The 136,235-nt window shown below is 55.2% G+C and overlaps 4 protein-coding genes across 7 annotated transcripts; 1 reads left to right on the top strand and 3 right to left on the bottom strand.

The window, feature by feature from the left end:
* Positions 1–6,625: 6,625 nt before the first annotated feature.
* Positions 6,626–19,383, bottom strand: IRAK2 (interleukin 1 receptor associated kinase 2; the record flags this gene model as incomplete). Its single annotated transcript, XM_080350195.1, has 13 exons — positions 6,626–7,006; positions 7,318–7,834; positions 8,000–8,200; positions 9,251–9,313; positions 9,594–9,789; positions 10,154–10,263; positions 10,982–11,096; positions 11,449–11,513; positions 11,955–12,149; positions 13,577–13,689; positions 15,168–15,341; positions 17,993–18,172; positions 19,245–19,383. The coding sequence occupies 13 exons, from the start codon at positions 19,381–19,383 to the stop codon at positions 6,888–6,890; spliced, it is 2,187 nt and encodes a 728-aa protein (XP_080206321.1). The 3' UTR covers positions 6,626–6,887.
* Positions 19,384–21,524: 2,141 nt separating this feature from the next.
* Positions 21,525–24,113, bottom strand: VHL (von Hippel-Lindau tumor suppressor). The gene is made up of 3 exons (XM_080350418.1): positions 23,892–24,113; positions 22,892–23,002; positions 21,525–22,522 (listed from the first exon to the last, which is right to left on the bottom strand). Exons 1-3 carry the CDS (start codon positions 24,088–24,090, stop codon positions 22,338–22,340), a joined length of 495 nt encoding a protein of 164 aa, XP_080206544.1. The 5' UTR covers positions 24,091–24,113; the 3' UTR covers positions 21,525–22,337.
* A 443-nt stretch (positions 24,114–24,556) lies between these two features.
* Positions 24,557–30,594, bottom strand: THUMPD3 (THUMP domain 3 tRNA guanosine methyltransferase). Of its 2 annotated transcripts, none has more exons than XM_080350815.1 (9): positions 30,153–30,594; positions 29,792–29,869; positions 28,798–29,286; positions 27,617–27,747; positions 27,121–27,190; positions 26,619–26,734; positions 26,328–26,438; positions 25,987–26,110; positions 24,557–25,738 (listed from the first exon to the last, which is right to left on the bottom strand). In XM_080350815.1, exons 1-9 carry the CDS (start codon positions 30,390–30,392, stop codon positions 25,607–25,609), a joined length of 1,491 nt encoding a protein of 496 aa, XP_080206941.1. In that variant the 5' UTR covers positions 30,393–30,594; the 3' UTR covers positions 24,557–25,606. The 2 variants fall into 2 exon arrangements, with proteins under 2 accessions (XP_080206941.1, XP_080206942.1); XM_080350816.1 differs by having other exon boundaries at positions 26,328–26,435.
* Positions 30,595–48,307: 17,713 nt separating this feature from the next.
* Positions 48,308–127,123, top strand: SRGAP3 (SLIT-ROBO Rho GTPase activating protein 3). Of its 3 annotated transcripts, XM_080350698.1 has the most exons (22): positions 48,308–48,521; positions 85,385–85,577; positions 86,397–86,559; positions 91,346–91,408; positions 95,747–95,932; positions 96,824–96,952; positions 105,045–105,266; positions 105,726–105,827; positions 106,037–106,234; positions 107,664–107,748; positions 108,965–108,992; positions 111,533–111,635; positions 113,808–113,868; positions 114,283–114,360; positions 115,517–115,651; positions 117,065–117,170; positions 117,401–117,628; positions 119,011–119,090; positions 120,317–120,497; positions 121,065–121,214; positions 121,580–121,907; positions 124,045–127,123. In XM_080350698.1, the coding sequence occupies exons 1-22, from the start codon at positions 48,455–48,457 to the stop codon at positions 124,459–124,461; spliced, it is 3,303 nt and encodes a 1,100-aa protein (XP_080206824.1). In that variant the 5' UTR covers positions 48,308–48,454; the 3' UTR covers positions 124,462–127,123. The 3 variants fall into 3 exon arrangements, with proteins under 3 accessions (XP_080206824.1, XP_080206826.1, XP_080206825.1); XM_080350699.1 differs by lacking the exon at positions 48,308–48,521 and having other exon boundaries at positions 85,439–85,577; positions 91,348–91,408; XM_080350700.1 differs by lacking the exons at positions 85,385–85,577; positions 86,397–86,559.
* Positions 127,124–136,235: the final 9,112 nt, after the last annotated feature.

The raw sequence follows: 136,235 nt of genomic DNA, 5'->3' as shown, positions 1-136,235 counted from the left end.
GGACTGTGCCAGAGCTGTGCAGGATCCAGCCTGTTCACCGAGAAGGAAGAATACAGCAAAGCTGCTCTACAGAGCAATAGTGAGGCACAGGCTACCATGTTGTGTTGCTCATCCAGCTTAGTGAGCAGAACATTCTACGGTTGTCTTCAAACAAACAAACAAAACCACAACACAAAAATCCCCAACAACGTTTCTTGGTCATCTAGAGAAAAAACTTGGGACCTATAAATGTGTGTACTATTTTCTCCTTTGCAAATCTGACATCAGCCTCAAGAGGGGAGTATAACCCAACAGTGCACATGTGATTCTACCGGGGACTGCTCATGCGGTACCATCTGCCCCGGGGCAGAAAAATAAAAGAGCCCATGTTACTCCTACAATATCTGCTCTAGGATTTTTCCAAAAGAACTATGCAATCAATTTCAAAATATAAGCTAGATCTCTACCCTCTGAAACAGTAGAGATCATTTCGAAACCGGCATTCTTGTTATTTCTGAGCAAGGACATTGAAGTAAAACACATTTAACAGAAGCTGGGTAATTACCTGGGTATTCACTACAGCTGGTTGTCCTAACCAAATACTGCATATAACAAATGCCAAGGAACTGACAGAGCCAAGGTGCAAGAAATGATTTAACAACAACAAAATGCAAATCAAAAGCTAAAGTAAAAGCTTTTTTTTTCTGCCAACTCAGATCCAGTTTCTATTCACTTGGTACTAATTTTTCAATAAAGTCAAGCATTTCACCACACTCATCTTTCTCCTCAGATTTCAGCAACCAAAAGGAATTGATTCTTGCAGAATTAAAAAGCAAAACAGCCCCTACACCAATATTCCTGCACGCACCGGTAACAGTCTGACAGAGCACTCTCATGCAACCTGGGGCCGTCCACGCAGTTACAGCCTTGACTGTGTCTTTAGACATATTCGGATGGGAGGGCGGCAGAGGAGGAGGAAAGGGAAGAGCACGCTTCTGTGTTAGTCCCAAGTCACCCGCCCGACCTCCCTAACCACAAGCTATTTTGGAATTGGGCACCATTCCAGTATTACTTAAGTGCCCACAGTTAAGACTTTTTTTCATGCTTCAGCTGAAAATACTTATTTCTTTGTGGTTTGTTCTTACTAATAATTTGAGATAACACATTAGGAAAAGGTAAATGGAGCCACCATGGGACTCGCCTTCAGCTTTAATCAAACTCCCTAAATTGAAGGGGATGCAGTATTACTTCTGTTTTCCAAAACTCTTAAGAAAAGTAAAAGTTGTATTCTTCCATGAAGTTGAGATGACTATTCAATTGTGAACATGAAATAAGGTGTCTAATTAAGCTATAATCAATCCAGTTCCTATGAAAAAAAATAACATAATAACGAAATAACAATCAAGAGTCCCTCAAAATAAGCAGCTAGGATTTTATAATGAATTTAAGTGTTTAATTCTTTATAGATTAAGGAAGTAAAAAATATCCAGTCACTTCAACTGTAGTAGTTCCCCAATCTAAAGAATAACCTAATGCTTTTCTTTCTTTTCCTGTAGTGATACATCACTAGACTGGGCTTTACAAAGCCAAGAAACTCCTAAAGTAAGAAAGAGACTAACGACATTTCATCTTCTTCATTTGAAATTTTGCAAAAATACTCTAATGATTCAGATCCCCAAGATATTTCAACACATCCATTCAATGAAGACATACTCACCACCCCCTTGTTTTTTTTCAGTTCATCCACAAATGCAGACTTTAGAGAGGCTCTTCAGTGACCACGCTTCGACAGGCCATGGGAGCCTTCAGAGGCGCTCGGAACAACCCGGCAGCCGCAGGGTCCTTCGCCTGCTCGTGTTTTCTGGCTGTCTGAGCACACTTGCAAGTGTCGGCCTTGTTCAGGTCCTGGAAGGACAGAGGCGCTTCTTGAGGTGCAGCCTGGCTGACGAGACCGCCCTCCGCACCGCGGACACCAGCCCGCACCTGGCCTGCTGCAGACAGATGGACGCCCCTCCTGCTGCGGATGGACAGACAGCTCGCCTGCTGCGGACAGGCGGACACCCCTCCTGCTGCGGATGGACAGACAGCTCGCCTGCTGCGGACAGGCGGACACCCCTCCTGCTGCGGATGGACAGACAGCTCGCCTACTGCGGATGGACAGAAACCCCTCCTGCTGCGGATGGACAGAAACCCCTCCTGCTGCGGATGGACAGACAGCTTGCCTGCTGCGGATGGACAGACAGCTTGCCTGCTGCGGATGGACAGACACCCCTCCTGCTGCGGATGGACAGACAGCTCGCCTGCTGCGGACAGGCGGACACCCCTCCTGCTGCGGATGGACAGACAGCTCGCCTGCTGCGGACAGGCGGACACCCCTCCTGCTGCGGATGGACAGACAGCTCGCCCACTGCGGATGGACAGAAACCCCTCCTGCTGCGGATGGACAGACAGCTCGCCTGCTGCGGACAGGCGGACACCCCTCCTGGTGCGGATGGACAGACAGCTCGCCTGCTGCGGATGGACAGACACCCCTCCTGCTGTGGATGGACAGACAGCTCGCCTACTGCGGATGGACAGACACCCCTCCTGCTGCGGATGGACAGACAGCTCGCCTGCTGCAGACAGATGGATGCCTGGCCTGCTGCGGATGGGCAGACACCTCGCCTAGCCTGCTGCAGATGCCGGGCCTGCTGCAGACAGACAGACATCTCTCATGGTGCAGACGGACAGACACCTGTTCTGCTGCAGGCACCTCCTCAGGCCCTGCCCCTACTGACATTCCCGACAAGACGGAGCACCCTAAGGGTCATCACAACGGGTCACCGCTGCTTTATTTTCTTCTTCCTGCTATCTCCAACTTCTTGATCCCCCAAGCCACACTTATCTCCTGTTCTTCGCATGATACTTCCCTCAGCACACTTGCGTTCTCTTCAGCCCTGCGCCCCTCACGCCACCGCGCACGCTCCAGCGACAGCCCCGCCCCCGAAGGCGGGACATCGGGGCCAGCCCTGGCGCCGATTGGGCGGCTCCCAGCCGCCGTTGGCGCCGATTGGCTGTGCCGGGCAGGCCGGTAAGGGCGGGAAGAACGCGCGGTCCCGCCGCTCGCTCCCCTCAGCCCCGCCGCGGCGCCGCCGCCGAGCCCAGCGCGTCGGACCGAGGCTGCTCGCAGGTACAGGGCCAGCGGTGGCAGGGCGGGCAGAAATCCGCTGTCGGGGGCTGTGGGACGCGGGGCGCCGGCGGGCTCTGGGCTCGGCCCCGCCGGCTCTGGGCTGTGAGGGCGCGGCCTCCAGCCCCTGCCCTGAGGAGGGAAGCGTGGAGGAGGCGCTTGAGGAGTGAACTGGGGCATCCTGTGGGCTTTTGTACCAGCGATTTTCTCAGCGGGCCAAGCTTTATTAATTAGAGGACTTAATGAGAGAAAAAGATATTTGTATCAGCTGGGAATGCTGCAAAAGGCACCTGGATTGTGTTGTATGAATTACTGCGGGTGAAAGGCCTAAGTTTGAGAAGGGTGTCACACAGAACGGCGCACAACATGCAAACCACGCGTTTGACCGTGTGCAGGCTGGCACGTGTGGATGAGCTTGTCTGCAGTGTGAATCGTTCTTATTGACTTAGCGATGCAGTCACGCTGTTTGCTTTTCTGCTGCTTTTTCCCTCTGAGCCTGTCAAACACCCTCACAAACACAACAGCTTTACGCAGACCGTGCTGCCGCTGCTTCCTCTGAATGATGTTCTGCTGTAGGAACCACGTCTCAAAATACTTCTTTGAGTTTTTCCGCTGCAGGTTCGGGTGGATCGCTGTGCTGTGGCTGGGCTGTCCCTCGCACTCGCTGTGCCGGGGTGACTGAAGGTGCAGTCCAGTCTTTCAGTTTAGGAAAATTTACCATTTGCTTTAAAAAATGGCAGCAACTATGTAAGAAATTGCATCAGGAAACGTGATTCATCAAGTGTTAGGAAATGCATTTCTTACACCTCTACCTGAAAGAACCCCACGGAACCAACACAACCTAGTAAATGGAGGAAAGCTGTTTATTTTGTAGCATGGATACTTCATTTTTATATACAAAAATGTTTTAGTGCAAAGGATAGTTAAAGTGCAGTCAATAGATACAGAAAAAATGCTAGTTTGTTACATAGCAATTAGTAACCTCAAAAAACTGTGTAATGTAGCTTTCTTCACACTCTATATATTTCAATGCCTTCTTAGTTTTGCTAGTAGACATGATGCTTCCATGTTTGTATTTATTCACATTATTAGAATTGAACATACAAGAAAACATAGAAAGTGTCAATAAATTGATGATTCTTACCATTAATCAACAATATAGGATGATATTCAGCCTCTAGGTTTGAGAAGCACCTTTGGGAGGTGCTAATCTCCAAACTAGTTTTACTTGCATAGTTCTTTAGTTGTATAACAATTATTTAAAAAATAATTCTGTGCTCTCATTATAATATTCATAGATTAAAAAAAATCAGAGGTGTTCTTCATTTATGACAGAGCTACAATGTCTTCAGGATAAAAGATACTATAGATTGTGCATCGAAACAACAGTAGATGTCAGTTATATCTCAGTAATCCTTGTAATTATTCATTTTAGGGTGACATTTTTCTCTAGGGATGCCTCAAAGGAAAAAAAAATCAGCTATTTAACAGTGAATGAAGACTGGATTAACATGTTTGTACTAATAATTCCTAATTATTGTGTGCAAAGAGACTTTGAGCTGCTTCCCTGCTAACACAAATTTACCTAATAGGGCAGACTGAGACGCATTTTTCTGTGCCATAAATCATGCAAAAGCAAGTTTGGTTTGGTTTTTTTAATCACAAAGGTATTAGTAATTGGTAATGTATAAATTTGCCAAGTCAAGATTAAACATACGTTCTACTGACTAGGCAAGATACGTAACAGAGTACCATATTGCAAGACTACAGTGTCTTATATATGTTACGTTATATGTTTCTGTAACTCTACAAAACCATGTATATCACCTCAGACTATTTAAAAACTAACATGGAACAAAGCAAAGAATAACAATTTGATTTTGTGACTAGAGGAGAACAAAACCTTTAAAGCATTTTTATGAAACAGAGCTGTGTCTAAATTATGTTTCTCAGTTTTAAAGACTTGTGTTCTCTGGGCTGTGTCTATGTGCATTTCTTTCTGGAGGGGACCCAAGGTATTTACCATGGATCTCCCAAAAATATACCCGTGGAAAACAATGAATATTAAATTTTCAACACCATGAAGTATCTCAATTAAAACTCATGTAGAATTAAGCAATTATTGAGCAACTTGAATATACTCAATGTTTGTGATGTCAGTACCAGTGTTTTCTTGGTTTGATTCTGGTAAAATAAACTCACTGACACTGACAAATATATAGACAGTATCCAAGGCACTTATAATTAAGAAATTTTACCAGGTTTTAGTGTAGAAATAAATTTGATAAATATACAGATGATTCTAATACTCAAGTCTTTAGTTAAAATACTTTTACTTGCTCATAAGAGTACCTGCGATAAACGAGATACTGTGCAAATATAGAAGATGTGAAGCTTTACTCAACCTTTGCATAAAGCTAGGAAAAAATATATCACTATACAATTCCAATGAAAATAATTGCATGTAAATTCATATTTAAAAAACATTCCCTGAATCCCTTGTGAATTCAGGCGTTTCTGTACAGCAGGGCCCATGTCCCTGCTGGGGAGGCAGCAGTCACCTGTCTGCGAGCTGAGCCACACGTTCTGCTGGTTCTTTTTGTTGATAATAAACCTGTATTTGCTTAGGCTGCAGGAGAATGCAATATGCTAACAGTATCACAAATAATAAATAGTCATAACAGTAACAATGACACTTGCTTAGAGGGGCTTTCACTTGATAATAAATATGCCGGCATACAAGTTTCTATTTTTGCTTTGAGGAGCGCTCACCGAGCGCGGCTCCGGGAACAGCTCCATTTGTTAGCTCACCTTTCACTGATTCTTTAACCCATTGCCAAAATAAATGTAATAAATTGGATTTCAAGTGACCTATGACAAAATTAAAGATATTTTAAATTAAAATCTTGTCTCTAATCCAAAATATACAACAGTTACCATGTAAAACACAATGAGAAACCTTAACAACATGTAAAGGACACTTAGAAAAAAATAACTTCCAAAAATACTCTTACAAAGAATTAAACACTGTCTTAGAGCTCTGACAGCAAAAGGTAAATGTTAGACTTCAAGGGATGTCATATGTACATGTGGAGGAGAGCAGCTCATAGAGTAAACTAATGTGGCTGAAATTCTTTCTTTCCAGCACGTTCAGTGCCATTCAAACTGAGGTTGAGTCATGCAGAACACATCTGAGAACTTCTATAAGAATCCCCCTTTCTGGTAGAGCCGTGGGTTGGACCAAGATTCAATGGGCTGGGATAGATTCATTTGAAAACTGAAACCTCCTCCGGGCTCTGGAGATTTCCGCCTGCTGGTGCACAATGGGAAACCACGAAGGGTGTTGCTCCTGGATCGCGGATCAGCGCTTGCCCTGTAACTGCTGGGACTATGGTTGTAAGAAGACATCCATTCCGTGTAAATGCTTTCTGAAATACACTGCAAAGGGATCAGAAATGATTTTGGCCATTGCTTGTGTTTGCCATAGCTTGTCACATTGCAGATGAAAAGGAAGAAGGCGTTTCTGTTCACAGGGCAGCACTGTGCTTTGGTCTGCTTTGGAACAGAGATTTTCTGTTTCTTCTCAGTGTCGTCACTTTTGCTTTCTTCAGTCAGGGGTAATGTTTCTGATCCAAATCTGCTACCTAACCTTACATGAAAGGCACACTTTTACCGTCTTTTAATGAAGAGAAAGTCCTTATTTCTTCTTCTGAGCTGGCCACTGCTAATAAATCCATCCAATTTATGATTCAAAAAGTTCAGAACTGTTTAATTTGTCTTCTTCATACAGCAAAATATTTTCCATGAGCTTCTTTTTTTTATCATTTATCTTTATTTTCCAAGATGTCTCTCTGGCTACTGCTGAAAAACAAAAAAGCCCAAATATTGAGAAAAAAAATCCATCTATTGTTGAAGGAACAGACAACTTTAAAATCAAAACCAGGCAAAACACAACAACAACAAAACCACAACAACAAACTTTAAAAATATGCTAGAAAACCAGAAAACATTTTCTAGGTTTATTGGTAAAATCATAACCAAGGAGAAAAGATTTACTGAAATGTGTTTAGAAGTAGGAAAAAGAACGTAAGCAACTCTGGAGAAGAGAGAGATTAGTCCCTGCTGTGCTTTTCAATGTTCTGGGTGTGCCCTGCAGGTTTGTCCAGACTTACCTTGTGAGGAGCACGAAGAGTCAAGCTGTGCGTCGGTTTGCTGCAAGGTGCTCTGTGCAGCAGCCGCCGCTGCCAAGACGTCCTCACGTTTGGCACATGCCGCGTTCCTTTCCTGGAGTCCGTGTGCAGGTTTCTCCTGCTTGATCCTGTAATCGGAGGCTGCCGTGTTTTCGGAGTTGTTACAGCTGCTGCCAGGTAGCTCATCTGTAGATCTGTCTGAAGGGTTCCAGATAAAGCTGGTTGACTCATCGGACTCACAGGGGACCCTGGACAGCTGTCCGCAGTCCGTGTGGGGCGCCGGGGCCCCCAGCAGCGCCGTGCGCGGGGCGGCACTGCTCGGCACCGCTGCCTGCGCGCTGGCCCCTCTGCTCTCCCCTGCAGAAGGCATGGCTGTGCTGACACTGGCTGTCTCGTCATCAGTTTCTTCTGGAGTGTTCATGGAGAAGCTAGAAATGCTGCTTCCACAGATGTAATGCTCTCTTAATTTATTTTCAGCCATTTCCATAATTTCAAGCACCTGTTTTTAACAACAAAATCTGTGAATGCAGAATAATTCCCATAGACCTGCTTACACATGTTCTCACACGTCGACACTCTCAAAAATAAGCAAGGCATGAAGGTTCTAGCTTTAGACCTTGCTGTCAAGAAGACTAAAGTCTTGCTCGTGTATTTAAAATATTACCTCTGCTATGCCTGAATTCTTCTTTCTCAGACAAAAACAGATGGCCGAGGCAAAATCAATAGCAACCTCCTCCAGCAAGTGTCCTGCGTTCCTGTCTAGATATTTAGAGCATATTTCCTTGGCAGCCAGCTTTTCAACACCTTTGACTTTGGAGTATGAGCTTTCTTTCGCTGTTTGAATTTCATCAGCAATCATATCTTTCTGTTCAAAGGAAGGAGATGCATTAGTGAATACAAAATTAACACAAACATTTATTTCTATCTGAATCCGTCAGAATATGAGTCTTGCCCTATATTTGTTATTATTGCTCCTTAATGGCTGTTTTATAGACCTAAAAGCTTTAAGAATCTGTATTCATGAAACTGACAGAAATGTTTGTCTTCAGAGGAGAGCAAAGGCCAAAGGTTTTCTCTGCATGTGTCGAACCTCAAATTCACTACAGCAGACCCAGCTCTTCAAAGCTTAGGCCCATTTATAAGAATTAAAAAATAAGCAGCACTGTATGTAGCAGCATTCTAGCACAGGACTTTTCAAACGTTTGTTAAATGCGTCAGAAACCTCAGATCCTTTATTTTCTGAACCCATTTGAACATTGCTGAATTGCCTGGAAATAGTAAGTGAGGGTACTGTTGTTTTCCCCTCAAAGGCTCACACGGGACAGCGCAGAAGGCGCACAGCCCGGCAGGAGCACCGCCAGGCTGCTGTGCCCAGCGTGGGGCTAAGGGCCTGGCAGCTCTGGTTCCCCGTGAGAGGAGCCTGTGTGGTTCTGATCACAGCTTGGGCAAATCGGCCAGGGTGGAAATTCCAGCCAGCTGCACAATACATACACGCCTGCTAAACAGGATGGTGAGCAAGTGCAGTTGCCGCCTGCCCAGGTTTCCCCATTCGGTTTGGCTCATAACACCTCCTTCTGGCACACAGAAACATGCAGCAGCATTTCAGCACAAAGCCTTCTCTCTCAAAGAAGCACGTGTTTAAACACCAGTTATTCTGGAGTATCTTCTAATAGAATCGGGCCAGCACTCATGAATGTAGTAGATAAAACAGGAATATATACTATTCTGCTTCTGTCTAAAGGCAGGTAGGCTATTGATGTTAATGGAACCAGGATATGGCTTCTAAACATCCCTTCCTCAGGATGTGTACAGCAGACTGCAAATACCAAACTGTATTTATATCAAATGAAAATTCATTTTATGACAGCAACTCCATTCACTTGTTTTGGTGTTCATTATTCCTGCTTTTTCTTACCAGATACATAGGGTGTCTTCCTTCGTCCAATGCCTTAATCCCTGTCAGTATCTCTGCTAAGACCTAGAAAGTATATTTGAAAGATAAATTTGTTCAGAATTAATTCCATTTTTTAAAATGTGTTTTGTAATGAAAGAGATGCTGAACTGCCAGGGCGTCTTGGAAGTATAGTGTTACTTCAGATAGCTTAACACCACCAGATCTAGGCAATCCTTGTGACACGTCAGATCTGCCTCCAGAGCCAGCTCTATATTTTATAGTTAGGTACAATTGCTCCTTACATCCAGTTTCCTGTGCAGAGGCACCAAAGACTGCAACAGCACATGGAGGAAAGGCAACGTACCACACCACAGCTGAATACATCAACTTTTGCTGTCAGCTGCCCATGTCTGACAAAATCTTCCGGCAGGTAGGTCAGAGAAGCCTGCAGGACTTTGGTTTTCATCACAGCACATTCTGATTTTTTATCAGCAGAATGCAATCGCAGACCTGAATGTCCAAGCTTTGGTGTAAAGTTTTCATCCAGCAAGATATTTGAGCTGTGATACAGAAAGACAAAAAACAACATTGGTCAAGTAATTACTTGAACTTGAGGTAAAGAATTACAGATTTACACCTTTAAAATTAAGTGCTGAAAGTTTCCAGCATTTGGCCTGCTGTGTGTGAATGAAAGGATAAAGACTGGTAGAATGGGAGAGGGGGAAGGACAAGCACTCAAAAAATGACTTTAAAAGAATACACTTCCATCATTTAGAGAAGAGAAAGGTTAAACATTAAAAAGGAAAACACCCCATAGAGCAAGAGACAGCAGAAAGATACTGCAAATGGATTTCAAAAGTGCGTAAACTTTCAGGCATTATTGTTAAAGAAATCCCGGAATTACCAGGTAACCAAACCCCTTACCTTTTGATATTCCCGTGAAGGATTCCAAAGTTATGTAAATACTCTACAGCTCGGATGAGACCTATGGAAATGCTCATTCGCATCTCCCAAGTCAGCGGAGCAGAGTCATCCTGCAAAGAAGGCATTTGATAAAATATAAAGCTGTAAGGCATTGGAAGTTTTGAAAACCAAAAACTTAGTTTTAGTCCCAATCCAAACTCCTCCTGACCTAAATGTAAAGTTTGGTCCAAGGCAGAAGCTGATGATTTCTAGGCCAAGGAAGGAACCTGTTCTTATATACTGTGCTGAACACTTTTCCTGCCAGGACACAGTGAGATATGGATCCAGCAAGGACCACGCTTGTCCACAGCACCACGTCCTGGCAATCACTGAGGCCTCACGCTGCGTTTGCTCATTGCTTTTCTGATGTTTCTCTGCCCTGCTATCTCCTCCACAAATGCTCTTTCAGTCGGCATCAGCATCTCAAACTGCTCCCTCTTGAGCCCTCGTAAATCTTCATAGCACATTATGCCAATGAATATGATGATGGATTCTACAGAAACATATTCCCAAGTCCCATTAAATATTACGAGTAGACACATTTTGCAGATTCCTTATTACTTTAAAAAACTAAGGGCTGCACAGCAGAAACTTCCTGTTGACTTGATCTGCTTTGCAGTAGGAAAACTGGAAGAGAGCTGCAGCCTTTCTGCTACTTGCAGTCAAGAGATTTGGGCACTTCTTTTTTTACTGTTTCTCAGAATTCAAAGAGATAAAGTTGCTTTTCATCCAGTAACAGGACAGGACTTGTAATCAGAGATAGATAATAGACCCAGATTATTTGCTTACTTGACACTGAAGTTTGTTTTGCAGGGATCCATTAGGTAGGTATGGATATATCAGACAGTGCAATCCAGTTTCTACTGAGAAACCCAGCAGCTGCAAAATGTTGACGTGACAGCACCTGCAGGCACAGATAACAAGGATTTGCAAATGGAAGAAGAGCAACACAGAAAAATACATTCCTGAGCTGGAATAAACTCCTCAACTGAAGGCACCTGAGCAGGACAGCAGGAGCAAGGAGAGGGGCACTGAGCAGGCAGGGCATTCAGAGCTCCAGCAGACGTGGCTTCCCCAGCTCCGGGACGGGCAGAGCGGCTGCGTGTGCTCAGCAGGGACCCGCAGCATCCAGTGGCACAGCCCGTCCCCAGCCCGCCCAGTGCCCAGCACACAGACACAGCCCTCCTGAACCGGACACACGGACAACGGCCCACGGGCAGGATACGCACAGGCTGCGTGGAAAGCCAGCCGCTTACCGAAAGCAAATCTGTACTTCTGTGTGAAAGAATCTCTGTGTGGAATTTGGGCTTGTGCATTCCATCTGAAAAATGAAAACATGCAACAGAATGTCAACAGTGATGATTAAGATGTTGCATTTATACAGATCCTTTAGTCTCTAGATGACAAGCAACTTTAGAAAATAAGCAAGTATCACTGATGGTAACTTTGCGTCAAAGGCAACAATTAGTTGAAAATTAGAACAAAAACCAGTGTAAAGATACCTCTGATCCAGTCATCACTGCAGGTAGCTACATTGCAAGCTACTCCATGGATATAGTTAATAAAACTACTCACATGAGTCCAGTCTCTCGGGTATGTGTTTGCTAAATCCAGGTGTACTCACTGTACACCTTTTCCTTTTTGCCTCTCCTCTTGTGTAGCCATTCTGGTTCCTTGCCCAGACAATAGTAAACAACTGCTGATGCTCAAGAGATACTAATAACATACCCCTCCAAAGAAAAGGAAAAGGTGCAGTACTTGCCTCTTTCAGTCTTTTGATGACATACACTGTGTTGTTCCTCTGACCCTTGTAGACATCCGCAAAAGTGCCCTCACAAATCCTGCTCTTGTCGCTGAAGCCGTTGGTGGCAGCGGTGACTTCCCCGTGGGTCCACAGGAGGCTCCCGCTGGGGAGATCCGTCCTTGTTTCCTGCTGAGGCGCAAAAGAGCTGCACGGCTACACATTTGTAGAAGAGACAAGTTTAGATGTCAGGAAAATTCATTTGCTCTTTCCTTCTTTCAGGTGGCATATTTTCTTTTCCATGATTTAAGCAATCACTGTGATTGTTGAAAGAAATTGCAAAAGGTACTGTGCAACCACTCATTAGGCTTTCCCTTTGTAATATCTGTCTTGATGAGTTTTGCTGATGTAAAGATTTTGCATAGTAAAAGAGATTTGAACACAGTCACCAATTTGCATTTCCACCTTTCCCAGGAAACAGACTCAATTTTGTTTAAAACTCCACATATTTATATGGAGCAATGACAGTTTAAGTTACAAAATACATTAATCTTTATGGCTTGGCTGTATAATAAGAAACAACTGGCTCAGAAAGTAGGGTCCCTCATGGTGTGTTTATGTTCTGGTAGGAACTTCACATCTACTTCTGAAGCATCTGGCATTGGTTGCACAATATTTTTTGCTTCCAGTGTGGCAAGTCCTAATGCCAACTGTTATTACAGCTCCACTGTAACCTGCTCATGCAGCTTTCACAACCTTAATGTGCTCCAGACTTGAGACAACAAAACAACTCCCTCGAAACTCTGAAACAACTGCATTCTTTGTGGCAATCTTCTCTTCTGGCTGGTACTCTTCAACCGTGTTATTTTGGAAGAGTTTAAAGTCTAAAAACACCATCTTTAAAACGAAACAAGACCTCTAACTAAATAAACAAAAGCAAACATGCTGGGGCAGCCCCGTGGTGAGAGCAGAGTGCACACATGGATCTGAGCAGGGCTCTGGGAACCCCAGGACGGATCTGGCCAGACGACCATCTCAGAGACAAGAGAGCAACAGGAGACTGTGCTGAAATGGTTGGGAGCAGGAGAAAACCTTGCCCAGTGCGATGGCTGAGCACTGGAACGGGCTCGGAGCAGCGACGGAACCTCCATCCTTGGAGATTGTAAACTGTCAGCTACACGGGACCCTGGGCCTGACGTAAATTCAACACCAGCCCAGTTTGGAGCAGACACCACATTTCAGGCATAAAATCAAACTAAAAGAAGTGTGCTATTCTGCCTGGGCAGCGGTGCATATTGCGCTGTCCTACCATCACACCAGAAACGGTACATCCTCTGTAAAACCTCTACAGGAAATTCCTTCTAAATGATTGCTGCTGTGGGCATGTTACCCATGCTGAGCTATGCAGTATGCAAGAGTGTTAATTTTTTCCCTCAGTGGTCCTTCACTGGCAAAGAAAGTGATGTAAATGGTAAGCAATCTAGCTGATGCATTAGTATTACATTCAGTCCAAACAAATTGTAATCAAGCCCCACTTTTTCACTAGATCTATATTTTATACAAGTAGAAGGATAAACTTGAATTGAAAAAAGCACAGAATCACATAAAGACAATTTTCATCACTGAATACTAAAGGGATTTACCTTCACACTTGATGAGACAGGAGGGTTTGACTGCAAGGATGTCAAAAGGTCTCTTGGGGGAGGTGGTGGAGAAGGGAGCGAATACAAGGCTCCTTCGGAAACAGCACCTGGAGCTGAAATAACAGCGTTGACAATACACACTATTTTTATAATCCCACGGCCTGTGACTAATTATGGAGGCCTGGGGTATTTTGTTGAATTTCCTAACCAGGGATAAACTGTGACGAGCTCTCAAGATGTGAAATCCTGTGTGAAGATGGGGAGCTACTTTCCCAGTTCCTCTTTGCAAGATGACTGCACGGATCTCCCCAGCCCTGCTGGGGACACAGGGCTGTCCTGGCTGGGGACACAGAGCTGTCCTGGTGTGAGGACACAGGGCTGTCCTGGCTGGGGACACAGGGCTGTCCTGGTGTGAGGACACAGGGCTGTCCTGGTGTGGGGACACAGAGCTGTCCTGGTGTGAGGACACAGAGCTGTCCTGGTGTGAGGACACAGGGCTGTCCTGGTGTGGGGACACAGAGCTGTCCTGGTGTGGGGACACAGGGCTGTCCTGGTGTGGGGACACAGGGCTGTCCTGGTGTGGGGACACAGGGCTGTCCTGGTGTGGGGACACAGAGCTGTCCTGGTGTGAGGACACAGAGCTGTCCTGGTGTGGGGACACAGAGCTGTCCTGGTGTGAGGACACAGAGCTGTCCTGGTGTGGGGACACAGAGCTGTCCTGGTGTGGGGACACAGGGCTGTCCTGGTGTGGGGACACAGGGCTGTCCTGGTGTGAGGACACAGGGCTGTCCTGGTGTGGGGACACAGAGCTGTCCTGGTGTGGGGACACAGGGCTGTCCTGGTGTGAGGACACAGAGCTGTCCTGGTGTGAGGACACAGGGCTGTCCTGGTGTGGGGACACAGAGCTGTCCTGGTGTGGGGACACAGGGCTGTCCTGGTGTGGGGACACAGGGCTGTCCTGGTGTGAGGACACAGGGCTGTCCTGGTGTGGGGACACAGAGCTGTCCTGGTGTGGGGACACAGAGCTGTCCTGGTGTGAGGACACAGGGCTGTCCTGGTGTGGGGACACAGAGCTGTCCTGGTGTGAGGACACAGAGCTGTCCTGGTGTGGGGACACAGAGCTGTCCTGGCTGGGGACACAGAGCTGTCCTGGTGTGGGGACACAGGGCTGTCCTGGTGTGAGGACACAGGGCTGTCCTGGTGTGAGGACACAGGGCTGTCCTGGTGTGGGGACACAGAGCTGTCCTGGCTGGGGACACAGAGCTGTCCTGGTGTGGGGACACAGAGCTGTCCTGGTGTGAGGACACAGAGCTGTCCTGGTGTGGGGACACAGAGCTGTCCTGGTGTGGGGACACAGAGCTGTCCTGGTGTGGGGACACAGAGCTGTCCTGGTGTGAGGACACAGGGCTGTCCTGGTGTGGGGACACAGGGCTGGGGCCACATTCTGCTGCTCAGATGCTCTCGTGGGGGTCCTGGGCTCAGCCCCCCGGCCCGGGCAGAGGGCTCTGCTGAAAGCCGATGAGGAGCAGTCTCGCCCATACGGTCCTTTCAATGACAAAGCAAATTCAGAACCTCTCGCTTTCCTTCCTACCTGCGGGTGACACTCCGGGATGTGAAGAGTCTGGTGACGGCATCACGCTTCTCTCTTTTTCTCTCTCTCTCGGTTTGTTTTCTGGGGCAGGTACAGGTGTGTTCTCCTGCTTAGGCGGTGCTACCAGCTCTTCTTTCTCAGAGCTGCTGACGGTGATGTTACAAGCTGATGTCCCTTCAGAGGAAAGAAAGAGAAAAGTTACCAGGGAAAACAGAGTCCGACTCTGATCAGTTATCAGGAAACAGTCCCAGCCAGGAAAACAGACTGTACATTAACACGAACATTAAAATGAACACCCAAGCAATTTATTGTTAAATTGCCTGAACATTATTGGTATTTAAATTCAGACCACATCAATGACATTAACTACTATTAAAAATGAGTGTCACCTATGAATGCAGGTTTGAATGAAAATAGGTCTTCAAACTGAAACTCAGAAAAATCACATATGTTTCTTCATTACTGTCAGGATTCTATAAAATCCCAAATTGTATAGGTTTTAAAATTAGCTATTGAACGGTCTGCAGGACTTCAGGCAAAACTGATGGTCCCTCTGTTCTGCAGTTCTTTCCCCCTGTACATTAACCTTGAAGTCTCTCAAATTTGAATCACTTCCCTCTTTTGACCTATTTTTCAGGGTTTTTCATGAATTTTGCAACTTCCTGCACATCAAACAGGTCACCACTGAAGCTGAAGAACTCACATAAGCAAAAAAAGATGATTATGGACATGCAGAAGTGGGACTAGAGTAATACGAGAATTGATGAAGGGAGGCAGAACTCTCCTGGGAGTGACCTGCCAGCAGAACATCTGCCCGTGTGTGCGGCTGATGCCCTCACATCAGAACCAACAGAACGGTGCTGATGGAAGGACCACTTCGTTTTCTGAGGCGCCCAACAGAACAAGCAATGGATTATCTGCATCTGCCCAAGAGGAATCACCAGAGTAAGTATCTTAGATATAGATAAAAAAGCAGAAATTGAGGGTAAAGACTTCTAAGATTTGTCTAAACCTGAAAAGATCCTTCTAGAAATCACTTCTGCTTGTGAGTGAGTGAGCACACAGTGGAATGCCCGTGTTGGGTTAATTCCAGAAAAATCAAACTGCTTCCACATGGCAGAACAACAAAATAACCCACGCTTCTGCCACTTCCATGAACACGAAGGTTTGATGTGGACCTCCATACAAAAGACAACTGTAAGAAGGTTTTTAGAAAGATCATTTCATGGTAGTTTTGCAAATTATTGCATTTGAATTGATCTGGGACAAAAGTAGATATTGACCATCCAGAAACATGACTAAAAGTGAAGTTCAAAAAGTCTCAAAGGTGTTTTTGAGATAGCTGAAAACAAAAAGGTAACTCACAGAAGCCCGAGGCCAGTGCGCAGTCTCCACCTGTGCCGAACCGGCTGCGTGTTGCACAAGCTACAGCGGTATTTGCATTCCATTTAAAACCAGTCATACAAACAGAAGGATGATTAATTTTTCTGTGCAGTGCTGTTTGTCTCCGCTGTATATTTATTTTTAATGACAGTGTTGCTGGAGGCTGCTCTTGGATTGGAAGCCCGGTTCTTTGCATTTTACGTAATCAGGGAGACAAACCTTACTTGGTTCTTGTGTAAGAATGTTGTGTGGGGCTTTCAAATTCTGCCTCTGAGGATCAGACCCAGAGCCGTGTTGGGTGACCAGAGACCAGCCCTGGGGCTTCCGGGGGCTCGTCTGAGGCCCCGCGCGGTGCTGTGCCTGTGCTGGGCCAGCAACGGCTCTGAGATCACTGCAGGGCGTCTCTTGGTGTGATTCACCACCGCAACGGGCTGAACTAATTCAGCCTGAAATCTGCTCACGGTCTGGGAAGAGAAGAGAAAAGCCCCTGCCTTGGGGTGAAAGCAACAGCATTTCAGTTGTTTAACAAGCGATTTTTCTAAGCTCTTTGAACTCAGCTTTTGTGAAAATGTCAGAATTAACCCACGTGGAAAGAAGAAGCATCACACCTAACTGAACAAACCGGCCTTTTCCATGACAGACAGAAATTACAGGGAAAGTTGTTGCTGCTATTGTGGAGCAGCAGAAACATTCAGTAATTTTTCTATCTCAGTTCTTGTGTTTCTCAGAAGGAGAATGTGGGGGTTTTTTAATGAAATCATGATGTATAAAGTGGGATTACAGAAATGTCAATGGATTCTGTAAAGGAATACACGGTAATAAGCAGCTGTAAACAAAGGTGGGTCCCAGAGCGCGCTCTGCCAGGGAGAGAACGCAAGGGCTGGAACTGATGGGAGTTAAGGTGTGGTAGGTTACACTGAGAACACCCAAAAACTGGGACCAGCTGTGTCCAACACCCAACAGGCACAGAGCAAACTGGGATGAGCTGTGTCTGACACCCAACAGGCCCTGAGACTGAAGTAAGCGTTGGACCACTGCCGTACAAATGGAAACAGACTTGAGTTCACTTTCCTGTCGCTTTGTTTGCTTTGCTGAGGAACGAGGAGTGAGAATTGTTACAGTCTCCGAAGCTGAGCGCCGAGAGTTAACTCAGTCACAAAGTGGATCTGCTGAATCAAAAGGCTGCACAGGGGTGATGCCAAAATGGGCAAAACTGATTGCAGGCTTTTCTACTCTGAGTTTGTTGAAATTAGAGTATCAAGACAAAATTTCACGGAAAAACAAGAGGGACCAGCGATTCCTCCTCTATGTCACCTCTTCGATCCCACCACAGATTTTATGTGACAGAGTAGGAAATAAGAATCAGTGGAGGAAGGTTGGACCCGGGCCCTGGGCTGGCAGCAGAGCCCCGGGCCGGCGCTGCGGGCAGCGCAGGTACTCACAGTCCAGGATGACCTGGGCCGCGCAGTAGAGCTGCAGCCCCTGCAGCAGGTCCAGCAGCTGCGGCACCGTCGCCAGCCTCACTCCCCACCACCACATCAGCTCCCGCGTGATGCTGATCCCCGTCTTCTCCAGGCACTTGATTTTCCGTAGCTCTGTTTGATCAGTTATCACGTAGGAGGCTGGTGGGAGACAACCGATATTTCTGTTTACGGACCACAAAACCAAACAAGGGCAAGCAGGGCAAGCTAAGGCACGGGCACACTTTGCTTTCTAGCTTGCACACTTTCAAAAGGAAGGATCACAATCAACCAGCTATGTGGACACGAAGAAGATTCAGCTCTTAAAGTAAGATATTCCTTTTCTTCCTTTGACTATTCTGGAACAAATGTTGTTATATCAGAGACTCAGAAAGAAAACCCAGTCACACTTTTCAGCTTATTTTCCCCATAATCTTCCCTCGCCTTAATAGTTTGTACCAAAATAAATTCAGAATAAATTCCTGGTGCCATTCTCCCAAAATAGGCAACAAAGTCAGTAGTGAGGCTGCGCTCCTGTCTGCTTTGCTAAATACCAATGTTATGGTGAGGCAAACAGTAACTGAGTCACCTGGGTGTTATTTACAGCCAGATAAACCTGTGGGTGAAACATGGCTATTTTTAAGAGCGGGAGATACAGTGTTAAAGCTGACCCCATGATTTGTCCCGACTCCTGCGTGCGATCCAGGTTAGAATTGTTTGGATGGGAATGCAGAAAAAAAAGAATAAAAATCTCAGGGAGTACATTTTCTGGGCCAGGACAGAGGAAAACGGGCAGTAGGTATGACGGAATACACACGGAGGAAAGAAAAAGTAGAACATCTAAGCAGCCGTGAGGAATGCTGTGAAACAGGCGAGCGGGCAGCAGAGGACGAAGCGCAAACCGAGGAGAGCACGAAAGCTGTGGAGAGCGAGGGGAGGCAGCCGGAGCGCCCCGGGAACGCAGAACCCGCAATTCCAGCTGCTCATCAGCGGTTCCGCTCCGTCCCAAACCACGGCCACGCCGGACTCCCTGTCTGGAGAAGGGCCCTGCTGAGCGCCGCGGGACGGCTCGGCCAGAGGCCCTGCCCGGGATGGCCGCGTACCTTGGCTGAACCTCGTCCGAAACTCACCCAAACTTCACCTGAACCTTGTGCCCCTTGCCCGCCTGTCCTGGCCACACTGCCACCGTGTGCCCCATCGCCACCCACCGCCCCGGGGAGCGCCGGCCCCTCACCAAACCGCATCCAGTCGTAGTCGCTGAGGCAGTCCATCTTGCGGCAGAAATCCTCCAGCACCCAGGCCGGCATGCTGTGCACGTACAGCGCCGGGGCCGAGGCCCCGCGAGGGGCCAGGGGCGGCCGCTGCAGGGTCATGGCCTCGCAGTCCCGCTCCGGAGCGCCCGTTGTCCCTGCCGCGGCCATCAGCAGCGGCCACGCATGGTGCCCGCCGAGGGCCGCGCTGCGGCTGCAGGCAGTGACGCTCGGCAGGCTCTGCCTCCTCCGCTCTCTGTGCTGGGCTGATTTTCTCCTAAAGCTTCCTCTTCTCAGAGGGGCCGGCCTTGGCAGCCCGTCCCCACCCCGGCCCGCTCGCCGCCGTCCTGCGGAAGGAGCCCCGCGGTTCTTGGCAGGGTCAGACCGCACTCCGCTCTTCCTGCTCCGCCTGACGTCAAGCCCCAAATGCAAATCAGATTTTCCTCGCCATGAGCACCTATTGCTCCAGCCGGGTTGCCACATCACAAGTGTCACACGATGGAGGTGAAAGGTGCTTTTCCTGCATGTTACGCACAGCTGGTATTCCCAGCAGGCTGTGCAACAGCTGCTTCCAGACAAGGCCAGATGTGTGTGGGTCAGCGCGGTGCCGGCAAAGCCAGCGGTGCCAGCAGAGCCAGCGGTGCCCGCAGTGCCAGAGGTGCTGGCAGAGCCAGAGGTGCCCACGCAGCTGCAACTTTGTTCACGCCATGGCTACAGATCCCCCCAAAAGCCACCAATATGCTCCCCGCCGCACCGGGCACAGCACAGCTGGGGATCGAGAATGTTTCAGAAGCGAATTTCTGCAGAACTTGTTATTTCTCTGGTGTTTTTCACCGTGGGCTGTGAGCAGCCCCTTTCGGCAGCTGTGCCGAGCCAGCCTGAGCTGGGGCCTGACCGCCCAGCTCCTGTGCTCCCGGGCGCCAAACCAGACAGCGCTGACAATCACCCGGATTTGTAGTGACGTGTCACAAGTAAGTGCCACTTTCCCTCGTTACTGGCCTGAGTAACTCGGAGGAGGCTCCATTTCCCAGTGGCCACGTCTTGGAACCAGCGCAGGCTTTCTCTCTTCTTGCATTCTGACCCCAGGGAGCACTCCGGAAGAAATACACTTCCCTGCACATTGAGCGTTGCTGCAGAGGTTACCCATCTGTAACACACAGTTTTGTTGCTCATTTTTAACATATTTTGTCAATACAAGTTGTTTCATGATCCAAAATTCAAAGTATAGTTTTTATGCACCTGCTATAACAATTCTAAGCAAACGGGCTTTTATGGCCCTTACCTCCTGACATCTGCCAGCGCCTCGCACTCTGAGTAAAGACTCAAGACGCGGGTTTGGCTGAGGAATGGACCAAATAATATGAGAAATATCATGAGCTATTGCATTCCAATGAGAAACAATATGTAATCAAATTGGTTTTATGCCAGAATGCCTCTAAGTATAATACAAAAAATAAGATACCCAGCTGGGCTGATGTTACTGCTGAGCTAGGCCAGGGGGGGTCTGCTGGGCATTTGGCAATTTGATTCCCGAGCCAAGTGAAGGTGTTACGGAACACGCTGACAAACACTGCCGCCTTGGCTACAAGATAACACAGAACCAGCAAGGCCTGTAGCGGTTCTGTCAGGCTGCGGCAAGAGCATCAGGTGCGACTCAGTGGTCTGCAAAGACAAACCCTTGTCACCTGTTTGTGAGATGTGTTTCGGAGCGCTTCTCATCTTGCAGAGGAAGTTGCTAAGTTTTTAAACCTGATGTATGGAAAGAAAAAAAAAGGTATTTCATGATTTGTCAGCAGGAAAATCAACACTTAGATGTCAGACCTAAAATTAGTGAAGTAGTTACAGAATTCGTATCACAAGCAAATGTATCCACATTGCAAGAAAACATCTGTGGGAGGAAGAGGAGGCAGCTGTGCGAACAGGGTCTACACCACACTTTCTGTTCCGCCCCTTCCTCTCCCAGACTTCTTGCATAACTTTGGAAAACTCGACTTCATCTGCCAAATGGAAGCAGAATTTTCTTTGTTATCTAGCGAATGAACAGAAAGCATCCACAACTGACTGCTGTCCGACGGGAGCTGCTCCAGCCCAGGATTTCAGGTGCCTTGGAATTCAGTGGATGGAACTACAAGTTAAGCAAAGACAGGATACTCCTATGAGTGAGGAAACCACGAGGCAGTTTCCGTGTCTGGTTTTGGCAAGTCACGGATACGCAAGCATGCTGTTCTGTCTGCTCACGTTCGGGAATGCCAGAACTGATCCACTAGCAGTGACCAACACGGCACTAGAAAAGTACCTGCTACTGATCTACAGCTCTCGGGAGCGTTGCAGGAACGCGGGCACAGTTGTCTGCAGTTACCTGACACAATTAGAGTCAAAACATTACCATGGATTCACATTTTTATTACAAAGATCAATTCATACACTTCAAATATGTAAGAAAAACAAGTCCACAAAAAGGAGAGACATTTCATACTTACAGAATGCATTGAAATTCTCAGTTTCACACTGTGTTTCTCAGAATGTGTAACTGGGAAGAAATGTAGGCTACAGAAATCACCTGCTAAACAGTGAACAGCCCCCTTCATGATTCACAGGCAAATCTAGGCTAAGTGTCAGAGAGGGAAATTGCATCAAAACCAAATTATTCAAGCAAAACTGGTGTTGGTCTGCCACTTACAATCGTTACAGTCTGGATTCAATTGATTCTTGGTGTAATTTACTTTCTAATAAAAGAAAGTTCATCTGTAGGCACATTCTCCACAGAGATGACCTGTGTCCCTATGCCGTGTTCTGAGATAGCCCACATAAAGCATCACTGAGCTGCGCTTACACAAGGGCTCCAGCGCCACCAGTTCGCAGCGTGTCGAGGAACAGAACGGAGCCATCGGAGCCCGGAGTGCGTCTGTGCAGGCTCCGGGATCTCACTGAGCAGCACAGAAAGCTTTCTACAGTTTAACGGGGTTTATGTTTCAGAACTTAAAACACAGGCAGGGGTTCCTGGCATGTTTCATGGTGACTGTCCCTGCTCAAACCCAGTGATTTGCTATTTAAAGAGCCTGGAGTGAGGAATCATGTTATTCCAGAATTCCGTTCCTCAGTGTTTCACTTCTCTCCAGAGACAGCCGCTCAAGATCCTTCCTAATGTCAGGATGATCTTCGAGCTCTTCGTATAAGGATCGAACAATGTCCAGTTTCCTGTAGTCCACCGGTTTGACCAGGCTGCGCACGACCTGCAGACACCTCTCCTTCAGGGTGAACACTGCGGTTAAACACAAACGCACCTCGTTACCAGCTGCCTCCAGCACAGCCGCTGCTTCCCCAAGCACACAAACGCCAAACAGGACACGCAGCACGTTATTCACAACACTCTGCACTCACTAGAAAAAGAACTTTGTTTCCCGTTGTGATGCACCCTACAAAACCCATCAGAGGCATCTTTACACGAGAGAGCTGTCAATAGCTCTGACCAACCTGTGCAATGACACGGTTCTCACTAGAAACACTCAGCAGCGCTGACTATTTTGGAGGCAGATTTGATTATCTGAGTACTTGATTCCTCACCAGGCCCTTACACCAAAGTCCAAAGAGACCAAGCACAACCTGCCCAGTTCCCCGCGGTCCCGCTCACCTGGCAGCGTGATGTCTGCCGTGCTCACGTTGGGAGCCGCCACAAACAGCTCCTGCTTGTTGACCAGGAGCCTGTCGTTGGTCCCCGCGTCCCGGAACAGCCACAGGTGACCTGCAGAGAAGGGGACACGCCGCAGTTACCCTGCGGGTTGACCCGCGGCATTGGGGCACCCGTGAGGAACCGAGCGGCTCTTCAGCAGCCACGATCACCAAGGGATGCCGCCCCGCGGCGCAGAGGGCAGCGGGCACCTCCGGAGCCATCGGCCCGGTACCGAGCACAGGCCGCTCCCGGGCGGTCCCCGCCGAGCGGTACAGCCGGTACCGAGCACAGGCCGCTCCCGGGCGGTCCCCGCCGAGCGGTACAGCCGGTACCGAGCACAGGCCGCTCCCGGGCGGTCCCCGCCGAGCGGTACAGCCGGTACCGAGCACAGGCCGCTCCCGGGCAGTCCCCGCCGAGCGGTACAGCCGGTACCGAGCACAGGCCGCTCCCGGGCGGTCCCCGCTGAGCGGTACAGCCGGTACCGAGCACAGGCCGCTCCCGGGCAGTCCCCGCCGAGCGGTACAGCCGGTACCGAGCACAGGCCGCTCCCGGGCGGTCCCCGCTGAGCGGTACAGCCGGTACCGAGCACAGGCCGCTCCCGGGCGGTCCCCGCCGAGCGGTACAGCCGGTACCGAGCACAGGCCGCTCCCGGGCGGTCCCCGCTCAGCGGTACAGCCGGTACCGAGCACAGGCCGCTCCCGGGCAGTCCCCGCTCAGCGGTACAGCCGGTACCGAGCACAGGCCGCTCCCGGGCGGTCCCCGCTCAGCGGTACAGCCGGTACCGGAGCACAGGCCGCTCCCGGGCAGTCCCCGCCGCTGCCGGGGCTGCAGGCCCGCGCCCCCACGGGCAGCGTCTCACGGCCCGGCGGGCAGGCCCGGGCAGGCCCCGCTCACTCGGCCGGCACCCCGGGCAGCCGGCACCCCCGGCAGCCGCCGCCCCGCCCGCCGCGGCCGCACCCACCCCGGTAGCTGTGCATGAAGCGCCCGGTGCGCGGCTGCAGCACCGGGTAGGAGCACGGCTTGCCCTCGAAGTCCACCCAGACGGGGAGGACGGAGCGGGGGCTGCGGTTGTTGAAGACGACCCGGGACTGCTCCCGCGAGTGCACGGAGCGCAGGCAGGGCCCGCCGGCCCCCTCCGGGCCCGGCCCCGGCGGCGCCATCCCCGGCCGCTCCCGGTGGCGCAGCCGCGCGCATGCGCCAGGGGGCGGCACCTCACGGGGGGCGGAGCCTGCGCCGGTGCCCCGCCCCTGGCGCACGCGCGGTGCGTGCGGGCGCGCTCTGCCCGGCAGCCGCTCCGGCCCGGCGGGCGGGAGAAAATACGCCGAAATGCTCTCTAGAGGGTCTTACGGTGTTACTGTGCCTGGCTTTCCTTTAAAACGAAATGTCACGAACACCACGGAGGCATTAATGCATTTTAAGAATGCAATATCCCCAGCGAAGCTGCAGTTCAGTGGCGCAGAACTGTGGCATCACCTTGACGTCGTCATGGAAACCACGAGCGTGGGAGCACGCCGAGCAGACCCCCTGGGCGCTATTTCACCCGGAAAGACAGCTGCGTGGTAAAGAAAGGGCTGCGCTGTCCTCCACTGGGCAGGGACCACAAAAGAACACAATGCACACTGCTCCCCTTTGCAAAACTTCTAAAACTTTAATACTTGTTAATTGGCCTCTCAACACTTACATGTACTTCGCATCAATACACTTGGATGAAAACGGCAAACTGGTAACCAGTGTCTCCAGGCTCTGCTGGGCAAAGAGTCAGAGGCCTGAGAAACCACAGAACACTTACAGCAGAAAAAACATTTGCAACTTCCAGTTATCCAACAGGTAATACACTTCTGTAAATAGTGGGCATAACTACAGCAGTTAAATCACCTAATAATAAATTTAAACATATTGCCACCTTGATATGTCCACAGTAGACATTGGAAACATCAACTTTTAAATATAACTGCTAAAAGTATCTCTGTTCTCATATAGTAGCTACAGACTGTTTGCTAAGGCTGTGTGTGTCCCCCACCCACGGCAGCGGTACAAGAACATACGGATTAGACATTTACTATTAATTAGCACTAAGTTGAAGTAACAGGTAAGAAAAACAGTAACTGCTAATTGGCATTTGCTTATCAGACCATGAAAAGCAGATTCGGGCTTATAATCTTAGTTTACATTTGAGTGATGGTATCAATTAGAAAACTTCAATTTGGAAAAATCCCATATTAAAAAAGATAGTGCCTCCAAACCCTTCCAGACGACAGTTTTCGTAGTCCCATTAGTCATTTTAAGATCCACGTACAACTTCCACGGTTTGGGAAATAAATTCATTGCTACCTCCAAAGCTGCCTGAACGTGTTTTCTACTACAAGCAGAAGAAGATTTAAGTGAAGCAAACAATGGCCATGGTAGAGAAGCCCTGGGCAAAGGAACGTGTTACTGACTCACCACTGAATTTGGGTTTGAGTGGCAGGGAGGAAAGAGGCGATTTAAGTAAAGAGGTTTCAGAACACAGTACAACTGGCAGCTCTGAAGTTGATCCCTTGTTTAATATTTATTTTACACAATTTCTACACAAGCTGTTTGGTTTCCTCCCGTGGGAACTGACAGACGTTGCTCTCGGGTGTCTGCTGTACCAGGCTGCTCTCCAACAGGTCTGGGGGTGTCTCGTCCCCTCCACGGTTACCAGAACGATCTCTTTTCCTCCGCCCTCTCCCAGGTGCGTTTCAGGAGATACACAGCAGCATGAAGCCCCCCGACGTTCACCCAAACGGTCTGAGCTTTGCGCCAGATGTGTCCCATTCGCGACAAGGCCTACAACCCAAAAAGCAGCCAGAGAGCGGTGACGGCTTCACGGTAAGACAAGAAAATTTGCTTTAGAAATTATTGCTGATTATTCTAAATCACATCTGATGAGAGTGTCAAATGACTCTTCAGGTCCAAAACTGTGTTTAAATGTTACTAATTATTGCTCTAAAAATAGATCATCTTCCCTAATGAAGTCAGCTTGCCGTTTTTCCTCACTGTATTTCCTGTGCACACACGTGCTCGCTCAGACCCACCTTGGCGAAGCACTTCTTGTCCTGCGTGAGCAGCACGGCGCGGCCGGTCCCTGGCGCGCAGATCCGCCCCATCTCCAGCAGGCAGGCGGGGTACAGATCCCAGTTCTTCTTCTTTGACCCTATCCTGCAAAATACATTAAGATCCCCTTTCTGATCGCTGACAAACAGTTAACTCTTGCGGGTCTTTCAGACATGGGTTAACTCATTCGCGACCACATTTGCTACTGATTTCAACCTGCATTTTTAACAGAGTACATCAATACCTCTTAACCAGGCCAGTTAAGTAACTAGAGAGAGCCCTAACGCTGGCGAAGCGCAGCGGCTCTTCCAGCATCGCTCACCTCTTCCCGAACGGCATGTCGGTCACGATGATGTCCACAGAGCCGGAGCGCAGGGGCAGGCTGCAGATGTCCCACTGGATGATGTCTAAGGGTATGCCCGAGGAAGCGCTGCTGCAAGGCAAAGACGTTTACCTCACACACGGTTACTGAGAACGCTTTTCAATTGAGGACGTCTATAATGTCAGCAAAACAATAAATAGGAAAATACAAAGATAGTCAAATGCACCACTGCAAAATTACTTCTTTACATACAATACTTCAGGAAAACAAAATCACTTGAACTCTTCCCACCTTTCCTTATTCTCGTTCTTCTTTAGCAGAGAACAGATGTTGTTTGCTGCTCTCTTCACAGCCTGCGGGTTGTTATCGCCAGCGATGTGGTAGCAGCTGGGCCATTCTGTAGCTCCCTGTGGAGAAATATTGACAGTAACCAACGCCAGCATCGACCTTGCTTCATGTGAAACAAAACCAACACAAGAACCACACCACGCAAACACGACAGGCTGCAACAGAGCAACCGGAAGGGGATGAAATAACTGTTCCATTCTGTAACAGGTATCTGCTGTAGCTATTATGCACCACAAAGGCTCAAAATACTTCTGGATTTAGTTTCTTCCTGCTACAGCTCTGGAAGGACAATGAGGTCATTTACAGAAAGTAAATTTGTACCTGTTTAAGAGTTGGTGAGATACTTTTGGAGTTGGCTGTTCAGTTATTTCCCAGCAAACTTACCTGTATTACCCAGTTGCAGATACCATCAAGTTTTTTAAGGTAAAAAGAAAGGCAGAGTCACCTCGATCGGTATGGCGCCTGTGCCGCACATGGGATCCACGATGATATCTGTCGGCTGCGGGTCGCAGAGCCTGAGGAACAAAGGCATGGTGAGAAAACGCCAAAAACGTGGACTTCTGCAAGGAAGGAAAACGGAACTATCTTAATCACTTCGATTCCACCCTTCTAACAAAACGGCTGCTTTGTGGTTGTTATTTCCATGTGTTAACCAGCATTTTATAAGCAGCAATACAGTGAAATACATTTGAGGATGTGATACAGTATTTTGAGAACTGGCTAATGGATCACAGCAAATGTTTGCTACGCTGGAAATCATCCACTGTTACATGCACAGCCCACTACTTCAGCAACTATTCTCTTTTCTATTTTGTCTTTTTCTGTTTTTAAGAATTAACAGAAATGGCTTTTGAGGAAGCAGTGAGGGGATAAAGGATCTAACTTGGAAACAAAACAACTTAACAACTGAGAATAAGATAACAGCAGGGGATGGCGCTGACCTAAGCATGCCATAGGCCAGAGTTGAACGGAGAGTCGTGGGTCCAAAATGTGTAATGTTTCTTCTGTGAAGACTCTCTTCAGTTAATGCGATGCCCACAACTACTTCATTGTTGTGAATATTCAGAAGAACCTAAAGAAAAACGAACTTGAACTGAGTTTCAGCAGTAACGGAGGTTTTCCATAGCACGCCTGGTAAAGATTTATGAGAATCTTAGATGGCAATTTAAAACCCAGGAAATACATACAAGAGAGCATTCTTGGAAGAAAGGCAATGCACCACTTGTAACGGCAAGAGCGGGCAAAATTCAGGAGAGCGTCCACGTGTTTTCCTTCGCACAGAATGAGAACGAGCATTTTCTCTTTCACACAGAACCTTCTGCACAAGACTTCAAACAGTGCTATAACCACTCTGCTGGTTTTAACAAGCTCTGGTGTGTAAGCAGGGGGAGCACAGGGTAAGTCCTGCAAGTCACAGGGAAGCAGCTGCAAAGCAGCAATAAAAATGACACTCCTGGTCCGCTCCACCACTGACACTTGGAGGGTGAAAACATGATTACGGGACAGCCCTTACTAGAGCTGCAAGAAAACCTTCAGGTTTTCTGCCCCTCGGAAGCACAGGCCCCGCACTGTGGGTGGACCAGGAGTGCTGGATGTCCTCCCAAATCTCTGCTTTCCCTGAGACAGGAAATAAACCCTGGACAGTTCACGTTAACCCTTTGTGTGCCCCTCCACCACAACATGACAGCTTCTAGATGGAAAATCATCTGTTAGCTCACGCTGAAACAAAACAATGGATCAAGCAAAGACTTAATGAGGTACCAGTAAAGCACTGCACACCCACAATACACTTAAGTGTGCGTGGGACCAAATGTTACAGAGGGGCAGCACTGGGCACCAGAGCTTCTGCTGTGGGGAGGGAGAGGGAGAAGCTGCTGAGCTCCAGCTCAGCCCTGTGGGGCAGCGCGGCGGTTAACCCAGCAGACACGGGTGTCTGCAGGGGACACAGCAGCTCACTGAGCGCCAGCGCTGGGCTCTGAGGACACGCAGTGCACCAGGGAAATGACGGCTCCTGAGCTGGCCGTGCCTTCAGCACTACCGATCCTTAGTTCCAGAGTCACCTTCTGCAGGCACCGTGGAGATCCCTACGCCCCGGGGTTTTACAGCAGACACAGCACCGTACCTCCACGTCAAAGTTGGTCATGTCGGCTTTCCACTGGAAGTGCTCCTGCACGGCCCCGCCGAAGTCCCTCGCAGCCTCGTTGGACGTGAAGCTGTGCTTGTCCCCCGCGCGATTGCACGTCACGCGGAACTTGAGCACCTTCACGTCCCCTTCGCCCACCTTGGCCTCGCTCCCGGAACCCGCCTGCGACTCGTCTCTAGCATCCGACTGCTCGTTCTCCTCCTCCTCCCCGTTTTGGGGTGCCTGCCCCGCCGCCTCCTCGGTGTCCTGCCCGCTGGTGGGCTCTGGGGCACCGTCCTCCTCTGCATCGATGTCTCTGGGAGCTGCTCCTTCCTCATTCTGTTTCTCTTTGCTCGCTGCTCTCTGCAGATGATGCTTTTTGCGTTTTGTCTTTTTCTTTTTCAAGCTGTTGTTCAGCTCCCACACTTTCAACGGATCAGTCCAAGGCAGCTTTTTAACCAACTCTTCCAAATCCTTTAGGGCATCTTCCTTTAAAACACAAAAATGTTGTGCGTTGAAGTCACTCCCCCCCTTTAAAAGCTATCCCTTTCTTAAGTCTCTCCAATTAGCTTCCTATACACGTAACCCACTGCAGGTTTAAGCAAAGCTTACAGTTTTTTGTGAATTTTTTTCCATAAATAGAGTGAATTGCACTTTAAGTCACAGGACTCATTGTATTTCATCATTTATCTTGTCAAATAAACAGATGACACTAAATGAAGTGACCAAAGTGACACTTTACTGTCCTGAGTGTGACCTGTGGGCATGGTACCGGCTCTCACCCGAGACCGCCGGGGCAACGCCAGCAACCGCAGAAATTGTGTCGGACAACGCAGCCGCGCTTCACTGACAAGCCAGCACACAGGAACGGGGACAGTATCACCAATAACACAGAACAACCTTGTTCATAAACCAGAATACTTTCTGAAACCAGTCTTAAACTAAAAACCCACTCCAGAACCCAGAACTGATCGCAAAACGAGAAGAAGCTCACCTTGCTCTCTTTAAATTGATAGTCTTTGAACTCCTGAACAACCACGAACAGGTTATCCACGGACCTGAGGCGGTGCACCTGCAAGACACGGGAGGCCGCGGCGTCACGGAGCGGAGCGGAGCGGAGCGGGCCGCGCCTGCGGGAACCACGGCCGGGCACCTCGGCCCGCGCTCAGGGGCCGCGCCGCTGCGCCGCGGTTCGCTCCGTCGAGGCGGCGGCTCCGGGGTCGCCCGCGCAGCCACAGCGGCTCGAGACCGCGGCCGCCGCCCCCACCGGCTTCTCACGCGAACGCCTCGGAACCGGCGCGGCCGGGCCCCCGATCCCGCCCGGGGTGACGGGGGAGCGCGGAGCGCGCACGGACCTGCGGCAGCGCCCCGGCCGGCACCTCGAAGTAGATCTTGCCCCGGTCCCTGCTGACCCGGGAGGCCGAGCCCAGCTTCTCCTGCACCTCGGCGGCCGCCGTCAGCTCGAACCCGGTGGGCACAGTGGCGCCGATCACGGCCGCCAGCTCCGCGCCCTCCTCGGCCGGGCCCTGAGCGCCGCGGGCCGCCTCCGTCACCGCCTCCGGGGCCGCCTCCGGGGCCGCCTCCGTCCCCGCCATGGCCCCGCCGGGCCGGGCCCGCAGCTCCAGCGCCTCCCGCCGCGCGACCGGCACCACGCGCCGCACCACCGGCCCCTTCCGCTTCCGGCCGCGCGCTGGGCCCGCCGCTGCGGCTGGCGGCAGCGCCCCCTGCTGCCCGGCGGCCGGAGCCCCGCGCCCGCGGGGGGGGCGGGGGGGGCGGAGGGGGCTGACCCGCGGTGCCGCTCCGGCAGCGGCAGCGCGCTGCGCTCCGAGCGCCGTGCGACCGTGCTGCGCCAGGGGAGACGTGGGGTGCATTCCAGACGTGTAGTTCTAGCTGCAAATACAGAATGGAACCCATGGAGCGCGTGGTTCAGCTGGGATACCGGACTTGGCTCGCTGAGCTACTTTCAACAGCAGAATTTTCAGCATATTTTGGTGAAGGTGTTTGCCAGACGCTTAAATTGATTCCATATGTCTGGCCTATGAGCAGCAGCTCTGGCCTTTCGCGGCTGGTCTCGGCTGGAAAGGTGCGGTGCTGACCCGTGAAACCCGCCCGAGCGCGCTCAGAGTCGCCCCCTGCCGGCGGGCGGTGCCGCGGGCGCTGCGGGCGCCTGTTGCCGCAGCCCTGCGGGACCGCCTGGGGACGGTAACGCGCTTTGCTCTCCTCCTCTGTCAATAGCTCTGTCAGCCAGAGCTGCGGCGCCTTTCAGCAGTGTCTGGTGCGCTGAGGGAGCGCGGCAGCGCCGGCAGCCCGTGGGGACGGTGCTGGGCTGCTCCTGGACGGGCAGGGCTGCGGGCGCGGCTGCGCTTGGCTGGGAGAGAGCAGACCGTGTCACTCACGGATCAGTTACTCGGGAACGGGGATGAAAGGCCTCTTGCAACTGACAGCACGAAGGCTCCGTAAGAAGGCCTGGCACCGGCATTTTCTGACCTCTGGCAGAGAGGAAATAGTTTGCCATTTTTTCATGGGAGTTTAATCTCAACCGGTGCTGGTAACACCCGAGTGAGGAGCGGCCAGACAGCCCGTGCTGGGAGCTGCACACCCGCCAGGTGGGTGTGACGGACCCGGTCCCTGTGCCGCCCCGGTGCCGGTGCGGGAGAGGAGGCGCCGGCGCCAGGAGCTCCTGCTCTTCCAGCCGGGGATGCGATTTCATGGTTTCGAATCTACTCTGACACCCAGAAAATGGGGATTTGTCAAAGTGCCTGCTGAGCCAGCAGGACCTTTAAAGACTGGAAAACTAGTAATCCCTGAACTTATTTCTAACGGCTCTGGGAGCAAAGCCACGCTGTGTTTTTATGATCGTCTGTCTTTGTACCTGAGCTCGCTGTCTTCGGGGCAGAGAGAGGGGGAAGGACAGGGACACACAGGCACATTTGTTCCTCGTGATAGGGACTGTGACAGGAGCTGAGTAAACAGCGCCATTCACACGGCATCTTTCAGACCCCAGGGCAGGTTTGTGCAATGTTCAGTCCATCTGCTGCTGAAACCGCCGGCGCTGGACAACAGCTGTGCAGCCTCCCTGCCTGCCACGGCGCAGAAGGGACGGCCCTCTGCATAAATCACCGTCATACACCCAGGCTTCGCTGTTGTCGGTAAATCACTGCAGCGTCTCTGCCTCGCCACTGCCAGGACTTGCCTATATTTGTAAAATGCTCCTCACTAAAGATGGAAGTTTGTTTTCGTAGGAGATCTAATGGAAACAGCGAAGCATCCTCAGGTGTCTGCTGAGAGCAGCGTCTACCAGTTTCACTGGGGTGTCACGTCCTTCCATCGTCAGTCAAACCCTCCGCACGCGACCAGCACACGTGGCCGGGAAGAGAACAGTGTTAGCAGTTGGTGCGTTCCTGTAAGCGGCGCTGTGCCAGCTGCGGCCGCGTGCGCGGCACTCGCCAGGTTTTAGACTCTGTAAAGGTGCTGATTCCCTCATCAGCAGCCTGTCCAAGTCTCCGTTGGTGCTGGGTTTGCCTCCTGCTGAGAGACCGGAGTCGGCGGGACCTTCCGGCCCCTTCCTGCGGCTGAGGGAGTTCCGCGTGCTCAGCGTTGGCGCTCTGGAGCCGGCTCGAGCGCGGGTTTCAGATCCTGCAGCTCCGCACACGGGAAGGGCTGCAGAGAGGCCGTTGCCACCGACCAACCACCATCTAGAGGAAGCAGATCTTCTGCTTTCTCCCTGCTGCTTAAAGGAAGTTCTTTAATCGAAAGAGAACTGTAATAACAAGAATCGGAACTGGAGATCTGCCTGTCCCAGTTACCGCTGCTCTAATCGCAGCCTCTGGCTGTTTTAATGGCTGCACTGTCACAGGATATGGACATTTCTGAAGCTGAAATCTGTTTAATGAAGTTTGAAAGCCAAGTACTGTCAGTTGGTTTAATCATAACTGTGGTGGGCAGAGAGAGGAATAACCAAGCCGGGGTGATTTCTCCTCACAGGAACCGTCTGGTCCTGCGTGGATGTTCTGGATCTCCAGGTCACTGTCGGCTGCTTCAGAGGCCAGAACCGGTGACTCCGCAGGCTGGGAAAGCCCACGGGTGTCACTAGTGAGGGGGGATGAGGAGAACCCCATGGTGGCCCCACAGTGAGCATTGCTGTGTTTTCTGTCACACCTGGCCTGTCCGATTAGCTCCTAGCCGAGTTCAAAAGGGTATGGATGCTACAAAAACATACACTTGTGTGGGAAGGAAACTGTGGACACTGATGAGCATCTTCGTAGTTTGCTTTTCTGTTTTCCTTCACCTTTCATGTGAAGCTTTGTTTTCCTAACAGCAATTTATTAGCAAGTAAATTGAGGCTTGCCTATTAAAAGACCTGCTAAATATCACTTAGGGGCCAGAGCACAGTCTAATAGAATTATAAAGTCTCTTTTATTTTTTTCCAGAAAAGTGATTTTATAAAGTCTTTTTATTTGTTCTCCAGGATGGAATCTTGCAAGATCAATAATGTATTGAAATATCAAGCCAGTTCTATAATTCACCTGCCATTAAACCCTCTGTGACCCTGCTATGGGGATGCAAGGGCTCATAGGGCTCCAGGCTGTTGTTCTGGCGTCTGTCCTGTTAAGCCGTGGTTCAGGAGATGCCTGAGGTGCTCAGAAATGCTGCTGGCTCTGAGATTTTGAGCAGAGAGGAATCGGTTCGGCCTCTGTTCTGTAGCCCAGGCTGCTGTATTCAAAGCGCTGGCACATTTGTGCGTGAGCTCTTTCTCTCTCTGGGCCCACTGTAAGAAGCTCCTGTCAGTAGAACTGCCTGTCCCTAAAAGCTGCTGTTTCAGGCCTTTGCTGAGGAATTGACGAGTTGTTTCCGACACATCGCTGGTCATTTCTGTGGTAGAAAAAGCAAAATTATTTTAGTGCATGCGGGACATCTGAGATGATGGATGTCTGGGAGTTGCTGTGTGCAGTGTGTGCAGTGCAGTGTGTGCAGTGCAGTGTGTGCAGTGCATTCAGTGCAGTGTATGCAGTGCATCTCGGGGGCTTCGCTGGCACATCTCAATCCAGAAACAGCAGAACCTGGGCCAGAGTGTGAGTGGCCTTTGTGGCAATGACCGTGCTGAGGATGATCTCGGTGTCAGTGACCGTGCTGAGGATGGTCTCAGTGACAATGACCATGCTGAGGATGGTCTCGGTGCCGGTGACCGTGCTGAGGATGGTCTCAGTGACAATGACCATGCTGAGGATGGTCTCGGTGCCAGTGACCGTGCTGAGGATGGTCTCAGTGACAATGACCATGCTGAGGATGGTCTCAGTGCTGAGGATGGTCTCAGCCGGCGTCTGACCTGCGTGGCAGTTGCCGCTGAATACAACTGCCAACAGTCTGGCTTCATTGTTATCTGATTTCTTCAAATGTGTCCTACGTAGAAGATTTTAGTTATGTCACTACATGGAAATTCTTCTGTTAAGAATATTTGAAAAAAGATTGGCAAACACTAACACACTTAAAAGACCTTTTGGGGAGCCTGGGGTTCTGGCTTTTATTTTTTAAAATCTATTAGACTGATCTCCTGGTAAAATTCATTTCTGTTTTAAACAGAACTGCACAGGTGGGAACAGGTGGGCAGCCTGCGCTGTCCTTTAGCGTGTGAAGCAAACAGTTTGCTTGCCTACTTGAAGTCTGTTTTGCACAGAAATACACCTTTGGAATGAAATCCCCGCGCTTTTGGTCTGTGGAGCAGAAAAGCTGCTGAGAGGGGCTGTCCGGGGGCCGAGCGCAGCCGCTCCTTTGGTGCTCGGTGCTCGCCGCTCACAGGGGGGCCTGCAGAGATTTACGTGTGATTCATATTCGCGCTCATTAGGAGCTGGACTTGATGATCCTGTGGGTCCCGTCCAACTCAGGACACTCTGCTGTTTCTGTGGGGGATAGACCTTGCTCTTCTAGGGAAAGAGGTAATCCTGAATAACACATACCTGTGCTACTGCACCTTCATCCTGAATGATTTTTAGAAGATGATGCCAGCAGGTGAGCTGAAAACTCAGATCTGACAACCAAACCTCCATTCCAAAGCTCCAGTCACTGTGGGGTCCCAGGAAGCACCACTGCTCTGCAGGAATTCTTCACACATCGATGTGCTCTTTTAGGCCAGAAACACGTCCTGGTTTACATATGAACTTTTCAGTATGATTGTTCTATGATTAATGTTCTTTGAAAGCAAATATCTGACTGATTGCTTCACAGATTCTGCAGCACTGCATTTCTAGGAGCCTAAGGGGAGATGCCTTCCGAGTTAGATATTGTTGAACTCAGGCTGTGCAGTCAGATGGGGGAATCCAGACTTCGCTTGACCCCCAGCTCTCTGGCACTGAGTTATGAAGGTATTTTAAAGTGAAACTGGGAAAGTTGTGCAACTCCACAGGGAGCACAGCCTAGAACAACCTCCAGGTTTGAATTTTCTCGCTGTTTTCCAGCAATTTAGTGATTTGTTTGTTCTATATCCATGACTACGCGGCAGTTAGCAGCAGACTTTTCTCATCGGTTGTGGCGCATCTGGAGCACTTGCAGTCGTCACAGCGCTTCCCTCGTCGGTCTGTGGGCTGTGACACCGACCCCGGCGGGTCCTCTGGCGGGTCCCCTGGCTTTCTGAGGCACCAGCGCCAGGCAGTGACCTGTGCGAGCTGCACAACAACGGGCCAGAGAATCAGCACTTGTTTCTTTGGGGTTCTGAAACGCGATGGCTCATCAGGCTCCTTCCATAGGGCCGGAGGATGACGCTTGTGGAGTCATGAGTCCAATTTACTGCTGACACGGGTCGTTCACCCCAATTCCGATCTGTGAGATCTTGTTTTGGAGGGTGTAAAAATCCCTTCACAGAGTTACACCCATTACCCAGGCGTGCTTGTGGCTTTTGCAGTTTGCTGTACTTGTGACACGGTGTGTATGTTCTACTTAAGGTTTGTTTTATTTAATGTATGTCTGATGCAGTTTCCAAGGGACCGACTTTCCTGCATTTTGGTGAAGACTGCAGGGAAAAACAGCGAGTAGCATTATGCTGTGGTACGTCAGAGGTGGCTCCCGAACGGGAACGCGAAGTGTTGTTCGCTCAGCTGCACTGCTGTGCGGGCGGATCGGTGCGGGTGTGAGCCTCGGGAAGGCTCCAGTCTTGGTGCAGCGGTGGCTTTCCGTGCCCGGCCCTTCCCCACAGCTTCCACGTCATGGGAGAGCACGGAGGTGTCGGTCGCGCTTCTGCTGACCCAGTTCTTCTTTTTGAACCTGGATACTCCGTGAACTGGAGCTGCCTCGGGTGGGAGGTGACAGGAGAGGGGACACGGAGCGACTGCTCTTCCCGTGTTCCCACCCCAGCTGCTCATACCCAGAGAGCTGCTTGTGGATTAGTGCTGTTTCATTTTGTGGAGAATACACTAGAGCAAAAACCTTGTAGCAGAGCTTTCATAGCATTTTAAAGCCCATGCAGTCGAAAGGCTGCAGTGTTTGCACGCTGTCCTTCCGCGGCTGGTTCTGCTGGTTATGAAACGGGGGCCGTTGCGGGCGGTTTTGTCAGGAAACGGTGCTGGCGCTGCCGGGCCCTGCGCACAGCGGGTCCTGCGGCCGGCGCTGCCGGCAGCTCCGCCGCCCGTCCCGCGCACAGCCGGCGATGGAGCCGCGCGGGGACGACCGAGACCAGCGGGGACGGGAAGGATGCCGGGGCGCACGGGAGCGATGGCCACAACTGAGCCAGGGCCGCATCACCCTGCGCCGTTTGCCTTGGGCCACGAGGAGGGGGAGGAGCTGGTGGTGCTGAGACAACTTTAGTGTTTCTCTGTAAATATTTCTGGGCTATCTGCGTATCTGCATGGGGAAAAATCTGACCAAACTCTAGGACTAAGCCTCTGTGAAAACATTCTATTCCACTTTGAAGGGTGAGGAGAACGAGAAGATGAGCAGATACGAGATGAGAGGGCGGGTGGACCTGTTCAGTGACTACAGACGTGGGCACGAAGGTGCTGTGAGACCCACGCAGCTCGGGTCCTGCTGCAGGAACTTGTTTGTAAAGAAAGGACGGTTGAATTGGTCCTTCAGCCTGTGGCATGAAAAGAGCTGGATAAGTAGCTCTTCTTGAGTTATTTGGGAGAGATAAAGGGAGGGAGCGAGTGGATGTGAGAGAGGATGGGAAAAATAACACCCTGAGTGCAGGTAAGTCAGCAGCTTGTGACAAGAATGGAGTGTGGGATTGTATGTACCACTTGATTGACACCTGGTGTGTCATACAGAAAGTCAGTCTGCAAGCCTTAGAAAATCACGAGTTAGTCCGTGAAAACTGCGGTGCTTCCTTTGGAATAACAGAATTACAACCAAACCAACAGCGGCTCGGGATGCTGTTTGACATTTGAGCCTTTACCGTGCTCTCAGATGATATTTTCCAGGATTTTTCGGTGCAGCTTTGAGGCGGGGGAGCTTAATTAAAACCTGAAATGAAAGGTAATTTGTTCTGGCCGGGTGCCGAGGCCGCCCGGGCTGGGCCCGGCTGAGCACGCGCCCAGCGCCGCTTCCCGGGGCGGCGGCGGCTCTGGACCGCGCCGCGCCGCGCCGCCGAGCGCCGGGTCCGCTGCCTCCTGCGCCCTTGCTTCCTCTCGCCTCACCCTGCCCGCCCTGTTTCCATCTTGCCGGGACAGGATCGTCACCATTGTCTCTTTCTCAAGAGCTAGATGACTCTTTGAAGTACTCTAAATTCAAAACACAACAAAACAAAACCCTCTTCTCTCTTCACTCCAGCCACTGAAGTAATTTAAATTAAAATCTTTTCCTCCTCGAGGCATTTGAATCTAAGTCCATTTAAGCATCTATGGATCTGTACACATTTCAATGATAGCTAATGGACATGCCACTGTTGCTATAAACCAGATTTTTCTCACTGCAGTGATTAGAGGGAGGGTAGGAGAAGGAAATATATCGTAATGATTGGCACATGAGAAACCAGTGCCAAACCCGTGCCAACAGCGGTCGCCGCAGCTCTGCTCTGCAGCAGCCGTGGCTGTTGTGGGAACACGCCGACGTTCCCAAGATGCTCTGAAGGGCCGGACCCACACGCGGCTTGTCCAGCGGTGTCCCAGGAGGACCCGGCCAGGCTGGTGACGGGGCTGGTGACACACGGCAAACCCAGCGGGCGGTTCAGAGGACAACAGAGACCCGCCTCGCAGAGCTGCCCAAGCAGTCAGCACATGGCGAGCTCAAGAAAACGGGAAGGAGGAACCGCACAGGGCGCAGCGGAGCAGGAGCAGCGCCGCGCCGTCCCGACGCCGTCCCGCGCGCTGCCGCAGCCCCGCGCCGGCAGATCTCCCGCAGAACCTGCTCAGAAACCGCCGGGTTTACCGCCGTTCGTGAAAATCCCTGCGCTCCTGGGCCCCCCGTTGTGAAAGCTCCCCCAGCTTATCAACAGAATATCTGTTATGTGACACTGGCCTTGCTCTGGAGCCCTGCCAGCCACTGCTAGGCAGCGTCTCATCACGCAGTAAATCTGCCTTTAACTGCATTGGAACAAAAGCCTAATGTAGTGTGCAAAGTAGAAAGAGGGAGACAAAAGTGATAGAAATCAAATTAGATCAGCTATGCGCACAAATTTTCAAACCCAAAGCACAGCGATGCTGGGAACAGAGGGAAGAGGACAGCTCTCCAGCCAGGCACAGAGGCACCTGCTGCCTTCCTGGGCGCCGGAGCTCGCGGTGCAGCTTTGCGGGCAGCGGCGCCGTGCCTGGCGAAGGGCAGCGCGCCGGCGGCGCCTGCACCGGCTGCGTGCGCGGGAGGAGCTGGGCTGCTCTGCAGCCGCATCCTGCACTTCTGGGCTGTAGGAGCTTGTTCGGCTCTCAAAGGCCCTCCCCAAAATACATCTGGAATGGACCCAAGGCCAGCTGAAATCCATGGGAGATGGCCTGTTGACGCCAGTGGCTTTTGACCCCAGCGGTGCCCTAAATGCCCTTGTCTCTGCGCGGCTCGGAGCCCCCAGCTCCGGCCTCCCCCGCGCCCCCGTCCTCTGCTCCTCTCACCAGCACCCATCGCCATTTTCCAACCCGGTTCTGCAGCTGCTGAGCCAGAAGCAGGATGGGAAAGAGACGGGCTCTCCCTGGACTCTCACAAGTTTGGGGATGGTCGATCAACAGCTGCTGTTGATCAAGGGATGTATTAATGCTGTCCAACCTTTGCTGCTAAGCACATTTCCTTTATGCTTCTTCAGTAGTGCTGGGTGGAGTTTTGCCCTCCTTGCAGCTTCATGTTGAAAGTAGCTGCCATATCTGGTCAGAGCAGCAACTTTAATTCTGTACTAAGAGGTGAAATTATTGTAGTAATAGTTAAACAGGTGACCGTTCTCTCCCAAAGGAAGGAGCAGTGCTGGCCGTGTGCCGTGCGCTCGCTGTGCAGGCTGCAGGGCTGTGCCGGGGGCAGAGGAAGGGTTTCCTCCTCCTCGTGTCTCACCGAGAAGGGGTGCTTAAAAAACCCCAAACTTTCCGCTCACTTTCAGGAAATGACGGTGTCGTGCTGGAATTTACAATGAAGTTGTGAATGCGGTGGAGCCCGGGGCTTCTCCACGAGGAGGCCCCTTTGCCCAGCCACATTCAGCTCTAATGAGAGGGCTAAATTCTCCCTGAAAGGCGTGTTTTCCATTTGTCCCCCTTTCCCATCAATCGCTGTCACTGCAGGAGCGGCCCCGCGCCGCGTCCCGCGGGCTGGCGCTCGGCGCGCTGGGGACAGCCTGCCCTACTAACTGCGCCCCCCGCCCCCAACAATAGCGCTTTGTGCCGCCGCACAGTGCCGGCTCAGTTTCCCAGGCTTTGCCTTTTCTCCTCTCCCCGCTCCTCCTGGAAGCCGCCGGCGACGCGGCCGCGGGCAGGGGCTGCTGCCCCCGCCAACAAAGCGGCGAGGGCTGGAGCTCCTGCGCCCGGACCCGGCTCCCAGCGCGGGTGCTCGCAGGTCGTTTGCCTCAAGTACAACAGACCTGACTCATTTCAGCAAGAAGTGCAAACCAGGCTGCGAGCACAGCTCCAGCGCTTGCTCACCGGCTTCCCCGGCAGGCGCGGTGCTGTGGGCCTGGGGACAGAGGACAAGGGCAGCTGGGGCTGGGTCCGGCCAGGGCCACGTGTCACAGGGTGCTTGTGCCCTGCTGCATGGGCTGCAGCATGCCACGGGGTGCTTGTGCCCTGCTGCATGGGCTGCAGCGTGTCACGGCGTGCTTGTGCCTTGCTGCATGGGTTGCAGCATGCCATGGGGTGCTTGTGCCCTGCTGCATGGGTTGCAGCATGTCACGGCGTGCTTGTGCCCTGCTGCATGGGTTGCAGCATGCCATGGGGTGCTTGTGCCCTGCTGCATGGGCTGCAGCATGTCACGGCGTGCTTGTGCCCTGCTGCATGGGTTGCAGCATGCCATGGGGTGCTTGTGCCCTGATGCATGGGCTGCAGCATGCCATGGGGTGCTTGTGCCCTGCTGCATGGGTTGCAGCATGCCATGGGGTGCTTGTGCCCTGCTGCATGGGCTGCAGCATGCCATGGGGTGCTTGTGCCCTGCTGCATGGGGTGCTCACACTCTGCTCTTGGGGAGGTTTATCAACCCTTATTTCTGTGCATCATTGGCAAATGAAATCAGGTACCCCGTCAGGGGGGTTTGCTGTGACGTGCAGTGACTGATTTGTCGCAGGGATGCTCAGGGACCCCAAGCCCAGGCTGGGAGGGCGCTGGTCCCGCTGGGCTGGGCAGGGGTGAAGGGGCTGTTTCACAGATGTGTCCCGTCCCCAGGCAAAGCTCCTGCACAGCCGCCTTCCGAATGGGACCGAAGCTTTGGCCACGCTGTGCTTATGAGTTCTGCTCCCAAAGAGCCTGAAAATGCAATTAGAGGGTTTCAAATTGCCGATGGAGAAACGGAGATCATGTGTGACTAAATTAATTGCAAACGATAAATAGCAGTGACCCAAATGTCAAAAGCAAGTCAGCGCCTGACAGCCCGATGCGCTGGAGCGTTTCTCTGGCCTCGGCCGGACCCGGCGCGCTCGGCTCTGCAGGGCCGGGCTGTGGAGCGAGCCGGGAGCCGCTGCGCTCTGCCGCACAGCGCGGCCGCGTCCCCGCCCGGCCCGTCCGCAGGAGCTGCTGTGCCGGCCGCTGCGGCCAGAAACAAGGTGCTAGGAAAAGCGGTTCCTGGTTTACCGGCGGCGTGGTCACGGGCAGCGCTGCTCTGCGGGCGGCCGAGCCGCGGCTGTGCAGAGCGATGGAGCAGCAGCTGCGTCCTGCGTGTGATGGAAATGGGCTCGGCCCTACGGAAGAGAATTGCCACGGCAGAACCCACAGACAGAGCCGTGTGTGCCACCGGCTCCGCACCGGCGGGATCTGGCCTCGGTCTGCAGTCACTGGTGCTGCTGGATGGGACGGGTTGTTCACACACAGCAACTCAGGGAGGATGGAAAGGCGTCGGTAAAAGAGCAGCAAGCTCCTCCTCTCGTGCGAGTTCTTTTTTTGGTCTGTTGCTACAGCAACTCCCTGCTAAGAACAGAGATGACAGCAAGATATTACATTTTGCAGCAACTCAATTGACTCTTCATTCGCTTTCTTTTTGCCCTCAGTAACTGAATCCCACTCCACTAATTGCGTTAGATTCCAGATAGAAATCATGCCTTCCTGTGACAAGAATTCCTGTGTTGCCTTTCCCTCCTTCCCCTTAGAAGCCAATTAAATCAAGTTAACTTATTTAAATCTGGTGGGTGATTATAAACAGTAGATTTCTTGGCTTTATTTATTTTACATGTGGACATCATGTTTTTAAGCAACAACTCATACTCTAAATTAAAATCTCCAAAGCCTTAATATTCTTTAAAAAGAAACAGTTCTTGGCAAGTTCAGTTTCGGCAAAGTTCAGTTTATGCCAATGGCGTAGATCAGAAATGTATAATGTAAATTACTGTAACAGAGACTGTCTGAATTTATGAATGTTAGGGTTGTTTTTAAAGCAATACTGCATTTCAGCGCCTTTTCCCCGGCCACGGTCCTTATCTCCTGCAGGGTGGCCCGTGAGAAGGGCAGAGTCTGTATCTCTGGTTCACTTCTGCACACGCAAAGCGTTGCTCTGTGTCCGACTGTCCGTGTGTCCCTCGCGGTGGGTTATTGATGCTCACTGCTGTGCAGAACGGGCGCGAGGGCAAGGGCGGCCCCTGAAGTCGGTCTGAGCCCACAAAACCGGGGCAGCTGCTGGAACAGCGACGAGCCCTGTGGTGCAGGTGACGGGGAGATCAGCACCGCCCCGAACCAGAAGTTCACCTGCTGCAAACGACCCCGGTTTGCACCGAGGGCTGGGGGCGCGGGCAGCCCGGCGGTGGCGCGGGACCCCCCCTGCAGGAGCGCGGCCACCGCGGCTTTGGTACGAGATTAAATCAGAGGAAACAGCGATGGAGTGAACCAGAAACAAGGTTACTGCTGCTTTTCCCCGAAACTGTTGTGCAACAGCACTTGTTTGTGGCCTTAAGTAGTGCAGGGCAAAGGACTCCACGTGTCCTATGGACAGGACTAGCACAGCTCCTGGGTTTCAGTGGATATTAGTGACAGGATGTGCAGGTGATGTCCTTCCAGACAGCCCAGGACAAGAGACCCTCCCAGCTGTCCTGGGGTAGCCGCGGGTGCTGCTGAACTGCAGGTGCTGCTGTGGATGCTGCTGAGCTGCGGGTGCTGCTGAACTGCGGGTGCTGCTGAGCTGCGGGTGCTGCTGAACTGCGGGTGCTGCTGAGCTGCAGATGCTGCTGTGGATGCTGCTGAGCTGCGGATGCTGCTGAACTGCAGGTGCTGCTGAGCTGCGGATGCTTCTCTCTGGAAGGCAGAGGGTGGGTTGGGAGGTTCGGTGCTGGACCAGCATCCCAAGCCACCCCTCAGCACCCCCGTGTGTCCCAGCGGGTGCTGGTCCCATCCAGCGGCAGGACGCGCACATGGCGGCAGGGACAGCCCAGGGCCGCTCTGACCGCAGGGTCCGGCCACCCCCCGCGGACATCGCGGTAACGGATTTCAGCAGGAAACTGTTTGCAAGAGACTTTCACAAGCGCTCGAGCAGCCTGGCTGCAGCTTCGGCCCCGCACCGTTCCGCCAAGTTCTGAGCAGACTGTGACTCAAGTGCCTCTAATGGGAGAATTTGAGTTACTGGGAAGAATTGCTGCTGCCAAGTTGTTTCTCATAATACCCCACACTTCTAGATACAAGTAAATATTGCTGCTTCTTACAGCAACTGGAATTATTGACCGGCATAATCCTGAATTCTACTGTTACGACAGAGGGTTAAAAATGGTAACGGTGAAAAGGACAGGTATGCAGATGGGCTCCTATTTTGAGAGTGTTCTTTTTCTTCTCTGAACATTAATGTCTTCAAAGATACTACACCTGTATTTTTGAAGATATCCTGCTACTTACAACTGAGGTGTTGAAAGCACAAATAAAATACATTCAAAATTCCGGGATGCTTTACCTGAGAAGGAACACGTTGGTTCCCAGGTTACACCCTCCTACGTGAACTGTTTGGGAGGCACAGAAGCCAGCCCTCCTTGCTAAGAGTTCCCAGTGAAAACGGGCTTGTTACGCGTGGACATTAGTGAAGGTAACCTGCAAATAACCCGGAGAACAGGTTGTGGAAGCTGCTTACAGTGAATTTGTGGCACTGAGTCCTGTTTGGCACCATCCCCAGCAGGTCGCCTTCCCGGAAGGTTCCCAGCGCTGCCGTTTAGCAAACAGCTCGGCGCCCCTGCCAGGCCAGGCCGGGGGAGCCGGCGCAGCCCCCGCGCCCGGGAGCCTCCGGCAGCGGAGCTGGAGCTGCTGCGGCAGCGGCTCTGCCCCACCGCGGCAGCGCCGGCAGATCTGCGCCCCACGGATCTGTGCCCCACAGATCTGCGCCCCACAGATCTGATCTGCGCCCCACGGGTTGGATCTGCGCCCCACGGATCTGATCTGTGCCCCATGGATCTGCACCCCACAGATCTGATTTGCGGCCCACGGATCTGATCTGTGCCCCACGGATCTGATCTGTGCCCCACGGCTGCCCTGGGGACGTTCTGCGTATGAGGAAACACTTACAGTCCGAGGGTGGAAACAAAGAGTGCAAGGCAGCTTCTGCCTAAAGCATTTTCCTTCAAGGAGGCGCTGCTCTAAGCGAGCATTACCGCTGCTGCTTGAGCACACACAAGGCTACTGCCCTGGAAATAATCTGCATTAGCCTTACTGGAGTGACCGCGTTGCCATAGTTACTGTTGGGTTCTCTATACCTCAAGCTCAAAGTATTTATTGTGATTAAATCCCATCCCATCCCATTCTTCATTTAAAAATTCTGTGTTGAAAGTGTCACAAAGTGAATTATAATGTAATCCTTCCTTTTAAAAAGCTGTTTTAAGTAGAAATTCCATAAAAGATCTTAGACGTCGATATTTATTAAAGACCATTAATTCATGATTGGATTATTTTTCTTCAGACACCACTGCTTCTTTATTCTTAGTGATCTCTGAATAGCCCCAAATCCTGACACTAACACACCATTTCGTGACCGTTTGGGTTTTGTTCTCTCACCACTGAACTGACCGATGGAAGCTCTTTACCATCCTCGGGTGCTGAAGTCCGACTGCGGCGGCGGCCGCACGCGCTCGAACCCAAACCCTGTCCTGTGGCACAGCTTGATATCAGAGAACTGCAGTGCTTGCTCTCTCAGTACCTGTGAACGTTACGAGAAGTAACTGCTGCTGGGATTCACCTATTATAAAGTGGCCTGTGCTGCTCTTTTTCCGTTTGTGTTTTGTTCGATTGTTCGTTTGGTTCGTTTGTGGTTTTGCTGTGGTTTGTTTGTTTTTTCCAGAGAGGGAGCTCTGCGCTATAAGGTCCCAACCACGCTGCAGAGGGACACAACGTGGTTCCCCCCGCGCTCCACACGCGGGTAACTTGTGTGTTCGCTTTCCCCGCTTTGGGACATGGTGTCGGTGCCCGTGCGCAGCAGATCTTGTCGCGTCCCGACGGCCGCCCCTTGGGAGCCGATATTCCCGGGGGTCACCTTCGACACCTCTCGGCTTCCCTGGCGTCCCCTCCCGTGCCCCGGGCGCTGCTTTCCCAGGACACCCGGCCCGGGCCGGGCTCCCAGCGTGGCTGGCACAGCCCCGGCCCCGTGGGGCTGGCACAGGGCTGGCACAGGGCCGGGACTCACTGGCACAGGGCTGGCACAGGGCTGGCACAAGAATGGCACAAGAATGGCACAGGGCTGGCACAGGGCTGGCACTCACTGGCACAGGGCTGGCACAAGAATGGCACAAGGATGGCACAGGGCTGGCACAGGGCTGGCACTCACTGGCACAGGGCTGGCACTCGCTGGCACAGGAATGGCACAGGGCTGGCACTCACTGGCACAGGGCTGGCACTCGCTGGCACAGGAATGGCACAGGGCTGGCACTCACTGGCACAGGGCTGGCACTCGCTGGCACAGGAATGGCACAGGGCTGGCACTCACTGGCACAGGGCTGGCACTCGCTGGCACAGGAATGGCACAGGGCTGGCACTCACTGGCACAGGGCTGGCACTTGCTGGCACAGGGCTGGGACTCACTGGCACAGGGATGGCACAGGGATGGCACTCGCTGGCACAGGGCTGGCACTTGCTGGCACTCGCTGGCGCAACGCGGCTGCCGCTGCTGCTTCCCACCAGAGCCGTGCTGCCAAACACTTGGTGTTTATGTGGAGCAAGGTTTACTACGAGCTCCTGCTTGTGGAGCAGAGATGAACTCTGTGTGAACGGCGCAGAGGGGCAGCACGTTCACGGGGATGGTTGTGTGGATTCTCTGTGGCGGACTGAGGTTTATCTGCCAAATCTTTTGTTTGATAGGTGATTTATTACGGCCAGTAAAATGCCCAAGACGCTCCCATTTTCTCCTTTCTTCAGTTACAATGTCCGACTATTTTCTTGTTTCCAACTCGAACACCCGGAATCAGCCCCTGGCCCCGCTCAACCCGCTCCTCTCTTCAGGTCTGTGACTCTTCTGATTTTCTGAAGAGCCCCTCTCAGTGAAAAATCTTCCCATTCTGTACAAATTCATGTTAGTTTTCAATTTTCCTTTATTGCAGCCACTAGGAGCTCAACAGATCTCTGATCTCTCCTCCATTTCCCCATGCCAGCTGTTATACTGCCCGCCACCAAGAATTCCTCACCCGACCTCAGCAAAATTTCGGAGATGGGTTTATCTTGCCGCCACCTCCTTGCAGGCGGCGCTTTGACTCGTTCAGCGCAGCCCGTCCTGCAGACCCTCGCCAGCTGCTCCTGCCGAACCTGCCCCACGCCCCCGGCGCCCCCCACGCCGTGCCCAGGGCGCCCCCGTGGTTCGCTGTCCCGGGGGTCCGAGCCCCGGCGCGGTGACGCGCTCAGCGCCCCCCGCGTCCCCAGCAGCGCTTGCTTTGTCTCCTCCTCGCTGGGTGTTTTATGGCTGCTGGAAATGCAGAACGCCCTTGTGTGTTGCCTGCTAGGGCTAGGTAAATTATTTGTTTAATAGGCTTAGTTTATTTTTCGTAGGCTGGCAGAATAGCTGTGAATCATCAGATCTCCCTGAATTCACTCACACAAGACACCAACAAAGGCCCCATTGTGCAGCGCGGCGGAGGCAGCGCGGCCGGGCTGGCCGAGGAGCCCGCGGCAGCTCTGCCTCCCCCAGCGCCGGCACGCGGGGCACGGCCAGCGCCGCGGCTCGGACGCGCCGCTGCCAGAACTCATCGCTGGCGAAAGCCTGTGGGTTTTCTCATGGCACTGGGTCTCGGCTACTCTTTCTTACTCAACCAGAAAACCCCCGGTGAAGAGCCTTAAATAGTATCGCTGCTTCTGCTAGAATAAATGTTTATTTCGCTTTTTCCTAATTGTTAACAAAAGGTGACAAATCTGTTCAAGTGCTGCCCCTCTCTCAAACAGCTTCCGGATGAAACCGGAGAACTCATTAGGATCAGAGCCTTGCTTTACAAAGGGGTTTTCTCTCCCATCTCCCCCACATGTCCGTAAACCTTTGTGCTGCGGTCACGTGCAAGGCTGTTTCTGCAGAAATGGTGCCCATGCAGAAGAGATTTTCCGCCTTCTACACCCCTAATTCAGCCGCCCTGGACGCGAGCTGTCGCTCCCGGGGTGCGGGGGCATTGCCGCTGCTTCCCCGGCCAAGGGCAGCGGGGACGGGGCTGCCGGCCCCCGGCTGCGTTGCATCCTCGTGTGGCAATCCGTCCCTTTGGCGGCAGCTGGGCTGGATCCCACTTTGGGTTGCAGTTGGTTTTGCCCCGTGGGGCCCCTACACATCCAAACCTCAGAGGGAAAACGCAGCGCTGGAAAACCAGGTTTCCAGGGCAGGGTTTAAGAGGAGCAGAAGCTTCTCTCGTGGCGCTTGGGGGCCTGGCCCGAACAGAGGGGCCTGTCCAGTGCATCATACCCTTTCCAGACATGGCGTTCCCAAAACAGGTATTTCAGTGACTGACCAAGGAGGCGGCGGCGATGCACTGAGGGCTGAACAGGGGCAGAAGGAGCCGCTGCCTGCATGCGCCAGCCTGCAGACACAGCGCCGGGTGACGCTCTGAGCGGGGACCGAGCAGGGGCATCCCTCCTCAAAATGGCTTTTCCGCGTGTGCTGGGAGAGCACAAGCAAACTGGTTCTTGTCTGAACAACTGGGGTTGGGTGTGTTCTGAGACCAGGAGCTTTCCCCATGCGGCTCTCAGGGACGGAGTGGGCCACAAGATGCTCCTGTGCGAGCTGAACAGCCTTGGGGTTAAACACGCACCACGAACCCCCATGTCGCTGTGCTCGTGTTTGTCATCGCTTTTCTGTCGGTCCATCCATTGCAGCCGCATTTTTGCTGTGTGGGTCAGCCGTGCGGGGAGCAGCGTGGGGCGGCAGAGGGGCACACTGTGGGTACCACCGCGGGTACCGCCGCGGGTACCACCGCGGGTACCGCCGCCAGCTCCGTGTCCCTGTTAAACCTGTGCTGTCACCCGCCCCGCAGAACAGCCCCTGCTCTCCTGGGTTTCCACGCGCAGCGCCGGGCCAGGCCGGGCCGGTGGTCAGCCCCACGGCGAGGGTGGGGTCCTGGGTGCTGCGGGGACCCCAGCGGGTGTCTGCGGAACGCGGGATGTGACCAACGGCATCACCGGCTGCCGGGGCTCGGGCACCGCGGGGGGTGGTTCCGGCGGCCGGGGCGGCGCTGCCCGCCCGGTACCGGCAGCGGGGGCTCAGCAGGGCCGGGGGTCCCGCCGCCCGCCCCGCCCCCTCCGGCCGTGCCGCCACGCGCGTGCCCGCCGCCCCGGGCCCGGCCCCGCCGGGGGGAGAGGGGCGGGAAGGGGGCGGAGCCGGGGCGCGAGCACGCCCGCCCGCCCCTCACGGCGGCCCCGCCCCGCCCCGCGCGCAACCTGAGCGCAGGAGCGGCGGCACGGCCCCGCCCCGGCTGGCGGCGCTGCTGGGCTCGGCTCCGCTCGGCTCCGCTCGGCTCGGCTCGGCTCGGTTAGGCTGGGCTGGGCTGCTGAGGCGGGCGCGCTGCGGGCGCTGCGCGGTGTCCCCGGTGCCGCCAATGACGGCAGCCGCGGGCGGCGGGGCCGCGGCCGGGTGAGGCGGCGGCGGGGCCGGCGGTGCGGAGCGCGGAGCGGCGGGTGTCCCGGCGGAGCCCGCGCCCTCCCGCACCATGTCATCGCAGGGCAAGTTCAAGAAGGACAAAGAGATCATCGCCGACTACGAGGCGCAGGTTAAAGGTGCGAGCGGGGCGGCGCGGGCGGGCAGGGGCTCGGCTGCGGGGCCGCCTTTGTGTGCGGCGGGCGGGGGCCGGGCCGGCGGGGGCTGCGCTCCCGGGCAGCGGCTCCGGCGCGTCCCCTCCCCGCGCCTCCCCCGCGGGCGCTGCGGCACCGCCGGGCGCGGGCGCCTCCCGCCCCGGTGCGGCGGCTCCGGGGGTCCGATCCCGGGGTCCGATCCCGGGGTCCGATCCCGGCGCCGGCGGCCGCGGCTGGTCCCGGGGCGGCGCGGGTGCCGCCGCCGTGCGGGGCCGGTGCTGAGGGGAAACTCGTGCGGACTGGCCGTAATTGGCGGTTATTGAACCCAAACCGGGTCTGCGAGAGCCGTGTGGGCGCGGGGCTGCGGGGCCGTGCCCGCTCCGCTCCCGCAGCCCCGCGGCATCGCCTGCGCTGCGGCGGCCCCGGAGCTGCCGGCGGGCGGGAGCACGGCTGGGGAAACCACCTTCATTCGTGTTCCTGTGCAGGGCTCCGCTGGAGCCCTCCCCAGGGAGGAAGCACATTGATCTTGCAGGTCTTATGTAAGGAACTTCGCCGCGCATCGGGCCCGGCGATTTCAAGGGACATAATCATTATTATGCAAGTCCCGGTGTTGCAGGAGAAAGAGCTTTGAAGCAGGCTGCTTTATTTCTAAATATTAAAGAAGAATATAATTTAAAGCCATGTCTGTTGAAACCACTAAGCATCAAGTTTCAGGCTCCAAATTAATTTTTATTACAGTTGGACTTATGGAAAAGTTGGTACCCTCTGAAACATCACAAATGCCTGCAGTCCAGTGAGAGGCCGAGCGTGTTAGTGTGCAGGTCAGACAAAGAAATGTCTGGGTAGCCTTTTCTGTACTAGAAAAATACGGGGTTTAATATTGGTGGCAAACTGTATTAACTGACACTTTTGGGTAACTTCAGTTTGTAATTCAGTTCGTTATTGTAACAGTTCCTAATTCTGTTAGTGGATGATGATTCCTGTTCCCCCTTTCAGCTGGAGGATACTTAACTGCTTAATTCCTTCTCATTAACCCTCCCCCTTAAACTCTCTTCTGCCATTAAATAGAACTGGCTCCAGTCTGCCTTCGCTTGTTCATTTTCTCTAAGTATCCATTCACCATTTTGTTACGTTTAAGTCTCTGGTTAAGACAGAGTTAATGAAAACCACAAAACAGCTTTTCTGGAAATTAACCTATGGGGGTGTGAACTGAGCAGCCCCCACCCCGTTCCCTCTGGAGGTCGCTGGATGTGAGCGATGCCGTGTCCCACGCGGCGGTCTGGGTGTTTGTGTCGGTCAGCGATGCCGTGTCCCACGCGGCGGTCTGGGTGTTTGTGTCGGTCAGCGGTGCCGTGTCCCACGCGGGGGTCTGGGTGTTTGTGTCGGTCAGCGATGCCGTGTCCCACGCGGCGGTCTGGGTGTTTGTGTTGGTTAGCGATGCCGTGTCCCACGCGGGGTCTGGGTGTTTGTCCCGGCCAGCGGTGCCGTGTCCCACGCGGTGGTCTGGGTGTTTGTGTTGGTTAGCGATGCCGTATCCCACGCCGGGGTCTGGGTGTTTGTCCCGGCCAGCGGTGCCGTGTCCCACGCCGGGGTCTGGGTGTTTGTGTCGGTCAGCGGTGCCGTGTCCCACGCGGCGGTCTGGGTGTTTGTGTTGGTTAGCGATGCCGTGTCCCACGCCGGGGTCTGGGTGTTTGTCCCGGCCAGCGGTGCCGTGTCCCATGCGGGGGTCTAGGTGTTTGTGTCGGTCAGCGGTGCCATGTCCCACGCGGGGGTCTGGGTGTTTGTCCCGGCCAGCGATGCCGTGTCCCACGCGGAGCTGCTGCAGGGAAGGGGCTTGGGAAGGGGCTGGCTGTTCATTTGGTGACACTGTTTATTTTCTTGCATTTCAGTCTTTTGTAGTTGGCTTGAAGAGTGATGTAACAGTCACAACATGCTCTGCTCGATGCCAATTACCTTTGTGCTCGGGTGTAATTTGGGCAAATTGATGTTATTGCACCCTGCAGTTAAGCAGATGAGATATTCTTTTAGCCCGTGGTATTGTTGTGTTTCACGGGAGGGCATTTGCATTTATCCATGGGGGCTGCCCCGTGTGTCCATGTTCTCCGAGGTGTCCTGGGCCCGGTGGCTGCAGCCTGGGGCGCTGGAGGCTGCGGAGCTGGAGCGGGACTGGCTCTGCTCTGTTCCAAAAGCTTTGCTGCAGACATCTCCTGCGTTACTTTTCCTTGTTGTCGTTTGTAACTGGAATACTCGTTTGCCGTGATCGTTCTTGGCTTGACTTCTGTGGCCTCATGGTTTCCATATGTTGGGCCGTTACTGCTGGGTTCTGTGTGAGGCTGTTTTATTGCACCACAGCAATCACGTTTTGAGCCGCTTTTCTGGGCAGCTGCAACGCAGACAGAGTTTGATGGGCTGGTAATAATTTCCTTGATACTATTCTGTGCCTAATTATACCTCCAGAAATGGCCATTTACTGGTGGAGGGTACTTGGCCTGTGCTTTGATCTGAACAAAGGTTAATTTGGACGTGGTGGGGGTTTAGCGGCGCCCGAAGCTGGGCTGGGGCCCGGCCGGACCCAGCGCCTGCGTGTGCGACCTGCTGCTGCCTTCGAGGGGCGGCAGCTCCGTCCCTGCGACACGTCAGGTCTGTCACAGGCCCAGCTGCTTTTGGGGTGACCTCGCTGAGGTGAAGGGGCTCTGACGCTCGTGGCTCCATCCTGACAGCACCGTCCTCGCTGTCACCTGCCTGCAGGGACGGGGCGGCCCTGACCGTCCCGTGTTGCTGAAGCGCTGGAGGAGGCTGAACCGCCAGCACCAGAGGAGGTGCTGCGGAGGGCTGTCCCTGCCCGCCTTCCATCGTTGGATGGGGACAGTGGCAGAAACTGTGCTGGGCGGGGGGGCCTGGTGCAGCGTCACAGGTTGGTCGCTCAGCGGGACCCGGGCAGGACAGGCTGCCGAGCACGGGCTTCTTTGAGCAGTCGTGTACCGTGCGTGTAAACGTTGCAGATCCGCGTCTGCCAGCAAAACCCGACATGGGGAGGGTTTGTCACCGTCCAGACATTCCTCTGCGGCTGCGGCAGTGACCACAAACACCCACCCGTGCCCTGGTCTCGCGTGGCCTCACTGAGGGGGTCCGTGTGGCCGCCTCGTTATCCCAGTGCTCTGCTCGTTTCCTTCAGGGACTGGGTCGCAATTTCATTCATATCTAAACCCTGCTGCCCTGATGAAGAAGGGTGCCCACGTCTCCAGAGAAAAACTGAAATGGAGAAGAAGTAGTGAGGGAGACTGATTGAAACAAAATGTTGGCAGGGAAGAGCTGACATACGAAGATCATAAAAGATGGAAACTTGAAGAAATGATGTCTTGTTGTGGAGGATGGGGCTGAAACCTGAGCACAGTGGTGGTCCCCGTGGCGTGGTCAAGAAAACAGCGGGAGAGAGGCAGGAGACCCCGCACTGCGCTCCGGGAGCACCCGGTGCGTTTGGGGCTGGGCAGGGGTGCGTTTGGGGGTGGGCAGGGGTGCGTTCGGCGGGCAGACGCGGGAGAGCGCCGGGAGCCGCGGCGCAGCAGGACCGGGACCCCGCGCGCCGGGCTGCCGGAGGGTCAGCGCCTGGGCTCCCGCAAGCCACGACCAGCCAGCGGTGCCCGACCGCACAAAACCCTCGGTTGCCCAAGTGTTACTCATGGAGCCTGACAGGCAACTGGCAATAGATAACGTGGTGGAGGAAAAAATGATGTTGCTTTGACTGATTTTTAGGCAATTTGCTGAAAGGCCTTTAGCTGGGGCTGCTGGGAGCGGCGCGGAGGCCCCGGCGGGCTGGGCGGCTGCCGGTGGCTGCGGCGCGGGAGCAGAGCCCTGCACGGCCCGCCTGGCAGGAGGATCGATGAGCCCGCGGTGTGTGGGGAGCGCGATTGGCCTAAGTGGAGTTTAACTGGGGAATAATCTCTGTGCGCAGGGTGATTTATCAGCCGTAATGGCTCTGTATCTGCTTTCCCTCCCGGGAGAATTGTGTGTCTGCCTTTCTGGGGCTGGGAAGGAGTGGCCCTGAAGATGCTGTGGGACGGGGGTGTGGGGCTGAGCTCGTGCCCCGGCCGGGTGTTGCAGAGCCCGGGGCTGGTAGCCAGGGCACGGTGGGGCGGTTGGCAGCGATGGGGGTGCCCGGACTTTGGGCGGGGGCCGCTCTGTTTGCAGGAGTGGCTGCGTTGTGGCTGCTGCGGGCTGGCTGTCCCTGCAGCGCTTGGGCCTCTCTGTGTCACCTCTGTCCCTGCAGCACAGGGGCCTCTCTGTGTCACCTCTGTCCCTGCAGCACGCGGAACCTCTCTGTGTCACTTCCGTCCCTGCAGCACGCGGAACCTCTCTGTGTCACCTCTGTCCCTGCAGCACGGGGAACCTCTCTGTGTCACCTCTGTCCCTGCAGCATGGGGAACCTCTCTGTGTCACCCGTGTCCCTGCAGCATGCAGAACCTCTCTGTGTCACCTCTGCCCCTGCAGCACGGGGGCCTCTCTGTGTCACCTCTGTCCCTGCAGCATGCGGAACCTCTCTGTGTCACCCATGTCCCTGCAGCATGGGGAACCTCTCTGTGTCACCTCTGTCCCTGCAGCACGGGGGCCTCTCTGTGTCACCTCTGTCCCTGCAGCATGCGGAACCTCTCTGTGTCACCTCTGTCCCTGCAGCACGCGGAACCTCTCTGTGTCACCTCTGTCCCTGCAGCACGGGGAACCTCTCTGTGTCACCTCTGTCCCTGCAGCATGGGGAACCTCTGTGTGTCACCTCTGTCCCTGCAGCACGCGGAACCTCTGTGTGTCACCTCTGTCCCTGCAGCATGGGGAACCTCTGTGTCCCCTCTCCCGACCCACGCGTGGCCGGGCCCCTTGCTGCGCGGTGGCCGGTCTGCGGGTTGCCGTGGGTCTGTCGTTCCCTGCGCCCCGTCGGGGAGCAGCGCGGGCTGCCGCGGGGCTGGCTGCGGGCGTTGCTGCCAGTGCCAGAAGGAAAATTGAAGGATAGTCTTGGGGGCCGGTTTTCTTATTTGTCTCTCTTAGATTTTCAGAGAGGAACGGTGGCATTAAAAGTAAATGCCAATAAAGATGTGGCTGCATATTCACAACTGCCACGTTGAAGCTACTTGCAGAACACAGTAGAGCCTTAGATGCACAATTTAAAGTGGGTGTTTTCAGACGTACAGTTTTAATTGGTCTATCTAGCCAGGAAGATAAATAAATGTCTTTTCCTCATTGCTGTCAAATGCATGATTTGTTGCTTTAATGCAGCAAAACTAACCGGTTTTAATGAGGTAGATAAACTGTCTGTGGCACGGCGTTGTACATCTCGCAGAAGATGGAGCCCCGTGTTGGTGGGCGGTTTGGTTGGGTGTCGCTGAGTGCTGTGTTTGGCGGCCGTTGGCAGGGGCACGGCTGCGAGTCAGCGGCCCCTTCCTGGTGGTGGCAGGTGCCAGTGGCCCAGCGGCGCGAGCGGCTGCGGAGCGGGCAGGGCATCGCTTCCTGTGCTTCGGGGACTCCTGGTTGCTGTGTAGGTTGGTGATAGAACTGGAGTTTTGATGGATGTAGCATACAAAAACAGTCAAAAGGCTTGCAAACCTGGGGCCAAAGAAAACCAATATGTGCTTTCCCATTTCCATAGGAGAACTGCAGCGTAGGTTAATTTGTCATTGCTTGTTAGCTTCATTTTGCTGTTTCTGTTGCAGGAGATGCATCCCTTCTTTTATGTATATTCTCATTTCCTACCCGTTGCTCTCTTTCCACTTTGTTCAGAAAGCTTTGGGACAGTTCCCGTACCAGATGATTTCCTGGGCTCCCGGCTTGCAGAGAGGGAGGCTTGGCTCCCAGCCGGAGGGGCATCGCGGCTTGAGACTTGGCAGCCCATTTAATAAAGTGGTTCTGTGCGAAAGGGAAGAGAGTTCCATCCCTTTGGGTGGGCTGGTAGGAAACTGCTAAATATTCATCACAGAAACATATAAAATTTCCATGGGCTTAATTGTCTTGCTTAACAAGCCGTGGGGAAGTGTGAGCTGGCCAGCTGGCACGGCTGGCATCGCTCCATTGGCTTTGGTGGAGTCGGCCACCACAGATAGCGGATGCTGATGGGCCTGGTACTTCAGAGTAACCGCTCAGCATCGCTCCTTGTTTGGTTGATGCACATACAGATTCATCTGTGTTCCGTTTATCCCCTGTGTGTGCTCAGTGGGTCTGAGCGTGGTCCCGCGGGTCCTGCTGACCTCTGTGTGGGCCACGCACAAGGAGCTGAGGAGAAGAATAGATGTGATTCATAACAGAGATGAACTGGCAGTCTCTAATGGAAACAAACTGAATCTGTCGGAGATGTTTCCTGCAAAGCTGTAGTCCAGAGTGCTGGGATGGTTCAGCTGAGTCAGCAGGTTCCTGCACCCAACCAGCCGTCATTGGCTCCAATGGTTCGGCACTGGGCAGTCGCTTTGGGTTCGGCACTGGGCAGTCGCTTTGGGTTCGGCACTGGTGGATGCTGTGGGTTCGGCACTGGCGGATGCTGTGGGTTCGGCACCGGGTTCAGCACTGGCGGATGCTGTGGGTTCGGCACTGAGTTCGGCACAGGCGGGTGCTGTGGGTTTGGCACCGGGTTCGGCACAGGCGGGTGCTGTGGGTTCGGCGCCGCCTCGCAGGCGGTGGAAGCAGAGCGTGCCGAGGCACCGTGGCTGCTGTTCCTCGCCAAGACATCTCCACGACCAGCGGCCCTCCGGATGCCCAGCCCTGTTTGGGCGGGAGCTGGCTGGCCTGGCGCTGTGCGTGCCGGCCTTTCTCACGGAATGTGGGGTGATGCTTAGAAAAGGCGGGTGACGTCGCCAAGGTGTGTTTTTCTCACCAGATGCGGCTCTTTGGCCCCAGCCAAAGCTGTTCAGGCGAGCTCAGCAGTGGAGGTGTCTCCGGCAGGACGAGAGGAGAGCGTTGCTTTGCTTCTGAATCCGGAGCAGCCGGCAGAGCGAGCGGCCGGGGCCGGGCCGGGAGGCTCGTGGGGTGGCGGCTGCGGGGCCGTGCTGCTCTGCGGCCCCGGCGCTGCGCTCGCGGCGCGGGGTGCGGCTGTGCTGTGGGTGGCGAGGCGCGCAAAGCTGGAGCTCTGGGTTAAAGCTCATTAGCGCGGCCTGACCCGCAGGACGGGGCAGGAGTCACATTTAGCAGCCGTGCTGCTTAAACCCTCGGGTTCACGTGGGAGCATCTGTGCGCAGTGGAAGGCAGGGGCTGCTCCCGCGGCACAGCCTGCCCTGCCCGCGGGAGCCCGCGCCGGCCCCAGAGCATCGCTCGGATTGCTGCTGTTAACGTGCCTTTCTTTGAATGCATTAAAAAAATTGAGATCCAACGTGGCATCAGGCTGCTGAGAGCCAATGGCCGCCTTCGTGGGAAAGACGGGGGTTTTGATCCTTGTAAGCCGGGCTGTTCTAACAGTTGGTAGGTACCTGGGTGCAGCAGGCGTTATTTATCAGTCTACCCTTCTTCCTGATAGCAGTAAAAACCTCTTACAACGCTTATTCATGGCCTGTAGCTGGTCCTGGTTCCAGGTGAGGGATTCTAAGGGCCATAAGAGCGCAGCACCAAATGTGCTTCAGGTGCTTAGCAGATATTTATAAGGCTCTGCAAGGGGTAATATTTCCAGCTCTGTGTGCACAGCTCCAGCACCTGTCAGGAGCAGGATTTACTCTCCCCTTCGCTGGCCTGCTGAAGGTGGGGGTGAGCTCTTCTCAAGCCCGAGTCTGGCTGTGTTTCAGTAGCTGTTTGTCACCCGCAGCAGCAACAGCCGTCACCTCCGCGGTGCGTTCAGCGGCATTGTACCCACGTGGGTGGTGGTGGCGGGCGCTTCGAGCGGGTGACGCCTCTCCAGCAAAGCCGTGTGAACTCATCTCCTCTTTCTTACAGCCTGGGTGGCTATTTAATCCTGAGTGCTGATCTAATCCCTTTGCTGAGCTGCCAGCAACCCTTCCTCTTTCAAAAAGATGCATATTTCATACTAACAACTGTTGTGTTGTGTGTGCCCCACCTCTGTGTGTTTTATTGGTATGTATCATAGCAGCAAGGGAGGACACAGAAATGGGTAACCAGGGTGAGCCCATGCGGTGACAGTGGTAATGATGGTTTGCACCTGTCACTGGTGACCTCCTTGGGGCTTCCCGTCCACAGCGCCGCTCCCACTGTGTCCCTGCCCTTGCTGGGCGCGCTTCAGCCTCTTCACGTCTCCAGGAGCCAGACTGGTCAACTTTTCTCTGCAAAGCTGGCCCGAGCCGAGTCCTTTCGGTGTCCCTGTTGTCGGGGCTGGCCCAGCTGTGCGGGGGAGGCAGCTGTGCACAGCGGCTGTGACACGTGGTGCTGGGAGGGAAGCGGAGGCGCGTGGAAGTGACAGCACCGCGGGGCTCGTGTGCTGCCCCCAGCGCTGCGCCGGGCTGGCGCTCTCACCGCACGGCGCTGCGGCTCCACTAGTGACCGTGGACGCTCAGCGGCCCGGGGCTGGGGCTCACCTGGGGAACGGCACCATTAGCTACCCTCACCGGCACAGCGGCCCGCGTGCGCCAGGCTGGGGACACACGGCCTCGGTTTTCATCCCAGCAGTGTTCCTGTCCGTGCGGAGGCAGCTGTAAGGGGCCCGTCCATGGCAGGGAGGGAGAGGCTTCAAATCGTCCCCTTTGGGTTTAATGATCCACTTCATTCTGAATCTTCCCCTTTGTTTTAAGCACAAAGATGGGTAAGAAGGTGTGGCGTTAGAACTCCCCGTGGAAGCTGGTGCTTCCATCCTCACCTCTGCTAAAGGTGGTTCCCCAGGTGTAGCTTTGGGGGCGCAGGCTGGTCAGGGGGCACCCACGGTGCCTCTGGGCTGCGGTTCACGTGTCTGGACGTGGCTGCGGGGTGTCTGTCTGTCTGCACTGCTGTGAGTTCCCCAGCGTGGGAACCCCTGCCTGGGGGGGACTGGGGGACCAGGGAGCTGGAAACCAGGACGGAGCGACGGCTGCGAGATTCTCTTCCTTACACGCCTTTGCTGTTGAGCTGCCTCTAAACTGTGCTCCTGTGTGGATGGCAGAGCTGCTCCTGCGCCGCTGTCCTCTCCTGCCCGCCGGAGCAGGGCTGAGCCGACCCTTGGGGAGCTATCCATGCAGGCGGCGAGTGCTGCAGGCTGGTTGTTGGGAGGTGGAGCCGTTGGGAGCTCTCCATGCAGGCAGCGGGTGCTGCAGGCTGGTCGTTGGGAGATGGAGCCGTTGGGAGCTCTCCGTGCAGACTGCGGGTGCTGCAGGCCGGTTGTTGGGAGATGGGGCCATTGGAAACACGGCGCAGCCGCGCTCTGCCCAGCACCTTCAAGAAAGAATTTGCATTAGTGTCCATCACTGTTCTTTCCTTTGGAGTTGAAGAATAGCTCTGAAGAGGGGGGAGAAAAGAAATGTTACTTTCCTTTTTCGCCTAGACCTTTGGGAGGAACAGCCCTGTATGTGGCAGGGGATTGCAGTCACTCCGTGTCTTGCTCCTCCAGATAGCTCTGTGAAATATTGCTCCATCGTGTCGCAATGGCAGGTGTGCAGGAAGCTCAGTCATTTTCTGCTGGAGCCACTGTGGAGTTCAGTCGTCTGCAGTCTCTTGCCCGTGCCTGTACCAGGACAGCTGAGAGGAGGCAGTTCCCGCGGTGAGCCCCCTGGTTTGCAGCTGCTCCCTCCTGGTCTCTGCAGCAGCTCTGGTCCTGCTGCGCCTCCCCGGGAGGGCACTGCATCCTGTGCCTCTCGCTTTGCTGCTTATCTGGGTAGCAAAGCTACCTGGAGGGCTTTGGTGACACTTGGTGGTGTTTTAGTATCTTGCTTGTATTGTAAGAGTAAATATTTAGAAAGAAAGCAGGATACAAACCCATGTGAGTGACCAGAGATGAGGAGGGGAGGGACCCTGGTTCCCGCTGCCCTTCTGTGTTGGCCCAGCCTCGCCGCTGGGGTCCAGCGCTGTGCAGCAGCGCCAGCAGCATGAGTCCCTGTCATGGACCGCAGGCCTGCCCCTTTGCCATCACAGAGCCGCAGGGCCTGCCCCTTTGCCATCACAGAGCCGCAGGGCCTGCCCCTTTGCCATCACAGAGCCGCAGGGACGGGCTTTCCGTGGGGTGTCGGAGCGCTGATGAGCTGTGTTTGTTTGCAGGGTTATTTGTGTTCTGAGGCTGTTCTGTGGCATGCTTGGAGCCTGAGCCGCTGTTCTGCTGCTCGGGATGGCTCGTTTAGAGAAGGTGGCTCGAAGAACAGATTTCTTAGCTCAAAATCACCAGTTAGATAATTTTAGGTTGCTGGCCTTGTGTGTGTGCGCAATGTTCTTCTCTCTGTCAGATGCACTGACTAATCAGGAATTGTTTCATGGGAATAAAAACTCTTCTATGGAATGAAGATGCTTCCTCCTCAGCTAAGGTGCTTAATGCCGCCTGGTGCTGGGGTGGGAGCCGCTGTACCGGATGGACCGAGCGCTTTTCGGAAGGGCTGCGTGTGGGTGTCAGCCCGGCTGGGCCCGCGGCACGGGCTGCGCTCCGCGGGTGCGGGTGCTGCGCTGCTGGCTCGGGCGCGGTCCTGCTGCCGGGGGCACGGCCCGCGGTCCCGCCTTGGTGACCTCCTGGCTTTAAATGAGCTGTTTCTTGGGAAGAAGTCTGTGCTTGAACCTGCCACCCCCCCTTTCCATTTTCTTCAGGGAAATTTAACTGTGATACTATAATTTAGTCATGGAGATTACAGAAGAATTCAAGAGAGTAAGAACTAGAGATCAAACTGTTGGTGTGGCAGTCTGAAGCTTTTGTGTTGCCAAAGGCTCTAGAAACAATTCAGGATTTTCTCTGTGTGAAAAAAAGGTTAATTAATATTTGGGAAGAGCCCAAATGATGTTTTATTCAAGATAGCTTGTTGGTGTTTGAAATGTTAAAGATACAGTTTGATCTGATCCGGAGAGGAACAATTCCAGCTGTCATTTCGCGGGGCTGGAGCTGCGGCGGGGCTGGAGCTGCGGCGGGGCTGGAGCTGCGGCGGGGCTGGAGCTGCGGCGGGGCTGGAGCTGCGGGGCAGGTGGGGCCGGGGCGGCGCTGCTGGGGAGCGACGGTCGCCGTGCTGCGCGGGCCGCACATCCCGTTTGGGAACGTGGGCCTGGGGCGCAGCGGCACACGGGCTGGGGACACGACGCTGCTGAGCTTCTGCACACCGCCCTGTGTCTCTGACGGGGAGCGGTACGCTGAGCTGCGCGACAGTGTGGAAAGACACTGTGTCTGGCTGGTCAGTTGGTGAAGGAACAAACACTGTCTGCAAGGTCATCCTGCCAAGAGCAGACGGTATATTTAGCTTTTCCCTGCACTCCTTGTTTGCCCTCGAAGGCTGGGGAGTCGCTCCAGCTTTGCGCTGTGTCCAGCACGTGGCCCGCGCTGGTTGCGGCGCTGTGTCTGCAGCGCGCGGGGTGCGGCGTCTCTGGAAGGACGCTCGGGACCGCTTACCAGCAGTGACCTGCGCTGGGAGGAGACGGGCTGGTAGTTGGTGAGGACGTACTGGGCTCGCAAAGAAAACGTTACTGTAGGCAGCTGGTCTTGCTGCTCTTATTTGGGAGCATGTGCTGACTCCTCCGCAGGGACAGCGTGCATGGAGTGGCCGCTGAGGGGTGGGACGTCCTGCTCTGGCCAAAAGATAGTTTTGGTTGAAAATATGACTCTGCAGTGGTGACCTGGGCGCTGTGGGTTTGGAACAAGCCCTCGAACGGGTGGGATGCTTCCCATGGGCTTGGGCCCGCAGCGCTCGGTGCCCGTGCGGTGCCGCGATGGACGGGCAGGAGGCCGCGGTGAGTCCCTCGCTCGCTCCCGCACCGCGCTGACCCGAGCTGTCTGTCCGGATCTGCTCCTCTTCCTGGAGGCACCGGACCTTGCTGGGTGTCGCACCGGGCACTTCGGTGTGTGTCGTGTACTGGGTGGGAATTGCTCACTGGGGAGTTACTTGTACGTTGCTGCTCAGTTGGGTTGAGCTCTACCGAGTATACGCTGCAATATCGTCATGTGTTTTTATTTCACAGTGTTGCCTGATGGTTGTTTCTTTTTGGAGACAGGTATATTTTCAAAAGGGCTGAGTACTCTTACAGTCGATATTATGTACAGTTAAGCATGCTGAGCTCAGCACAATCAAATATCATGCTTCAGGCTTGAATGTGATTGCTAAAGATCAGAAAATAATGTCTATCCCCATGTAGAGCGTTACACAATTGGCTGGATGCATTACCATTTCCCCTGCAGCATCGAAGCAAAGCTCTGAGAGAGGCTACTGGATTAAATAACTGTATATAATATCTCTGTAAATACCCATGTAATACTTTCAAAATGTTCAAGAGCATTAATGATGGTACTTTGCGGTGCTCCCGAGAGGCAGGCGGAGCTGTGCCTGGCGGGCTGGGGCGTGCGGAGGCAGGAGACCGGGCGGGAGCAGCAGCCGGGTCCCCGAGCGCCGCGCACCAGAGCGGAGACGGGGCTGGGACGGACACGTCTCGCGTGCTGCCGGGCAGCGTGTGGGCTGTGTGATTGCCCTGCAGCCCGCAGCCCGAGGCTTGGCTGCTGCGTGAGGTGGAGAAGCCGTCTGACCTGTGTTGATGGTCACGCCGGGGTCCGCGCTGTTCGGCTCGGCTGCTGCTGCCTGTTTCCTCACGGCCGCGGCGCGGGCAGGATGGCGCTCCCGGCGCGGGCAGGATGGCGCTCCCGGCGCGGGGCCGGGCGCGTCTCCACCGGCACGCTGCAGGAGCTCCGCGCCAGTTGTATTTTTCAGATAGTTCAGACGAACCTGAGGAGGTGTGGCAAAACCAGAACAGAAATAGATAGCAGCGTTGAACCAGTTTTGGAGTATCTAAAGAGGACTGGAAGCCGACTCTCAGCAGCAAGCTCTTCTGAAGCATTTTCTGGTGTTTTGTCTTGTGTGTGGTTTTTTGTAACGTCCTTGCCGGATGGTTCTGAGTGATTCATGTTTTGCAAAGCGGTTCTTCCTGCACGGTGCTTCCGTGCTCTTGACCTACTCTTGCTGGAATCCCTAAAGAGACAATAGGCAAACACACTGTAAGTGAAAATGTCATATTATAAACTCCTGAAAGTGAAACCATAACAAAGCGTGCTCGTGCAGTCATTGTTCTTGTGGGCTGGCAGCTGGAGATACTGTTGGAATAACAATCATCTGTTTCATCTCAGAGGTCGGCTCCAAACTAAGAATGAGTGGGAAGGAGAGCAGAAAAGAAACGGTGGTGGTTTGCCTGTCCTGCTGACCGCACGGGCTGTTCTCCCGCGCCTTCTGGGCTGCGCTGTCCTGTGCTTTACAGACGCCTCTGGAACGCGGCGAGCAGGGATCCGTGTCAGCCGGGAGCGGCGCGCGGGGCAGATGCTGAACCCCCGAGGCACCGGCCAGGGGAGAGGGTTTGTCAGGTCACAGAACCAGAGGATAACTTCTTCAGATTTCAACTTTCATTAGGGATTAAAAAAAAGAGATTCAAGAACCTTCCTTGGGAGCTACTTTACACAGCCAGACAGGAACGTTCTCTTTACACAGCCAGACCCAAATGTGCTCCCACTCACCTCAGAAACATAACACTGAGGCTCTGGACCGATGTCACGTCTCCAGCTCGCTGTGCGTGGTGCTGGCTGCAGACACATGGTACCTTGAGGTACGGACGTGCCTGGGGAATGTCCTCGATGCTGGGGACACGAGGGGACCCAGGTCTGCGCTAGAGCGGCGGCTGGAGCCGCGAGGCTGTGGTGCCCGCAGAACGGGTGTGCTGGTGTCATGTCTCCTGGAGCGTGTGACACCCGAGCAATGTTACAAGCAGGGACGGCGTTCTGAGGGTTTGAGGCAGCGTGTTAAGGCGGGGTGCGCAGCAGGACGGGTTCTGTGGTGTGCACATGATGGAGCAGGGCCGCAGCGAGCTCTCGTTCTGGAGCAGGCGCGGCTGCTCTGGCAGGCAGCTTGCGGCAGAGCTGCGGTGATGCGCGCCGGGAGGGCGGCGGTTGGCCGTGGCAACAGCCACGGGTCTTCTCCTTGAGAGCCAGGGGCCAGCCCGGCCACCCCCTTGGTTCCAGTGCCTGTCGTCTCGGCAGTGCCGGCCGTTCATGTGCAGGCTGGTCACGTTGTCCCTGGGGAGAGTTTGCTGCAGTGTCCTTGGCCATGGCGCACCTTACAGACACAATGAAAAAGACATTTATGGCCACCAAACTGACCTGCAGAAATTCTTGGTGGCAATTTGCCTTGGAAAGAAAGAAAAATATCTCTGCTGACTCTTCCTTAGCTTTCTTAGGGGTCTTTACCAGACCGTACATGTCCAGAGCTCGCTGGAAGAAACTCCTTGTCCGCAGCACCATCCTTGCGCGAAGCCTCTGACGTTTCCCGGTAGGTCAGTGCTCCCCGTGAGCCTGCCGTTGCCGTCCGGCTCGCTTGCCCAGGTGGAAGGGCAGCTGATCTTTGCGGGTTTGGAACTGCCAAGGTGTCTGCTGGGGCTGCGATTGCAGCTTGAGCAGGTCCCAGCCTGGCCGGGGGCTCGGTGTGCTCCGGCACCCCCTGGCCGGGCTGCGGGTGTCCCCTGCTCCTGGGTGCATCGCAGCCCGTCCCAGGGTGGCGGCGGGGCTGTGGTGGTGGCGGCGGCGGGGCTGTGGTGGTGGCGGCGGCGGGGCTGTGGTGGTGGCGGCGGCGGGGCTGTGGTGGTGGCGGCGGCGGGGCTGTGGTGGCGGCGGCGGCGGGGCTGTGGTGGTGGCAGCGCTGCCATCGCTCCTCTCTGCTTTCGTCCCTCTCGCAAAACCCGTTCAGCGTTGCACATTGTGGGAGCTCTGGGCTCTTTAATTGTTGTTTGTCATCATGGGAATTGCTTGTTCTGAAACCAATTACAACCTGACAAAACTGATCTGCCTTATTTACAAATACATCCATCTGGTTGTGGACTGCCTGGTATCGCTGCCAGGATGATGTGAGGCCTTGGTTGCTGCCACGGAGTTATTGAAGGGTTCCCATGCTGACATCGATGGCCTGCTGCACACGTTCCTCGTAGGACAGAGGGAATTCGTGTGTAAAGTGACAAATCCCATGGAGAACCAGTAGAGATGAAACATGAGTGCTGTATCGTGCGACCGGACGAGGGTCGATGCAGCGGCTGGCACTGCGCTCGTGTCTGTGCGCGCCCCTGGAAATCGGTGCTGAGAAGGCTCAGAAAAGAAGGATGGATGGCTGGTGTCGGGACACTGCAACTTCAAAACCATCACAACTGGTACCCAGAATGTTTCAGAGTATTTTTGCTTTTCTTACGAATGTTCGATTGCAGCCTAAAGAAGACCCGAGCCCTTGTGAATGAGCACTGATCTCACCCTCGGGCCAGCAGCTCAGAGCTGAGGACAGTGAGTTTCAGAAGCATTAACTGAAAGCTTCTATTCCTTGTTTACTATGTGTCTTATCCACAAAGGGCAGAAAACAGACACACGTATGTAAACAAATCGATTGTGAGGGAAACAGGGAAGAGTTGCCCCCTAAATTAAGTAATTGAAATTAGCCTGACGAGATTTTTGCCGTAAAACTGGAGGTGAGGGAATTAGTCATTGTGAATAACATACGAAATAAATTCAGACCTATTTTAGTTTGTGATTTATCTAGGGTTGAACTTGAACTTTTAGATTTATAAATAATCACTCGTTTTCAGTGGCTGGCTGAATAACTGGGAATTCATAAATCAGTGTGAACTGCAAGTGCAGAATGCTGCAATCTGCATATGAAGACCTGTGTTTACACGAATCGGAGCTTTTTATATTCCCCGTTGCCATAGTAACCGAACGTTTTCTATAATGGTGAGCTAGCCCTGCAGTGTGGGTGTGACCAGGACGCTGCATTTCACCTCGGGGGCTGCGACGGGGGCGCAGCTCGTGGGGCGCGGGGCGGTGAGCTGGACCCATGGCCCCCAGGCGCTGCTGCCGGCTCTGCCGGGCCGGACGACGCCCTGGCCGCTGGGCGTTGGGGCGGCGTCCCTGCGGTGCCGCGGGCAGGCCGGGCAGCGGTGGCCGGGCCGGCGGGCCCGTGGTGGCCGCGTGGTGCAGAGCTGCCCGAGCGCGGTGGCCCTGGCCAGCGCTGCTCCCTGGCTCTAGGTGGCCGTGTTGGTGACAGACCTTCCCAAGCGGGTGGAAGCTGCCGTGCCTGCTGCGGTGCCGCGTGTCCCGTGCCAGCTGCAGCGGTGGCGCTTGAACCCTGGTTTGGCTCAGGGCTTTAGTGACCGTGACCGTGAGCTTTTGCTGTGGGGCTTTTTAAAGGCAGTAGCTGCTGTCGCGCCAGTGTCGGTGCTGGTGCGGTGACCTGGGGTTTCTCCCCCGTGCTCAGGCAGCGCCTGTTTCCTGCGGCTGGCTGGGCTGCTGATGCATTTTTTAATAAGAAATTTTCTTGAATTCGTTAGAGACAAATAACAGCCCTTTGATTTCCTCCCCCTTCCCTTTTCTTTCTCCTGTTTAACAGGCTGTAGTTTATTGCTGGAAAACGCAGATACGATGCTCCATGGGGAAAAATGTGTTTTTGACAGAAGGATTAAGGCAAATAGCGGTATTGACGGTGCGGGGTGGCGGTTGCTGCCGGTCTGTGGGCAGGGGAATGCGCGGCCCCGGCCTCTCTCGCGGTGCTTTGTGAACATGAGAGGTCCCTGCAGACCCGTGCGTGCGTGCGTGTATGTGTGTGTGTTTGTGTGTGTGTTTGTGCCGCACGCCCCGGCGCTGCTTTGTTCCCTGGCTTTCTGGCCAATAGAGAATCTTATTTCCATTGTGATGATCTCTTCCTTAAAACATAATTACAGCTCTGTGTAATGCAGCTGTTCCTGACCCAGCAGTTAATAGGATATCCTAGCTGGAGGCAACTTACTGCACATCATTTATGTGTAAAGGGATCTCTTGACGTTTTTTGCTGGGAGGGGGCAGCGAAATACTCCCTTGGTGCTTACAGTAAAATTGTTAGGGTTGAAAACCGTGCATTTTTAAAAAGTTCACTTGCTTATGAGTATTAATGAAATCTATGGCTAAATGTGCTTCAGTATTTGCACATTGCTTAGTTTGGGCAGTAAAACAGGACTGGGCCACTTCCCTGCCTTGTTTTATTCAGTTTCAGTGCTGGTTTGAGTCAAAGGCTCCTGAATTTGAGTGTGGAATTAATCCCTAACAAGATATGGTCACATAACATATAGACTGACACTATTTCGGGGAAATATTAACATGTAACCTTCTACCTTTTCACTGAGGTGGTGGTATTTTTAGTAATAATTTACATTTTAAAACATTTCAATGGAAGTATAAATCTCAATGTCGATATTAAAATCACCAGTGTTGTCAGAACAAGAAGGTTGCTTGGGAGGGTCTCAGCTGTTCTGCTGCCCGCGCGCTGCTCCGCGGGTCTGTCCCCAGCACCTTTTGCTTAATGAGTTCCCCAAAGGCCATTAAGGGTGTTTTTCCCTGAGAAGGGAGTGAGCACGGACCATCCAGACGCTGCAGGGCTGGAGAGCTGCTGCTGCTCTGTGTGCTCAGCCCAACGAGCCCCCGGCCGGCCGGGGAGGAGATCCACCCTTATCTCACTACAGTGCCATTAGCTGTATCCGTTTTGTACTAATAACAGTTATTTTGGGGTGTTTGCAAGGGGAGCCAAAGAGATTTTTCAACCCTCACCTCTTCAAACTGATGTTTTATCCATTAGCTTATTAAACCCTGTGTTATTTCCCTTAACAACTGTCTGTCTTCTGTATCCTTAGATCTTCCTGGCAGCGTAAACATCTTTGACAGATGCTCATCTAATCTGTGCTGAAAACCTGCGGTGACAGGAGACGCGACATCCTCCTGCTCGGGCTGCTCTTTCCGAGTACTCGGTGGTGGTGTTTTCCCCAGTATTTAGCCATGGAAGCGGTCCCCGTGTCCCCCCCGCCGGTCCCCGTGTCCCCCCTCTCCCCGGCTGAGCAGAAATCGCCCCTTGAGCGGCAGCCCTGGCACCGCGGCGCCGTTTGCGCCGTCGCTGGAGGCGTCAGGTGCGCCACGGAGCCGAGCTCAACCCATTTGACTCTCCTGTGAACCAGATTGACATCTGTGCTATCATGTGCTAAACTGAGCAGGCATCCTGTGTGAAACCGGATAGTGACATGGGCTAAAGTGTTATTACTTTGCTTAGCAAAGAATGAGAAGGTGGCATAAATCTCCTTTTATAGCCATTATTGCCCTTTGTATGAGAGGAGGAAGTGTGATCTGTGTTCTCTGGACCCGCCGGGTGGGTTTGGTGTGGCGATGATGGGTGAGGCTGTCACAGCTCCTCGTCTTGGCTGTGCAGCGGTGCCGGGGCTCGTCAGCGTGTCCTTTTATCGTACTGATTAAGGCAGCCTCGTTAGCTGCATCGGCTGTTGTGCTCTGTGTGCTGCCGTGACTCTGTAATAAGTGATGCATGGCCTGGCCTCAGTGAACGGGAATTACATTAGAAACTGTCAGCTCTTAGTGAGCCCGAGCTTGAGTAGAAGCTCTTTACAAGTACCTGGTAGGAGCTTGGAGCCAGGGACGTCGGGCTCTGCTCCCCAGGAACAAGCGCCAGGAGCAGAGGAAACGGCCCCAAGTTGCGCCAGGGGAGGTTGAGGTTGGATTTAGGAACAATTTCTCCCCAAAGGGCTGTGGGGCATTGAACAGGCTGCCCAGGGCAGTGCTGGAGTCGCCGTCCCCGGAGGGCCGACAGCCGCCTGGGTGTGCGTTGCCGTGGGGTTTTGCTGGGGGAAGGGGAGGCGTTCCGTGCCGGGGCGGTGGTGCTGAGCCCCGCGGCGGGAGCCGGGTCGGCGTTTGCTGCGCAGCGCTGCGCCGGAGCCGTGCTCAGAGCTGCCCTTGCACCGCACGGGAGCTGCCGGCGCCGGCAAAACGTGGCATTCTGTCCTGTTTTCCATTTATTAGCATGCACTAATTATTCATAGGAATAATTACCCTTTACCAATTAGTGTTCGTTTAGATCACTTTTGAAAAGCAATTAAGAGGAGCAGGGAATGATAATACGTCAAAGTGCATGAGGATATGGCACAAAAGAAATATGGTGCCTTTTTATATAAGAGACCATGTCAAATCGTGGCCAGCTTTTCCCTTCAAACCGCAATTCTTTGAACTCCGTTGGATGGTTGGTGCTAAAGGTTGGCGCTAAACCCCGTTCATGCTCTTCATCTCACTTCTGTAGCTCTTCAAGGAGAAAAAACATCATCCTATGAGATGACAGTATGAAAATGGACAAAAAGATGTGTTGGGTCATTCTACCGTGAAAAAGTCATTTGCTTGTCCCTGAAGGGGTGGGTTTAAATTCTGAGGCGGCTTTGTTCTCAGGGAGCGTGTGGGGCTGAGGGGCACACCGGGTCCTGCTCCCTGGGGCCCCGAGCCCCTCGGCACACACGGCCGGTCGGCTCTGGGGTCCGCACACCCGGGCGCTGGTGCACAGGGTCCCACATCGCGGCAGCGCTGTCACATGTACCGTCCCTGCGCCACCGTGTGTCTTTCCTGACTTTGAACTAGGCAGTGAAGATGAAAAACCCAGTGTCATGTGAAACGTGCGGCCTGAAAACAAATCCTAAGTGTTTTGCTCTGGGTTGCAGTGGGTAGACGCTGCTCTGGAAGCCAAACGTGCTGAGATGAGCTAAGAGTGCCTCGGTAGGCAGAGGTACTGAGTGAGTAATGCTGAGAGGGGGGCAAGAGGTGGCGAGATGACATTTTGGTCAGAGGATGGAATGGGCCGGAGTACGGGTGGAGCTTTGGGGGCTGTGCGTGTGTTGGGAGGGAATAGTGCCCCGTGTTGGCTCGGTGCTTGCTGTGCCCTGTGTTGGCTCGGTGCTTGCTGTGCCCTGTGTTGGCTCGGCGCTTGCTGTGCCCTGTGCTGGCTCGGCGCTTGCTGTGCCCTGTGCTGGCTCGGCGCTTGCTGTGCCCTGTGCTGGCTCGGCGCTTGCTGTGCCCTGTGCTGGCTCGGTGCTTGCTGTGCCCTGTGCTGGCTCGGCGCTTGCTGTGCCCTGTGTTGGCTCGGCGCTTGCTGTGCCCTGTGTTGGTTCGGCGCTTGCTGTGCCCTGTGTTGGTTCGGTGCTTGCTGTGCCCTGTGTTGGTTCGGTGCTTGCTGTGCCCTGTGCTGGCTCGGCGCTTGCTGTGCCTCAGCAGTTAGGCCTCGTTTCTGCGGTTGGGTGACACAAACCTGTCCGGTTCCCGGCAGCACCGCGGGCCGGCTGCGGCCCCGCGGCCATGCACCGGCACGGACCGTCCTGTGCTGGGGCTCTGCGCACACCAGCGGTCTTGCACGGAAAACAAACACCGGTGAGTTGTTTCACATGCAGCTCCTGGATTGTTCTGCTGGGTTGGCAGAGCTGCGGTAGCCGAGGAGCAGTGTCCGTGCCGGAGCGCTTGCCGCGGTGTTGGTTCTGTGCGGGGGGGCGGGTGTCGCTTTGATTAGTCTCAGATAGCGAGGTGTGTCAGCAGATACGGAGCTGAGTGCTGCTCGGGCTGGTTTTGTGTACTCTGCTGCAAATCGTGAATGCACTGTAGCACATTCCGCATTCATTATTGATGGCTAAATAAGTGAATGCCCTAAGTTTATTTGTTCGCTGCTTCATCTTTGTGCTGCCAGATTCACATAAGGACGTGCTCTGAATCTGCGCTGTGTCAGGACTTGTTCCACCGCAGAGGCTGTGCTACAGGAAAAACACTGTTCCTGTACGACTGTAGGCTGCTGGCTGTTCCTGGCGCTGGTGGCCGGATGTAATCGTGAAGTTAGGAATTCACGTGAGAAACAGTCACAGCATGATGCCACCTTTATTTGCTTAGAATTTTATCTTTTAAAAAGTTTGTATACAGCATAAGGATATGAGGAAAATACAGTTTTCTACCAAAAGTGCTTCAATACTTAATTTCTAAAAGATTTGGTAGGCATAGATGTGCAATAGCAGAGGAAGAACTGAAACAAAAAGACTGCCAATGTTTTCCTATGCCTTGGGACTCAAACCCGTGAGATCTGACCTCGGGGCTTTGGGAGTTCCTCTGACCGTGCTGCTGTTGCCCCTTCCCAGCAGCAGGTGCAGCCCGGGGGTTCCAGCCCATGGAGTGCGGTTGGACACCCATGGACGCCCATGGAGTGTGGCTGGACACCCATGGAGTGTGGCTGGACACCCATGGAGTGTGGCTGGACACCCATGGAGTGCGGCTGGACACCCATGGCGCGCTGCTCGCACGGGCGGGTTCCGTTTGGCACTGCCAGTCTAGAGCTACGATGCTCCTTCAAACGAGTGATGTGTCCAGGGGGGCTGTGGGGGCCGCCGGGAGCCTGGGGCGCGCTCCTGCAGCAGCCAGAGCTCGCCTGCGCTCCGCGGACAGTCGGAGGAGGCGTTTGGCACGGTGACGCTGTGTTGGTGGGGACGTGGTGCGAGCTGGGCTTTGGTTCGGGTCCAGCTGCTGGGTGTAACAATTCTGCGGTTCTCAGATGGGTAAAACTCTGGCTGCCTTCAAAACATGGAATGGTTAGAGGAGAAGATAGAACATGTTTGACACGCTACCAACGTACAACATACTGCATGTGTGTTATATGGACTCAGGGAATTATGTTTAAAATAGCTGAGCCTAGAGGCTACTTGGACAAAGCAAATATTAAGAGTATTAAGTTGTCGTCTTGCTAAGCTTGACTTGCTGTTGTTATTAGGTCATCTCATTGTGTATTTTGATAACCATGAGGTCCTTGTGTAACAGCTTCGTACTTACAAAGCTTTTTGCTCAGGGCTTCACAGGCGCCTTGCGGAGCTCAGGAAGGAGCTTTACCTGTGGAATGCAGACTGGTACCTAACAACAATGCATTACAAGATGATGCTGCACGTAAGGCACTGCTGCTACCTGACCCCTCTGTGTTTTAACTAAGTATTGATACCCGTATATTCTGAATGCTGAATCCCTGGCAGTTTTTGCATAGCTGCTAGACTGTTAGGCAAAGGTCTTCTCCAAGGTTTGGGGTTGTGCTCCAAAAAAGGCGGGCGGAATAGGACTTGATTGTTGAAGAAACTTCATTTCTGAACAGACCCTTGTTTCTTAGTGTGAATGCATAGGAAATGCAAATACCTTTGTTTTTCATCTATATATATGTATTTGTCTATCAGTTCTAATTGGCCCACCTGGGGAAAATCCTTCATCCCTCTTGGTAACACTGTTCTCATTGCTTTCTTTAGTCTCTTTCCAATTAGCCCAAGTTAGTGTTGGCAATATTAGTGTAGTGTGAATAAGCAGCCTAAGACCAGATGCAAAGATAATACAGGGGAGAGGGTTGGAAAGCAGCTCGGAATAGAGCGGCAGCTCAGTGACTTCCTGCACCTCTGCTCATGAATGCCCCGCGTGGACCTGGCTGCCATCCCAAACTGCTGATATTTCTGTCAGATTTAGCCATGTCCTGTTCCTTTGAACTTCTGAAGTGAGGAGGAAGGGAACTGCACCCCAGGGACGTGCCTCGTGCCCCTACCTGTCCGCACGGAAAGGCGCGAAGGATCTCTTCTCTGTATCGGTTTTGGAAGAGCAAAGCGTCAGAGTTCCGTGTCAGAGTGATAAATGTGATATTGTCAAAAGCAAATGTAGTTAAAGCAGCTTCTAAATAAGCAAGGAGCAGCAGTGAGGCAGCGGAGGGGGGATGTCGGCCCGGCGGCCGATGCCGCAGCTGGGGTGCAGTGTGGGAGGGAGCTGGGAGGCTCTGGCTGTGCCCACAGATCTGCAGCGTGTTTGGAGCTGTCAGACCGGGGAGAATCACAACTGTAATTACAAGGTGCTCTCGAGATGCTTACTATAGACTGAAATGGTTGGTTTCCCTTAGGTCCTCTGTTAGATCCACGGAGAGCTGAAGTGGTGACTCAGACTTGTCTTGTTGTGCAGGTGGCGGAGGAGCCACGCTCCTGCTTTTACATCCGTGGCTCCAGCGCTCTGGAAATAAGCCCTTCATTTAGCAGAGCTTTAAAGCAGAGAATCTACAGCAACTGGTGATGTGTGCTGGTTTTGAGAGGCGCAGAGGCTGGGTCTGACCCCCTGCGGGTGCCCAGCGCTGCCCCAGCTCACCCAGGCCCGGACCAGCACCTCCCGGGGGGCGGCGGAGGGGCCTGCGGGCTGTCCTGCTGCCGGTCCAACCTGCGTGGATTAAATGGGACGTGGCATCTTTTAATTGTTGCTAACAAGCAGATGCGGTGGATGGGGGGGGTGTCAGAGGAGGCCGTGCTGGGTTCCAGCGGTGCTGTTTGCTCAGCAGGACTCGCGCCGGGCCGGCAGCGCTTGGGACAGCGGAGCTGGATGGGGGAACGGAGAACGCGGCGGGAAGTCAAGCGAGAACGGCTGAACCCCATTCTCAGCTGACAGGGGAGGGACAGATGGGTTAAAGGCTCGATTTGTTGGCGTTGCCATGTGTGGAGAGCCCCGACAAGGCTGCCCGTGGCTGTGGAGCTGGCGGGATGCAGGATTGCTTTATTTGGGGTGGTCCCCTGTGTCCCCTGCTCGCCTCCTGGCCCTATCCCACTCTGGAGCACCCCGGAGCACCCCAGCCCCGTGTCACAGGGAACGGGCTGTGCCACCACAGTCCTGTGTCACAGGGAACGGGCTGTGCCACCACAGCTCCATGTCACCGGGAACGGGCTGTGCCACCGTGGCTCTGACTCCATGTCACAGAGAACGGGCTGTGCCACCACAGCTCCATGTCACCGGGAACGGGCTGTGCCACCATGGCTCTGGCTGGCAAGGCCAGGGGAGGGCGGGCAGGGATGCTCCAAGCCCTGCAGGCACACGCAGGCTCTGATGCAAACGGAGGATGTTCTGCTGATGTGCTGAAATCTGTGAATTTGGACCTCATGTCCTTTGCTCCATGTCCCTGCGTCTCTAGGTTGGGACGGGGTCTGGGACGGAGCGGTGACCGGCCAGGGTGGCAGCGGGGTGTTGGGGCTGACCCGTCCCTGCCTTCCCTGCCTGCTTCAGGTGGGCGGGCAGTTCATTAGTCTTTCTGCAGCATCTATGCAGACTGCAGTCTAAGCTTATTTTAGAAGAGCAAAAATCAGGAGCAATTAGCAATCTGCTTCAGGAGGAATCTATTAAAAGCCCCAAACCCCAGGTCTGTTGCATGCAGAGGACTGTGCTCCTGCTGCCTGCAGCCCGCGGGCTGTGCGGGTGTCCCTTGGCGCGACGCTGGCCCGCGGTGTCCCTCGGTGCTGGCCCGCGGTGTCCCTCGGTGCTGGCCCGCGGTGTCCCTCGGCGCTGGCCCGCGGTGTCCCTGCGCACAGCCAGCAGTTCTCATAAAGAACACGGGGCTTCCTGGGTTTGCTTTTGTGCTGGGTCTGGACCCGCGCGTTCCGGTTAACACGTGCAGGAGTTTTGAACCAGGGTTGGATGTGCATCTGAGTGGGCAGAAGTTAGAATAAATAAACAAATTAAAATCTTGATTTGCTTCACCCTGCTGGGATGATGGTTACCTTTTTAAGTGAATGTCATTACGTGATTGGTACCTCAGTCAACCTGAGAGCCCCTGATTTTTGCCTTGTATAAAGGAATATAAATTCAAAGAACCGGAGAATTCCGCACGTCTGCACGTGAGCAGAAAAGGAGGAAGGCGTTTTCTGTTTCCAGCAGTGCCTTAGCAGCAGGAACGCTTCCATCCAGGTCTCCTGGCACGTGTGGTAAGACCAAGCGTGGCAGGAGCATCCTCCCGGGAGCGCCGCGCGGCGCTGGCTGCGCGCACCGGGAGCAGGGGCGGACGGTGAGGGGCTGTTGGACACCTGCAGACACAGCTGATTGTAGCTGGCACCGCAGCTGCTGGGAAGCCCTTTCTGTTCACATGGTGCTTCAGGAAAAGCCGTGTCCATGGATGCGTCAATGGCCTTTGCTGCTGACTCTGTCCTGTCGTGAGCTGCCCCAGTGCCCTGGTACCACTAATGCCCTTTCCTGTTTCCTGGCTGGGAATTAACACTGTTGTACTCTGCCAGGCTACTTCTGTGCTTTCATTTGTATGGTGTATCTATAACCCTCTGGTTCTGTGCCCACTAATAAATAAAGCCCGGGATGCTGGGGAAGATGGTGAGAGGAGACAACATGCTTTATGCTGCTCTTCCTTCCTTCAGAAGGCAGTAACGCGATCTCTTCGTACCAGAGGATGTGATGACTCTTGCAGAAGTGAAGCGACCGAGGGCGGTTCTCTCCGCGTCGCGGTGGCAGCCGCACAGCGGTGCTGCCGGCACGGCGGGCGTCAGCGGCGCAGGACGGGCCGCCTGCAGCCTGCAGCCTGCGCCGGGCCGCGGTGCGTGGTGGAGATCGTGAGGGAGGACCCCGTCTGGTGTGGAAAGCCCTTTGGAGATCATCTCCCCACAGCTGTTGGTTTCTCTATCACATGTTCTTCACCTTCTGCAGTGCGGTAGTGAGATACAGCAGCTCTTCCTTCACCCTAAAACTGAGTTCAACTGAAAACACACCAGCGAATGAGAATGGGCACCCAAACCTGTCCCGAGCTGGAGAGCGAAACTGTCTGATGGAATCGCGAGCGCTGCGCTGTGTGCTGAGTGCCCGTGCCCATCCCTGTTTCTCAGAGATTTGAGGCTTCCATGATTACAATTTATGGGATGCTTTGAGGTGTTAGATGAAAAGTCCTTTGAGGAACTATTATGTATTTTTAGTGCTTGTAGAGGTGTAAAGCGTTAGCCTGGCAGGAAATTGTTTCAGTGGATTCATGAACGCTCAGATTTTTGAGGCCAGACGGCCCTGCTGGGTAATCCAATCTGAATTCCGTGTATAATGTTTTATCCTGTTACTGCTGTGTAAGAAGTCGGGTGGCTCCTATCTGTGTGGATGGCCAAGGCGAACTCCAGTAGCTGATTGTAAAGCTCCGCTCTCTAAATGATCTGTGAAATCTTTCCATGTCTGGATTAAGGAATGTGAGACGCTGGAGTGAGCCATTTAATGATCTTCTCCTTTATTCCATGTCAGTGACTCGGGCAGTGATTCACATTCTTGCACAGTTCTCTGTCTTTCTCTGAGTTTGAATATACTCTCTTTTGCATCTTAATAGCCCCAAACCACAGAACTCCAGTTACGTCAGCTAGGGGCATTCAAGGTATAAAAGCCCCTATTCCTGGCAGTTGGACATGGTCTTTATTTTATTGTCTGTGCTTGCAAGTTATCTTACAGCGCAGCTCTGCCGGCCCTGAGGGACACGCAGGGCACGTCCTCTGCATCCCTGTTCCGCGTGAGCCCGTGGGTTCATGGACACGTCGCTGGGGCCTCTCTCCACGTCACTGTGTCACTTTGCGCAGTGTCCTTGTGGAACGGGCGGCAGATGGAGGCGCAGACACCAGCACACACAGCGGCTTTGCGGAGGTCCGGAGGGACCCTGGGTCAGAAGCTCCTGCTGTGCTGAGCTGAGCCGCTGCTCTTCATCCAGGACATCCTGCGGGGCCTGGGCTTCGGCGTGGGGCTCCGCCGGCTCTTCTTCCTCTGGGGCGACTCTCGCTGAACAGTTTCTAATGTGCAATTGCACCATTTTCACCTTCCTTTTTGCAGTAACTGTCAGTTGCAAAACCAGTGGTGTTGCAGCTGTGTGAAGAGCGTGGCCCCTCCGGGCTGCTGGGGACCGCTGCTCCGGGAGGGGGGTTCCTCACTTTGTGTCCAGACACGGGCGGGGGTTGGAATTGGAAAAGCAGGGTGAGGGAGGTTCTGTTTATTCCCATGCTGTACTGTCTGGATATCCCTCTTTTGGGCGTTGTGGGCAGCGGCATCGCCTCCAGCTCTTCCTGAAGGCTGTGCGGTTGGGTTTCAGCTGGCGTGTCCCTGTTCACGAGCACACGAGGAGGTGCCGAGGGCTGCTGAGGAGGAGGAGCAGGCGGTGCCTGCGGCCAGGGCACGGCCGGTTCTGCACCACGCGGCTGCTCTCGCCGTGGTCAGTGTTGTTGTCCCCGTGTGTTACGTGGGCTGCACCGGGAGCAGAGCCTGGAGCCTGCAGAGCTGGGACGGGCAGGGACGGGTCCGCTGACATGAGTTACCTGCAGATGAAGGTAGATGGAGCAGTCCAAGGTCTGGGGTGGACACGGAGCAGGAGCTGGACCGTGGAGCAGCGCGATGCTCCCGTGCTCGCCGCACTCGCATTGCCCTGCGCCGCGCTGGCGTTCCACTGCGGCCGTGCCTCGTTATAACCTGCTTTGCTGCTGTTCTCTGAGAAATGCCAATCTGCTCCCGGCTGGTCTCCTTGCAAAGCAGGAGAAAACATGATAATATGCATTTTTGCTGCCTAAATTTAGCTCCCGAATCTTGTCTGGTCCCAGTGGCACTCCTGTGGTAAACCACAGCTTGGAAGTGAGGGTCAGCCGCATGTCGCTGTGGGTAAATACCCGCTGCAGGGACTGCCCGCGCACGGGCTTCTCTTGCTGGAGAAGGGAAGGGGACGGGCCCAATGGGTTGATGTGCTGAGTTTGCGTGGCACAGGGTGCAGGAGAGCAGCCCTGTGCCGGGTGTGCGGCTGCTGCGCGCCTGGCACAGAGCTCTGCCGGCAGACCGCGCCGGGACAGGTTCCGTGCTGCAGGGATGGATTTGGCCACAGCCAGCTGGGGCCAGGGCTGGGGACGGGGCTGGGGCCAGAGACAGGGCTGGGCTGCAGCGTGTCCCGCAGAGCCCGGCTGTGCTCCTGCTCCCGCACTGGGGCGGGTTTCACTTCTCCTTCGCTTTCCTCTCGCCTCTTTCCATTTCAACAGCCGCATCTCTGCTAACGTTGGTTCCAGACGGCTCAGAGGCGCTGGAAATAGTGGGTTTATTTTAGGAGACTGGCTGAACGTTCTTGCCGCAGTTGCTCTGGGCTGGATTCTGCCTTCAGCAGCAATCCTGGAGTAAGCCTGGTGGTGGTTTTAGGTGGACTAATAGCTTTTTTTCCAGAGTCTAAATACTAGAGCCTAGCTAATTGAGGTGGTAAGGGACTTTTGGGACTCTGAGTTACTTATATTGTGATTTTTACCTTAATTTCTATTTTTGATGCGTTCTGCCAAAGCTGGTACCGGTGGCGACTGTCAGGTCTGGTACCTGGGTCCCGTGTTTTCTTTGCATCAGCCGCGTGTCTCTGGCTTCTCCATCCGCCGTCGTGGCTGCTGTGACCGTTGTGTTGGAAGCGGCGGACACGCCGGGCGCGGCAGGACGGGCCCCGCGCGGCACCGGGCGCGGCAGGACGGGCCCCGCGCGGCACCGGGCGCGGCAGGATGGGCCCCGCACGGCACCGGGCGCGGCAGGATGGGCCCCGCACGACGGGCTGGGACTCGCACCGCTCTGCCCCTCAGACCTTCCTACTGATCACACAGGGCTCTGCAGTTCTCCCCATGGGACTGGGATGCTGCTTCAGTTAGTGGAAGAAAGGGTATTACATGGCTAAATTCCGCTCTGTTTTTCTTCTCTAATAAAGCTGAACATCTCGCCAGGTTCTTTAGGAAACAGTGTGGTCATCAGCGCGTTGAATTCATTCGGGGTTGGCGCTTGGTGCGCGAGAGCTGCTGACGCCCCGTGGAAAAACTTGCAACTTGAGGACCGGTGTTGCTTATGGACTTATCTGGGTGGATTTTGTCCACGCTGGAGTTTGTTTTTCTTAGGAAAAGATATTTTGACTCTGGAGTTCAGCTCTTTTAATTTCATTTTTGTTTGTTTGAAGAAATAATTTCCCTTTGCTAATTGTTATAGTCAGGAGGCAATTCCAAAAGAGCCTTTTGTCTGTGACAGGTGTAGCAGCGTGTGCTGCGTGCGCCTCTCCCCGGAGCTGCACCGCCCAGCGCTGTCTGTCCGGGGGCTGCCACCAGTGTCTGTCTGTCCGGGTGCCATCAGCTCGCTTACGCTTCCCATCTGGTGCATGCGTGTGTGGTTTGAAGTTCTGTTTCTGTTTTTAAATCTAGCATAATTGCAACGTGCCATTGTATTTGTTGTCAGACAGTCTTGATCTGTGGAAAGTTTTGGTCTTGGCTCAGCTGGAGTTCAGAATAAACGCTGTTTGGGTTCGTTTGGTTGGTTGGTTTTGGGGTTTCCATTTCCCGCCCGGGGAGCGCCGGCGTGCCCGGCAGGTTTTGGGGTTTCCATTTCCCGCCCGGGGAGCGCCGGCGTGCCCGGCGGGGCAGCGCTGGCGGCGCTTGGCACAGCTCTGCCCATGGAAGAAAGCGGGTGCTTTGCTGCCCCCAGAGCGCTTGTTCCTCCAGCTGCGGGGTGGTTTCTCTTGGCCTGCCCGGCCGGCTGCTCCGTGTCCGCATCCAGAGGCAGTTTGTAGGAAATAGGCTGACGGTGACCTCGGTAGGTTGGGATCACAGTCCCCTGTGACAGGTGCCGCAGTTGTGTGTGTGGAGCACGTGAAGAGCACCGCGAGATCCGCTCCTGCGGGGCCCTGGCAGGAGAGCCTCGGCTCCTTTGGTCTTAAGTGCTCGCCCGGCTTATTTTTCATTATTTCGACTGCCGCCACCTCACCTTTGATCTGTGTTCTCAGACATCGAGGAGCTGCCCGTGCCTGCCTTTGCTCCCTGCGCAGAGCGCGGGGCTCGGGCGAGGAGGGTCCCAGGTGAGGGGGCCAAACCTACAGGGGAGCGTCGCTGTTCTGGTGCTGTCTGTGCTGGGAGGGGCCGACGGGACTGATCCTACTGCTTTGGAGACGGGCAGAGGCTGCAGGGCTCGGGGTGCTGGGCAGCACCGGCTGCACGCTCAGGATAACTCGGCCTTGTCCGCGCTGGGGCTCAGTCCCAACACGTGGGTTTGAGCAAAGCCTTGTGTTTTCAGGACGGTTTCTCCTTCCAAAGCGATAGCGTTTGGGGTGCATGAACTGGGCTGGTTCTGCTGTCGGTTACTGCTTGTGGCCGCAGGGGTGGCGGGGCTGGAGAATGGAGCCCGTCTCCATCCAGCCGCGGTGTCCGTGGGGCTGAGCCGGCTCCCTGGGGCTCTGGCTGCGCTGGCGCTGCCTGGCCTGGGCCAGGTGGCTTTGGCTGCTGTCACAGCACACTTGGTGTTTTAATGACGAGTGCGGGCTCGCGGTGCGCGAGATGTGTGTGCAAGGGCTCTCCCAAGGGGAACGGTGCTTTCCCTCGAAAAACAGGATGACAAAGCACTAGAACATGCACGAGAGGTAATTGTGTAGTGAAGAGGGCTGGGCTCTTAGTGAGACGGCACATGAGTAGTCTGACGGGGGAATAAAAGAAATTGTGAGTCAAATGGTATTCTTAGTATATTCCGTGTTTGTAGAAGAATTGGATTCTCCTGTGAGCCCGCCTTGCTGTGCTATATTTGCAATAAACTATTGGGTCTAATCCCAGTTGTGAGACAAATAATGGCTTTTGTTGCCAAGCACATTTTCTCACTTGTCACAAATCGGTGGGGTGAACCATATGCTAGAGGCAGGGCTGTCCCCGTTGGGAGGATCAGCCGTGGCGTTGTTCTGGACGGGCGGTTCGGCATCCCCAGAGCTGCCCGGGGCCAGCCGGGGTGCTGGGGGCTGTCCTGCCATGCCCGGGCGTGGGGAGCACGTGGGTGCGGAGGAGGAGCAGGTCTGGGAAAGCCTTCATCGCAGCCCGTTGCTGGAGAAGCCTCTGCTTTGTCTGGCCCTGTCTGAGCAGCCGGAGCCTGGCCCTGGCCCCGCGGGACCCCGTGCAGGGGCTGGCGTGGTGTGCAGGGGCTGGCGTGGTGTGCCGGAGCCGCCAGTGCCTCCAGCAGGGGGGCGTTTGCTTGTGGGGATCCAGCCACAGACTGCAGCTGGGGCGCGGGGGTGTGCAGGGTTCCCTGGGGTGCTGGGGTGTGCGGGGCTCCCGGGGCGCTGGGCTGTGCGGGGTTCGCGAGGCGCTGGGCTGTGCGGGGCTCCCGGGGTGCTGGGGTGTGCGGGGTTCCCGGGGCGCTGGGCTGTGCGGGGTTCCCCGGGGTGATGGGGTGTGCGGGGTTCCCCGGGGTGATGGGGTGTGCGGGGTTCCTGGGGCGCTGGGCTGTGCGGGGTTCCCGGGGCGCTGGGCTGTGCGGGGTTCCCGGGGCGCTGGGCTGTGCGGGGTTCCCGGGGTGCTGGGGTGTGCGGGGTTCCCCGGGGTGCTGGGGTGTGCGGGGTTCCTGGGGCGCTGGGGTGTGCGGGGTTCCCGGGGCGCTGGGCTGTGCAGGACTCCTGTGTCTCTCACGTTTCGATTTGGGCCGCACACCTTCACAGGTCCACTCTGCAGGTTTCTCCACTGCCTGTTTCTCGCCGGTTTTTGCCCCCGTGGAGTTGGTTTAATCAGCCCACCCTAAACTTGTCTACTCGCCCCCACGTGAACGTTGCAGCAGGTCCAGAGGCTGGTCCTGGTTCCTGCACATGGTCTCGCCTTTTCTGGCAACAGGCTCTGCCGGAACCAAATGGGGTTTTCCTGAGTGGGGGGTTTCGTAAACCTGTGGTGTGGGGCCAGCGCATCGTGTTGAAGGTGCTGCACCAAAATGTGCCACGATTTGTTTCATGCTGCTTTGACCTGTGGTGGGACAAGCAGAGGTGAAGTAGCTGTGAACCATGGTACCTTCTGCTGCTCACCTCAAACCTATTTTGATTTTTGTTTTAAGAAGCTTTACCGTTTCTGCAGACGGTGATTTCCAGCGCCGCAGTACCGCAGCACCGCACCTTGCTGTGCTGGTGCCGCTGTGGTTGGTGCCAGCGGGGAGCTCGGCCCTCGCCAGCGCCTGGGGGACGTGGCGCTGGAGCCAGCGCTCGCTGGGCAGACTTGCAAAATCACCGCTGGAGAACAAGCTTGTCTCCTGTGCTGCCAGGGGATGAAGTGCTGGCTCCCTTGAAGCTGTGGGAGTTTGGCTGCTGTCTCAGCTGGGGCTGGGATTTCAACATGGTGTTTGTAAACGCCTGAAATGCGGAGATTCTCCTGCCCAGGAGAATATGTGAACTGTGTGAGGACACAAGGAATAAGTGAATAATAATAAGGAATATCTCTGGTAAAAGCTGTGTTCATCTAGTGGCATTCATCTAGAGTTTAATTGTTATATTTAAAAAATGAGACCATATGGAAAATATCCTTTGGTAAGCCGAGGGTGGGACGGGTTGAAGAAGCGGCGTGTTAGTAAGGAGCTGGCGCTGGGCTGCTGTCTTCCTGCTGACCTCTCCCCATCAGCACGCTTCCTCTGGTGAGTGCTGAAATTGGCCACGGCGCGTCCCAAATAATTTTGCTGTTTGTAAAGCACTGCGTCGTGGTGTTGTCAGGGGTGTGTGATCTGGCTACGCACAGCCGCCGCGGGGCTGCCAGCATTGTCCTCGCTCAGAGCGCACGAGGTCAACAGCCGAGGAGAGGAAAAAATGAGACTTGCCCTGGTGTCCTGGCCAAGGTGTCACCATCAGCCCAAGCAGCACTTTCCTGAGGTCAGGACAAAATCTGAGGAAGTTCCGTGGCACACGGGGACAGTGAATGCAGAGCTCCCTGGGGCGCAGGGGCTGGTCTTGCTGGGGTGGTGGTTGCACCAACGCTGGGATCTCCGAAGGTCCGTGTTTCCAGAACTTCAATGGAAGTGCCCCCGAGTCTCGTCTCATCTCGGTGCGTCGCGTGGGCTGCTCTTGGGGAGCCTCTTTGTGCCGTAATCCCGGGGTGCTGGTCGTTGCGCTGGTCTCATGCTGCAGCTCAGTGTGGCCGGTGGGACGGTGGCACTGGGCACAGGATCCCGTCCCCGCTGGCACAGAGAGCTGTGGGTCTGCAGGTCACACTTACCTGAGAAAGCGACCAAATAACAGCTTTCCCTGGAGGCGTTCCTGGCCCGTTGTGCAGGGTGGGCTCTGCTGTCACCGCTGACACCGGGGCCGAGGGCTGCTGGAAAACGCTGTCTGAGCAGCTGCGAACCTTCTTGTGTCCGGGGAGGAACAGTGCCGGACGTTTCGAACCCCTCCCTCCAGTTACCGGTCACAACAAGTGATCTCTTCCCATGAGGGTCCTTCGCTTTCTAGCTCTGTCTTCCCAGGTTTAAGAGTTTGGGGTCAGGCACTGCAGAGATACTTGTCAAACACAGGAAATGTAGGTGCTTGGTTGAAGGTTATAATTAAAGGCCTGTTAATTGCCCCATGACGGACGGGACTGCTGCAGCTCACAGCGGTACCGCTGGCCAGAACGTTGCTCGCAAACAGCGCTGGTGAAGATGGGGGTTCTGGTCTGGATTCCAGCTGACGCCCATCAAGGTGCAGCCCGGGGTGGGGGTCCTGGGACCTCGCTCGCTGGGTCTGCAGCGCAGGAGGGTGAGGGGCTGCCTGCCTCTGCGTTTCCATGATTATCTGGAAAGGCTCCCTAAGAGCAGGTTCACGTTAATGGAGAGAAGGTGCCTGCGGACGCAGCAGCGGAGCCGGGCAGGGGCCGGGGTGACGGTGCCGCTGGCGAGGCTGTTTGTGAGCGCTGACTCACCGAGACCTCGGAGCTCTGAAGAATGTCTCCGTTATTGCTTCTGTCTTTGCATTAATGATGCCAGCAGCCCTTCATTTTGTTTTTTGCTGCCAAGCTTTTCCATTTAGGATGCAGCAGCAGCTCCCGGGTCAGCGGCCCTGTCCATTTGCATGACGGCTGGTGGCTGAGCGGCTTTGGGGCTGGTGGGCTCTCCGTGTGCCCTGGGGCTCTGCTGCCCCGGCTGGGGAGACGAGAACGTGTCCGAGCAACGTGTCACGGGAGTGGGGGAAACAAGGACATTCTGTAGGTGAAAATTGGGATGTGCCTTTCTGATGCCTGGATGCCCCAGACTGTCCTCACCACTGTGGGACCCGCGTGCCATCGTGGAGCCTGGGTTGTCCCAGGATGCTGGGGCTCATGGCCGGCGTGCAGGCGATGTGAGCTGGGCGTGCGGGCGATGGGAGCTTGGGCGTGCGGGCGATGTGAGCTCGGTGTGCGGGTGATGCGAGCTCAGCGTGGGGCTGCAGGTCCCGCACAAAGCGAGTTCCCGTTGCCGGGGCGCGGGTGGCGAGCGCTCCGGCAGCCACGGGCACTCTGTTCGCTGCTGTCTGAGCTGCCTGCAGTGGCCCTGTACGAGACAAGGACAAACCTTGGGCCAGGTACAAAGAGCAGATCAGCAGCAGCAGCTCAGATCTGGAAAAAAATAGGGAGAGGTAGAAAATGGAAAAGACTGGAGAAGCTTTATTGATATTGCCTGTATTTCTGTGCACTGTCAGGGCTGTTTAGAGCCGTTCTGGAGAGCGCCTTGGGTTGTAGTCCACTGTGAAAAGAGAACTGGAGATCAATTCTGTTTTTTTCAGATGTATATCAAACCTGCTGAGGAAGGCAGAGAGCTGTAGAGCGAGTCCTGCGTTGGCACCAGCAGGAGTGGGAACGTCAGATCCATATGGGGTGTAATGAAGTTTCCACTGACCTCGTGTGGGAAGGAAACTCTTGTCAGCAGGGGAATGTGAAGGTTTTAAAAATGTTTTGTTATGAAACTGGTACCTTTGTATCCTGTAGAAAGTGCCATTGCAAGGGGAGCGAATCCATTTCTCTCTGTGTACCAGTGCGAAGGGGAAGGAGAGGGGATGGAGAATTGGTGCTTGCCAGCGTGCAGCTCGTCTCAGCGTGGTGCCCGGTGCCACGGGAGCAGGATGCGGCGTGTTTTGGTGCAGGAGTAAAGACCAAGATGCTCTGACACCAGTTATTTGAGAGCGCTTTTGCAATGGGATTTTAATTTCTTTAGCTCCATTCTTTTACATAGCGGGGTTGGTTTTGGTCTCAGAGTGCTGTGCAGCACAACCGTGAGCCAGGTCCTGCCCGTGTCCCCGTCCCCCGTGTCCCCGTCCCCCGTGTCCCCGTCCCCCGCCTGCGGGGGTGAGGTGGGTCACAAAGCAGGCTTCGGTTTGACACGGTTATCCAGGCAGGCTTTGGGAGCAGAAAATGGCTTTGCTGGTGGCCAAAGCAGCACGTTGAGTCCCACCCTGAGATCCCGTGTGAGCCTCAGGTGCGCTTTGATGAACAGTTGTGCTGTGTTCTCCGAGTACCAGTAGCACACAGGAGTGCAGTAAAAGCAGTGCCCACGGAGGGTCCCGCGTAAGGTGACTGAACTTTGGAGGTCTCAGCATTTGTTACTTCCAAGGAGCTTTTGCGGTGACCTTCAGGCAGCCTGTGGCCTCCAGTCCCATTGCTGCCCTTGTTAATTTACCTGCTAATGAGGTGGCTGCAGGTGTCCTTGTTCCTGCAGCTCCGAGCTCACCTGGCGGGCTGCGGGTGGCCCGGGCTCCCTCGGCGGTTGTTCTATGAAGAAGTGTTGAAAAGTACTAGATTCTCAGCATGGCAACTTTAACCTTCTCCATGTGGGATCCTCACAAATATAAAGACCTTGACGTTGTCCATGAATCTTCTGTGATTTCTGTCAGTGCTTCACGTGATCACTAATAATGTCTCAGTTCAGCACCTGGTGTGGAGCAGTGATTGTGTGGGCAGGGCCACGGTGTGGCCGTGGGTCTGTGGGATCCGTGGGGCTGGCCTGCCCCGCCTGTGGAGGTGTTTGTATGTGGATTTATGTAGATATATGCACAGTCAAGATTATTTCGTGCATTAGAATGGCACCAATGTATTGTCTCGTTTCGGGTCACTGAGCTTCCCGATGCCAAGGCAGTGACGTGTGTGTGTGCACTCGGGCAGCGCAGGTATTGTCAGTTTGCTGGGGTGAGTTATGGTTTGTCATCTCGCTGTGCTCAACGTGCAGAAGGAACCAAGGATGAGGTCGAGCCCCTCTTGCCAAAGAGCTTTACCAGTTTGGATACCTCCTTCCTGGTGCAGACTGAGTCCTCCCGCCACGCTCCGCAGGGCTGTGCACAGCACGTTGCTCACGCCGGGAGCGGCTTGAGGCGCGTTTCTGCTGCGCCGTGTGCTGCAGCTGCTGCGCCGCTCCTGCTGCATTGTGTGCTGCACTGCTGTGCTGCAGCTGCTGCGCCGCTCCTGCTGCGCTGTGTGCTGCACTGCTCCTGCTGTACCACTCCTGCTGCAGAGGGCGAAGGGCCCGCCTGCACCTCAAGAGCAGCGTTCCCTCCTGTAGCAGTTGCTGCTCTTGCAGCCTCGGCTGCTGTGGGTGAGAAGGGGGAGCTGGAAAAAGTGCAATTTGTCTTTTACTGTGGGAGAGAAGTGTCCTCAACGTGAGGCTGGTCGAGGCGAAATACAACTCTGGCATAGAAAGAGGAGAAAGAGTAAAGCAGTCTTTTGATAACTTGAAGATGCTGATCAGAGTTAGAGTGCCTGAGGTTATTGGTTACGGGAGGACGGGTCTGTCGCTGCCCGTGGGATGGTTGCTGGCTGTGGGCGCAGCGGGGCGCAGCGGGGCCCGACACTGCTGCAGCGGGGCCCAGCAGGGCTGCCGGGGCTCCTCTCCCTGCCCCGTGTCTGTCGCAGCTCTGAATGTCCTGAGGAGGAAGCAATAAACTCAGAACAGATGAAGTCGTGGTGTTTTGTGAGCTGGAGCCTGGCGAGTCTGAAAGGCTTTTTAAGCCTTTGAGTTAAATACGAGCTTGATTTGCTGGTGAACCCGGCGCTGGGGACGTGGATGAGAGGAGTGTGGATTTACGGCGCTGTCAGCCTCCCTGTAGGCATGCAAGTGATCATATGTCACAAATAATATGTCAGTTTGTATGCGAAGAATACAGGATTTCAGGTAGTACTGTAGATAAATTGAAGCATCGTTTTCTAGTTTCAAAAAGGCAATTGAAAAGCTCTGAGGGTTGTGATCCGTGCACTTACGCAGCTGTTTATTTTGACAAAGAACAAGGTTTTAATATGAGACCGGTGAATGAAATTCTTCAGCTCTCGCTTGGAAAGATAATGTGTTTGCTTTAGCAATTGCTGAATCCCCCGCGGCCGGCGCGGAGCCGGAGCAGCGCGCAGCGTTTGCCCAGGCCAGCGCAGGGCTGACCCGTGTCTGGTCGTTGCAGAGATCCGCACGCAGCTGGTGGAGCAGTTCAAGTGCCTGGAGCAGCAGTCGGAGTCGCGGCTGCAGCTGCTGCAGGATCTGCAGGAGTTCTTCCGCAGGAAGGCGGAGATCGAGCTGGAGTATTCCCGCAGCCTGGAGAAACTGGCCGAGCGCTTCTCCTCCAAGATCCGCAGCTCCAGGGAGCACCAGTTCAAGTAAGCGGGTGTTTCTGGGCAGAGCGGCGCAGAGCCATGGGCGGGTGCTGCTCCTGCACAGGTGCCTGTTTGTGGCTGCACAGCCCAGAGTGGAGCACGCTGAACAGCATCATGGTGACCTCGCGCAGGCTTCACAGAAAGAACCAGAAATGTCTTCTTGCAAGGCTTTCACCACAACGTTACTGACCTGTGCTGCCTGAATTACACTTGCTGTGCGCTTCTCTGGGCAGTACAATAAAAACACGAGTCAGGGACTCAAGAGTCAAGCCCCTAGATGTTATTTTTTAAGAGGCTTGAGTTCAGGCACTGGTTTGATTGTGCAGATAAAGGGATGCCCGTGCTCTAAACCCGGTGTCTGGTGCAGCCTGGTCCCTACGTGCCAGTGTTCGCGCTGCACGTGGACGTGCCCGCAGGCTCAGGCTCGGGCTCGGGAGCAGAGTCCGGGAGCGCCGTTGGTTGCAGCTTTCAGAGGGACGCGCGTTTCTGTGCGCGCAGCGTGCGGAGCTGCAGCCGGGCACATCCGGCTGGAGATGCTTTGAAACACAGCTTTGAAATAGGAAGCATGAACTGGGTGCTGGAATTGTGCGGAACTCAAACCAGTGCTGAAAATTGTAATAAGTGTGATTGTGTGAATATGTGCAAGTTTCTGAAAGCAGCCTCCTTTCAGTTTAACAACACTCTTAAGCGTGGCTAACACAGGACAGATCCTGTCTGCGGTGGAGGCAGGCGGTGTTGATACGCTGACAGCATTCATTTGAAAACTACATTCCTTTTTGACTTGTTCACTTGACCTTTTTGATTCCTCCCCCAATTCCGCAGGAAAGATCAGCACCTGCTTTCCCCTGTGAACTGCTGGTACCTGGTTCTGACGCAGACGCGGCGGGAGAGCAGAGATCACGCCACCCTCAACGACATCTTCATGAACAATGTCATCGTCCGGCTGTCGCAGATCAGCGAGGACGTCATCAGGCTCTTCAAGAAGGTAATGGACCAGCGGTGGAGGGCTCTGCTCGCTGGGGAGCCGTCCTCGCCTTTAGTCTAAACCAGAAGGTTGTTATGGAGCTCTACACGACTGCGCCCGCCTGGAAGTCTAAAGGGGTGCAAAAAAGCTGACGTTGTTAAAAAGCAGGGAAAGGTAACAGGACTTTCTGCTAAGCCCATGTCACAGCTGAATCACAGACAAGGCCCATTTCGTGTCATCGTTTGCTTGCAATATGGGTAGGGAGGCTGATGCTTTTGGGGACACTCAGGTTATTTATCTTTCTAACCTGCTGCACACTGTCCCCAGAGGCACCCGGGGCCGTGCGCCCCACGTCGCACAGGGTTTGGTGAGCAGCCTTGGGTGCAGCGTGGGAGCTCGAGCATCCTGCCCAAAGGCTCTTTGAGCCGCCCAGCCCGGCGGGCAGCTGGTGGGACGCTGCTGGGGAGCTGGGGCCGTGGCTCCGGCTCTGCAGTCGCCCAGGTTCCAGCGTGCTGAGTGCGGTGCTTGGAGCTCCTGGGCAGGCCGTGCAGAACCGCTGGGCCAGCGGCGGCTCCAGGGGGTCACAGGCGTCCATGGCTGTGGATCAGCTGCTCGCTCCTCATGCAGATTGCTCTTTGATGGTAAATTAGGGGAACATTGTTTTCCCAGAGATGTCACTTTCAATTCCTCCCATCTCGAATCCATTAATGGGTTGTGACATGCTGTGGGTACAGGGAGGAACTGGAAGGTTTTGTTTTGTGCTGTCGTTACGTCAATGTGAACAACCTCAGCAAAGAAGCAGGGACCTCTGATCTGGAGTGCGGGGATGGGTGTAACTGAGAAGCGATTGATTAGCGCAGGGTCCTCTGCCGGGAAAGACCCAGGTGCTGAGCTGTGTCTCGGCTCCTTGACAGCCCGGGGCGGTTCAGCAGTGAATTGGGGAGTTGCGGTTTGTTCGCACCACGGCAGCGTGTTCCCCTCCTGGCGGCGCAGTCCCCGCGTTTGGCCGCACGTCGCTCTGATGCCCCTCACCGCCGGCCAGAGAGCTCCCAGATCCGCGAGAGGGACGGGAGGAGCTGTGGGCATCGAGTGTTCAGGGGTGAGCTGGAGATGTCTAACTGAGCCAGGCCCAGCTCTGGGGCCAGCTGAGCCAGTCCTGGCTCCCAGCGGCCTCAGCAGCCGCCTGGCGGGAGCTGTGGGTGGTTCTCAGAGCCGCAGCAGAAGTGACCTCACGTTTCTGGAGTCGCTGGTGACCCTGTTTGCGGGGCGCTGCAGGCCGGGTCCCCGCACGGGGACAGGATGGGACGGGACAGGGCGGCTCTGCGGGTACTGGGGACCCGCAGCCGCTGCTCCCCGCTCGGGGACAGGCGCCAGTTACCCCTCCATTCCTGAATCGCCTCCGAAGGAATCCCAGTTATAGCTGTTCCTTGTTGTTACCTGCAGAAAGCGTGCTGGGCTGTGCGCTTCTCCCAGGCGGCCGCGGGGCAGAGCCTGGAGATGCTCCCAGCTGCTGTTTGTGAAGGCAGGAACTGTTTACAAAGTGTGAGTGGAATCTGGATTTGGACTTTAACAGTTCTTTTGTTACAAAATGGGCAGTTATTCCCATCCAGTGGTTTCTTTTCTTTCTTCCCCTTCCATTTCTGCCCTTCCCAGATGTGGAACATAGGGATTCCTGGCTTTGGATGTGTGAGTACGTCAGGGTATGACGTGGCTCGCCCTCTGAACTCGTGTTGTTCGCTGAGCCCCTGCACATTGCAGCCATACAGTTGTGCACAGCTATGATCCAGCCCCTCACTTGTTTCATCCCAGCGGTTGAACCAGCCGCGTGTCTGCCTTCTGGCAACGGCTCGGAATTCAGCGTCTGCGGCGGCGCCGCGGTGGGGCGGCAGCTCCGGGGGCGCAGGGTGGGTGTCGTGGTGCTGCTGTCACCCCTTGCCGTGCCGGTTTCCACAGCGGGAGTTTGCCGGAGCCCAGCCCCGCGTCCAGCATGCTGGTTGTTGCCATGGGCTGCGGCTGCGCCGGCGAGGGAGGAGCCCGCGGCCACGGTCAATGTCTCCGCGCTTTTAAAGAATGGCGCAGTGATGGTGTCCCTTACCCGTGGCAGTGGCTGGTTGTAGCTGCAGTGACAAAGGGCGGTTGTCCTCTGGTGGGTACGGAAACTGCCGCTGCCACAGGTGACACCATTACTGGGCCTTTTGACACAAACACGTGGCACCAGCGTCCTCGGCCCAAGCGCCCCCGTCCTGCGGCCCGGCCGGGAGCAGAAGAAACTCAAACCGGGCACGTTTCCTCGAGCTCCCAGCGTGAGTCACGGTCCTGGCGCAGGAGGAGATTGCTGAGGTGTGCTAATGCTGCTAATAGGCTGGCAAGAAACGAGATGTGGAGAGATGTTACTGCGGAGACCTGGCTTGATCTGTTGTCAGCAGGACATCTCAGCGTGCGCCCCCGGCGGGCGACAAGCCCCGGCAGGTCACGTCTCCGCTCTTGCCTCCTGCTGCAAGACGTTTGCTGCTTCCCGCGAGTGCGGAGCGCAGGAAATGACACACCGGAGCGCATTGCTGCGTCTGGAACAACTGCGCTGCGTTATTCCCCAGCGTGAGGTTTAATTACATTCCGTGACAGTGAATTTAATTGCGCCCCGTACCGCAGTGCCCTGGGTGGAGATTTAATGCAGAAGTGGTGTCTGTCTGGACGGGAGTTCTTTCCTTTGTCTTTAAAATAGGCACTTTTTGTTGCCAGTAGTCTGTGTTGCCTCTTCCCCTATTTTGTCTGCAGCGGCAGGAATTTTAATAGACCAGCTGAACCGGAGCCATTGCTGTCCCTGCGAGTAACCGGTTTGCAGCGGGAGCGGAAGGCACAAAGCAAGCGGCTAAGCTGAGTTTGGGGTTTGCGGATGGTGCCAGGGAGCGGGAAGGACGTTTTGGCATTGTGTCCCGTCAGCACACACGTGCGATTTCTGTTATAAAAGGGGAGGCAGCAAGCGTGGAGAGAGCTGAGCTGTCAGCCTCCAGCACCGCGGCGCGGGCGCTGCCCTCTGGGTGCCAGGGCGCTCCTGACGGTGCCGGAGGCTCCGGCGGAGGGAGGAAGGTGCCGGGAGCTCTTACACTCGCAGTGAACTTTCTCCGGATCTTGCTGAGCTCTTGTGGTTGTGAAATTGGAAACTTTATTATATAATTGTGGTGCAGCTGTTTCGTAATATATCTCCTTTTCGAGAAAGACTTTGGTTCACTCAGGTCAGAACAGAGCAAATGAGCTGCTGCCGACAGATCAGGAGGGCGCGTTGTGGTCGAGGTGAAGCTCAAACCTGAAATGCTTGGGCTGGGCAGCGCCGGGAACCTGCGTTCTGAAATATCCAGCTGCACTGGAAGTTGCAAGGCCAGCAACAGGTGGCTTATTTAAGTCTATTAAATCAAGGTAGATCGTATGACTGGAGAGTGCAAATCCAAGCAATTTGTGCACCCACAAATGTTTGCTGTGTAATTCAGGTTGCACAGAGGAGTTAATGCAGCAGAAGGCGGAGCAGCTCAGCACGGAGAACGCAGCGACCGCCTGCCCCCCCCAGAAACACGGGTGCTGTTGGAAACAGGCAGAGTCGAGCTGTAAGCTGCTTCTGGCCGTGGAGCAGGCCCGGCTTTTGCGCGCTCTGCTAGTCTTAGCCTGAAACGGCCCCACAGTGCGGGAGGGCATTACGTGTGGGATGCACAGAGCGGGGGCGGAGGTGCCCCCGGCCCGCGGGGCAGAGCGCGCTGCCCGTCGTTCTGCATTCACCGTGTGCTTGCAGGATAAATAAATGCGGTGGCGTTCCTGGTCGTGGTCTCTGAAACCCCGGCTGGGTGATCCATGGACAAACAGCGACCTCAAACAGAAACGCAGCATTCTGAAATGCTGCGAGGATTTGCTGTACTGCACATGTTCGTGTTTGGAATCACACGTTCTATTTTGTTAAGGATTTGTAGCAAATGGAAGGGAATCAAATCGCTAGTTTACTTTGAACCCTCACTGTCGCAGGCCTGTTGGGAGAAGAGGCCATCTGCGTTTGGGGTGTTATGTTTAGAAATGGAACAAACAAACCCCAGGTTGTGGATTGGCAGCTGTCTGATGTCTTTTCAGCTCCCAGAGCAGGAAAGATACTGGATGAGGTTTCTGGGCCCCGGGGCATTTCTGACGCTGCAGGCTTGTTTCTTTTATAACAACACATAGAATTGAACGCGGCGGCAGCGCGGCGCGGGCCGTGTCTGGGAGCGGGCAGGACGGTTCGGATGGACGTTCCAGCAGCGGTTGTGCCCCCTCCTGTTGTGAGCCGGGAGAGGAGAGGAGAGGAGAGGAGAGGAGAGGAGAGGAGAGGAGAGGAGAGGAGAGGAGAGGAGAGGAGAGCCCCGCGGGCTGGGAGCCGCCCGGAGAGCGCGGCTGGCGGCAGCGTCACCCACTCGCTGCGGTTTGTGCTTGTGGGATGGACGCGGAAGCCGTTGCTGGGGATTGCCGGGACCCGCTGGGCAGAGGCGTGGGAGGGCTGGGAACCAGCTCGTCTGGCTTTGCTGGGATCCGCTGGGTGCCTGGTTTGAGAAGAGAGGAGAGCGACTCGCTGCTGCCATCCCGCCAGCCCGCCAGGTCCCCAGCCTGTTCTGCGGTGCCACGGACCGGTGCCCCGGCCGCGCTGGGACCGGCAGCGGATCAGGAGATGCCTGCCACCTCATTTCTTCTTTCTGTAGTACTGGGAAGTCATACGATTTTGCCTCCAAAATGTATTTTCCTCTCAGAAATGCACCTTGTGAGCATAACAGTCACCACTCCTCTTGTTGTCTTCCAGAGTAAGGAGATTGGCCTCCAGATGCACGAAGAGCTCCTGAAAGTCACCAACGAGCTTTACACGGTGAGTGCTGAGCTGGTCCTGCCCTGCGGGCACCACATAACTGTGTCCCTTAGGAGATGTCCTGGGCATGGCCTGGTGGGATCCCTGGTGTCCTCAGCGCTCCGCGGTGCCTCGAGGCCCGTTCGGTGTCACTGGTATCACTGGTGTCACTGCCAGGCGCTGGTGGCCTCTGGGTGCTGGCTGGACTGAGCTTGGGCTGGAGCACGTGGAGCTTTGGGCTGGGGTGTGCTCGGTTCCCCTCCCCGCGGAGCGGTTGCCGTGTCCGGTGGGACACGCGCCATTATCCAGGACCGCTCTTCGGGCACTTTGGGCACTAATAGTGTTTGCTTCTGGCTCTTGCCCTGTAGCAATTGTGTTTTTAAATTTTATTTGTAGTTTAGGATCACCAAAGCAATACAAAGCCTGTCTTGCACTGGAAAATGGAGACAATAGGTTTGGTTTCTTTGGTTGTGTCTGCTACTGGTACATAAATAACGCTGCAGTAGGTTTATTCCTAAACAATCATTTTATTCCATCTTTTGAAAAATAGGCCTAAACAGAAGAGTATGAATGATATGATTTGAAATTTCTGCCGTACATCTTCTCTTAACAGGTTTGTTTCTGCGCTGGTTGGTGTGGTGAGACCTGCAGTGGGTGCACGGCCAGGGTGGCTTAAAAAGCCTGCGTGGGATTTGGGAACACGTTGTTGATGGCTGAATGTCACACGCCATTTTAGTGGCGGTGACTAATTAAGATTAATTACAACAGCAGCATGACAGGTGCAAAACAAGGGAAGACTGACAAGAACTGGGCTGACTGTGATACCTGTGTACTGGTGTTCCCAGAACCCAGACACGGGACAGGAGTGTCGCCTGTGGGACACAGCAGTGTGGTGTCCTTGGGACACCAGGGAAAAGGGGCTCAGTTGCACAGGGGCTTGTGGGGAGATCGGTGTGTGCTGGGGAGCTCTGGGGCGTCCTTGGCACTGACCTGCTCTGGCGTGTCCCTGTGTCACCGCAGTGACCAGGTACAGCACAGGGACCCCAGCCCAGGTCTGACCTGCTCTGGCGTGTCCCTGTGTCACCGCAGTGACCAGGTACAGCACAGGGACCCCAGCTCAGGGGACACTGAGCTGCTCTTTGTCAAATGTCATTTATCTGCGGCCAGCGCAAGGAAGTCGTTTGTCCTGCCAGTGGCCGAGCGATGTATCCACAGTGTGACTGTGCCCTGGCTTGGACGCTTTTTCAGCCTTCCAAAGGGGAATTCTGTGCGCTGTGTGGAAACGATATAATCTTTACAGGCTTCTCAGACATTCACTGTCTCAAACTTAAGCCAAAAAAACCTAAATTGATTTTAATTCAGCCTTGTTGCTGTTCTGATGCAAGTCACCCTGTGGACTCAGTGTGGAAAGAACCAAACCCCAAACCACACTGCTTTTGATTAAATAGGAAGTAGGTGACTTTCATTCTGAAGCAGGAGTTGCTTGTGACCAGTTCTGCACAGAACAAACGTAGCTGTGAATTGCAGGCAGCTTCATTCTCTTGACAGCTGCTCGCAGGCTGCAGCAGGTGCCGCGCTGCAGCCGCTCGGCTGCTCGCAGGTCCCTTTCTGCACCGCGCACGTTCCCCTCTGCAGGAGTCAGGCCGAGGTTCGGGTGGGAGCAGCAGTGACCCCAGTGCTCCGTTGGGTGTTTGCTGTGTGGTTCACGACAATGCGCTGTGTGATGTTTGGCTTTGTTTGCCATAACGCGGCTGGAGCTGAAGGCAGGTGGAGATGTCTGTAAGAGTCCTGTGATGGGAGCCGGTGAGATTCTTGGTCACTAGGTGTTGTTGAAGAGGATTGATAACTGTGAAATCAGTTGTCTTAATTAAAATAATATGTACAGATGCATTACCCAGGTTAAAACTACCAATAGCAGCCATTGCTCCTGTGCAGCAGGACTTGGAGGGGCTGTGGGAAGTTGTCCCTTCCCGTGGGGAGCGCTGTGCGGGGTGTCCAGCGTGAGGGACCCTCAGCGGGTGAGCACAGCCCCCGGGGCTGGTCTGCTGCCCCTGCTCACGAGCTGGGTAGAAGCAGGAGCGCTGCTAGCGGAAGGCAGCAGGCCGTGCCATTTGTGCTGGTATTTCAGCAATGGCCTCTATCCAGAACCTGGTATTAATATTGGAAAACACAACTTGTGTTGTTAAATAACTAATGAACGTTGGAACATATTTTTCTGCCTCCACTGCAGCTAATGAAGTTATTTGCAGAAAGGTCCCTGGGACGCAGCTGCGGCAGTTTCTCTTTCTGACACGATGCTGAGGGACAGGGACGGGGACGGTGCGGCTCGATCGCGATGCCAAGAGGGCGCGAGGGAGCTGCGGATCGAAGGGCTGATGGCCGCGGTGCAGGTGCTGCCCAGGCAAAATTAAGGCAGATATTGAAACAAACAGACATATCCCCCGGATTTCCAAGCGTGTTGGCACAGCCAGCTGTTTAATCCATTTCAGCAACACGGGTGCTGAAGTCCGGGGAAAGTATTTTGGCGTGGCCACAGTGGGTCCTTTGCACTTTAAGACTCCCTGGAAAGTCTCTTTAATAAGCCTGGTTCCTGTGTTGCCTTTCCAGGTTCAAGCAGGGGTAAAAGGGCCTTTGCTGGGGACATTTCCTCTGGCCTTGAGCAGCAGGTTGGCAGGGGCCGGTGCGGGTCCCAGGACACGAGCAGCAGGTCACTGGGGGCCGGCGCGGGTCCCGCACCACGATCAGCAGGCCATCGGGGGCCAGCGCGGGTCCCAGACCACGGTGTGTCGTGTGGCTCTGCCTGGCGGGTCCCGCGGCTCCGGCTGCACTGTGCTTGCCTTGGGGAACAGAGACAACCTATTAACGGTGCTCAAGTCTTTCAGGCTGAGTAACCTTCCCATAACCTTCAGATTTCACAGAAAACAGGCACTTTGGGCTGCTGTGTCGTCGTTGGGCTTTTCTGCCGCGCTGCACCGGGGCTTCTCTGGGGCTGGCGAAGCCTCTCTCGCTCCTGCCCCGCTGCACCCGAGTGCAGGGCTTTTCCTCTGAGCTTTTCAGGAGAAGATGGGGACAGCGAGGATGAGGAGGGCTCAGCGAATCCACTTGTCTTTCTCCTTAGGAAAAACCTGGAAATGGTTCTGTGTGTCCTGTGATGCACTGCAGGAGCTACAGTCTGAAATCTGTTTGAATCAGTGTTAGATTTTGCAGGATTTTGAACTACAGCAGCGCAGGAACAAGGCACAAGCCTTTGCTTACGGTCCTTGCAGTTGCCTGGAACCGCGGCTCCCGGCCGTGGCACATTTGTGCTTCGCTGTGGCACTTGGAGCCCGTTTGTGCTGACGTTTGTGCTTGGCAGGAGGAGAGATCATATGGTTCAGCCCAGCCTCGTCCAAGCGAAACGCTCCTGGCTCCTGCTGACAGCCGCAGCCGAGGAAGACTCTGTTTTCTTCATCAGGGCTCCTGCGCCTCGGCGGCTCCTGCGCCCCGGGCCCTGCGCCCCGGGCGGTTCGCGTGAGCCGATCTGCAGCGAGGAGCCGGCATCTCCGGCCTTGTCAAGGCGATGTGAAACTGAACATCCTCATCCCCAGGGGAGATGATAAAAGGGGACAACGTGACTAAAGGCATAAAGAGAGGAGAGCAGATGTGTTCCTCTTGCCAGCCCCATTAAAATGATCACAATGTGCCCTCTGGGCTTCTGTATCTGCAAGGAGAGGCTGCGGTGGAGGTTTTGCCTGCGGGAGTTTTCCTGGCAGTGGATCAGTGTCACTGATGGTGATCCTGAGTGTGAAGGACTGGCTGTCGCTGCAGCCTGCCCTGGCACTGACTGTGCTTACCCCAGCAGCAACAGAATTTAATGCTGATCAGAGACAAACTCCATTTCTGCTTGGGAACTGCGGCTCCTTCACCTTCCAGATGGGATCTGCTGTCAGGACGGTGCAGCAGGGCTTACGTTGGTGGGTTGGCTTAGCAGGTTTGAGTGTAGGAACAGAAGGGTTGGGTCAAAAGTGACTTCAGGTTGACCTTGGGCTCCTCGCAGTCTCTTGTCATGGAGCCCTTGTCCCAGGTGCAAGCGCTGGCAGTCCTGTCCCTGCGTGGTGGTGCAGGAGGATGCCTGCGCTCCGTGCGGCACGCCTCAGCCTGGCCCTGCGGCGGGGTGACAGTCCTTACACCAGTCCTGTGCCGTTTGGGAACAGGGCTAGTGATGGGCTTGGCTTTATGGGCTTTTCTTCCCACCTTGTTCCCTAATGCTGCAGTGGCCGCAGGCCGCCCGGGCACCGCCGAGGCTGCTGCGGCTGCCCAGGGCTGTCACCTTCTCGTGTGGCCATGGGGCAGGTGGCTCAGCAGCTCCTGTCTCCCCAGGTGATGAAGACGTACCACATGTACCACGCGGAGAGCATCAGCGCGGAGAGCAAGCTGAAGGAGGCGGAGAAGCAGGAGGAGAAGCAGTTCAACAAGTCAGGGGACATCAGCGTGAACCTGCTGCGGCACGAGGAGCGGCCCCAGCGGCGCAGCTCCGTCAAGAAGATTGAGAAGATGAAGGAGAAGGTGGGTGAGAGGGAAGGACACGGGAGCTGGGAGCCCAGGCTGCGCCGGGCGCCGAGGAGGCGCCGCACGGTGTCTGCCCCGGCACGGCCACGGCTGCCGCCCGCGCACCGGCCTGCTGCGGGGCCGGGTTTGCTCCTGTCCCGGGTTCCTTCCGCCCGCGGCTCGTGGCAGGCACCGCAAGCGTCAGCGCTATGAAATAATTGTGATCCTTCCTCTGCAGACTGTCTGGGAGTGAAGTGCAGCGTTTAGTTGGCTTTGCTAGTCAAAACACTTAACTCCATTCTGGCTTCGACAATCGCAGCATCTCCAAAACTGTAACTTTTCTGTTAATTTTGGAGAACAAGCCATAGCTTTGCCAGCCGGGACGGCTCTGCTCACGTGTCCCAGCGCTGGGACGCTGTCTAGCACCGCTGCTTTGAGGGGTTCAACCTTTAGAGCAGTGATCTGCCTGAGCAAATGCCCCAGATCTGAGCGCATCCGCTTCCCTGCGGAGTTTTGAATTCTGGGTCCCATTCTATATTTCGTGTCTTGGGCCTCTGGGCCAGGTTCCACTTCGATACAGCTGCACGAATCTGGAGCAAGTCCAAATGTATGTCAGCATATTGGGGAGGAAAATTTAGCCCTGTAATTTTGATTGATGCCAAAAGCGCCACGACTGCAGAGGCAGCGGCAGAGCAGCTGTGCTGGGCGCGCTCGTGTGCCTTGGCTGGCGGAACCGGGGTGCTCAGGGGCGGGCTCCGTCCTGGCAAGGGTGCCTGTTTCCATACCCAGTACCAATTGTATTAATTAACGCATCCCGCCCAGGCTGCAGGGTGCTGCGGGGCCCTGCAGAAGGGGAGCTGTGAAAGGAGCATCCTGTTTGTACTCTGACGCTCCGTTCTGCTTTTTCAGAGACAAGCCAAATATTCCGAGAACAAGCTGAAGTGTACTAAAGCCCGCAACGACTACCTGCTGAACCTGGCCGCCACCAACGCCGCTGTCAGTAAATACTACATCCACGACGTCTCCGACCTCATCGATGTAAGTCTGCCTCCCTGCACCCTGCACAGCTACATCCTCAGCACGTTTGGTCCAGAAGTGTGCCCTCAGTTGCTGGTGATGAAGGGGCATTTGTTGAGGCTTTAAAATAGGTTTGACTGGGGCCTGAAAATGTGCTGTACATTTGGATATGTTTTCCCTGTGGTGTTTTTCCCCCAGCACACACGCTGGTGCGAGTGTGTGAGCAGCGCTGGAGCTCCGATACGTGGGAGGCACAGAACCGTAGCAGGGCTGGGGCAGGAGGGACCGTTCCGGATGATCTGGTCCGGCCCTCTGCCCCGGGCAGGGCGCGTTCGGTGCCTCGCGCTGCTTGGAGCCCATCCAGCCGGCATCGCTGCAGGGACGCGGTGTCCACAGCTTCTGTGGGCAGCGCTCAGCCAGCCGCGCTGGAGCTTTGTGGTGGCCACGTGATCACACAGCAAAGTCATTGATTCGTATTTATGCTACATACAAACTTCTTGCAGCCGTGTCTGGGGAAAAAGGTGCAGTTTTTTGTTATAACTGCAGGGTATGAACCAGCCTGAGCCCAACGCTTTCCTGAGCACATAACAGGGGATTCTGGATTGAGCTGTGTTTCAGTTACAGACCAGACATGGCTCGAACGTTTTCAGGCCGGGGTCTGGGTGCGGCGCACGCCGGCTCTGCCTCCGGACCGCGCAGACCTGGTCCTTTCCCCGCGTTCAAGTGGAGGCGTGACGTGCCACGGCTCCCGGCGGCCGGGCGTGCTGCAGCCGGGTCTTCTGCGGGCACACAGCTCCTGGAGTTTGAGGCCGGGCTTCCCCTGGCCCACCCGTTAGTCTGTGTTGGGAACAGATAAACTCTTGTGAAGATCAGGTGCTCCTCGTTGTCCTTGTTGAAGGCAGGTGTTTGTTGCAACTCCCCGGGCTGTGCCGCTGTCGCGGCCGCTGAGCGCGGTGGAGCTGCCGCCCGGCTGTGCCCACACGGCGTGCCGCACCAAACAGCGGCGGCAGGGACTGGAGCTCGTGTGCATCAGCGACTCCTACAAACTGCTTTCAAATGATTCAAGAGAAGAGATTCCCGTTTCTTCCTTTAATAGGCGTCTGCGCAGTGGTGTGGATTGCGCTGTGCGGTTTCCTCCTGCTGGAGTTGCTCCAACAAGCACATAAATAACTGATCTCTAAGTACCGAGTTAGTCTGGCTTCGTCATTATCTAAATGTACCATTTAAAAATGAGCCGGAGTATTTATCTCCTTTACTAAGCTACTAACGTATATTTATTCTTCTAAGCATTAATTAAAGTAAGTCTGATGCAAAACCCCTGATGATTCAAGATTTTGAGATACGATAAAATATTCTCAGTATGTTCTTTTTGTTCTCTTTATTATTTAAGATGTATTTAGCCATATTGAAAGACTAATCACATGATTATGGAAACATTTGAACAGCAAGGTATGATAACACCTTGATTTATCTGTGGGGTTTCTGCTTTTTGTTGTGTATATTCTTGCTCACTTACTAGTTTTTAAGCAAGAATGACTTATTTTCATGGCGCTGTGAGGACTTTGATTTCCCGGAGAGCTGCCGAGTTCCATTTTGGTTCTGGCTGTTTATATTATTCCTCCCAACGTTATTTCCTCGCTGGCACTGCCCCTGAGCCAGCAGATGGCTTTTGTGCCGCGCTTCGGGAACCCCTTCGGGGGACTTTGACTCAAGCACGTTCGGCTCCGCGCGGCTGAATCCCGCTGATTACATATTCTGTTCGCCAAAGAAAACAGTGTTGGATGTGCGAGCTGCACACGGGTGTCCTGGTTCTAAAGCTCCACAAGGAAGAGCAGTTTATTTGAACGGACTTCTGTACAAATTCAATATATTAGGCAGGAGCACGGCCAGAGGGGTTTGGCAGAAGGTGCTGGGGGACGCGGCGCTGGCGCAGCCATGGCCCGGGGCCTCCTGTGGGCGCGTGAGCCGCAGCAAGGACAGTGAAAGCGGGTATTTCTAGATGCGGTTTTAAAGGGAGTGTCTCAGTGTCAGTGGGTTTAGCACTGGTGAGACGACGGTGCCTCTCAGCAGGGACGGCGCTGTTTGCAGACCCGGGCTGCGGACACGCAGGACACGAGTTCCCTGGGCTCGGAGCAGGGCTGGGGAATTGCACCTGTGCTCCCGGCCGGTTCCCGGCGTGGGTTCGGCTCCCGGCCGTTTCCTGGGTGGGTTCGGCTCCCGGCTGGGCTGGCTGGGCGGCAGCGGTGCCCGGGGGCCACATCCGTGCAGAGCCCGCAGCTCCCGGGGCCGGTGAGCGATGCCCGCGCTGTCTGTCAGGATGCGGGGGTGCTGGGAGTTCTGCACACCCTGCACATCAAGCACAAATTGCCGTGTGCGGGTTTTTGATTTGTAGGCAAATCCGAACCGTCAGGACGCTGGAGCAGCTAATTTAGCAGCATTTCCCCCAAATCCCAGGCGGCTCCGTGTCATCTGTTAGGGACAGCACTGACATTTCCGTGCCCTCGGCGGCACCGCGGAGCAGTGACTTTGTCACAAAGCCGTCGTGCTAATCTCGCGCTCTGGCGAGAGAGAAGGTCCCAGCTGCTCTGGGGAGGGCGGGGAGTCCTCCCCGGGCTGTGGTTTTAATGAGAAATGGAAAACTCGATCAGAGGAGCCGTGAAGCGGCGCAAAGCGTGTCCGTCCCGCCTCCGTCTCCAGCAGCCTTTTTGTTTTGTCCTTTACAAAGAGAGAAGAATACAGAGACGGATCAAATTAGACCTGGGCTTAAAGCATGCCGTTGTGCCTCTTCCCTCAAAGAACCATGTGTTCTATTAAAACGCCTGGGTTCGGCTCTCATTTCTGTTATTAACTGTGTGAGCAAGTTAATCTCTTTGGCCACATATGTGAAGTGGAGATAAAGCTGCTTATCCATCCCTCCGGATTTCAGTGTGAAACGGCTGCAGAATATTCTGAAGTGGCCACATGAAAGATATCTCTAGATGGAGCGGAGGGAAATGTAGTGGTGTCAGTACGGACTGATCCACCAGAACTTGTTTGGCCTCCGGTCCATCCCTTGGGAACAGCAGCTTGCTTCTGGAGGGATTAGTGCGTGTGCCGTGTCGGAGACGAACAAGCAAGGAAAGGAGGAGAATTCTGAGGAATTCAGTATTATGCTTTACTGCCAAATTGTTCAGTCTGTAGAAAACTTGGCGGATGGCATTGCCATTTTTCACATGGTCAAGTGACGCTCAGTCAAGTTAAGAAACAGAAGCAGCAGCCAAAATTGTTACATCAAAGATCTGCAGCTGGCTTGACTCAGCTCACAGTAAAGCTCCAGGTTGTGCAGCCGTGGCAGGAGAGTAGAGGCTGGAAAATACGGGTATAAATGCATAGTATCTTTAGGGAAAGGGCAAAGAAAGAAATGAGGATAAAAGAGAACACAGCAGCGCAGCAACGCAAAGAATGAGCCTTCCATGGGGAGCAACGAGGCTGCCTCGGGGTTCGGTGCCGTCACCGCGGGGCTGCTGTGTCCTTGTTGCGGGTGTCCCGCAGTGCAGCAGTTGGGGAATGTCACCTGAGCTGGTCCGGAGGAGGCTCGGGGAGGCGACACTCCGGGTTTGGGAGCTTTGCAGGGCTGAGGAGGCAGCGGTGGCGCTGGGGCGGGTGTTGGCTGCAGGGCCCCCCCATTGGACACCCCCAGACAAGCTTGGGGTGCAGAGCTCCGGGTGCGGGTTCCCGGGCAGAGCAAACCCCTCAGGCGCCGCGGTGCATGGCGAGCCCTGCGGCTGCCCCGCGGGGGCAGCAGCGCGTGCCGGGGCGGCAGCGCCCCGGTGCAGGCACCGCGGGCGAGGTGCTGCGGCACCGCAGGGAGGTGGGTGATGAAACCACAAATACCCGTATGCCGTTAAAAGCTTCATGCGTGTTAGGAGGACAGATAGAAGAGAAAGGATTACATATGTATGATCTTTTTCAACACAGAGCTTCCGTGGGTGAGGAGACGATGGGAAGGCGATGGTGCATTTGCTTCGTGCGTTTGCTTGGTTTCCATTCAGAAATGGGACATCGTTTTTTCATACACCAGTACCCTGGTCTGGTAAACTTCTATTACTCCTCTGAACTCAGGTTGTTAATGATCGCTACCTGTTCGTAAGCGGGAACCATAAATCATGGCACTCTACTAATGACACCGATTTACACTAAGCTGTGTTTGACGTACTGTATTGAACTGAAAGAATCCAACCAATACATGTTTCTTAAATGTTGCTGGTCCTGGCTTTAATAATATGGCAAAACTACCTTTTTTGCCAAAGTTTGCACACAGTAAATGATTTATTCCCCTCGTGGATACCACGGCGCTTGAATTGCCTTGCTAAACTAAACATGCTGATTGTTTTACGATTTAGAAGTGTCGTGCACTCTGTAAATTTTACAGCCTGAAGACCATAATCAGTCTTTGTCTGATAAACTTTATTAGCTTGGTACAACACAGCAGCAGTGCTTTACTTCAGAAAAATGATTTCTCCTTGATACTTTGGGCTGCTTTTCCCAGCGGTTTGACAGGAACTCACGTCCTTTGAAAGGATAATTTACCAATGTGTTCATTGTAACAAAACGAAACCAACACACCAGCCCCAAACAAGCAAAAGCCCTGACCCTCAAAAACCCAAACCAGCAAACAACATTGAAACATCCCTAAGAAAACACTTGGGGGAGGGAAGTGCTGCAGAGAGACTAAGGAGCACAATAAAATGCAGGTTAAAAATCCTTCAGAAAGTAACGTGCTCCAGAGACCATAGAGTTGATTAACTATGGCTAGGTTTTGAAAAGGGCTACATGATATTTGGCTCTGTAATATTTATAGTTAAAGAACCTTTGATTAGAAATAATCCAATCTCACGCTTCAGGGCACGGGGTGATTGCTGGGAGGGCCGGGAGGAACCTGCCCCCCCGCCGGGATCCACACAGCATTCCCCGCTCGGCCGAAAATGAACGAGTGGTTCCGGAGATGCTGTGGTGGCTGTTGTTGGGGAGGCGCTGTTGGGGAGATGTTGCGTGGGCGCTGCTTGGGACAGAGCTGGGCTGGGCTGGCCGGGCCGGTTGCGTTGAGGAGCTCCGAGGCTGCGGGGTCGGGCGCAGGGGAATGGCAGCGCAGGGGAATGGCGACGCGGTCGGCGCCCCGGCCCCTCCGCACGGCGCTGCGCCGGGTGAATCGCACACAGATGGGTGATGGCCGTGCCATTTGGGCCAAAACCAGCTTGCTCGAGCTCCGGGCTGTTTGCTTCTCCAGTTGGACACCGTAATATTTCCACCCCTTGCAGGGGTATTACCAGGCTGAATGCATTAACGCACAGAGAGCTTTGAGCTCTCCAGATGAAAGGCGCTGCAGAAGGACTAAGGCTTGTTATTTGTGGTTCTAATTTATTTTCCATCAAAGGGATGAGAGGGGTGAGAAAATGCCATTTGTTCTGGAGCTGGGAGCGGGAGTTTGAAGTATTTCCCCTGCCCTTTGTGTGTAGCTCTGGAGTTGACGGCAGTCCCGCTCTGTTCTCCGGGCAGGGGGCTGTGGAGCAGCCGGCACGGCGCTGCTCACCAGCGGCTTCAAGGGCCGCAGCTCTGAGCGAAGCGCCTGCCCTGGTTCTCGGTAGCAGCCGAGGTCCGGGCGCTGCAGATTCCCGCTGCTTCAGCACCAGGTCAGCGTCGGAGTCAAGGGGAGCTTGCACAGGGACTTCTTTTCCTCCGGAGCAGCTGGCAGTGCCCTGAGCCCCAGTTCCTCGGATTCTGCGCCGCTCAGCCGTTGTGCTGTGTGCCTCGGGAACTCCCGGCCTTGAGCGGCGGCGGCGATTTTCTCCTGCTGTTATTCTTTTTATAGCACCAGTTTCCAAGGGGGTGGGAGAACGACAGCGAGGGGCTGGGAGGTGTGATGAGGAACGAGCACAATCCCGTGTTCAGGACTCAGAACTGCAGTCGGTGGGTTGGGGTGGGAGAGCAGGTCCTGCCCCAGCATCGGCACGGGGGTCTGGGCCCCCAACCTGCCCTGCCTGCACCCCAGCCTGCCTGTACCCTGAACCTGCCTGCGCCCCAGCCTGCCCTGCCTGCACCCTGAACCTGCATGTACCCTGAACCTGCCCGCGCCCCAGCCTGCCTGTACCCTGAACCTGCCTGCACCCTGAACCTGCTCACACCCCAGCCTGCCCGCACCCCGCTCCGCCCCGGGCTGCCCGCGGGCAGGGGGTGCACCCGCACGGCCTCGGGGCCAGGGCAGCTGTGGGGCCGCATCCTGGCTCGGGGGTTCCTCTGTGCAGCCCCGAGCACTCGCACAGGCGTTCACACTGGAGCTGTCCCGTGGAGGGGCTCGTGGCGCTAAAACAAGATTTCGCCTCAAGCGGTGAATAGAAATTTGCCCTGATTCCTTGTTTTATGTGGTGCTTGCTGATTTGTGAAGGCAGAGCTATACCAGTCCTTAACTGCCCATATTTTCCAGTAATAAGATTAGAAGCTAAATAGAAGCGGGATAAGTGGTGGATTATGACTGTTTGATAGTTCCTGCAAAAATCCTCATTATTGCACATGTGTTTTCTCTGCGTTGAAAGGCTGGATGGGGTGGGCTGTGCTCCTGTGTCTGTGAGCAGGAGCCGGCCCAGTGTGGTTTTACTGCTGCTTTCCGCACAGACTGAACCGAAGACAGCCCTGTGAGTTGATCTGAGCTGAGGGCTGTCTCTTCGGATCGGCAGAACGCACAGGACGACGTCTTCGGTTGGAGCTGCTTGTAGCACCAGCTGAGCTTTTGTGTTTCACTTCAGGTTTATCAGTACTGATGTTCTGATGCAGAATCACTTTTTATGCCTTTCTGCGTCGGTTCAGCGATGCCTGTGGGTGCTGGAGAGCCGGAGGAGGCTCCTCTGACACGCCAGCTCCCCGCAGGCGTTCTGCCGCTGTGGAAATCTGGTCTCATTTTGGGTCAATAAGAATATGCTGGCAATCTTCCTGCTCTTTTCTGGAGGTTTTTGTGCCGCGCTGGTGCTCCTGGCGGCGGTTCTGCTGGGGCTGAAGCCACTGACCCCGTGCCGAGGTGGGTTTGGTGAGGTGAGGGCTTTGGCTCGCTCTTCAAGCTGCGCGGCAGCAAAGCATCTCGGCTTCCTAATGCAAGCTGTCCTGGGCTCGCGTTCACGTGGTAAGAGCAGTTTGCTGGCGCTGGTCAGTGTGGTGCTGCACGCTGGGGGAGGTGTTTCTCACGGGTGTCCCTGTCCCACCAGGGTGTCCCTGTGACCCACAACCCTCCTGCACCTGGTATATCTCCGCAGGTCAAGCTGTGGACCGTGTGTCACTGCCACCGCCTGCGGTGACCGGCTGTGCCCCAGGCAGCGCTGGGTGTGCTGGGGACACAGGGTTACGAAACACCCCACAGAGGCTACAGCCAGAATTACCCAACCTTACATCCTCTCTCAGGAGCTCCCGCCCTCTCCTCCGTCCCAGAACCACAAGTGCCCCCGTTCTGGAGGCAGCCCCCGTGCTCACCGCGCTCTCCGCACAGCCCCTGGGCTGCGCTCCGGCTGCTGCCCGCGTCCTCCCTCTTGCCTTTCCCCGCAGACAATGTCTCGGAGCGTTGGTGGCACCGGGGTGCCCGTCCCGCTCCCCGCGGGCTCGTGCTGTGCCAGGGCGCCGCTCCGGACGGGCAGGGGTTGCTGAGAGTTGCTTTTTGCTCAGCCGTGATCAAGCGTTCATAGCAGCAAATGCCTGTGCCATTGCTGTACTTAACATGCCAAACTCAATTATATCGAAAAGAGAGTTTAAAAACAGGCTTTTGTCTAACGTACAGTATTTTGGCAGCAATTAGCTCAGAGTTTTATCGTTTTCCCCAAGGTGAACATGAGAATGATCAGTTATGCATGAGAAGTTGCTCTGTTGTGAGAGAGGCAGCAGTGCCTGGCAAGGATAAAGGGATGTGCACGGACTGCAGGGCACGTCTTGCAGTGCCATCTTGTGAGGACGTCCGCCTGCCTTTGTGTGGTTAAATACAGCCCGGTATGACAGGGCTGCTGTTGCTCTGGGGCATACAGTGTCTTTTTGGATGTCTTACCCCTAGAAGAAGGGTGGGATCGTTTGTGTGACCAGACCCTTCCTTGGTGTTTCTCAGTGCTGTGATCTGGGATTCCACGCCAGCCTTGCTCGGACCTTCCGGACGTACCTGTCTGCCGAGTACAACCTGGAAACCTCCCGCCACGAGGGCCTGGACATCATCGAGAACGCCGTGGACAACCTGGACGCGCGGAGCGACAAGCACACCATCATGGACATGTGCAACCAGGTCTTCTGCCCGCCGCTGAAGTTCGAGTTCCAGCCCCACATGGGGGATGAGGTAGTGTGCTGGCCTGGGCTGGCTTCCGCCTCCCTTAACATCCCCGTTAAATGATTTCTGACTCCTTATCCCCCTCTGTTCTGTCTTCACATGCTGCTGTTTGTGTTTCTTTACTTAATGAGACGCTTGGCTCATTAGCACTCCTCCTCTCAGTCTGCCTCTCGCTCCGTATCTCTCCCAATTAGGAAGCCTGTGGTTTGATTCGCAGCTGAACTGCCCAGCAGATTTGTAAAGTGGAGCTTTGATTTACCTGCTGTAATTGGGAGACGTCAGAGGCAGCTTTGCAGTGCCGGGTGGAGAACGCTTTGTGCTGGCCAGGTCCAGGCACTGCTGATCGGAACCCGGGTGACGCAGCCTGGCTGGAGGCTGCGAGGGGCTTGTGGGTGCCCGAGGGAATGATTTTGGTGTTTAAATGTGTGTCCGGTCGGTGCGTGACCCCTGACCGCTCTCCCGTCTCAGGTGTGCCAGGTCAGCGCGCAGCAGCCCGTGCAGACCGAGCTGCTCATGCGGTACCACCAGCTGCAGTCGCGACTCGCCACCCTCAAGATAGAGAACGAAGAGGTGAGGAGTTGCCGCGGGTGTCGCGTTTGGCCTCGTGGGCAGCGTTGCTCGGCCGTTTCCCGTTGTGTGGGGGTTCCTGGGGGCTCCGATGGGGGCTCCTTCCACTGGGAGCAGGGGCTGGTGGGAGCTGCCTCTTGGCCACTTGTTCTGGCTCCAGATGTGTCCCTTTCCCAGCCTGCGTCCAGACCGTGCTGCCTCCTCTCTGATAGGTACGGAAAACCCTGGATGCCACGATGCAGACTTTGCAGGACATGCTGACGGTGGAGGATTTTGATGTCTCAGACGCCTTCCAGCATAGTCGCTCCACTGAGTCGGTCAAATCAGCTGCATCAGAGACCTACATGAGTAAAATAAACATCGCCAAGAGGAGAGCCAACCAGCAGGAAACCGAAATGTTCTATTTTACAGTGAGTCTCATCTCCTGCAATACAGCACACAAAGTATTAATTGCTAGGGCGCCGTCCCATTGTAAGTGCTCATTAGTCAAGAGTAAGAACCGGTTCAGTCTCTTTCTTCGTGCTGTGCGTGGTTAGGGTTGGAGCCCCTGTCTCGGCGGCCGGGCTGCGCTGGGGACAGGCAGGGCAGGGCAGGGACAGGGACGGGCAGGGCAGGGCAGTGCTGGGGACGGACAGGGATGGGCAGTGCTAGGGACGGGCAGTGCTAGGGACGGGCAGTGCTGGGGACGGGCAGTGCTGGGGACGGGCAGCGCTAGGGACGGGCAGGGCAGGGACAGGCAGGGCAGGGACGGGCAGTGCCGGGGACGGGCAGGGCAGGGACGGGCAGGACAGTGCTTGGGACGGGCAGTCCAGCGCCTGCCGCGTTCTTCTTCTGGAGGAGCAGCTGGAGCAGGCAGCTGTGAGCAAACCTGGGCAGTGCCGCAGGAGCCGGGCGCAGACCCTGCAGCGCCTCTTCCGGAGGCCTTTGCAGTTTTGAACCAACCTTCCTTTTCCAGCCCACACAGCCAGATCTGCCCTTGGCTGTGGGATGAACTCAACAGTCATTCACATCTCCTGGGGTGCTGGCGGCAGCCGCAACAAGCGGGTTTGCGGTGCCACACTGTGCTGTGCGTGCCAGGAGAGGCAGCGGCGCTGCTGCCTTCGCATCCCTGCTCCGCTTGCAGGCAGATCCCGGGCCTGGGAGGGTACTTGAAATACAAGTGATGGGCCGTCAGGTCAGCAGAAGTAGCATGGTTAACAGACTAAAGCATCTTGTGATATATTACATATACACGAAAAAGCTTCTGCTTTCTCTCAGCAGTATTTTTACTCCAAACTGAGGGGGAAACGCAGTTTTCATTATGAGTTGTGCTTGGGTTTTTTGATGCTTTTTGCAACAATTTGATCTCTCCAGTTGTCTGCCTTTCATTTTCCATCTCTGTCTCCCTCCCCCTTCTTATCTGTGAAATCGCTTGCTCTTGCATGTCACCGGGTGCCAGGCGGTGTGACAATGAAGGAGAAGTTGTGCCGCACAGTCCGTGTTGCCCAGCGCATAAAGCGCCCGGCGGGCCCTGACCTGGGAGGCTCTCGGGCGGGAGTTCTCGCTCTGCACCGCTTGTCTGCACAAAGCAGAGCGCCGGGAAAGCCTCTTTGATGTCGCAGGCCGTGCCCAGAAGCCTGACAAAAGCAAGCGCGCTTTGAACGCGGCTCTTTGGAGCCGGGCACGTTCCCCGCGGGAGGCGCAGCAGCGAGGAGGCGACAGGATGGGACCCGCTCAGCCCTGCGGCGCTTTGTGCGCCTGGCGGCCCCGCCAGCAGCCCCAGGCGAGCGTGTACATCAATTACGGACTGTTTCTGCCAACAGTCTTAACACGCCTTCTTTGTTTGATTTTTAATTCTAGAAATTTAAGGAGTATTTGAATGGCAGTAACCTGATCACGAAGCTGCAGGCTAAACACGACTTGCTGAAGCAGACTCTGGGAGAAGGTGAGTCGCAGGGCTGGGACGAGCTCCCGTCACACGGAACCGCGTTACACCACTGTCTTTCCGTCTTACCCGTGCGAGTGGTGGTGCCTTTGGTTGGCTGCTGCTGTTGAGTTCAACCAGTCACCTGCAGAATCATCATTTCCCTGGAATATTATTATTCTCCCACCTTTCTTTGGGGGTGTTCAGAGTGCGTTTTAGTTCTCTAGATCTGCACAAAAGCAGCTCTGGAAGATTTTCATGTGAACTTCCTGAATTTCTCCCAGGCCACGGCATCCTCCTGCCATGTAGGCGTTCAGCAAACATTTAGGCCAGAAATACCAAATAGTGCGTTTCAGCATGAGCTGATTCTCATTAGAAGAAGCCTGGGTTTGCGGAACGCTGGGCTTCTTTGCTTGCTCGGTGAGGAGTGGCTGCGCGCTCGCTTTGCGCAGTTGCCGGGGGAGCAGGAAGGAGGCCTGTGCAGCCAAGTGCTTCCTTTTATGTGTCTCAGAAAAAGGAAGAATAACTCAGCTTTCCTGGCCTTGGGAGAAAGGCACAGACAGCATGTGAAATCAGTTTAGGTTTTTTTCAGTGGGTTGACAAATACTTTAAAAAATGAACAGATCTAATCAGTGGTGGTATGCTGCCATTTCTGTGAAATCCAAGCACTGAAAGTCCACGGAAGGAAGGAGAATATCGACAGCCCGAGTGCAGCGTGCCCGCTGGGCTGGGGCGGGCTGCTGTCTCACAGGAGGGGCGGGGGAACCGAACCCTCCGCTGCGTTCAGGTGCCATTGCTGGTGCTCCCTCAAGCAGCTGGACAATCCGTCATCTCAGTGGCCTCCCTGGGGTGTCCCCCCGCCCCTTGTCCCTTTCCCCCGTCCCTGGCCGGCCGCAGCAGGTGCACGTAGGCTCTCCTTGCAGGGGACCTGCACTGCAGCTGCTTGCTTACAAAATAGGCTTCATATTGCAGATAAACCTTTATTATCAGTGGGAACTGAGGACGCTTTCCCTCTCTTGTGGCTGAATCTTGGATTTCTAATACGTCTTTTAGTAGTGGGGGCGTGTATAGCATCCATCTGCCCGACCCGTGGGGCCCTTGGGCACGTTCCTTTTGCCAGAAGCTGTTACAGGGGCTTACAGAACCAGAAATGAGTGAGAGTTCCTGTGTGAATGTGTTTGAACAGTTTGGTGGTGCCTGATGTGCAGAGATGATGGAAACTTGTGTTTCTTCACAGGTGAAAGAGCTGAATGCGGAACAACCAGGTGAGCGGCTCCTTCTCACTGCCCTGCGTGCGCTGGCTGCGGCGGGGGGAGGCGGCGCTGCCGCGGAGCTGTGCGGGTTTGCTGTGCGGGTTTGCTGTGCGGGTTTGCTGTGCCGGTTTGCTGTGCTGCTGCCACAGCTTGGGGGGTCACATTTCACCGCCCCCCAGCTGCCCGTGGGGTGGTGTGTGGGCTCCATGCCCTGCGCTGCTCCCCAGCTGCGCTGCCTGCAGTGGGCTCGTTCGGGTGATGGTGACCAGGCCCTGGTTTTTGCTGCACTGTCACTTGTAGCTGGGCGGCTCTGCAGTGCTGTGTCAGCACGGGGTGGTGCTTTGTCACGTAGTTGGGTTGTGTGACAGTGCAACACCAGTGTGTGCACCTGCTCCCTGCCATCCCCGTTCATCAGAGGACCTGGATCTGTCCTTGAAGCCTCTCCCAGCTCTGGCTGCTGTGCCTGGCCCGCAGAGCATGCCTGTGTTCAGACTTCCACCGCCCTGCAGCAGGAGATAGTGCTGGGCTGAGTGTACCAGGAGGAGCCTTTGATCTGTGCCCAGTCCATAATGCATCTCTGCAGAGCTCTGGTGGCTTACTCCGGCATGCTGGCTTTCTAACAGCAAGATGTGGCCAGCAAAGCCTCCAAACATCTCCCCACAATATGCACAGCCTCCCTGCGTGCTAGCTTTTTAAACCCTGTCCCAGTGTTTGATAAAATTTGTAATACCAGAAAAAAAACGCAAACATGCCTTGTGAGAAGCATGGAAGCAGATGGTGAGGGCAGAGCAGGGGACAGGGACGGCAGGACAGCTCGCTCTGGCTGCTGCCTGCAGGGGACTGCGGCACGGGCTGCTGCCGCGGCGTCCCCGGGCCCTGCCGCGGCGTCCCCGGGCCCTGCCGCGGTGTCCCTGGGCCCTGCCGTGGTGTCCCGGGGTGTTTGCTGGCAGGTGGCCGGTGGGCACGGCTGGCGAGGTGAGCCGCAGCTGCTTGTTTGCTTTGGTTTCAGCAGTTGCTTTTACTTTCAGAAAGGAAAACCAAGGAGACAATCGCCCTGTTGTGCCGGGCAGGGCTGTCGCTGTGGGCAGAACGGGCTCGGCCCTTGCCGGGGGCTCCGTCCGCAGCGGGCTGCTGGGCCCAGGGACCAGCTGAAGGAGTGCTGAGAAGCCATAGGATTGTAGAGCCAGATTGCTTAATTAAAGGCGTCTGATTAAAGAACTAGTGGATCACAACTGTGCATGGAGGCTCCCAGCACTCGGTTTTGTTTGCAGTCATGCTTTCGCCTCTGCAGATATCAGTAGAGCCTGAGGGTAGAGGTCAGATCAGAAATCACGTAAGGATTTTATGCTGCTTTTCTAGATCTAGGCACTTTGGTCTTAATGTCCTTCATTGTTGGAAGAAGAAATCAAATTGTGAATAGAGTTAAAGAAAGGAGCCTTCCAGAGTCCTGGTCGCTGCACTAAGTCCCAGGTCTCCATGGCCTTTTTCCAGAAGCGATAGGTGTCTGTCAGCGGGGTCTGCGGTCTGCTCGGTGACCGATGGGGACTCGCTGCTGGGGGGGGTCACACCAAGGCACACACCTGCCTTTTCTGTTCTGCAGACGTGCTGGTGGGTTTGCTCGTGTGTGGTAGACTGAGCTCACCGTGCCCGCTTCCCTCTGTCTGGCCATCTGTCAGCAGGACGAGAGCCATTTAGGAATAAACAGGAATGCTCCGCTGCTTTCCATGGCAGCTGTGGCTTATTGTGGGTATGTCAAGCAATGAGTTGAACTCTTCAGCTGCTCTTGGTGCTTTTCCAGGCTGGTGGAGGTAGGAGGCAGGTGTTAACAATCCTGCTGAGCACCAACGCCTTTTTTTACCTGTAAAATGTCATCCCTGGTACTATCACAAACACCGAGCAGCAGTTTTGGTATTTGGCATCTCGGAGAGGATTGCATCTGTGCATCGTGGGTACCAGAGCGGTTGTGGCCGCCGTGGTGAGCAGCGGTACGCTCTCTGGCTGGAGTGAAGCAAGTTCTGCGTGAAGAGCGTTCCCGATCCCCCGTTGTTCATTCGAGCTGCGGCTGTTGGCACAGTTGCTGCTCTGTCGCTGTCTGGTTTCAGGAGGTGACTGGTTCTTATGGTAGGAACTAGGGCTCTTCAGCAGGCCCGCAGCAACAGCTGGTTAGGGGCTGGATGTGGCTGCGGCCGAGCTGAGTCTGTCTGATAGGGAAACACTGGAACATCGTGGGGATGGGAAGTAATGGGTAGTTTGGCTCATATCTGTTAAATGTTTCTACGATCAAGATGAATTTGAATTTATGACTGTGAAGTAAAGGCTGCAGTCTTGACCTTGGCCTGATAGTGCGTGCGGTGCATAGGGAGCAGCTCTGGGTTAGCTGGGCTTCCCGCTCCGTGCCTGCCAGCCCCCGCAGCCGCACCCGGGCTCCGCCGGGCCCCTGCCCTGCTCTGCTTGGTTGATTTGTTATCCTCAGTCATAACCTTTGAGATCTCACCCTGTCGTTGCATTTCTGTTGGTGTTTTGTTGATTTATTTTGTTCCATTTTCTCCCAGGCCCCCCTGTCTTCCCCCTAAGCCACAGAAAATGAGGAGACCTAGGCCTCTCTCAGTCTATAATCATAAGCTCTTTAACGGCAATATGGAAACGTTCATTAAGGTACTTGCTGGCCGGCAGTAGGAGTTCACGAACGCTCTGAATGCAATGGTGGCTTTCCTGTCCCGTGGGTCTCTGCCCTGCACCAGCCGGCGTGGCCAGTGCCCTCTTTGCCTCGGTGGTGGTTTCTCTCGTAGCTGTCCTTGTCCCTCCAGCATCCCCGCGTCACCCCATCGCTGCCGGGGACGCCGGCGCCATCGGCCGCGCAGCACAGGCTGCTCCTGGCCCAGCGTCCCCATCGTCCCACGCTGCGCCCGCCCGTTCTGGGCAGCAAGGACAGCCCAGCCGGGCCCCCTGGGGACCAGCAGACCCCCACCCACCCTCGCCCACACGCTTCTGGTGGTTGTTTCCCCCGTGGCTGAGGAGGGAGATAAGATGACTCAGAAGCTCCCCGAAAGTGTCTCCTGGCTGTGAGGACCGTCAGCCTTGGACTGAGATAACACAGCCACCCGTTGCGTGCTAAACAAAACGTCTCAATACCAGGCAGCCCAGCCGGCTCCCGTGCCAGCTGCGGGGCGGCTGTGCCGCCTGATGAGCCGGGGAGACGGGCGATAACACGCAACGGGGGCCAGAGTGCCGTCTTCATTCAGGCTGGGGTAAACTCAGATGACCTCCATTAATACCAGTGCAGTCCCGATGGGAGGGGGAATTTGACCCGGCTCATCCCAGGAAATTACCCAGAAGGAGAGATTTGAGGAGAAAACTGAAGAGATGCGCTGTGGGATGTGTCCGCGGGGCTCCCTCCAGCCGCCTAACTGCCGGCCCTCCGAAGCGCAGCGCCTCGCGGTTGCCTGGCCGCCGGAGTCCCAAAGCAGGCGATGCCAATCCCGCTGCTCAGGGTGCTTAATCCTGCGCTGAAGAAAGCTTTAGTGAGAATACCGTAGGAAGCAGGAATGACAAACTGCTGGATTAGGTACTAATAGGCGTTGTCAGGCTCTGATTTGTTCTCACAGGCTCTTCCAGTGCAAGCGTAAGCCTAAGGGCAGTGTTTGTAAGCAGCGCAGTCACAAGTAATATACAGGCTGGGCTGACAAAGCTGGTAATCTCTTTAATACTTGTAATTATGTCTTACTTAAAGTGGTTTTAGAAAAGGTAATGCTCATTAGAGCCCAGCCTGCTCAGCACTGTGGAGGAGGAATTATCTGCGGGAGAAACCTCTGAGCAGACGGGTGTCCTGGGCCAGCAGGGACTCCCGGGGACGGTGCTGAGCTGCTGGGCTTGTCCTTGAGACCGGGCTTAGGGCAGGGCTGGCCTTGGCCTTTCAGGGAGGGCAGAAACCCGAGAGGCTGCTGGTGCCGAGGCTCCGGTGCAGGTGCCGGACGGGGTTTGGTGGGGAGGGGACACAGCCCCAGGGCCTGGGCTGGACCTTGCTGAGCTGCCATTGCATTTGAGCGTTCGTGGCCTCCGAAAGAGATGCTTACCTCTAACTGAACTTATCCTTGCTTAATCTTCTCTTTTTTTCCCACTCTGCTGCTTTTTTGTGTTCTCAGAGGAAGGAGGAATGCGCGAACGAGAAATCAGGTATTTACTGCAGGCCCGTCTACAAGGCGGAGTAAATTAACCAGAGAGATGCAGCTGTACTCTGCTGCAAAACACAACCACAGCAAGCCCTGAGGAGAGTCAGTGTCCACGTAGGCAGACACGGCTCACGTTCCCCTGCAGCTCCTTCCACGGGGGGACTCAGGAGCAGCTTTGGAACGAAAGCCAGAACTCGTCACAGTTCAGTTACAGGCAGTTCATGTCACATGCTGTGGAGTTTGGGGGTTTTTTAGCATCTGCTGACAATGGCTCTTTCCTTAGGTGGCAATGTTGTTGTAAGCTCTGTTACTGGAAGCTTGTTTCATCAGACAGGTATCGCACAAGTTTTGTTCCAGCTCCGCGTTACACCTTTGCAATGGAATAGCTGTGGTCCCGTTGCATCAGCCCCGTCTCAGCCCGGCGGCGAGCGGCTGTCACACTGCAGTGAACGCTTCTTGTGCATAACTGACTGCACGTAGTGTACTCAGCACTTTTTGATGGCTTGACGTGTGTAACACCTCCTTTTCTTGCCTGTCCTCTTACTAAACTCAATGGCACTGACTTTCAAATCTCTGTTTTTGCAATGTTTAATGCATTTCTCGTGCTTTGTTGCCAGCAAACCAGTAATTTTTTACTTTTTTCTTTCCTTTCGTGAAGGATTCGGGTCAGGCTATTCCGCTTGTAGTAGAAAGCTGCATTCGTTACATCAATTTGTATGGTAAGTAGATCCAGTAACATCACCTTTCTGCAGAGGAAGTGGAACGCTTGCCGTTAGCAGTAAGGCTCGGCAGAGGCGCCCGCGGGCTCGGGCAGCCGTTACAATGGCATTGGCTGCGCTGCAGCGTTGGGTGGCGGGCAGATACTCCCGTTTTGTCAGCACTTACTGAGGCTGAAGTTGTTGTTCGGGCCCCAGGCCACGGGAGCCCTTTCAGCGCTCTATCTGGAGAACATGAGCAGCAATGAGCCCTTTCAGCGCTCTATCTGGAGAACATGAGCAGCAATGAGCTGTAACCCCGTCTCCGCTCGTGCTCCGGGCCCGGCCGGGGGCACGGCTCCTGATTCCTGCTGTTGTTCAGCAGAAGGTGTCGCGGGCCGGTGACAGGACCCTTCCTAAGGCGCTGTTCTGTTCCAGGCCTGCAGCAGCAGGGCATTTTCAGAGTCCCGGGCTCCCAGGTGGAAGTCAACGACATCAAGAATTCGTTTGAGAGAGGTGCGTGGCTGCGCGAGCAGAGCGGGGCTGCTGGGGCTGGGGATCAGACGCGATCAGAGCCCTTCTGCTCTGAGACACAACGACCTCTTATCCCCTTCTGGGTGACTCGAGGTAGCAAAGCAGCACATGGGGAAAGAGTGTGAGAAGTAGAGGGAGGTACAGAGATCTCTGTTAACTGAGAGCACAAAAGCCTCAGATGAGAGCCATGAAATGTTGGGGATCCATTTTCCTCCTGCTTTAGCAGTTTTGAGGAGCAGCAGAGCTGTGCGTGTGCCGCTGGCAGTGCGGGGTGTGCGGTGGTTTTGGGGAGCAGCAGTGTTGTGTGTATGCAGTGGTTTTGGGGAGCAGCAGAGCTGTGCGTGTGCCGCTGGCAGTGCGGGGTGTGCGGTGGTTTTGGGGAGCAGCTGTGAGGGGTGTATGCAGTGGTTTTGGGGAGCAGCAGAGCCGTGTGTGTGCCGCTGGCAGTGCGGGGTGCGCGGTGGTTCTGGTGAGAACAGCCGGCCGGGGTGCAGGGCTGGCGGGATGACAGGCGCCCCTGCTGTCACCGGGAGCTGCGGAAGGGCCGGTCTGGCTGGGGTAACGGCCTCTGCGCTTCATCTCGGAGCGTCAAACAGGGTGCGGGTGGCCAGGCCCATGGAGAAGGCAGTGGTGGGATTGCCAAAGGCTGGAGGATTTGTGTATCCAGTTTAAGAGGAGTCAGTATCCAGAGCCCTTAGGTTTCGGAAGCCTTTTGTAGACTGAAGTCGGCGCAATGCTGTCCGGAGCCGTCTGGTCCGTTCCGGAGGCATGGGTGCATCCTGCAGCCGAGCCCGTCACCTGCCGTGGTTCAGATCTGCTCAGCGCTCTGATGCAAAACACGCTGGGCTAGAAACTGTGAGGGAGAACCCCTTAGTAACATCCTCATCTTCAGGAAAGGTTTAAAACCTCCACAGTGTGCTGGGTTTCTCGGTAGGGCTATAGCGTGTCTCAGCACGACGCTGTGTGACAGAGCACATTGTCACACTCTCGTTGGTGACACGTGTAGCGGTGCCATCGCACGCACGAGAGGGCGTTCGGCACTGTGCGCAGTTCTGGTTTTCCACCGAGCTGGGAAAAGCACTTGCTGTGTTAGTCCAACTCGACAGTAGTGCTGGAAATAACACTCTTCTCTGGGCAGGTGAAGATCCCCTTGCTGACGATCAAAATGAACGTGACATCAACTCAGTGGCTGGAGTCTTGAAGCTGTACTTCCGAGGACTGGAAAACCCCCTCTTTCCTAAGGAAAGGTTTCAAGATTTGATATCTACTATAAGTAAGTACATGCGACAGCTCTTCTCAGGGAGTGGGGTGGGACAAGGGAAGCGATAAGCAGGGGGCAAGGACACCTGAGTTTGCCGGTAGCAGCTTGTGCTGTATGGAGTACTGTAAGAACAGACATGAAGGGTGTGCATTGGCAGTGCTGGAGACGGGGGAGAGGTAAAACGTCTTGCTGTGGCTCTTTTGGATCCTTGTTGGCCTCACGAGGATCAGCAGAGCCATCTCTGAGCGCGGGCCAGCAATCCCAGCTCTGGGGAGGGCGTTCACTGAAGCGTCTCAAAGGCCCATGCGGAACGGCTGTGCAGAAGAGGCGCTTTGTGGGCAGCGCTTGCTCGGGCTGTGCCCCTGTTGCGGGGTGGCTGATGGAGGCTGCGTTGCTTCCCCTGAATCACAGCCAGTTGGAACGGTTTGCTAAGTCAAAACGGCAAGTGCTTCACGACAATTTGTTCCTCTGGGTTTCAGAACATACCTATTGTTGTAAGTTTTTGTCCAGATTTTGTTTTTCACAAGTGTTCTCTTCAGTAAAACCAAACTGAAGAAGTGGAGAACAGAGTAAGCAATAACACTGCATTAATAAACTCTTCAAAAGGAGAAATTTCCCAAATGAAATATTATAAAGACTTCCATCTATGTACTGAAGCCAAATTTTGCTCAGAATTTCGAAGAAAGAGCAGCCCAGCCACATGTTGTCAGTGAATTTGATGGTGATTAGGAAGGAGCCGGCACAGTGAGGAAACACCGGAGCCTGGCTGCTCTCAGGGGGCTTTGGGACGCTGCTCCCGGTGAATGAACAGCCCAGCGTTAACTGTCGGGTGAGGTGGCGCTGATGGCTGCTCTGTCACCTCCGTCCTGGGGAAGGGCCGCGGTTGCTGGTGGCGGCGGTGGCTTTGGCTTTGCCGCGGTGGGCGGCGGTGGCTTTGCTGCGGCGGGCGGCGGTGGCTTTGCCGGTCACACTGAGCTCCTGGTGGGGCCTGGAGCAGCAGCGCTCACCAGGACCTGCCAGTGAAGCCCTAAGAGAAACGCAAATAAAAACCTCATTGAAAGATCCGCACTAGAAAGCCAAGCAGTGCTGCGTTTCCCTGTGCCGTGTTGAGTCAGGCTTTAGAGAAACACACTGGTTGTTGAGGAACGAACTAAGTAATGCATAAACAGTTATTGTAAAAACAAAACCACATAGATGTGTTTATTTGCTGTTTATACTGAATCTGAACGTCCGTGTGAACTCACCTGAGAAGAGCACTGTGCTCGGTTCTCTGCGTGCACCTCAGTGCCAAAGCGGTGGATAAAGCCTGGGAACGGGCCGTTGTTTCCCTTTCGGAGTGGGCGGCTGGGTCTGAACAGCCCCGCTGGCGCCGTGCTGTCTGTGCTGAGCAGGTTTAAAGATGTGCTTTGTGTCCCTGTGTTCCAGAAATCGAGAACCCCACCGAGAGGGTGCACCAGATCCAGCAGATCGTCGTCACTCTGCCTCGGGCCGTCATCGTTGTCATGAGATACCTTTTTGCTTTCCTTAATCAGTGAGTCCTTTGTTCCCTCTTTCACCGAGTTTCTCCTTGCCCTCTCTCTTTTCAGGGCTTCCCCATCTTTGCTGACAGTCCTTTTTGGCATGGCCATGGGGGCTGTTTGCTCCCTCGGCCCCGCGGAGCCGTGGGGTGTTTGGGGAGGATGCAGCCAGCCCCGAGCTGTGATTTCCGGAGCAGTGGGGGTTGTTGGGGGGTTTTCCAGCTCTCTGATGCTGGTGTTGCAGCTTGTCACAGTACAGCGACGAGAACATGATGGATCCCTACAACCTGGCCATCTGCTTCGGGCCCACCCTGATGCACATCCCGGATGGGCAGGATCCCGTGTCCTGCCAAGCCCACGTCAACGAGGTCATCAAAACCATCATCATTAACCACGAGGGCATCTTCCCCAGCCACAGAGAGCTGGAAGGACCCGTCTACGAGAAGTGCATGACTGGCGGGGAGGAGTACTGGTAAGGACAGGGCAGGACGTCACCGCGGGCAGGACCTGCAGCCAGGTCCCCGTGCGGGGTGATCCTGTGCACCGTGCGCCACAGGGAGCCGGTGGCAGCACCAGCGCCGTGCGGGGCTCCCGGGCGGATCCGCGAGGGCAGGGCTGTGACCTGGGCTTTGGGAGGCTCAGCCTGGGTGTTCGGGGCGGCTGAGCACAGCCTGGGGGGGACGGGGCCCTCTGCAGACCGGACGTGCCTTTAGGACTGTATTTCTGATACCTGTTGCGAATTAGGTGTGCAAGTGACATATATTTGATGTGCTTGTGCTGTTTTACACTGGCTCAGAATCTTACTCCATACCAGGCTGCCTGTGTGGTTCTTAGATACCAATACTCCCATAAAACAAAGAGGATTTTGCAGACTTAACCAATTCTTTTCTACTTGCATGTATCAGTTTTGTTTTTCATTTTAGCCTGACCAGTGAAAACAGAGGCAGTTTCACTCAGTTTTTGTTTTCATTTTTCTCATGCTGACTCAGTATTATGCACCTCAGTAGAAACTTCAGGAGAAAATGGTTTCCAATATGAATATTAATATTTATAAAAAAATCCTTTAGGTGCAGATTCACAGAAGTGTGTTCAGAGCAAACCAGGGGTTTAGGTCAATTCTAACCCAGTTCCGAGTCCCGTAGTTCCATCACAATTTGCTGGCTGATGGAATCCCTTAGCCCCAAGTTAACCCGAACCTCCGGTTTCTGTTATTTTGCCAGCATGAGAATACAGGCGAGTTTACGGTAGCCAGGGACGGGGCGGCTCTATGCGGCTGCATCGCGTCTCGCTGCTGCACAATTCGCCCTGCTTGGGGTACCAGGACAGGAAAACTCCATGCACAAAGCCCCGCGCTGAAGTGTCAGTGATGTTACACGTTTGTTTGGAGGATGTTGCAACTGTAATCTGACTTTGTTTAACAAGCCACTATTTGTGACAGACTTGAACTGATTTGTGTGCAAGTTTTGTAAAGTTGTGAGACTTGCTCTTCCCCGCACTGACCACCTGCTGCCATCCTGACTGATGTGAGGGGAGAGAAAATGCTAAAGCTTATTGTGAGTGAGCGAGTGAGTGGAACATTTTAACTTGGTATCACTTTGTATTTGTTTTTCCAAATACAAGTAAGATGCATGAGCAACAGAACGTGATGTTCTGTGCCTGCGGATCGCGGTGGAGTGTCTGCCGTCCTCTGCGTTCAGAGATCTGCTGTGATTTAAAACGACCGTCTCAGTCCTATGAAAGCTAAAACCATAACTCTCTCAAGTGTCACCGGGGCCAGAGTTTCCTTACGTTTGCTGAGCGCCTTGGGAACAGAATCTCCTTCTTTCTTTGAAAGCGGGGTGTGTTTTATTTCAGTGACAGCCCGCACAGCGAGCCTGGCACCATCGACGAGGTCGACCATGACAACGGCACGGAGCCGCACACCAGCGATGACGGTGAGTGGGGGCTGGGCTCGCGGGGGGGCGGCAGAGCAGCGTGCGCTTCGCTCCCGATCGGGTCGGCAGCTGCGCCGGTGTCCGGCGCTCCAGTGCTGCTGTGTTTGTGCGCCCCGGCAAAGCACCGCGGCTTCCCGAGGCTGGAGGGCGGCAGGAGAGCGTCCTGGCTGGGGACGCCGCAGGGAGGGGACAACGGGCGCAGCTGAGCCGGGCAGCTCAGGACCTCCCTCAGCCCCAGACAGGAGCTGACAGGACTCGAAGATGGAGAGCAAGCTGCCGTTCAGACAATTTTGTGCTTCAGTGGTTACATTAATGGCTCCAATTGGAGTTTCCGGGTGATTGACTGTGGTGCAAGTGTGGAGAAGAAGGGCAGCTTTATTTTGTGAATTTACATGTCCTTCTGGCCCTCTCCCTCGCCCTATGCACCCCCAATGCTGAACCGGGGCTGGGGAGCCGCCTGGTTCCCCCCAGAGCGCCCGACCTGCGGCGGAGCGGGGCTGCTCCGCGGGCGCCTCGGCGGGTGCCCGCAGCCCCACCACGCTGCCCTCTCCCGGGCTGTGCTCACGGCCCCCTGCCTCGTCCCTGAGGAATTTCAGACCCCCAGCTCCTGCTCTGTGAACCCCTGGTGTCTGTGGAGCTTCAATGAGAAAAGCGGAGGGGCGGTGAGGCGGAGCGCCGGCAGCGCTGCGGGGCCGGGGCGTGATGCCGCACAGCTGCCCGGCCAGAGCCGGGATCATCGTTTCTATGGGATCCCCAAAGGGGAATTTGTTACTCATCAATAATTCAGGCCAGGCTGTCTCCAGGATGAGGAAGGGGAGAGGAGGTAAACAGGGCTTTGATCATGGCATCTGACACAGCTTGAGAAGCTCTCAGTCTGCAGTATAATGGGGTTCTGTAACCGAACGAATCACTTTATAGGTAGAAAATGGGAGTGCTGGTGATGGTGCCAGATGCATGCAGGGAAATTTCAACTACTCCCCATCTGGTTTGTAGCTTTTTGTAACTGCTGGTAGATTGTGGGTCTGTGAGAAATTCCAGGAAGGCTGGAAGAACAAAAAGAATTGATCAGGTTAAATGGAAGATGATTTGTGCTCGGTGCAAGGTGCTCTGGGGAAGCTGGGGCAGCAGCATCGCTGCTGCTCTGCTGAGACGTCTCTCTGGGATTTATTGTGCCCTCGTGGTGGCTGAGCTGAGCCTTTCTCCGTCTGTACCTCTCTCCTTTGCAGAAGTGGAGCAGATCGAAGCCATAGCGAAGTTTGACTATGTTGGGCGCTCTCCTCGGGAGCTCTCCTTTAAGAAAGGGGCCTCGCTGCTGCTGTACCATCGGGCGTCGGAGGACTGGTGGGAAGGGAGACACAACGGCGTGGACGGGCTCATACCCCACCAGTACATCGTGGTGCAGGACATGTGAGTGAGCGGCGCGTGTTGATCCAGGTGTTTGTCGCGCACCTGCGCAGGGTCCCCGTTGGCCGCCTGCAGTAGGTGGTCACGTTTCTGAGGTTCAGCCACTTTGGCGAGAAGTCTGGGCTGCTCACACCTGCCTTGCCGTGTGCTGGCTCAGATCAGTTCTCCTTCAAGCTGATAAAGCCAAGCACTAAATGCTGCACTTGAGCGCGCTGAACCCCATCTGGCATTGCCTCCTCAAAGTGGCACGAGCCAGGCTTAATATCGGCCTTGTCCCCTGTGTGCGTTGGGCTGGCGTTGTCCGGTGCCCCGCTGGCCCGTGGGCCAGTCCCGGGGTCCTTCACAGATGCCACTTCTGTCACAAGTGCTGCAGCTGCACTCCTTGAAACGGCAGCTCCAGCACAGGGGTCGTGGAGACGCGCTGTTCGCTTTCTTCGAGCTCTGGGTGCTGCCCGAAGCGGTGGCCGCGGTGCAGCCCCGAGCTGCTGCAGCGGCGGCGCTCGGCCCGCGCTGCGGCTGGCCCGGCCGCTCCCCGGGGCAGAGCTGCTCCTGACGGGCTCCTTTCCCCAGGGACGACGCGTTCTCCGACAGCCTGAGCCAGAAGGCCGACAGCGAGGCGAGCAGCGGGCCGCTGCTGGACGACAAAGCCTCCTCCAAGAACGACATCCAGTCTCCAACAGATCATATTGTGGACTATGGCTTTGGGGGAGTGATGGGCCGGTAAGGAAGCTCTCGTTTTCGTACACACACAGCGGTGGTCGCTGTCTCATGTGGGGACTCGGTGTGCGGTGCAGGGCAAGGCAGAAGGGAAGGCTCCAGTAGGTGCTGCAGGACAATGTGAGCATGCTGCAGGTTTTCCTGTGCTCTGCTAATGTAGATCCTAACAAGCAAAGGAGGTACAATGCTGTCCCTTTTCTTGCCTCTGGCTAAAATGTCTGTCTTCCCTCTTGCCTTGGTCTTCTGGAGCTGAAAGGCCGGAGTTCTGTTTGATCTGAGCTCCCTGGGCTGAGCCGTTGTCTTACAGCATGCAGCCAGATGCTTTCCGTCGCAGACGGTGACCTGCTCTTGTGGTGGATTCTTTGCAGAGTGAGGCTGCGGTCTGACGGTGCAGCCATCCCGCGCCGCCGCAGCGGGGGCGACACGCACAGCCCGCCCCGGGGGATGGGTCCCGCCATAGACACTCCTCCGCGAGCGGCCGCCTGCCCGAGCAGCCCCCACAAAATCCCTCTCAGCAGGGGCAGGATCGAGAGTCCTGAAAAGCGCAGGATGGCGACATTCGGCAGCGTGGGCAGCATCAATTTCCCGGACAGGAAGGCCCTGTCCGATGGGCACCCACTGAGACCGGCCGGTGGATCGACCAGACACAGTAGTCTCGGAGATCAGAAATCTCTAGAAGCTGAAGCACTCGCTGAGGTAAGGGGGTTGTGAAGTGGCTCTCGGTGCCCAGGGATCGAGAGCCTAAGATTGGAGTCCCTGGGGACGAGCCGCAGAGCCGCTTCCATCTCAGAACACTTAGAACCGCGGTGCTGGTCTGGCCGTGACAGTTCAAGGTGAAAGGAGCAGCCGGCAGCTGCTCGGCTCTCAGCTGCCTCCACTGGTCTGTTACGGGACGCTGCCTCCTCACACAAACCTCCTTTCTTCAAAACGGTTTCCAGAAACGTTCGATCCACCACCAAAATGCACTGGCAGCTCTTACCTCCTGCAGGGAGGGACGCGCATTATCTTCATCTGATGCTCTATAAGGAGCTTAGGAGGAGAAAACTGGATTTGCCAGATCACAATTGGACTGATGCTCAGGGTGTGGAGAAAAGTGCCTCAGGTTTGTGACTGGCTGTTTGCAGCTAGGACCTCAAAATCGCCCCGATGTGACGCCTCCCGCCATCCAGCATCATCAGCGCTGCACCAGGCCGTCGCTTAGGTTTGCGTTACCTCCAGCACGGGCTGCGGGGCTGTCCCTGCGTGAGGTGTCTGTCAGGTCACACCAAACCTGGCGACGTCTCGGAGCTGGTCCCTCGTGGAACAGGCTGCGGAGTCCCAGCCGTGCCCACACCTGGCACACCCGCGCCACCGCGTTCGGCAGGCTGCTACACGCCAAATAGCTGCTGTCAGTGGGTAGTTAACGATGATGGCAGGAAGAGCTCTCGCTGTCCTCTCTGCTTTTCCTCCAGCCGTGCTGCTTGTCCTCTCGCTCTGCAGCACTCTGCCCAGCCTCTCTGTCCATCGAGAGCTTGCGCTCGTGCTGATTAATTTACAAAGTTCTGGTGGTAGCGTGTGGGTGCCGTGAGCAGGGACACGGTGTCACGTCCGCCTGGGGACGGGTCACCGCGTGCGCCAGGTCCTCGGGCTGGCTGGTGGCAGCAGCGCGGCCGTGGGCTCTGGAGCCGCCCGAGGGAGGGGGCTGCTGACGATAGAGCACAACACGGACAATTCCCTTGCCTTGTGGGTTGTTTTTTTAAGCCTTGGAAAAGATGCTCACTCGGCTGCCATAAATCAATACTCACCCTGAAGTCCGTAGGGCTGCTGGACATGGTAGTCCTGAGGGCTAGCTCTGGGAGAGGAACTTCACTCATTATCTGAGCAGCTTAATAGAATTAATTGGAGCTAACTTTACAATTATTTCCCTTCTGCTGATCCTCTGAACATTATCTGAGGCTCACTGAGCATTTTGTAGACATTATAAGATTAAGTACTCGCCTACACAAGGACAGCGAGCAGAGTTAACTAGAGCTACTCTTTAAACAATCGATCCAGTTGCCGTAAGTCACTTTTCAGCTGGTCTCTTTCTGAGCCAGTGCCCGTAATTCAGTTAAGGCAGATTTAAGTGAGACCAGGCTGGGGCCTGTGTCTGTGAACGAGGCCTCAGTGCTGCAGTTGCAGGCAATGAGGTAGTTTCCGCTAAATGGACACTTGCAGCTGACGGGGTCACTTGCCAGAGGATGTCCTTGGACAGACCCGCGGAGCGGCCTCGTCGCTGCCTCTTTCATTCAGGGTGAGCTGCTGTCTTGCTGCTCACCCCGAAACGTGCGTTTGGTCCCCACATGTGCCATTGCCCCGTGGGCACGGGGACAGCGGCGTCTGTGTGCCTGGCAGAGGCTGCAGGACGGCCGATTTTGGGCAGGACCGGCCTCAGCTCTGGGGAAGGATTGGAGATGGCCTGTCCCGTGGGGGTGGGGCGGGCTGGTGCTCACCCCATCGCCGTGGTGGTCGGGGTTCGCTCCCTAGGGAGCTGGCGACCAGACCGCTTGGGAGACAAGGGGTGACGTTGTGTGGCCAGAGTTTGGGCTTCGCATCTTCTCCTGAAGCTCCTGCTTTGTCTCAAGGCCCCGTCTCAGGTCATAGAATCCTAGGATGTCCTGAGTTGGAAGGGATGCACAAGGATCATGGAGTTGAGCTCCTGTCCCTGCACAGGACACCCTACAGTTCACACTGTGTGGGGGTCGGAGACCCCAGACCCACACCCATGCCAGGGCGGGGGCTCTCCCGGGGGTGCAGGGGAGCGGGGCGATGCTGCGGCACGGTGCTGACGTCACTTTGTCGCTGCCGTTCACAGGACATCGAGAAGACCATGAGCACGGCGCTGAACGAGCTGCGGGAGCTGGAGAGGCAGAACACGGCCAAGCAGGCCCCCGACGTGGTCCTGGACACGCTGGAGCCCATGAAGAACCCCCCGCTGGGCGCCGCCAACTCGGAGCCCGCCAGCCCCCTCCACACTATCCTGATCCGGGACCCTGACGCCGCCATGCGCCGCAGCAGCAGCTCCACCACCGAGATGATGACCACGTTCAAGCCGGCGCTGTCGGCGCGGCTGGCGGGCGCCCAGCTGCGGCCCCCGCCCATGCGGCCGGTGCGGCCCGTGGTGCAGCACCGCTCCAGCAGCAGCAGCAGCTCGGGGGTGGGCAGCCCCGCCGTCACCCCCACCGAGAAGCTCTTCCCCAGCGGCGCGGCCGATAAATCGGGCACCATGTAGCCGGGGCCGGGGAGAGCCAGCAGCCGGGGCCGGCAGCTCAGCAAAGCCTGGCCCAGCAAAGCAGGGAATCGGAGCTGCGCTCAAGAGGAGACTCTCCAGAAGGGGAACAAGTGCATGGCCGAGGCCTGATGGCTGTACATACGTGTGCGTGTGTACATACGTGTGTTCATGTGCGTACGTGTGTGTGTACATGCGTGTGTACACACAGCCCATCATGCAGGAACACTCCCGCGCTCGCAGTGCTGCGGCAGGAGGCGGCAGCGAGTCTGCGTGCTGGCGCTGGGGAGTGCGCGCTCTCTGTAGAAGTATCTGCTAAAAAAAGTGTACAGAATTCGGTGACTTTTTTAAAAAGTAGATTTACCTCAGAAACTGACTCTGAAATGTCCTCTCTAGAGATGTTGGATAGATGTGGTTTTTCCAGGCTGTTTGTGTGCGTGCGTGTGCGCGGAGGTGCGGAGCAGCTGTGCGGTGAGCAATACGAGGCCAATCCTGGAGCTTATTTTCTGCACCTCTTGGCATTAAAAAGAAGAAGGTGTGGAGGAGATGCAGTGGGTTGTGTTCGCTGCTGGCCGTGGAAGAAGAGCCGGAGGTTGGTAACCACCAGCGTGTCCGGCGGCTGGAGCGTCTCTTCAGCCCGAGCCCAGGATGCTGTTGTGTGTGCGGTGACAGCCCGGCCGGTGGCACCGGCGGGAGCGGGGACAGCACAGGAGGCGTGTGGCACGGCTGCAGGAGGCCTGTGACATCGCTGCTGCGCGCGGGCTCCACGGAACCCCCATCTTCTTCAAGATTTCAGAACGGACGAGGACTAGTGACAAACCTGTGGGGAAGCATCGATAGGTACAGTTTTGAGATGCTTCGTTTCTCGTTCCTCACACGCTTCTTTTGTTCTTTTTTAAAAACCAACACCTGCTGGTATCGGCAGATGGGAGCGAACAGGCGAGGAGGCTCCGGTACAGCGCGCTTCCTTCATTTGGAGTTGCACAGCAGTACACGAGGGTCTTGATTCAGATTGCCTCTTCTTGCATGAAAAGCATGAGCCATATTTGACCATATCAGGGGCAGAACCACTCTGATGGGGCGATATTTTGCACTTTCTGTACTGTACTATATAATACAACAGTTTGAGTTTATGCAAAATAATCTACATTTTGTTTTTTCCTCCGAACATTTAACCCAGAGAAAAAAATATGCAGAAAGCGCTGGGGATTGCATGGTACTTTGTCTGATAACGGAGTCTCTCCTGCCACCACTGAATTCAAGACACTCTGTGCTGCTCCTGCAGCTCGTCCTCCTCGCGCAGGTTTCCGTGCGTGACCCGGGGTTTCGTTTGCTCGCTTCCCACGGTGACGTCCCCGCCGGTGTGACACGGGCCGGCGCGGTCCCAGCTGCACAGCGAAGCCGCGCTGGCGGCCCCGCCGCGTTCTGGTCCCGCGCAGCGTGTCCGCGGGGGACACCGTGTCCCCCACCCGCAGCATGTGTCCCCGCACCGCCCCGCTCTGTAAATACTGCTGTACCCGCTTCCGTGCTGACATCACTGCTAACGTGTAAACTGTACAAAATAGGCTAGGATTAGGTGAAAGCCAATGCCACTCACCAAAACTTTTCACTTAGTAGGTAGCTCAATGTAAAAATAAAACCCAGTAATAATAATAATAATTAAAAAGGAATAAAAAAGCAAAGCTAACCTTTCAGTGTACAGTGGGGGAGAAGTACTGTATGTGGTGAACCTGTCCTCGTTCCTCCGTGTGATGCTGTGAGGGGAGATGGTGTTGCTGTACGTGTTGTTGCTGTTTGTAGTTCCCGCCGCTGGTTCAGATGCTGTTTGTGTTCCTCCGCAGCCCTCCCCCTCCGCCCCGGCTGCCCCGCGCTCGCTGGCCTTGGCGCAGCAGATGTGCAGCAGATGTGCAGCAGATGTTCCGCATCTGCCGTGTGGGCGGGTGAGGATCCAGCAAACGCCCTGGGAGGGGAGGGGAGGACCCATTTGGCACAAGAGCTGTGGATTCGTTGCCAGTAATTTGTTTTTCTTGGTCCATTTGGTTCCTGGAGAACGTTCACGTCGCCAGTCTGCTGGGTTGGGTTGGATTTGGTTTTATATACTCAAAGATGACTTGATAGCAAACCCACATTTATCAGGGTTTTCTTTTTCCTCCCTTCTCACTTTTGAAGATACGGTACCAGTTCCAGTGTCTTTCTATTAAATTATTGCCTTTTGGTTTCCTTTGTTTTGTTGTTGGTTTTTAATAAAATTGTTTTCTTATCTTTAAGTGCCTTTTTGAGCCCCAGAACAACCGCTTGGCGTCGTGTCCCCGGCGCACCGCGGTGCCCTGTGTGCGGTTGTGCTGTGCTGGGCGGGATTGCTCTTCAAGTCCTTTTTATTTTTTGTTTTTTTAAAGAAAACCAAGACATTTTGTTGAAGAATGAACTACCCCTTTTTAATACGATATTCAAACTGTAGTTTTAACTACTGTAAATTCAAGGCCAGCAGTGTATTTTTCTGTAAGCTGACTCGGCACAAAGCTGGACCCCGTCCATGGCAGCGGCATCGGAACTGGAACCCGCCTGTGGCACTTGTCCCCACCCTCAGTCCCTCGGCGCAGGAACAGGTCGCGGCTTTCCCAGTGGCACCGTGAGTGCCACCCGTGCCTCCCCGAGGGCCCGGGGACCGGCACGGCCCCTCCTCGGGGACGCGGTGCCCGCGGAGCCGTGTGTGCGCAGAGCTGGTGTTTCTCTGCCGTGCAGAGTGAGGAGCGGCCCCTGCGCCCCCGGACCCGACCCCGGAGCGGTGTCTGAAGGGCCAGTGGGTGCCCCCTCCCTCCCAGGCTCAGTGGCACCTTTGGTGCTGCCGCCCCCTCTCTGTACAGACTCCTGTGCGGCCCGCAGGGTGCGTGGGTGCTGGGATGGCGAGGGCCGTGCGCTTCTCCCGGAGGCTGGAGCACCTGGTGGGTCGTTTTTGTAACCCTGGGCTGTTAAGTGGCAGCGCTGTGGTTCTCGCGGTGCGGCGGTAGCCGTCCTGACCGTGATCTGCTGCCGAGGGGCCGGGCGGCGCAGCCTGGCAGGGTTTGGGGACACGGGAAGCCGTAGGAACCGCGCTGGCTGCCCCTGGGGACAGTCGTCCTCCTCCTGCGTGTTGTCTCTGTAACGTCTGCTGGGACGCCGTTCAGCCGGCGTGTCCGGGTGGGTCTGTCGTGTGTGCTGATGGTGCTGTGTAGATGAAGCCTCTGGTTGGGTGTGGACTCATCCTGTTGAATAAAACTGCTTAACTTTTCTCAAAAACACCGGCTGTGGTTTCAGAGTGTTTCCTTCCTCTGGGGGCCAGGTGGTCAGCGCCCCTGCCCGCACCAGCCCCGCGCCAACAGCTCCCCGGCCCTCGTCCCCACAGCCCCGGTTGGAGGTGTTGACCGTGGTGTTGGCCGAAGCCCCCTGCTGTGTCCCGGCTGACCCTGCCCGGTGCCATCAGGGTCCCAGCTTCCCCTGCCCGGTGCCATCGGGGTCCCGGCTGCCCCTGCCCATACCCACAGCCAGTCCCGCAGTCCCGCAGCGTGACCGGCCGGCTGTGCCGCCGTGTGCGTGTCCGGGAACCGCTGGGGCACAGACGGGTCTTTCCTCGCAGCCCTGGGCACACGGGAAAGATGCGCAGGGAAGAGAGAAGTAGGACAATGAAGGACGAAGTGCAGCCTGTGAGGGGACGGTCGCTGCGGAGCTGGCGGCAGCTGGGGCTCCAGAGCAGCCTGTGCCGGCGCCCGCGCTCAGCTGAGCTGTGCCAGAGCGCGGCCGTGACCGCGGCACGCCGCTGTCCAGAGAGCCGGCAAGCGTTATTTAGCCAGTGGTTTGCCTTGGACATGTGTCTTGAAGGGCCTTACTCAAGCAGGCTGCCCAAGAGAGACGATCTTGAGTGATAAGTCACTATTAATTTCATCCCATCCCTGTTCGTGCTTAATTCAGTCCTTGTCACAATTCTTCTGGACCGATTGCCACTTTGCTGGCCGCGACATCGCATGGCACTGCAGACGTGACGTTTCAGCCTCCATCAGCGACCTCGGCGAGGCAGAGACCATCCCGCTGCGCGGCCTGGGGAGCAGCGGAGTCACCCCGAAGCCGTGACACGGCAGCCTGGGGACGTGGGGGACCCTTGGCCGCTGCTGCTCCCGCAGCCCCCCGCTCCTGGCAGGGGATGCTGGGTGCAAAGCTCTTCTGCATGGCGAGAGCTGCCGTCCCTGCCCCGGATAGTGACAAACACCATCCCTTCCCCAAACAGTGACAAGCACCGTCGCTGCCCCAGGACAGCCGGGGCTGGGCAATGCTTCTTGCTGCTGAGCGGATAAAAAGCTGCATATCTAAATAAACAGCTCCAGTGAAGTCAGAGTGCACTTCAGGCCCATGCTGACGAGAGGCAGCTGCTGCTGGCAGTTTGTTCAGACACTGTGTTATGTTTCTTTCCATTGTTTTTTCTGCTGCTGGTGCGTGGCTTTGCTTTCCCCCCCATCCTGGCAGTGCTGAGGAGCAGAGACCTCCCCGATTCCTTCATTCCACCCAGATTCCTTCAATCCACCCCTGACGGGCGGCAGCTGCAGGCACAGAGCTGGCGACGTCTGCATGGGGTGTTAACCAGGAGAGGGTTGGATCAGCTGCAGGTGGGAGCCTGTTTTACAGGTGATTTGGGCACAGCCCTGGCTGCCGGCCCTGCTCTGCGGCTGCTCACGCCCCAGGGAGCAGCTGGATCCAACCCTGGCCCCGTCTCTCGCCCTCAGAGGCTCCATGTGCCAGGGGAGGCTCCTGGGCACCTTCCCTGGGGAGCAGCCCTGGGCAGCAGTGGCCACTGGTCCGGGCCGGCGGTGCGCGGTGCCCTGCATGCGGTGCCCTGCATGCGGTGCCCTGCGTGCGGTGCCGGCATTTCCTTATGGAACAGCGTCGGCTGTGCCTGAAGCCCCCGGTGCTGCTGCCCGGCTTCTTGCGGTAAGTGCCCCATGTGTCCTGGCATTGGCCCTGTGGCGCAGGTTCTTCCCTCGGTGTGCAACAACCCAGTCCACACAGAGCAGAGAGGTTTGGGTTCATCTCGGCTCTGCAGAGCTGGGTGCTGGGCGCTGACGCAGCCAGCGCAGCGCTGGGCTCGGTTCAGCTCAGATTTACAGTAACGAGATGCAGATGTTGGTGAATAACAGTTTTCTTTGCCACATGTGATTGCACATTGTCATGTTGATGCATTTTGCTTCATGTTTAAAACATTTAGTTGCGTAATTATCATGCTCATTATTCAAAAAGTGGTGCGTATTTTAGTGTTATAATTACCTAAGGTTAGTTAAGGACTCACGCTTATCTGAATTTTGTTCCAAACTCTGTGTCGGCAATCAGAAGATGTGGGCAGCAGGAGCGCTCCCGCTGTCCCGTCCCGGGGCGTTTCGCGCCGGCGGGGTCGCCTCACGGCGTCACCACAGACCCCCGGAATCCCGCACTTGGTCATTTTTACCCCACTCTCCGACACCCCCGCGGGCGGGCGGGCGGGCGGGCCGGTGCCGGCAGCCGCCAGCAGGGGGCGGCAGGAACCCGCCGCTGCCAGCAGGGGGCAGCAGCCGCCCGCGCAGCGCAGCGCCGCGGGGCCGGGGCCGGCCGGGGCCGGACGGCTTCGGGGGCTCGTCCCGGCTTCGGCTTCGGGGGCTCGTCCCGGGCCGCGCTCCGCAGCTCCGCGGTACGAGCCGGGCGAGCCGGCCCGGTTCCCGTCTCCTGCGCTCCGGCGCTCGGTGGCGGCAGCCGCGGCAGGTGCTGCCGGGGATCGGCGATCCGCAGCCACCGTGCCTGCCCTCGGGAAGAGCCCGTGGCTCTCTGGTGTCTCCATCGTGTAGCTGGATGATGCCCCTGAGTGTGAAGGTTCATGTCCCCATCTGTGCCGGACACCTGCGGGCGCTCCTTTCAGCAACGCCCGAGCGCTGCTGCGCGCTGCTGGGGGAGCAGCCGCGGGGCCCGGCGGCTGCACGGGCGGGGTGGGGGAGTGGAGCATCCCCCGAGTGAGGAAAGGCTGGGGGAGCTGGAGAAGAGGAGCCTGAGGGGGGACTCATTCCTGGGGATCAGTATGGAAAGGGGGAGTGTCAGGAGGATGGAGCCAGGCTCTGCTGGTGACAACCAGTGACAGGACAAGGGGCAATGGGTGCAAACTGAAACACAGGAGGTTCCACTGAAATCTGAGAAGCAACTTGTTGGGGTGAGGGTGGCAGAGCCTGGCCCAGGCTGCCCAGGGGGTTGTGGAGTCTCCTTCTGTGCAGACATTCCAACCCGCCTGGACACCTTCCTGTGTAACCTCATCTGGGTGTTCCTGCTCCATGGGGGGATTGCACTGGGTGAGCTTTCCAGGGCCCTTCAACCCCTGACATCCTGTGAACACTATGTGTGCTTTAAAAGGGCACCTGAGGGTGGTCTGGCAGGCTGTCACTTGTCATGCTCATAGCTAATGAATGAAAAAAACGACATAAAAATGAAATGTAAAGGAAATGGTAGCAGAATTTAGAGTGATTAATGCTTCGAACCTGGACGTGAAGCGCAGCAAGTGCTTTCAGTCTCGCTGAGTGAATTGAATAATCCAAATTAGTAATACGTTTTAATTTTTTTTCTTGTGTAAAGATAATAAAGTGCTTTTAGTAAATGAGGTAAAGATTTTCCATCCATATTTGGAACAAAAAGGGAGCACTGTGCCATGGCGCGGGCCGTGCGCGGCCGTCCCGTCCCATCTCCGGGAGTCCATCAGCCCTGACAACAGCCCTGTGGGTGCTCCTGGAGCTGCCCTGGCTTGGAGACGCTCTCTTGCATTGCCTTTGTTGAGAAGAGTATGTATTAATTGCTAAGGACATATATTAATTGCGCCTGTGTCACTTGTGGCTGGACTGCACGCGGTTTTAATGGTAATGTTTTCTTTGGATGTCTCCTCCCTGCTCCGGCGTTTGCCAGAACAGCGTCCCGCTCTCCCTGGCACTGCAGCCCTAATGGCTGGACTGGGTGATCTTGCAGGTCTTTTCCAGCCCTGGGCTCTCCAGTGCGGACGTGTGGCGGCTGCATCGCCTCGCTGCCCGGGCCGGGCTGCCCCGAACACCCACCTGCAGGCTCGCGCCCTATGGACACACAGGGCAGGCGGCGCTCAGCGGCCCCGGGCTGCAGCCTCATCCTGCTCTGCAGCTGCTGCAGGGCTCTGTGCAGCTGGGAACCCTTGGCCAAAGCAGCGCCGTGCTCCTGGTGGCCTCGGGATCGCTGCTCTTGCCAGCCGGTGGAGGGAAACAGCTGGTGATGTGATTCGCTTTAAGTGTTTTATGAGAGCAAAGTGCAGGAAATGGAATTTACTGAATTTTAAATACATCTCACACATCGGGATCAGAGTAACTGTTGTAGGTGATCCAGTATTGCTCTGCACTGCAGAGACACTTCATCCAGAAATCCCCAGAAATCTTTACGAGGCTTGTGCTTGGAGTACTGGATGCTGCAGAATCAGTGCGGTTTGTGTCTTGGAAACGAAGCTCCAGCACCGGAGCAAAACTCATCCCAGCCCTTTAAATCTAATGAAACCCGTTGTCAGCATCCAAAGGCCAGACACCCTCCTGGCAGCTCCTAATTCCACCCTGAGCAGCCATCAGTGTGAATAAGGAGATCTCTGTGGGCATGCAAATGTCTTCAGTTCTTTTTAACAAGGATAAATATCTTAATTAAGATAACAAACTGCCTGGGGGATTTTGAAGATGAGATGAGCCCGTGCTGCAGAGCAGAGCTTGGCAGGGGCGCTCTGCCTGCTCTTCCAGGGGCTCAGCAGCCTCTGGTGGCCACGGTGGCCACGGTTGTGCCGCTGGTGCAGGCGCCCGCGACAACTGGGGGCTCCCGGGGGACGGGTGACGGTGCTGCCACCAGCCCAAGCCCCGGGCATGGCTCAGGGCAAACGTGCTCAGTGCCCACCCCAGTGGGGCTGAGCAATAAATGCTCTGGGCAGAGCAGCTTTGACCATCCCTTTGCGCGCTGCTGGTGAAGACATGAAACTTGTGATGAATTTCTGTCTTCAAACTGTTGCTGTATCTGTTTGATCCTTTTTCATCCCCTTCCTAGAAGCCAATGTGTATTGGCAAGCTCTGGAAAATAATGTTATGGTTGGTTTGTCTTCTGAAAAGCGCTAGGAAATGCTTTAAAGAGCTGACAGCTAAACTGCCCTGGAGATGCTATTTCATTCAAGCCGTACTTTCCCATTCTGGCGGTATTTCTCTGCAATTCCCTCCTGACTCCTTTGCTCACTTGTTTGCCTCTTGCCGTTTAAACCTTCGGTGGTCCCGCTGAGCAGTGTGGAAGCGCGAGAGCCGGCGCCATGAGGGGAGGGGGTGTCTCAATTTGGGACATTCTGGGTGTGTATCTCTGCTCATTCCAGTGTGAGTTCACGTCTGCGGCAGAAAGGCTGGAGGGGCCAGCAGGGGCTCCTCAGCACCAGGGTTTCCGTGTCTTTCGTGAAAACAACCTTCCTGGCACAAAAAGCTGCTCCGGTGCTGCCGGTCGCGGTGCTGCCGGTCGCGGTGCTGCCGGTCGCGGTACTGCCCGGGATGAGCATCACTGCGGCTCAGCGGGACCACTGGCCCAGGTGGATGGAGCTGGGGCCCGAGACCCCCGTCCTGGGGCTGGGGACCCGCCAGGCCGAGCCGGGCTGGGCAGCCAGCTCGGGTTGTTGCTTTCCGCTCCCGAGCACCCGTGTTCCCTCAACCCAATGGACATGGCGTCTGGTTTCCAAACATCGTGTTGCCGCAGGACACGCTCGCGGTTTCTGCTTCCCCGTGTTTGGGGAGGGAGTTGCTGCCGGCGTTACTAATGGACTGCTGCTTTTAGCCTGAGTGCTGCGGGCCAGGAATCGGAGAGTCAATTAAGTAATTACCTGGTGTTTCAGCTGTCAACACATGACGCTCTTTGTTTTTTACCATTGGCGTCAAACCCTCCATGCGTTTTACCCCGACTCATCAGCGATAATTCACCCAAAGCGCGGGTTCGGGTGGATGTGTGAGGGGTGCGGAGCGGGGGCCCCTCCTGCCCCTCGAGCTGCCCCCGGCCGCTGGGCTGGGGAGGGGGGGCACTGGTCAGCGCGGGCTGGTCCCTGCTGGGACACACCGCTCAAGTGCGCTGTTCCTTCCCTGAAGTTACATGGGAAAAGAAAACACGGGTGAGCATTGCGAAGGAGAAGGAACCTGCTTTCCCATTTCTTGTTGGTCTTAGCTCACTTCTCCAGAAGGGACTTTCAGTACGATAACGAACTGTTTTATAGCAGAGAACATGCTCTGACTGCTACAAGCGAGCTGATGAATGAAACGAGAAGCACCAGTAGTGAGGTTGATTAACCACAATAAATCCTGCAATCTAGAGAACGTGTCAGCCCCTGAGCGTGCAGGATGTTCCATGGTGGAAAATCTCATTACTGAGCAGCCGGGCACCGCGTTATTCAAAATACAAATGTGCAAATTAGCCACGATGAAAGGCCAAGCTGTCGGAAGCGTGAGCTGTTTGCATTTTGTTGCAAAGGTCCAAGTAGAGCCCATTTCATTATAAAAGATGTCAGAGGCTGGGGATTGGTGCTTGAAGACTGTCTCGCTCTCCTGATGGGAAGCTGAGGTCTGCGGCTGTGACGCCGGGCAGTGGGGCTGGGAGCCCCGGCCGCGCGAGCCGCAGGGCCCGCAGCAGCACCAAGGGGTTTGCTGCAAACCACGCTGCAGGAATTTTCCATAGTGTGACAGTAATTCCTCCCCTGTGCTGCTGCGTTGATGGGCTGGCTGCAGCCACCTGGCTTGGTCGCGTTCCGGTGTACGCCGGCGTCGGCAGCGGCCCTGGCGCAACTTGGAGCCAGAGCTGCGAGTACCTACTGAAGAAATGTTAGAAAGAAACTCACGTGGGTTTTCTGGTCTTAGGTGTTTTTAGCAAACCACAGCTTCACCCACGAGCTGTTTCTATCAGCCCCCAGTTGGCTGTGAGTTCATTTTGAATGACCCAGACGGCATCAGTTGGGGAAAAAAATTGAGAAAGGGTCTGTGGGGACGGTCTCTGGTGGTGCCGAGTGAGCAGCATCACGGGCGCTGGACACGCGGCTCGGCTCCGGCCCCGCCTGTGCTCCCGGCTTCTCCTCCTCGTGCTGCCCGTTCCGCGGCTGGGCCGGGGTGCTGCTCGGTGCCCGCTCAGCGTGTGCGCAGCCAAGCAGCCCCTGACCCTCGTCCTGCTCCCGCTCTCCACCGGCTCCGTGCCCGCGCGTCCCGGTCCCCGCCGCTCTGCCGCTCACCGCGCTGTCCAACGCTCCAGCGCCGCTCCTGAGCAGCTCCGCTATTGCTCCCCAGCGGCAGGTGAATCTCAGAGCTGGGGGAGGGATGACTCCTATATCAAGTTTCCATACTCAGTTAGTGGAGCCCCTCTGGAAGTGAATGACACCCCGCGGTGCCGCGGGCGCCGCGAGCGCTCAGGTCTGCTCCGCGGGAAGGACCCGAGTGGTTTCTCGGAGGCTGGTGCAGTTTTCTGTTGTGGAGCAGCCACGGGAACAGCTTTTCCTTTTAGTGAGAAGCTCTGAGCAATATGGAGAAAACCGGTTTAAGTAAAAAAAAGCCATTTTTCTCACACTGTGTTCATGCAGAGAAGGAAACACAGCTCAGTAGGTGCAAATTTATGGCGACATTATGGAATGAACAAGAACACTTGGGCACGACCTCTGTGACCATCTGCCACGCTGAGCGTCCACTGATTGATGCTTCCAAAAGGTTTGTAATTAGTACCATTACGTTCCTCCTCCTTTCTGCAGCGGCTGAGGGTAGAGCGGCCGGGGACCCGTCTGCTGGTGACGCTTCTGAGGCTCAGAAGTACGAACTTCCTATAACTCTTTCTTGTTTTCTTTCCAGCCCTGTTTGCCCCAGGAAGGCCAGAGGGACCCGGGGTCCCTCAGAGCAGCACATCCAGGCCACCACGGCTCATGGTCAGTACATATACCAGTGTACGGAAGAGCTTTCTCCTGTAATTAGACAGCGGCACAGTAAAGCCGGGGACAGTGACATCAATCATAGCACTTCACTGTTAGGTCACATGGTAGTGTATGAATGTATTTGCTGCTTGTTAATTTGTAGCTAATGAATTAGCAGGGATGTCTGACTAAATTGCAAATTAAAGAAGGGCAAATATCACACGAGTTCCTGTGTCCTGATTTTTGCAGAGAAAGCTGAACGAAATTTTTCAGTGAAATTTTTGGTGGGGAAGCAACTATTAACCATCTATTAAACATTAAACAACTCTTAACCATCTATTAAGTTTTACAGGAAGGGGAGTCACTGACATTGGACACCGAATTAGAAAATCACCCTATTTTAGATTTATCACATGGAAACGTCCTCACTGTTTGTTGCGAGAGCCGTTCTCAGGAGACTGAGCTCCAGAGGGAAAAGGCAAACCAGAAGCAGCAGTAGAAGTGGCCATGTCTGGTCAATGTGAACCAACCCTTACTAAAAACTGCAGATTCCCCCCCAGAGCTGCACATTTCGGTCCCATTGGGTTTGGGTCTGGAAGGGGTCGCGGGGTCCCAGCTCCGCCCCGGGCAGACGAGCGCTCCCTGCGGGCTCCGCTACGGGTGGCTGTTGATCCGCAGCCAGACAGCGGCTCTGGCTCTGCCCTGGCGCTACCACCAGCTGTTATTTCTGCAGGTGCTCTGCTTCTAAATTGCTCTTTCCTGTTTAGTTTCACTGCTGATAAATAAATCCAGGCATAAATAGGCTGGGTTGACTGGGAGCCAAAATTGCCTGTTCACAGTGTTC

The sequence above is a fragment of the Nesoenas mayeri genome, assembly GCF_963082525.1.
Source record: "Nesoenas mayeri genome assembly, chromosome: 10".
Lineage (NCBI taxonomy): Eukaryota > Metazoa > Chordata > Aves > Columbiformes > Columbidae > Nesoenas > Nesoenas mayeri.
This window is presented reverse-complemented; position numbering and strand designations above follow the sequence as displayed.

Coding starts and splice junctions, on each gene's coding strand:
- VHL (XM_080350418.1), bottom strand. CDS start 24,090: ATGGCGCCGCCGGGGCCGGGCCCGGAGGGGGCCGGCGGGCCCTGCCTG. Junction 23,003..23,891: donor CTTCATGCACAGCTACCGGG/GTGGGTGCGGCC, acceptor CCTTCTCTGCAG/GTCACCTGTGGCTGTTCCGG. Junction 22,523..22,891: donor GGCAGACATCACGCTGCCAG/GTGAGCGGGACC, acceptor GTTTAACCGCAG/TGTTCACCCTGAAGGAGAGG.
- THUMPD3 (XM_080350815.1), bottom strand. CDS start 30,392: ATGGCGGGGACGGAGGCGGCCCCGGAGGCGGCCCCGGAGGCGGTGACG. Junction 27,748..28,797: donor TGACCAACTTTGACGTGGAG/GTACGGTGCTGT, acceptor GTTTTTCTTTAG/GTTCTTCTGAATATTCACAA. Junction 26,735..27,120: donor CAGGCGCCATACCGATCGAG/GTGACTCTGCCT, acceptor ATTTCTCCACAG/GGAGCTACAGAATGGCCCAG.
- SRGAP3 (XM_080350698.1), top strand. CDS start 48,455: ATGTCATCGCAGGGCAAGTTCAAGAAGGACAAAGAGATCATCGCCGAC. Junction 114,361..115,516: donor CAAGAATTCGTTTGAGAGAG/GTGCGTGGCTGC, acceptor TTCTCTGGGCAG/GTGAAGATCCCCTTGCTGAC. Junction 121,215..121,579: donor TTTGGGGGAGTGATGGGCCG/GTAAGGAAGCTC, acceptor GATTCTTTGCAG/AGTGAGGCTGCGGTCTGACG.